The sequence below is a fragment of the Coregonus lavaretus genome (assembly GCF_964263955.1).
Source record: "Coregonus lavaretus genome assembly, chromosome: 15".
Lineage (NCBI taxonomy): Eukaryota > Metazoa > Chordata > Actinopteri > Salmoniformes > Salmonidae > Coregonus > Coregonus lavaretus.
The window spans coordinates 7,512,610-7,634,505 of NC_140002.1; the positions used below are offsets into that span (position 1 = coordinate 7,512,610).

General features: G+C 43.8%; 2 protein-coding genes across 3 annotated transcripts; both read right to left on the bottom strand.

Annotated features, from left to right (window-relative positions):
- Positions 1–70,348: 70,348 nt before the first annotated feature.
- Positions 70,349–99,427, bottom strand: LOC311142480 (uncharacterized protein). Its single transcript, XM_084178129.1, has 3 exons — positions 99,302–99,427; positions 75,118–76,082; positions 70,349–70,914 (listed from the first exon to the last, which is right to left on the bottom strand). The coding sequence occupies exons 1-3, from the start codon at positions 99,417–99,419 to the stop codon at positions 70,780–70,782; spliced, it is 1,218 nt and encodes a 405-aa protein (XP_084034255.1). The 5' UTR covers positions 99,420–99,427; the 3' UTR covers positions 70,349–70,779.
- A 7,720-nt stretch (positions 99,428–107,147) lies between these two features.
- LOC311142847 (non-selective voltage-gated ion channel VDAC1) lies at positions 107,148–121,587 on the bottom strand. Of its 2 annotated transcripts, none has more exons than XM_084178544.1 (9): positions 121,514–121,587; positions 115,805–115,874; positions 115,078–115,127; positions 114,547–114,699; positions 110,839–110,891; positions 110,382–110,609; positions 108,764–108,914; positions 108,525–108,582; positions 107,148–108,223 (listed from the first exon to the last, which is right to left on the bottom strand). In XM_084178544.1, the coding sequence occupies exons 2-9, from the start codon at positions 115,869–115,871 to the stop codon at positions 108,132–108,134; spliced, it is 852 nt and encodes a 283-aa protein (XP_084034670.1). In that variant the 5' UTR covers positions 115,872–115,874; positions 121,514–121,587; the 3' UTR covers positions 107,148–108,131. The 2 variants fall into 2 exon arrangements, with proteins under 2 accessions (XP_084034670.1, XP_084034671.1); XM_084178545.1 differs by lacking the exon at positions 121,514–121,587 and adding an exon at positions 121,288–121,373.
- Positions 121,588–121,896: the final 309 nt, after the last annotated feature.

The window sequence follows — 121,896 nt, forward strand, 5'->3', positions numbered from 1 at the left end:
TGCATATCATCTCCCTGTCAGCCTAGTAAGACCTGCGGTAGTTATTCAACCCAGTTTCAATCAGAAAGTCTTATTCTCACTCCAACTTCATACTTCAAAAGAAAAGTGCAACCTCTTATTGCATTTCTCAAATTTTTTATTCATAGATTTTAGATATGTATTAAAATGGGTTTTGTTGCAATATCCATTGTTTAGCTGGAATGAAATGTTCGTATATTTGACTGTGATATGTGGTTGTCTTACTTAGCAATCTTAAAACAAATGTCACTCGATAAGAGCATCTGCTAAATGACTAAAATGTAAATATAAATATTTTAAATGCAAATCTCATATTACTGGATTGATTCATGTTTTAAAACAGTTTTTTTTATATTGATGTCATAAATGTATCATTTGTACAGTTCTTTATTAAAAATGTCATTATTTGTAAAAAAATTAAAAATAAAATAATAATAATAATAATAATAATAATAATAATAATCAGCAGTACTACTTATTTTACTGAGAGTGAGGTGGATATAGCATTTTGAAACAAAACATTATTATTTGTATCTCTGAAATAAAACCATCAAGTGATAGATTGCAAACAATACATGTCTGTCAGTGAACAAGCCCATGCCATGATTAGCTGGTGAAAAAACATACCAATCTCTTTCATAAATTCTTTAAACAATAAAAGCTAATTTACCAACATTTCTGAAAATGGATATATAGCGTTTTGGAATGAAACTCTTCATATGTCCCATACAAGGACACCCCAGTGAACACAGAGGACAGGAGAGTTTAAACGCTGTTTACAATCAGCTGAATTATTCATAGGTATAAAATATTCACATTTCAATCAAGTCAGTACTGTACTGGGGAGGGAAGGAGGGAAGGGGGGAAAAAAAGTCCAACAGGAGTGGAAGAACTGTGTGAAAGAAAGGGCCAGCAGAAGTCAATGTTGAGAAAGAAAGAAAGAAAGAAAGAAAGAAAGAAAGAAAGAAAGAAAGAAAGAAAGAAAGAAAGAAAGAAAGAAAGAAAGAAAGAAAGAAAGAAAGAAAGAAAGAAAGAAAGAAAGAAAGAAAGAAAGAAAGAAAGAAAGAAAGAAAGAGAAAACATCCCATGCACGCACATTTGATGAATCCCCTGTTATTTTCATTTTGGGAGAGTTAAGGGGTACTCATTGTATGGAAATGCAAGCTAATGAAGCAATTAAAGTGGTGTAAAATAATAATGGAAGAGGGAGAGACATTGTTTTGCAGAGATAACACAAATGACATTTGAATCCAGGGATTATCATAAATCTATGTGCTATAAAAACACTAGCAGACTCTTAGAGATCCGATTGCCAGCGAAGTCTCCTACATTTACCAACTATAGAGAAAGGAGTAGTAATTAAAGGGATTTTTTCATGTGTATTTTAGTTGATATACCACAGAAATCAATTAGGATTACATGAATGTTAACTACCTCAAATTGAATTGCATGCAGTTGGTAATGAAGTAATGAAAAAAAACTAGCAGTACTACTTATTTTACTGAGAGTGAGGTGGATATAGCATTTTGCAACAAAACATGATTATTTGTATCTCTGAAATAAAACCATCAAGTGATAGATTTCAAACAATACATGTCTGTCAGTGAACAAGCCCATGCCATGATTAGCTGGTGAAAAAACACACCAATCTCTTTCATAAGTTCTTTAAACAATAAAAGCTAATTTACCAACATTTCTGAAAATGGATATATAGCGTTTTGGAATGAAACTCTTCATATGTCCCATACAAGGACACCCCAGTGAACACAGAGGACAGGAGAGTTTAAACGCTGTTTACAATCAGCTGAATTATTCATAGGTATAAAATATTCACATTTCAATCAAGTCAGGACTGTACTGGGGAGGGAAGGAGGGAAGGGGGGAAAAAAAGTCCAACAGGAGTCGAAGAACAGTGTGAAAGAAAGGGCCAGCAGAAGTCAATGTTGAGAAAGAAAGAAAGAAAGAAAGAAAGAAAGAAAGAAAGAAAGAAAGAAAGAAAGAAAGAAAGAAAGAAAGAAAGAAAGAAAGAAAGAAAGAAAGAAAGAAAGAAAGAAAGAAAGAAAGAAAGAAAGAAAGAAAGAAAGAAAGAAAGAAAGAAAGAAAGAGAAAACATCCCATGCACGCACCTTTGATGAATCTCCTGTAACTTTTCGTTTTGGGAGAGTTAAGGGGTACACATTATATGGAAATGCAAGCTGATGAATAACAAAGTAATTAAAGTGGTGTAAAATAATAATGGAAGAGGGAGAGACATTGTTTTGCAGAGATAACACAAATGACATTTGAATCCAGGGATTATCATAAATCTATGTGCTATAAAAACACTAGCAGACTCTTAGAGATCCGATTGCCAGCGAAGTCTCCTACATTTACCAACTATAGAGAAAGGAGTAGTAATTAAAGGGATTTTTTCATGTGTATTTTAGTTGATATACCACAGAAATCAATTAGGATTACATGAATGGTAATGAAGTTGGTTTCCAAGGTAATTCTGCATGCTGAAGAGGTTTACCCCTGTACAGTATAGAAACCACCACATCGGTAATAAGGAAACAAATTGCAGTTGGTTGAGAACGTTATTAGTATTTATAATAAGCCATCATGGATTTGTGTCTATCGATAACACTGGGTCTGTTTTCATTGTATATGATCTGATCATGTCAGCGGCTCACTCTTGGATTGCGTCCTACCTGACCGGTCGCTCCTACCAAGTGGCGTGGCGAGAAGCTGTCTCCGCACCACGTGCTCTCACCACTGGTGTCCCCCAGGGCTCAGTTCTAGGCCCTCTCCTATTCTCGCTATACACCAAGTCACTTGGCTCTGTCATATCCTCACATGGCCTCTCCTATCATTGCTACGCTGACGACACACAACTAATCTTCTCCTTTCCCCCTTCTGATAACCAGGTGGCGAATCGCATCTCTGCATGTCTGGCAGACATATCAGTGTGGATGACGGATCACCACCTCAAGCTGAACCTTGGCAAGACGGAGCTGCTCTTCCTCCCGGGGAAGGACTGCCTGTTCCATGATCTCGCCATCACGGTTGACAACTCCGTTGTGTCCTCCTCCCAGAGTGCGAAGAGCCTTGGCGTGACCCTGGACAACACCCTGTCGTTCTCCGCTAACATCAAGGCGGTGACCCGATCCTGTAGGTTCATGCTCTACAACATTCGGAGAGTACGACCCTGCCTTACACAGGAAGCGGCACAGGTCCTAATCCAGGCACTTGTCATCTCCCGTCTGGATTACTGCAACTCGCTGTTGGCTGGGCTCCCTGCCTGTGCCATTAAACCCCTACAACTCATCCAGAATGCCGCAGCCCGTCTGGTGTTCAACCTTCCCAAGTTCTCTCACGTCACCCCGCTCCTCCGCACACTCCACTGGCTTCCAGTTGAAGCTCGCATCTGTTACAAGACCATGGTGCTTGCCTACGGAGCTGTGAGGGGAACGGCACCTCCGTACCTTCAGGCTCTGATCAGTCCCTACACCCAAACGAGGGCATTGCGTTCATCCACCTCTGGCCTGCTGGCTCCCCTACCTCTGCGGAAGCATAGTTCCCGCTCAGCCCAGTCAAAACTGTTCGCTGCTCTGGCAACCCAATGGTGGAACAAGCTCCCACAGCGGAGTCACTCACCACCTTCCGGAGACATTTGAAACCCCACCTCTTTAAGGAATACCTGAGATAGGATAAAGTAATCCTTCTACCCCCCCTTACCCCAACCAAAAAAAAAAAACATTGTAAAGTGGTTATCCCACTGGCTATAAGGTGAATGCACCAATTTGTAAGTCGCTCTGGATAAGAGCGTCTGCTAAATGACGTAAATGTAATGTAAATGTACTAAGGTCCAGTTTACAGAGAGGCCAAACAGCTGTGGCTACTCACATTTTCACCTCCAGTGTTCCAATAGAAGCCCTGTATGGTGGGTTAGCAACTACCTTGGTCTGATTGAACCAGATCTGTGGTAAAGACCTAAAGTAATGTGTTACTGATTTGGTCGATTTCATAAGAATTACAGTATCTCTATAGTGAAATGACAGTCTCTCCTGTGTCCATAATTTAGGCTATTGCACTGCAGCCTCGTCAGGAGGAAATAGGTAGTCTTGCAGGTACAGTATATGGCTCTGGAAATTAGTTTACAGCAACGGAGGTCCCCATCATTAATTGGGGCAATCAATTTAATACACTTAGTATCAGGTGCAGAGAAGGGAGTCAGTAAATGCACTCAGGTATTGACTGTCAAGGCAATAAGTATACTGATGTGCTCATCTGAAGGCACTCCGTTCATCACACGTATTAGGAAACCAGAGGCCATTGGAATGTGCTACTTAATTCCAAATTCCCAAAATGGCAGGAATTTTTATGGCAAAATGTGTCTGTATTTTACAATACTGTAGCGACACTGTTTTATAACATACTACGAGTTCAGATTATTTTCTTATATTAGTGCCAAGATGGCTACATAAGATGCTTTGAGGTGGAGCCACAAATTGAACTTTGAACTATTTCTTTGTTAGGCCATTCACTACCAAGACAGGTTATTCCTTCTATAACATGCACGCTTGATAACACAGTGAAAGTATAGTCAAATATTCCTCACACTACAGAAACGGGAGATAGGCTCCTGCCCTATGGGCCGTTCTGGCTCGTACAAGGCTTACTTACTATAGTCCAAAGAGTTTTCTCTAAAAATTCCATGTTGACTCAAGCATGGATAACAGGTCAGCCGGTCAGCCACATATCCCAGAGTTCCATGCTCTGAGGCAACCCTGAACCACTGTACTCTGAGGACAGTGGCGGTTGGTGCACCTGGCCCCTGGAGGTAGCCTGGTGGAGAGCTCAGTGAGTTCAGCCTTGGCCCCAGGCCCAAAGCCAGCAGCCTTTAAATGATGCCATCTCCTACATTTAACTGAGAGCCCACTGAGACTATTTTCAAACCGCTCACAGACACTCCTCTCGCCGGAGGAACTCAGGCTCAGGAGGCTGACCTCTCGATTGGTAAGAAACGTTTCCCTTTTTAGTCTGGCTTTTTTCCTTTTCGCAATCACATGAGGGGAAAATGGACTCTGCAGGCAGATTATTAAAGTTTTATAATCCACTTTGACAGAGGACAGTGCTTGGAACACTTGCTTGAAATGCCAGGTTCAATGGCTGATGATGAGTCTGGATTTTAAATACTCCTTATCAAATATAAATAATAGAGCGCCACCATTAAGGCCCAGATCTGATTTAGATAGATGGACCTATTAAAAAGAAGCCTAATGAAGTGTCTTTTTCTGTTCTCCCCAAGGTTCAGCAATAAAGCTAAATGAGGAACAATTTCTTTCTGTCCATTGGAAAAATTACTTACGCTGTTCTCTTCTCTTCTGTCTCAAGGTTCAATGAGCTATTGGGCAACCTGGACTCAAGTAAATCCGGGACACTCCAGTTAGTATGATATGTTACATTTCGTATGGTATGTATTAATTTGTGGATGTCAATCATACATTTTTTATGAATTGTTACAAATTGCAATTACGAATTTGCTAAATGTATGATATGTTACGAATTCCAATTTGTTGTGGCTAACGTTAGCTAGGTGGCTAGGTCACTAACGTTAGCTAGGTGGCTAACATTAGCTAGGCTAGGGGTTAGGGTTAGGGGTTAAGGTTAGGGTTAAGGTTAGGGTTAGGAATTACATTAAAGGGTTAAGGTTAGGGTTAGAGTTAGGAGTTAGGTTAGAGGATTAAGGTTAGGGTTAGCGGAAGGGTTAACTAACACGCTAGGTAGTCGCAAAGTAGTTAACAAGTAGTAAGTTGTTGCAAAGTTGCTAATTAGCTAAAATGCTAAAGTTGTCCGTGATGAGATTTGAACACGCAACCTTTGGGTTGCTAGACATTCGCATTATATGTCCAACCAACCACCCTACTTGTGTATTTACCTTAAGTAACGTTCTGTCTTATCATGCCAAATGTAACATATCCTTCCAGTTCTCTGCTGCCAATGACTGGAACAAATTGCAAAAATCTCTGAAGCTGGAGACACTTATCTCCCTCACTAACTTTAAGCATCAGTTGTCAGAGCACCTTACCGATCACTGCACCTGTACACAGCCCATCTGAAATTAGCCCGCCCAACTACCTCATCCCTATATTGTTATTTATTTTGCTCATTTGTACCCCAGTATCTCTATTTGCACATCATCTCTTGCACATCTATCATTCCAGTGTTAATACTAATTGTAATTATTTTGCACTATAGCCTATTTATTGCCTTACCTCCATAACTTGCTACATTTGCACACACTGTATATATATGTATTTCTGTTGTATTTTTGACTTTTTGTTTTGTTTTACCCCATATGTAACTCTGTATTGTTGTTTTTATCGCACTGCTTTGCTTTATCTTGGCCAGGTCGCAGTTGTAAATGAGAACTTGTTCTCAACTGGTTTACCTGGTTAAATAAAGGTAAAATAAAATAAAATAAATAAATATCATACTAATTTCATATTCCCGGATTTACATTGACTATGTTACGCCTAGTGTATGAAGCCAGGCTGTATTGGGAGACCCATATTAGAGCTTTATGGCTTAAGAGAATGAGTCAGAGCCTGAGCTGGTGCTGGATCCACAGGAGACAAAAGACAGGAGATAATTTATACATTATATTTGTTTTTAACGGTCTCAAGGGAGTAGATGACTCATGTGATCGTTGCTTTTACTGTCTCAGAATAAAGAACTTCCTCCACAGCCCATGTATCAAATAGTCTGATTTCTGGCACCAGTGTTTCTGTTGATTTGTTTGGTAGCCTATTATATAAATGTCTGTCTCTGGTTTAGTAAATGTTTAGTGTGATTGGAAGAATGCATTAATATGATTGGAAGAATCTGTGGGATATAATAATGGAATGACATTTAGCTGTGGCTGTGCCAACTATGACTATAAAGTGACCCTATCGTCTCTCTAGACATTCACATTACGTAAAAATGTTAAGCCTACATTAATCCAGGACTTGTTTTGTCAGATGAAGGCTGAGTGTGAACCAGAAACAGTTTAAAGATGAGCTAATGTTATGATTCAAGCCTTTCGCGACTATACAAATTCTCATCCACAAACCATCCTGCATTGCTGACATCCTATCTCTGTGCGTGACCAGGAACGACACAGTTTTGGGACGTTGGAGCATGTATCTCTTGGGTGGTATGCTAAACATTCTGACACCGTGGTGCCCTGCTGGGACGGCTTACTCAGCATGGTTGTGTCCCAAATATCACCCTATTCCATATACTGTATAGTGCACTACTTTTGACCAGATCACTACAGGCCCTGGTTAAAAGTAGTGCACTACATAGGGAATGGGATGCCATTTGGGACGCAACCTATGTCTTCCTCCTGACTCCCTAGCTGTGTTCGAATACTCATACTAACCACACTAACCCTACTATTTGTGACGTAAATTGAGTATGTAGTATGCTTATTGGTCATAGTATGGATATAAACTCAGCAAAAAAAGAAACGTCCCTTTTTCAGGACCCTGTCTTTCAAAGATAGTTAGTAGAAATCCAAATAACTTCACAGATCTTCACTGTAAAGGGTTTAAACACTGTTTCCCATGCTTGTTCAATGAACCATAAACAATTAATGAACATGCACCTGTGGAACGGTCGTTAAGACACTAACAGCTTACAGACGGTAGGCAATTAAGGTCACAGTTATGAAAACTTAGGACACTTAAGAGGCCTTTCTACTGACTCTGAAAAACACCAAAAGAAAGATGCCCAGGGTCCCTGCTCATCTGCGTGAACGTGCCTTAGGCATGCTGCAAGGAGGCATGAGGACTGCAGATGTGGCCAGGGCAATAAATTGCAATGTCCATACTGTGAGACGCCTAAGACAGCACTACAGGGAGACAGGACGGACAGCTGATCGTCATCGCAGTGGCAGACCACGTGAAACAACACCTGCACAGGATCTGTACATCCGAACATCACACCTGCGGGATAGGTACAGGATGGCAACAACAACTACCCGAGTTACACCAGGAATGCACAATCCCTCCATCAGTGCTCAGACTGTCCGCAATAGGCTGAGAGAGGCTGGACTGAGGGCTTGTAGGCCTGTTGTATGGCAGGTCCTCACCAGACATCACTTGCAACAACGTCACCTATGGGCACAAACCCACCGTCGCTGGACCAGACCGGACTGGAAAAAAGTGCTCTTCACTGACGAGTCGCGGTTTTATCTCACCAGGGGTGTTGGTCGGATTCGCGTTCATCGTTGAAGGAATGATCGTTACACCGAGGCCTGTACTCTGGAGCGGGATTGATTTGGAGGTGGAGGGTCCGTCATGGTCTGGGGCGGTGTGTCACAACATCATCGGACTGAGCTTGTTGTCATTGCAGGCAATCTCAACACTGTGCGTTACAGGGAAGACATCCTCCTCCCTCATGTGGTACCCTTCCTGCAGGCTCATCCTGACATGACCCTCCAGCATGACAATGCCACCAGCCATACTGCTCGTTCTGCGTGATTTCCTGCAAGACAGGAATGTCAGTGTTCTGCCATGGCCAGCGAAGAGCCCGGATATCAATCCCATTGAGCACGTCTGGGACCTGTTGGATCGGAGGGTGAGGGCTAGGGCCATTCCCCCAAGAAATGTCCGGGAACTTGCAGGTGCCTTGGTGGAAGAGTGGGGTAACATCTCACAGCAAGAACTGGCAAATCTGGTGCAGTCCATGAGGAGGAGATGCACTGCAGTACTTAATGCAGCTGGTGGCCACACCAGATACTGACTGTTACTTTTGATTTTGACCCCCCCTTTGTTCAGGGACACATTATTCAATTTCTGTTAGTCACATGTCTTTGGAACTTGTTCAGTTTATGTCTCACTTGTTGAATCTTGTTATGTTCATACGTACAGTGGGGGAAAAAAGTATTTAGTCAGCCACCAATTGTGCAAGTTCTCCCACTTAAAAAGATGAGAGAGGCCTGTAATTTTCATCATAGGTACACGTCAACTATGACAGACAAATTGAGAAAAATAATTCCAGAAAATCACATTGTAGGATTTTTTATGAATTTATTTGCAAATTATGGTGGAAAATAAGTATTTGGTCACCTACAAACAAGCAAGATTTCTGGCTCTCACAGACCTGTAACTTCTTCTTTAAGAGGCTCCTCTGTCCTCCACTCGTTTCCTGTATTAATGGCACCTGTTTGAACTTGTTATCAGTATAAAATACACCTGTCCACAACCTCAAACAGTCACACTCGAAACTCCACTATGGCCAAGACCAAAGAGCTGTCAAAGGACACCAGAAACAAAATTGTAGACCTGCACCAGGCTGGGAAGACTGAATCTGCAATAGGTAAGCAGCTTGGTTTGAAGAAATCAACTGTGGGAGCAATTATTAGGAAATGGAAGACATACAAGACCACTGATAATCTCCCTCGATCTGGGGCTCCACGCAAGATCTCACCCTGTGGGGTCAAAATGATCACAAGAACGGTGAGCAAAAATCCCAGAACCACACGGGGGGACCAAGTGAATGACCTGCAGAGAGCTGGGACCAAAGTAACAAAGCCTACCATCAGTATGGTGTTAAGAGATAGATGGGAGGTATTGAATAGAGTTGAAGGATGGGACTAATAACAAATAACAACAAATAATAACAAAGATAGCTAATAATGTAAGCATACTGTGTCCATAATAAGTATATAGGTTGTATGTTGGGAGCTTTTGGGAAAGAGCACAGTTAGAAAGATATGGCATTTAGAAGCAAACCGGATGGACATCATGAAAATGATCGGAGAGGTTGAGAGTAGAAGAAGTTCAGGAGCAAAAAAATAAATAAATATATATATATATATATATATATATAGATATAGAATTATTGTAAAATTAACTCTGTCCATAAGGTGTAGATAGTAAGTATAGACCGGAAGTAGAGGCCTGGGCGTTGTTGTTCACTAATTTACTCCAAGTAGGGAAAGGATGGTGGGGTTGAAAAGTAATAAAGGGGAATATATATATAAAAAATAAAAATAAACATGGGGGATTGGAAGTGATGCAGACAATTACATTGATAGAAGATACAATCTATCTGCAATATTAAGCTGATCCATCCCCCCCAAAAAAAAATAATAAAAAAATAATAATAATAATAATAATTAAAAAATTAAAAAAATTAAAAAATAGCCTACCATCAGTAACACACTACGCCGCCAGGAACTCAAATCCTGCAGTGCCAGACGTGTCCCCCTGCTTAAGCCAGTACATGTCCAGGCCCGTCTGAAGTTTGCTAGAGTGCATTTGGATGATCCAGAAGAGGATTGGGAGAATGTCATATGGTCAGATGAAACCAAAATAGAACTTTTTGGTAAAAACTCAACTTGTCGTGTTTGGAGGACAAAGAATGCTGAGTTGCATCCAAAGAACACCATACCTACTGTGAAGCATGGGGGTGGAAACATCATGCTTTGGGGCTGTTTTTCTGCAAAGGGACCAGGACGACTGATCCGTGTAAAGGAAAGAATGAATGGGGCCATGTATCGTGAGATTTTGAGTGAAAACCTCCTTCCATCAGCAAGGGCATTGAAGATGAAACGTGGCTGGGTCTTTCAGCATGACAATGATCCCAAACACACCGCCCGGGCAACGAAGGAGTGGCTTCGTAAGACGCATTTCAAGGTCCTGGAGTGGCCTAGCCAGTCTCCAGATCTCAACCCCATAGACAATCTTTGGAGGGAGTTGAAAGTCCGTGTTGCCCAGCGACAGCCCCAAAACATCACTGCTCTAGAGGAGATCTGCATGTAGGAATTGGCCAAAATACCAGCAACAGTGTGTGAAAACCTTGTGAAGACTTACAGAAAACGTTTGACCTGTGTCATTGCCAACAAAGGGTATATAACAAAGTATTGAGAAACTTTTGTTATTGACCAAATACTTATTTTCCACCATAATTTGCAAATAAATTCATTAAAAATCCTACAATGTGATTTTCTTGATTTTCTTTTCTCATTTTGTCTGTCATAGTTGACGTGGACCTATGATGAAAATTACAGGCCTCTCTCATCTTTTTAAGTGGGAGAACTTGCACAATTGGTGGCTGACTAAATACTTTTTTTCCCCACTGTATATATTTACACATGTTAAGTTTGCTGAAAATAAACACAGTTGACAGTGAGAGGACGTTTATTTTTTTGCTGAGTTTTAGTTGGTATGCCAAAAGTTCCCGGATGTCGTACTAAATTCGCCAATATACGAATTATACAAGAAGTGGACACTATTTCCGTACTTTTAGGGAGCCATAATGCAATTCTTCAGAAAATAGGGCGTGGCTTCACAACGTTTTTAGATTTGAAGAAAATGGCGGAAAATATGCAGCCGAAATCCGACGAGAGCGGATACAAATACATTGCTTTAACTAATTATGACAAATGTTAAGAAAATGTTGAGCAATGTAATAAAATAATGACTTTTCAAATAAGTTACGTTACACGTTATTTTGGCTGACAATTTGTTAGCTATGCTATCCTTACGAACTGCATAGCATTACAGTATGTTAACTAGTTACCATCCTAACGTTAGTTGGCTACTAATACATCGTGGTCCTCTGTAGCTCAGCTGGTAGAGCACGGCGCTTGTAACGCCAAGGTAGTGGGTTCGATCCCCGGGACCACCCATACACAAAAATGTATGCACGCATGACTGTAAGTCGCTTTGGATAAAAGCGTCTGCTAAATGGCATATTATTATTATATTTTTATACATCGAACTTGCCTGGCAGCATATTAACTATATGCTATCTAACTAACTACCCAACGTTTATAAATTTGATTATTCTTAGCAAATGCTATAGTTCTCAATGGACATTGTTAATTCTGGCTATCTACTCCGATTTCAGAGCACTCTCGTCTGAGTGTGCCAGAGCGCAGAATAACTGATGGATTTACAAACGCTCAACACCCGTTGAATATGGCCGGTGTCAGTAAACGTCGGCAAAAACAAGCGTAATTAAATTGTTGCCTGCAGCACAGTTACAGTCACCAATGCTCTGGATAACATGAAAACAGCCTAACCAGCTCTGCTAGGGCGAGTAAAATGGTCAGAGTGAGGTGTTCTCTCATTTGTGTCTGGAAGTAGCTAGCAAGCTAGCCAATGTTAGCCAGTTATATTGGGTGCTTGACTGCCGTTGTGAGGTCAGAACACTCAGATCAACCCTACTCCTCGGCCAGAGTGTCCAGTGTACACTCCGAGAGCGGAACGCTCTGAATTTACAAACGGACAATCTGACAACGCTCTGGATTCGCGCACTCTGGCACTCCAGATTGAATTTACGAACAAACCCGAAATCGTAAAATGTCTAGCTAGTTATTTGTTATGCTAACAAGCTAGCTAGAGGTTGCATAGAAACAGCATCAACTTCCGTTAGAAAGGCGAAGCGCAAGTACGCTCAACTGAAAGGATACCGTTCGTTTACAGTATACTAAAATGAACTAATAGTATATAGTATGTAGTAGTATACAGTATGTTAGTATGGGTATTCGAACACAGCTCCTGTCCTGTCCTGACTCCCACCCAACACCAACACAAACACAGCCATGCATTATTAAGAAATCAGCTGTGTGTGTCTGAAACCTGTCACACCGCATAAAGTCAAATTATTTGATCCTGTACCCAGGTGCATGAATAAACCAACCCCTGCTGGTGGAGAAAGACGGAATAATATCAGAGTAGCTGCGTCTCGTCTCTGTTCTATGCACCCCTTGGATCCGGGGGGTATTCAGATTCGGGGGCAGGGGGCGGCTACTTTCTTCCAAATCACCTTTCAGGGGTCCGGGAGTTCCTCTGACTATCTGGCCTGGTTGACTCAAGCAAGACAAAGCCAAATGGAATACTGCAGGGAGGGGGCACTGGGTTCACCTAAATGGGATCTCCGCCTCCCGCTCAGTGTGAACAAATGGGCTCTGACTCACACTCCATACGGTGCTAATGTATTCCAAAAGACACCCTAAGGTTTGAGGAACGGGTATTTAACACACAGCCGTCCGTGCAGCATATAATTAAGAGAATTAGATTTCCTGCTCAGTTGGAGAATACAGGTTAGCGGTGACATAGAGAGGCGTGGAAGGAGACCCCATGTTGCAAAGAACTTAGAGAGTGGAGATATCAGCTGTAGTACACTAGGGCTGCATCCCAATAATATCTCCTTTCTCCTGAAGTGTACACTCCTTCACTACTTCTCACAAATCTAAAGGCATTGGATTGTTGGAGGGATAGAGGGAGCTTCCACCATATCTTATACCCGCCATTTCCTTTCAAATCACTGAAGAAAAGTGAACAAGTGCACACTTTGGGAGGAAGGAGAGATAATTAGGATATGGCCTCCCACTGGGCACAGACGTCAATTCAACGTTGGTTCAATGTAATTTAATTGAAATGATATGGAAACATCGTTGATTCAACCAGTGTGTGCCCAGTGGGCTAGGTGTGCACCTGAGAGGATAGAAAGGCACTGAGATACTCAGACTAGAGTACTTACATCCATTAAATATATAGGACTCTGGGGAGGCAGTGGTGTATGTTAAACTAACATGGAGAAACATACGAGTCTGGTGAAAGAGCATGCAATATTAAGTAAGAATATTAAGTAAAAAGACAATAAACATTCTGTAATTGACATACATTTGGACCCGGATAAATGGATGCTCTCAAATGATTTCGAAAAATTTGACTTTCTTCAAAAAGCTTTTTGAAACCCGGGCGGGGAATGTGATCGGTTGTAGTGTTCATCTGAGCTGTATGATTTGGAGGTAAGATCATCTATGGATGCCGATGTTGCCACAAAGCGATAGGTCCCGGGTTGCCACAAGGTCCCGGGTTGCCACGACACCCTGGGGTGAACGCAAGGTGAATGTTTTGTTTGTATGAGTTCTAAAGCTATGAACAAATATCTGATGAACATGTGAGTCATCTCATTTAAAAAAGTATATATATATATAGAGCGAGAGAGATAGAAAATGTGTTGTTAAGTAACACAGTTATTTATGATTAGCTTGAAGGCTGTCGTGGGCGTCTGGGGACTATGGCATCATCAGTAATGTGTGATTATTTGGCATTCAATAAAGCAGAGAAGCAATAAACAGGCTTTGTGTTAATCCAGGATTAATTCTTATGAATATCAGATCAAGTGGGATTTCAGACTGGAGTGTTCCAAATACTCACTGGAGAGATATTACAAAATACATCAACTCACAGATGTTTACTATCTCCACTGGCATGTCAGTCTAATGCAGTCAGATGCAGTCTACTGTTTGCTCTGGGTTTGTAGCTGCATGTTTCAGATACTGTCCAGTTGAAAGTTGAAAGTGAACAAGTTGCCTTGGCTTGATCTCACATGTTGTCTTTTCTTTTATTGTATTGTGTCTAGTGTTGTATTGAGATGTTTTAATTGTACTTTAAATCAAGTTTGATTTTACACAAATATGTGACTTTCCATACTGTAACAGTCCACACAAACAAACAAACAAACAAACAAACAAAGATACGTAAGCAAGCAGTCATTTCAGGACAGAAAGGCATCTAGGACAGAGAGGCATCCCGGTTCAGCAAGCCACAGAATATAAGTGAAGAGGGGAAATAGATCGATAAACTGGTGATTTATCCCATCGGCCCACTCTCTCCTGGCTGGGCCCACGGAGGCAGGTTGGCTTCCCAGCATCCTTACTCGGATAGATCATCATCATGTAATTGGTTTTAAATCAAGAGGATGTCACTGCCGCCCAGGGGGCCAGATCAATCATAGAAATCAATGACAAAACACTAAAATAATGCCTCCCAAATGGGATTATCCTCAGAGGAGGAGAGGAGAGGTGGGAGGATTTGTATTTCCTCTCCTGTGCCAGTGGGGTGGCTTTTTCTGTCACACCACATGATTGGTTTCTCCCACTTCTGGCCCTGTGATTTACAGAGGGATACAATATGGCATCTGACTTTTTGGGGGAAATGGAGAAACACGTGTCTAGACTGGTTCAATGTACTGCACTGCTGATGTGTTATAACTAGGCTAGAGCTAGAAACCATAGTTGTTACTGGTCAGGTCAAGTGGTTAGGAAAACAGCCTGGCCGTAAGTAGCCTACTGAATGATGTTTCCCAGACAGTGGTTTGGGACCACCTGTGAGTTGTCGCCAGTTCCTCTTGGGTCACAGGTAAAGACTGGGTGGTGGCAAGGAACATTAAAGTGGGGCAATAGAACATTAAAAAGGTTTCAGGCGAGTCAATCTGCAGGAAAGAAGTTTAGGAAGTATTTGGGTTAGAATGTCATATTGCCCTTGTGCTGTCACCCCATCCATCTGAAGGTCTTATGCGTGGGACCAGCCTCATAATTGCTCTGATTAGTGTGGGGCCAAGTCCATATGCACAGGGACTGGCACTTCCTTCCAGGTCATTTGCTGCTGATTGTCAGGGACCAGGTAAGGTATTATAAGTGACATGTCAGGTTGAACACCTGGACACCACCAGCTGTGCTGCTGACACTACAGTGTGGGAGACTTTGACTCTTCAGACTGGACTTTATCATGATTAGGACCACAGTTGTTCCTGGTAAGACTGGACATTATCATGATTAGGACCACAGTTGTTCCTGGTAAGACTGGACATTATCATGATTAGGACCAACTCCTACAGTTATGAGTATGGTATCCAACTCATAACAATAGATAAGTATGGAGTAACACTAACACGCCATGTAGTGGCTTCCAGTCGAGTCATAATAACAAGGGTGTCTGAATGTGGTTGGAACAGATATCAGGCTGCATGTTACATTTTTTGTGTATTTTAAAGCTGTGCTGGGCTTGGAGTTTTAAATAGAATATGAAGAAAAGCAATCAGGAATGGCCGCCCCTGCACGTCGCTCCACACCGTTCCAGTGCCACCCAGGTCTCTTTAGGTCCAGCTGTCAAGGTGATTAATGAGTTATCTGCAGGTTGTATTGGGCTTGCATATTCAACTGCAGGATTACATGTCAAAGAATGATGGGTGTCTTTGGTAATGTTAGAGAACATAACGTTCAAGTTTTATATAAAGTATGACCTATGTGACTGACAGGGCAAGTGATTCACCGTAATCTTGTTATGGTTTCTCTTTAACCCCCGATGATAGCATGATCGCTGTATTGCTCTGTGAATATAGTTACTCACTCTTCACCTTGGCACATTTCTGAGAATTTCATTTCTGAGAATAATCATTTTCAAGTAGACTCTGACCTAGCCACAAGTGATTTGGAATTATACTTCAGGTAATTACAATTTGACGCCCCTCTCATATCCTGTCCTTGAAACTGTGTGTTGGAATCTGTCATGGAAGATGAGAGGTGAGAACACCATTGGTGACAATTAGACAAACATTGACTTACACCGATTACCTCATTTGGTTTATTTGTTTGTTTACGTCAGTGTACAGAGGTGTAACTTGGCACCAACAGATTTCTCATTACCTAGTTACCGGTCCTCCACCTGCAGTGAGAGTGAGAAGGCAATAGTTTGAACTGTAAAATGTTTTCTTCTGTCACCGCATGTTCCCCACTCAGTGGAGGCTCCTCAGAGGAGGAAGGGGAGGACCATTCTCCTCAGTGAATTTAATTTTTAATTTTTATGAGAAAACATTGAAAAAGTTATCCTTTTTAGATATAACTATACAAAATAGTTTTGCAATGAAGGTCTACAGTAGCCTCAACAGCACTCTGTAGGGTAGCACCATGGTGTAGCCGGAGGACAGCTAGCTACCGTCCTCCTCTTGGTACATTGACTTCAATACAAAACCTAGGAGGCTCATGGTTCTCACCCCCTTCCATAGGCTTACACAGTAATTATGACAACTTCCGGAGGACGTCCTCCAACCTATCAGAGCTCTTGCAGCATGAACTGACATGTTGTCCACCCAATCAAAGGATCAGAGAATGAATCTAGTATTGAAAGCATAAGCTACAGATAGCTAGCACTGCAGTGCATAAAATGTGGTGAGTAGTTGACTCAAAGAGAAAGAAAGACAATAGTTGAACAGTTTTCAACAAATTAATTTATTCAAAAATGAAGGAGAAGCGAGAGAGAGAGAGAGAGCGAGAGAGAGAGAGAGAGATTTCGTCTTTTTTTAAACTTTCAGTTTCACTTTGAATTTTTCTCTCGACCTGTGTGCACCTACGTTGTAAACTTTAATTCATAGGCTAGGTTGTAGCAACCCTATGCGGGCCCTGGTCAAAAGTAATACACTACATAGGGAATAGAGTGCCATTTGGTACGCAGTCCAAACACTTAACCACCGATTCCAATCATCCCTTACATTGCAGTGGTTTAACCCTTACCTACTCTGGGGATCTGCTTGGACACAGAATGTCAGAACCAGCAGTAGACAGGCTGCCATTCAACAATTGAGCCCTGATAAAGGGTTAGAATGTAATACTGTGAGTAGATAGCTACACAGTGTCCTTGACAACATTCTCAATGCCACACAATTTAAAGAGATGGTAAAATAGTGAAATTCGTGGTAAAACCATCCCACTTCAGTGAATGCAGTATTTCAAGCTAGGTGCTCTACTGTCATCCATGAATATGCTTGAAGCTATAATATGCTGTTGTGTCACTGAACCAAAGCTATTTCATGGGATATCAGTGATAAATAAATATTTACCTCAGTCCAAGCATTAAATTGATTCCATCAGCACATTTGGATTGAAGAATTTACAAGGCTTGGGACTAGGTGATGGAACTACCAAAAATCTGTTGTTTTTATACTGAACAAAAATATAAACACAACATGTAAAGTGTTGGTCCCATGTTTCATGAGCTGAAATAAAATATCCCAGAAATGTTTCATATGCACAAAAGCTTATTTCTCTCAAATGGTGTGCAAAAATGTGTTTACATCCCTGTTAGTGAACATTTCTCAAAACTAATTCTGATTGACTGGTCCTGGCTCTGCAGTGGGAGGGCCTATGCACTCCCAGGCCCACCCATGGCTGCGCACCTGCCCATCATGTGAAATCCATAGATTCGGGCCTAATTTATTTATTTCAATTGACTGATTTCCTTATATGAACTGTAACTCAGTAAAATTGTTTAAATTGTTGCATGTTGGGTTTATATTTTTGTTCAGTATAAATAATATTTTCAATTTCCACCCCAGTCTCCTAGGATGGTGGAACCTTCTGTAAGAGATGAAGAAAAAGGAATATCTCTTTCTCTGTCTATCTGTGCCTCTATCTTTCTCTCTACTTCCCCTTGTGTCTCTCTATGGTGGATAAAGTGAGAGTGGCACTTTACTAAGAGCCTTCAGTAATGTTTAAATGGTGAAAAGCGTTTTGAATATGAAGTCCCAGCATCCTACCTGCACACACACACACACATTCCCCCCAGTGTTAACCCCTCAGTGTCTCTTCTGTGACAGCTGTCTCCGGCTCCAGTGCGTTCCGTATTCCAGAATACTGAGGGCCCCCCAAAAACGCTGCTGCTGCCAGGAGAAATAGTGGAGCTGCTCCATCCTCCATATTACTTTATTTGTTTTGTCATGAAAGCAAATTCTTGAAAATTGACACTTGCCGCAACGAGCATCTGTTTTCGCCATCTGCGGGATATGCAAATGTGGGACGATGAATATTCAGCCCAACTTGAGTAGAGGCATGATTCCTCAAGCTTGCTCACACTTGGTGGAGGGGATCGTGCATCGTACAGAAGACAGTGGGGAACATACATTTTAAATGACGATATATATCCCCCCTTCTCCTCCTAATTTAAGAAGACATATGTTAAACGAAGGCTCCGCTAATTTGGAACAATTGATGAACTGACGGCAGCATCTCTTTTATTAATTCTTTCGGAACCAAACCTGTTCGTCTCCCCTGTCTGGCTTAGTGAAATCACCCTCTCTATCTTTCTCTCTCTATCAATCTCTCTCTCTGTCTCTCTTTGTCTCGCTCTCTCTGTCTCTCTCTCCTCTCTCTTTCTCTCTCTCTCCCTCTCTCTCTGCCTCTGTCTCTCTTTCTCTCCTCTCTCTCTCCTTCTCTCGCTCTCTTTTTTTTCTCTCTCTCTGTCTCTCTGTCTCTCTTTCTCTCTCTCCCTGTCTCTCTCCCACAGCTTGCTCTCTCTCTCTGCCTACAGGGATGGCACCCTATGAATAATGCAGCAGAGAGGTGGAATGATAATGGAATATTAGAAGGAGAATGGGCGGCTGTAATATCAGTCAAGAGCCACGTAGGCTCTTTATTTATATCAATTATGTCAATAAAGTGCCACTTGTGTTTAAAGTTAGAGCGTGAGATGCATGACAGCCGATTAAGCCAGCCGAGCATGATGGAGGAACGATTACCGTTATGTATTCTGTCAACATTATCATCCTTGTCATTACCACTATCAGTCAGTTTGATTTGCTTGGGAGGATAAGAATGGCGTTGAAGACTTCAGCAGCAGGCAATCTTCTTACCTGCATTATCGCTGTTGTTTGAGTTGCACTCAATGGAGTTATGTACAAACAGTACACCCAGTGATGATGTCACTGGAATAAGTCCTGACTTATGACCAGGAATCCTACAACTTTCACAAACAACAGTATTTTTCAGTGAAATTTTCTATGCTGAGTATACCTAACATTAGGAACACCTTCCTAATATTGAGTTGCACCCCCACTTCTGGCCTCAGAACAGACTCAATTCGTCGTGGCATGGAGGTGTCGAAAGTGTTCGATAGGGTCGCTGGCCCATGTTGACTTCAATGCTTCCCACAGTTGTGTCAAATTGGTTGGATGTCCTTTGGGTGGTGGACCATTCTTGATACACACGGGAAACTGTTGGGCGTGAAAAACCCAACAGCATTACAGTTCTTGACACAAACCGGGGAGCCTGGCACCTACTAACATACCCCGTTAAAAGGCACTTAAATCTCTGAATGGCACACATACACAATCCAAGTCTCAATTGTCTCAAGGCTTAAAAATCCTTCTTTAACCCATCTCCTCTCCTTCATCTACAATGACTGAAGTGGATTTAAAAAGTGACATCAATAACGGATCATAGCTTTCACCTGGATACACCTGGTCAGTCTATGTCATGGAAAGAGCAGGTGTTCTTAACCTCTACAGGATCGGTGTCCCATATACGGGACGGTTGAGCTAACGTGCGCTAATGGGATTAGCATGACTGTTGCAAGTAACAGCAAACTTTCAGGACATAGACATGTCTTATATGGGCAGAAAGCTTAAATTCTTGTTAATCTAACTGCACTGTCCAATTTACAGCAGCTATTACAGTGAATAAATACCATGCTATTGTTTGAGGAGAGTGCACAACAACAAAAAACGTATCACGACAACTGGTTTGATACATTCACCTCTGAAGGTAAATAATGTACTTACATTCAGTATTCTTGCTCTGATTTGTCATCCTAAGGGTCCCAGAGATAAACTGTGGCATAGTTTTGTTTGATAAAATCTATTTTTATATTCAAATGTAGGAACTGGGTTCTACAGTTTGAACCCCTGCTGTCTCTGGCTCTACACTCACCCTGCCCGGCCATCTAGATGTCTGAAAGTTAATGTATAAGCTAATGATCCATCATGTATAACATTCCTGGGAGTGTGTAAAAATGTTGTATTACCATATCATTTTTGTATGTTCTCTATAGCTATGTACTTGAAAATGTATCAATTGACCAATTCGGCACATTTGGGCAGACTTGATACAAAATAGTCCAGTATTGCAATACTTCACTGGATCAATCTGAAACTTTGCACACACACTTTGCACACACACTAAATTGCACCTAAACTGCAATATTATATTGTGGCCTTTCTCTTGCATTTCAAAGATGATTTTAAAAAAGAAATAGAAAACGCATGTTTTTTTGTTTGTATTAAAAAGGGTCTGGGTCAGATCTTAAGAGGTTAATGTTTTTTATACTCAGTGTATACTATGTACATAATCCATCAGTCTGAGATTTGTGGGCAGTTGTGAATTCAATATAATGTGAATATTGTAGTTATATTGTTCACAATTACAGTCAAACAATAGATGCCTGCATTGTCCTTCACAACCCCGGTACACCCTTCCAAATGTGACAAAGAGAAAACGTCCCTGAACTCATGTTACAAACCGAGAGAGATAAGGCTGCTTTATTCGCTGCTTTGGAGTGCTGTTGCTGCAATCTCATGGTCCTTCAGGGCTTCATTTAGCAAACTTACGGTCTAAGCCGCACAAATCTGTCCTGGGAGGACGTGAGTGGGAACTCAAGCAGCTGTCAGGGAAACTCTCACTTCCTGGTCCTGCATCCCAGAGCAGCTGCCTGCTGCTCTGGGATGCAGAGACAGAGAGACAGACAGAGAGACGCAGGACATGGAGACTGCTTCCCATTCAGCCACGGGCTCAGTGGAGTATTGCAGTGATGACATCACTCTAATTGATTCACACTCTATCTGCCAGAATCTGTCTCTCTCTCTTTCACTCTCTCTCTTTATTTCTCGTACTCTCGCTCTATCACTCTCTTTTCCCCCTCTCTCTCTCTCTGGCTCTCTCTCTCTCTTTCGCTCTCTATCTATCTCTCTCTGCCTCTCCCTGCCTCCTTAATGTTAAAGTGAGAGTAGCACATCAATGAGTGCCTTGAGTCTCCAGCCAATTCAGCCACACAGCTCTTAAAGGGAGTGCTCCTAATCTCAGCTTGTTACCTGTATAAAAGACACCTGTCCACAGAAGCAATCAATCAATCAGTTTCCAAACTCTCCACCATGGCCAAGACCAAAGAGCTCTCCAAGGATGTCAGGGACAAGATTGTAGACCTACACAAGGCTGGAATGGGCTACAAGACCATCGCCAAGCAGCTTGGTGAGAAGGTGACAACAGTTGGTGCGATTATTCGCAAATGGAAGAAACACAAAAGAACTGTCAATCTCCCTCGGCCTGGGGCTCCATGCAAGATCTCACCTCGTGGAGTTGCAATGATCATGAGAACGGTGAGGAATCAGCCCAGAACTACACGGGAGGATCTTGTCAATGATCTCAAGGCAGCTGGGACCATAGTCACCAAGAAAACAATTGGTAACACACTACGCCGTGAAGGACTGAAATCCTGCAGGGCCCGCAAGGTCCCCCTGCTCAAGAAAGCACATATACATGCCCGTCTGAAGTTTGCCAATGAACATCTGAATGATTCAGAGGAGAACTGGGTGAAAGTGTTGTGGTCAGATGAGACCAAAATGGAGCTCTTTGGCATCAACTCAACTCGCCGTGTTTGGAGGAGGAATGCTGCCTATCACCCCAAGAACACCATCCCCACCGTCAAACATGGAGGTGTTTTTCTGCTAAGGGGACAGGACAACTTCACCGCATCAAAGGGACGATGGACGGGGCCATGTACCGTCAAATCTTGGGTGAGAACCTCCTTCCCTCAGCCAGGGCATTGAAAATGGGTCGTGGATGGGTATTCCAGCATGACAATGACCCAAAACACACGGCCAAGGCAACAAAGGAGTGGCTCAAGAAGAAGCACATTAAGGTCCTGGAGTGGCCTAGCCAGTCTCCAGACCTTAATCCCATAGAAAATCTGTGGAGGGAGCTGAAGGTTCGAGTTGCCAAACGTCAGGACGTGGGACAAAATCCCTCCTGAGATGTGTGCAAACCTGGTGGCCAACTACAAGAAACATCTGACCTCTGTGATTGCCAACAAGGGTTTTGCCACCAAGTACTAAGTCATGCTTTGCAGAGGGGTCAAATACTTATTTCCCTCATTAAAATGCAAATCAATTAATAAAAAAAATTACATGCGTTTTTCTGATTTTTTGTTTTGTTATTCTGTCTCTCACTGTTCAAATAAACCTACCATTAAAATTATAGACTGATCATGTCTTTGTCAGTGGGCAAACGTACAAAATCAGCAGGGGATCAAATACTTTTTTCCCTCACTGTACAACACACATGCATCATTCAACACTCTCAGGATGCATCCCAAATGGCATCCTATTCCCTATATAGTGCACTATCCCTGGTCATAAGTAGTGCACTACATAGGGAATAGGCTGCATTTTAAGACGAAGCCTTAAAGCTAGAATCCTTAGTTTATACATTCATTTTTGGACTTATAAATTAATGATATATACCCATTGATTCTTACAGAATATAACTTATAAATGCCTCATTAGCTTAGTTCAACTGGAGAACCCATAATATAAGCTTGTTTTACTCCAATGTTTGTAAACAATGTAAATGTAAACAAACACTGTATAGCCTCAAAACATGGTTAAAACTATACATTTGATATCATGGATGATCAAGCCTTGCATGATCAATCCTTGCATCCATAGCTCTGTCTATGAATTTGAGTGGTTACATTTTTCCAGCCTCATCCCTTAGCTTTTTAGCGAAACAGGGGTGGGGAAATGCTTTGTTATTGTTTTAAGGATTCTAGCTTTAAAAAGAACCTGAGAATGTTTTACTTTTTTTACACAGAAACGGCCATGTTAGAATTCAGTCAGATATTCCCTTCCATCATGATTAAATTATCAAACCTTCCATCAAAGAGAAGAGAAAGAATTATGGATGAATATTCATAGATCATATATCTGTTGATGCATGGCCATCAAAGTAACAAAGATAATGAATCTATTAAGTTAAAACATGGCCTCTTTGGTTTTATAGTCAGTGACACAGTCATTTTTTAAATTACCATTCAGAGGATTATTATTTATAATTCAAAATCGTATTTTTTTGAATTGATGAATATAGATGAAGATCCCGGCGATACTCTCTAGTCAAACACTTCGTCCCCCGGCAGAGATGTGTTACTGCTTTTTCCTCCACTTTACACTGGTGTAAAATTGCTTGTGTCATAGGTCTCACTTCATGTTTTTAACATCATTAACACTTAGTGGTGTTTAAACTGATATCGCATAGCCCTTGGCATTCGCAGAAATTAGACAAATATCCAGATCTAGAACTGGAAGGCATTCTTTCCCCCCTCTCTCTATTTACATTTGCATTTTACATTTACATCATTTAGCAGACACTCTTATCCAGAGCGACTTACAAGTTGGTGCATTCAACTTATGATAGCCAGTGGGACAACCACTTATTTTTTTTTTATGGGGGGTGGGGGAAGAAGGATTACTTTATACTATTCCAGGTATTCCATAAAGAGGTAGGGTTTCAAGTGTCTCCGGAAGGTGGTCAGTGACTCCGCTGTCCTGGCGTCATCGGGGAGCTTGTTCCACCATTGGGTGCCAGAGCAGCGAATAGCTTTGACTGGGCTGAGCGGGAACTGTGCTTCCGTAGAGGTAGGGGAGCTAGCAGGCCAGAGGTGGATAAACGTAGTTCCCTCATTTGGGTGTAGGGTCTGATCAGAGGCTGAAGGTAAGGAGGTGCCATTCTCCTCACAGCTCCATAGGCAAGCACCATGGTCTTGCAGTAGATGCAAGCCTCAACTGGAAGCCAGTGGGGTGTGCGGAGGAGCGGGGTGACATGAGAGAACTTGGGAAGGTTGAACACCAGACGGGCTGCAGCGTTCTGGATAAGTTGTAGGGGTTTAATGGCACAGGCAGGGAGCCCAGCCAACAGCGAGTTGCAGTCATCCACACGGGAGATGACAAGTGCCTGGATTAGGACCTGTGCCGCTTTCTGTTTACGGTAGGGTCGTACGCTCTCTCCCCCTCTCTTTCTCTCTCCACCTTTTCTCTCACTCTCTCAACACTACTGGAGCATGATGAAGGAATGATTACCGTTATGCTATTCTGTCAACATTATCATCCTTGTCATTACCACTATCAGTCAGTTTGCTTGGGAGGATAAGAATGGCGTTGAAGACTTCAGCGGCAGGCAATCTTCTTACCTGCATTATCTCTGTTGTTTGAGTTGCACTCAATGGAGTTATGTACAAACAGTACACCCAGTGATGATGTCACTGGAATAAGTCCTGACTTATGACCAGGAATCCTAAGACTTTCACAAACAACAGTATTTTTCAGTGAAATCTTCTACACTGAGTATACCAAACATTAGGAACACCTTCCTAATATTGAGTTGCACCCCCACTTCTGGCCTCAGAACAGACTCAATTCGTTGTGCCATGGACTCTACAAGGTGTCGAAAGCATTCCATAGGGTCGCTGGCCCATGTTGACTTCAATGCTTCTCACAGTTGTGTCAAATTGGTTGGATGTCCTTTGGGTGATGGACCATTCTTGATACACACAGGAAACTGTTGAGCGTGAAAAACCCAACAGCATTACAGTTCTTGACACAAACCGGGGAGCCTGGCACCTACTAACATACCCCATTCAAAGGCACTTAAATCTCTGAATGGCACACATACACAATCCAGGTCTCAATTATCTCAAGGCTTAAAAACATCATTAACACTTAGTGGTGTTTAAACTGATATCACATAGCCCTCGGCATTCGCAGAAACTAGAACAGGAAGGCATTCTTTCCCCCTCTCTCTATTTCTCTCTCCCTCTTTCTCTATCCACCTTTTCTCTCACTCTCTCAACACTGCTGGACATGCCCCCCACTCATATTTGCTGTGGGAAGATTGCAACCATTACAGAGGTCAGACAGAAGAGAGAGATTAATAAAATAAGTGAAAATCCTTTCCAGTGCTGTTTATTATCCTGGCTGCCATCTTGTTTCTGTGCATTCAATATTTAATACAGCAACATCAAGGAAAACTATTGCCTCAGTCTTGGGGAAGGATTTAAAAAGGCAAACTTTTCAAGTGGTAAGTCCCCAAATTCCTCATCGGTATCAAAGTGCTGTAATTTCACCCTGCTTCTCTCCCTTTTTTTTGCAAGTATCAACTATCGTCAGAGCTGCTTTGAAAGTGTGGGTGAGCGCAGCGATAAAGCACCCTCACATCTCCTGTCTGAGAACTAAGTTGACACTGACTGCTGTCGAGGGAAGGAGGTAAAGACATGGCAGCCCTTCCTCTCTCTGAAAGCCCCGTTGTGTGTGTGTGTGTGTGTGTGTGTGTGTGTGTGTGTGCGAGTCACACAATACAAGATGGAGCTGGAGCAGGTGTGTTCTCCTCACCAAGTCATAATGTCTCTAATTACAGGCCATATGCATGTGGATTACAATAGACAGGTCTGGATTCCTGTCAGATTCACATGCTGAAAAGTCTTTCATAAAGGTTGAATGTAAATGAAGGCTGAACTTGGTTGTGTCCCCAATGGCACCCTATTCCCATAGGGCTCTGGTCAAAAGTAGTGCATTATATAGGGACCAATCCTCTCTGGTCCTCTGAAACAAATACTTTCCTCTCTCAACGTGTAGCAATCCATAATACTACATTAGCAATCATAGTAATCTCTCTGTCTGTAGGCAAAAGGATAGCTTCTGTGGCAGGTAGTCTACCCTCAGGGGTTGGAATTATCTCGACAACCATGGAGCCGAAAAACGGGAGCGTCTGGTTTTAATACTGTTTACACTAAAACCATACAGCGGTCTCGCCACGCCGAAGATTAACTTAATCTCATGTCACGATTGCAGTTGAATCTCTCTCCAAAGCTTATTCTGACAGCGGATTTAAAAAAACGTTGGTATTTTTTAATCATCTGAGTTGGGTTGATGATGCTACCATGAGAATAGGTGCAGATAGGATAGACTTTCAGTGGGTACAGACAGCAGCTAGGGTGTGTGTGATGTGTCTACACAGTACATTTTGCAGTGTTAAATCAACACTTAGAGTTGATTTTAACTCTACCCCGGATAACATATGGTTCCACTCCACAGAGTGTAAAAAGTACTCAGATTATAGTGTTACATTTTTTGTGTTAATGTAACACACTGTAATGTAAAAAATTGCATTACACTTGCTAGTGTCACAAAAATGTAACACTAAGGGTGAATTAACACTCACAGTGTAATTAATATTCAACACTAGGGTTAATCTAGACTTTACTCTTTATTAGTGTTAACAGTTACATTTCTGGTTACTCTGTCCAGTGTAAAAACAATGTTTTCTGGAATTACAAAATAACAATGAATCCAAACAGAACAATTGCATCAAAATATGTATTTAGTGCTTCAAATATCAAATTAGGCATGTGTTACAATCTTAGCACATACTATAAAAACAAAGGCATTCTGTCATGTCAAGAGACATGGATTCTGGAATGTCCCACTTGAAGTAACTGCCCAGTGAAAATCTTACTTTTAAAAGTTCATATTCTGTTAACTCATACCCAAATAATGATGTGGACTTGTCCAATACTTGTATGTGACCAAAGTATAAATTGGAGAAAAAAATTATATAACCATTAAAAAACGCTTGCTATGATGTATGGAATACTCCTGAGGATGCACTCCAGTCAATCAGCAGTCCACTTGCATTCATATTTGTAATGACCGGTATTTACCCACCCAACATTCAGACCGGTATTTACCCACCCAACATTCAGACCGTTATTTACTCACCCAACATTCAGACCGGTATTTACCCACCCAACATTCAGACCGGTATTTACCCACCCAACATTCAGACCGGTATTTACCCACCCTACATTCAGACCGGTATTTACCCACCCAACATTCAGACCGGTATTTACCCACCCTACATTCAGACCGGTATTTACCCACCCAACATTCAGACCGGTATTTACCCACCCTACATTCAGACCAGTATTTACCCACCCTACATTCAGACCGGTATTTACCCACCCTACATTCCAACATCCTTAATTACCATTTTTGGGATGGGAAACTATTTCACTCATATTCATAGAAATCTGTAAATACTCGGCAGTTACTTTATGAACTAAACATGTTTTCATTTCAACAATAAAATACAATAACTAAATATGCACTGGACATGGTTTCATTTCAACAATAAAATACAATAAATAAATATGCACTGGACATGGTTTCATTTCAACAATAAAATACAATAAATAAATATGCACTGGACATGGTTTCATTTCAACAATAAAATATAATAAATAAATATGCACTGGACATGGTTTCATTTCAACAATAAAATACAATAAATAAATATGCACTGGACATGGTTTCATTTCAACAATAAAAATACAATAAATAAATATGCACTGGACATGGTTTCATTTCAACAATAAGCAAGGTAAGACACATTGATAAAACAAAAAACAAGCGAAGTTGCATATGAGTTGGACATCTTTGGTTCAACAACAAAATGTACTGTACACCATGTTTACATCGATAAAGCAACCTACTCAAAGTTGCAATAGGTGACAGTATGGAACCACATACCAAAAATTATTTGATCTATAAGCCATCTGTAAATCAAATGGTTTGTAGTACATAATGTCATTGACGTTCAAATACCTTACACAGCCCACTTCGCTTCCATACAACTTCAAATGCATGGAAATGGTCATCAAAACAAAGAGTTTCAAGGGGTGAGCCAACCAATAGAATTTGCTAATCTTTCACAACAGTGTCCTTGATTTTGCAAACAATGGCACGTCCATGATTACTTCAACACATACGATCAAGCCAAGGCGATAGTCAGCACCTTGGTGCTTTAACCATTTCACTGAGAGAACATTTGTGTGCACTGAGACATTCAATCTAGTAACAATCTCAGGACCTTCTTTCATGTAATTAAGCTCTACCATCTCCCCTGGACCTATGGCTAATCTGTCCTGGCTGAAAGATTCCCATTTATATGCCATGTGATGTTGGTGCTTTTGGCAAGTGTCATGATGATATTTTTTAAACTCTTTGGCTGTGTTTTAAATAAGTTGTGTTTCACTTCCTAACGCATACACCATGTGTGAAGAATTGGCCCAATATTCCTTATACACCGAGGATAATGTATCATGAAATGGTGTTTAGGCAAAAGATTCCTATTTGGAAACAAATACTTGAAGAGCCTATGATGCTCAGCAATTAAGTGTTTTAGATATAGTCATACCCTCGGTTAATACTGGAGAAAACACAATATTCACGATCTGTAGTAGTAACTGTAGCAGTTGCCAGTATTTACCATCATTCTGAACCAGATCACCATATCAATGGCATATTGCGGAGAAGACACCAAGATTGGATAGCATTTAGGCCCAAAGCATTGCTTTCATCATCCAATTTGACTGCAGGTGGACGATTCCTTCTCTCTGTGTAGCCATAGTTAAATGACTATTCTACCAAAAATGTATTTGGCAGTCACAAAGTTAGCTTGTACATACTGTAACACAAGTTTACCTCAAACTGTGCAACTCCTTCTACAATGTCGTAAATAATATCAACTGTTGCCAGCTGTGTTGAAGTTTTGTAATTTTGTTTATTTATTTAACCTTTATTTAACCAGGTAAGCCAGTTGAGAACAAGTTCTCATTTACAACTGCGACCTGGCCAAGATAAAGCAAAGCAGTGCGATAAAAACAAATAGAAAATCTAAATTCAACAGAGTTTCATATGGAATAAACTAAACGTACAGTCAATAACACAATAGAAAATATACATACAGTGTGTGCAAATGTAGTAAGTTATGGAGGTAAGGCAATAAATAGACCATTGTGCAAAATATTTACAATTTAGTATTAACACTGGAGTGATAGATGTGCAGAAGATGATTTGCAAATAGAGATACTGGGGGTGCATATGAGCAAAATAAATAATGTTAATAACAATATGGGGATGAGGTACAGTGAGGGTTAGAAAGTATTTGATCCCCTGCTGATTTTGTACGTTTGCCCACAGACAAAGAAATGATCAGTCTATAATTTTAATGGTAGGTATATTTGAACAGTGAGAGACAGAATAACAACAAAAAAATCCAGAAAGACGCATGTCAAAAATGTTATAAATTGATTAGCATTTTAATGAGGGAAATAAGTATTTGACCCCCTCTCAATCAGAAAGATTTCTGGCTCCCAGGTGTCTTTTATACAGGTAACGAGCTGAGATTAGGAGCACCCACTTAAAGGGAGTGCTCCTAATCTCAGTTTGTTACCTGTATAAAAGACACCTGTCCACAGAAGCAATCAATCAATCAGATTCCAAACTCTCCACCATGGCCAAGACCAAAGAGCTCTCCAAGGATGTCAGGGACAAGATTGTAGACCTACACAAGGCTGGAATGGGCTACAAGACCATCGCCAAGCAGCTTGGTGAGAAGGTGACAACAGTTGGTGCGATTATTCGCAAATGGAAGAAACACAAAAGAACTGTCAATCTCCCTCGGCCTGGGGCTCCATGCAATATCTCACCTCGTGGAGTTGCAATGATCATGAGAACGGTGAGGAATCAGCCCAGAACTACACGGGAGGATCTTGTCAATGATCTCAAGGAAGCTGGGACCATAGTCACCAAGAAAACAATTGCCCGCAAGGTCCCCCTGCTCAAGAAAACACATATACATGCCCGTCTGAAGTTTGCCAATGAACATCTGAATGATTCAGAGGAGAACTGGGTGAAAGTGTTGTGGTCAGATGAGACCAAAATTGAGCTCTTTGGCATCAACTCAACTCGCCGTGTTTGGAGGAGGAGGAATTCTGCCTATGACCACAAGAACACCATCCCCACCATCAAACATGGAGGTGGAAACATTATGCTTTGGGGGTGTTTTTCTGCTAAGGGGACAGGACAACTTCACCGCATCAAAGGGACGATGGACGGGGCCATGTACCATCAAATGTTGGGTGAGAACCTCCTTCCCTCAGCCAGGGCATTGAAAATGGGTCGTGGATGGGTATTCCAGCACGACAATGACCCAAAACACATGGCCAAGGCAACAAATGAGTGGCTCAAGAAGAAGCACATTAAGGTCCTGGAGTGGCCTAGCCAGTCTCCAGACCTTAATCCCATAGGAAATCTGTGGAGGGAGCTGAAGGTTCGAGTTGACAAACATCAGCCTCGAAACCTTAATGACTTGGAGAAGATCTGCAAAGAGGAGTGGGACAAAATCCCTCCTGAGATGTGTGTGAACCAGGTGGCCAACTACAAGAAATGTCTGACCTCTGTGATTGCCAACAAGGGTTTTGCCACCAAGTACTACGTAATGTTTTGCAGAGGGGTCAAATACTTATTTCCTTCATTAAAATGCAAATCAATTTATAACATTTTTGACATGCGTTTTTCTGGATTATTTTGTTGTTATTCTGTCTCTCACTGTTCAAATAAACCTACCATTAAAATTATAGACTGATCATGTCTTTGTCAGTGGGAAAACGTACAAAATCAGCAGGGGATCAAATACTTTTTTCCCTCACTGTAGTTGGGTGGGCTAATTACAGATGGGCTGTGTACAGGTGCAGTGATCGGTAAGCTGCTCTGACAACTGATGCTTAAAGTTAGTGAGGGAGATAAGAGTCTCCAGCTTCAGAGATTTTTGCAGTTCGTTCCAGTCATTTGCAGCAGAGAACTGGAAGGAATGGCGGCCAAAGGAGGTGTTGGCTTTGGGGATGACCAGTGAAATATACCTGCTGGAGCGCATACTACGGGTGGGTGTTGTATGGTGACCAATGATCTAAGATAAGGCGGGGATTTGCCTAGAAGTGATTTATAGATGACCTGGAGCCAGTGGGTTTGGCGACGAATATGTAGTGAGGGCCAGCCAATGAGAGCGTACAGGTCACAATGGTGGGTAATATATGGGGCTTTGGTGACAAAACGGATGGCACTGTGATAGACTACATCCAATTTGCTGAGTAGAGTGTTGGAAGCTATTTTGTAAATGACATCGCCGAAGTCAAGGATCGGTAGGATAGTCAGTTTTACGAGGGCATGTTTAGCAGCATGAGTGAAGGAGGCTTTGTTGCGAAATAGGAAGCCGATTCTAGATTTAACATTGGATTGGAGATGCTTAATGTGAGTCTGGAAGGAGAGTTTACGGTCTAACCAGACACCTAGGTATTTGTAGTTGTCCACATATTCTAAGTCAGACCCGCCGAGAGTAGTGATTCTAGTCGGGCGGGCGGGTGCAAGCAGCGTTCGATTGAAGAGCACGCATTTAGTTTTACTAGCGTTTAAGAGCAGTTGGAGGCTACGGAAGGAGTGTTGTATGGCGTTGAAGCTCGTTTGGAGGTTTGTTAACACAGTGTCCAATGAAGGGCAAGATGTATACAAAATGGTGTCGTCTGCGTAGAGGTGGATCTGAGAGTCATCAGCAGTAAGAGCGACATCATTGATATACACAGAGAATAGAGTCGGCCCGAGAATTGAACCCTGTGGCACCCCCATAGAGACTGCCAGAGGTCCAGACAACAGGCCCTCCGATTTGACACATTGAACTCTATCTGAGAAGTAGTTGGTGAACCAGGCGAGGCAGTCATTTGAGAAACCAAGGCTATTTAGTCAGGTCGATGAAGACGGCTGCACAGTACTGTCTTTTATCGATCGCGGTTATTATATCGCTTAGGACCTTGAGCGTGGCTGAGGTGCACCCATGACCAGCTCGGAAACCAGATTGCATAGCGGCGAAGGTACGGTGGGATTCGAAATGGTCGGTGATCTGTTTGTTCACTTGGCTTTCAAATACTTTCGAAAGGCAGGGCAGGATGGATATAGGTCTGTAACAGTTTGGATCTAGAGTGTCACCCCCTTTGAAGAGGGGGATGACCGCGGCAGCTTTCCAATCTCTGGGGATCTCAGACGATAAGAAAGAGAGGTTGAACAGGCTAGTAATAGGGGTCGCGACAATTTCGGCAGCTAATTTTAGAAAGAAAGGGTACAGATTGTCTAGCCCAGCTGATTTGTAGGGTTCCAGATTTAGCAGCTCTTTCAGGACAGCTATCTGAATTTGGGTGAAGGAGAAGCGGGGGGGGGGGAGGGGGGCATGGGCAAGTTGCAGCAGAGCTAGTGTCCGGGGTAGCCAGGTGGAAAGCATGGCCAGCTGTAGCAAAATGCTTATTGAAATTCTCGATTATCGTAGATTTATCGGTGGTGACAGTGTTTCCTAGCCTCAGTGCAGTGGGTAGCTGGGAGGAGGTGCTCTTATTCTCCATGGACTTTACAGTGTCCCAAAACTTTTTGGAGTTAGTGCTACAGGATGCAAATTTCTTTTTGAAAAATCTAGCCTTTGCTTTCCTAACTGATTGTGTATATTGGTTCCTGACTTCCCTGAAAGTTGCATATCGCGGGGGCTGTTCGATGCTAATGCAGTACGCCACAGGATGTTTTTGTGCTGGTCAAGGGCAGTCAAGTCTGAGGTGAACCAGGGGCTATATCTGTTCTTAGTTCTGAATTTTTTGAATGGGGCATGCTTATTTAAGATGGAGAGGAAAGCACTTTTGAAGAACATCCAGGCATCCTCTACTGACGGAATGAGGTCAATATTTATCCAGGATACCCGGCCCAGGTCAATTAGAAAGGCCTGCTCGCTGAAGTGTTTTAGGGAGCGTTTGACAGTGATGAGGGGTGATCGTTTGACCGTGGACCCATTACGAACGCAGGAAATGAGGCAGTGATCGCTGAGATCCTGGTTGAAGACAGCAGAGGTGTATTTAGAGGTTCAGTTAGTCAGGATGATATCTATGAGGGTGCCCATGTTTACGGATTTAGGGTTGTACCTGGTAGGTTCCTTGATAATTTGTGTGAGATTGAGGGTATCTAGTTTAGATTGTAGGACGGCCGGGGTGTTAAGCATATCCCAGTTTAGGTCACCAAGCAGTACGAACTCTGAGGATAGATGGGGGGCAAGCAATTCACATATGGTGTCCAGGGCACAACTGGGGGCTGAGGGGGGTCTGTAGCAAGCGGCAACAGTGAGATACTTATTTCTGGAAAGGTGGATTTTTAGAAGTAGAAGCTCAAACTGTTTGGGCACAGACCTGGATAGTATGATAGAGCTCTGCAGGCTATCTCTACAGTAGATTGCAACTCTGCCCCCTTTGGCATTTCTATCTAGACGGAAAATGTTGTAGTCCGGAATGGAAATGTCTGAATTTTTGGTGGCCTTCAGACACTGCTAGAACATCAGGGTTGGCAGAGTGTGCTAACGCAGTGAATCATTGAAACTTGGGGAGGAGAACTGATGTTAACATGCAAGAAACCAAGGCTTTTATGGTTACAGAAGTCAACAAATGATAGCGCCTGGGGGGTAGGAGTGATACTGGGGGCTACGGGGTGTGGGTTAACCTCTACATCACCAGAGGAACAGAGGAGAAATAGAATAAGGATACAGCTAAAGGCTTTAAGAACTGGTCTTCTAGTGCGTTGGGTACAGAGAAAAGGGGCAGATTTCCAGGCGTTGTAGAATAGATTCAGGGCATTATGTACAGACAAGGATATGGAAGGAAATGAGTACAGTGGAGGTACACCTAAGCATTGGGTAACTATGAAAGAGATAGCATCACTGGAGGTACCGATTGAGCCGGTCTCCGCGTGTATGGGGGAGGGACAAAGGAGCTCTCTGAGGCTGGTTGAGCTGAACTTGGGGCTCTACAGTGAAATTGTATAATAAGAACTAACCCAAACAGCAATAGGCTAGGCATATTGACATGGGAGAGAGGCATAACGCAATCACAGGTGTTATTCGAGAGGGCTAAGACAACAACTGGTAATGGCGGTGAAAGTTTGGGCTGAGGCTAAACAGATAAACAGGATGGGGTACCATGTAAAGGAACAGTCCAGCAGGTATTAGCTGTGTAGCTGACTGATCATAAGGTCCAGTGAACAGCACTAAGTAAGCAGATCATAGGCTGCTAAAGCACAGGCGAGCAGGAAGCACGGCTGTTGATTGTGCGTGCTAGCGGGCCGGGGCTAGCAGATGGATTTTCGTGGTCGTCGCAACGGGAAGCCTGTTGAAACCACATCAGACGATTACGTCGGCAGACCAGTTGTGATGGATCGGCGGGGCTCCGTGTCGACACTAGGAGGACCCGTCCGGTTGACAGAGAGGTAGATAGCCGGGAGATGGGCCTGGCTCGAGGCTAGCTCAAGGCTAACTGGTACGTCGGGAAGTGGTGATTAGCCAACAACAGCCATTCGGTTGCAGCTAGCTAGTTGCGATGGTCCGGTGTTAAGGTCCAGTGATTCAGTGATTCCGGCAGAAAATCCAATATGCTCTGGCTCGATAGCACGCTCTGCAGACTGGCCGATAATTGTCCAGGCTAGAGCTAGCTGGTAGGTAGTGCAGGCCACGGACAGTGGTGAAGACCGCTAACGGTGGCTAATAGCAAGTAGCTAGTTAGCTGGCTAGCTGGCTAGTTTCAGCCGTACGTTCTTGAAAAAAATTAAGAAATAATAGAATCCGTTCCACAAAGGGTGAGGCGGGTTGAAGGAAAGTATATTTAGTTAAAGGATGGAAAGTGAGATAGAGAAATATATACGAATAAAAGAACAAAAAAAAAACAGGCTATTTACACGAAGACACAACACAATACACGACCGCACTGCTACGCCATCATGGATAACTGGAAGTACTGCAGAGAGGTCAATAAACAAGCATGATTCACACCGTATACATGAGGTAGTGTTGGATTTGACTGTATAGTTTGACAATGGTCTGAATGCATGCCTTTTGTTTGCAAAATCACACTTTTGTCATCTTTACAGAACAGTTTGAAAATACCCCTTCTCAGTGAAGCAAAAACGAAAGCAATACGGGGCACTAAATGATTCTACAAAACCAAAGAGGCAATGTACAGTGGGGAGAACAAGTATTTGATACACTGCCGATTTTGCAGGTTTTCCTACTTACAAAGCATGTAGAGGTCTGTAATTTTTATCATAGGTACACTTCAACTGTGAGAGACGGAATCTAAAACAAAAATCCAGAAAATCACATTGTATGATTTTTAAGTAATTCATTTGCATTTTATTGCATGACATAAGTATTTGATCACCTACCAACCAGTAAGAATTCCGGCTCTCACAGACCTGTTAGTTTTTCTTTAAGAAGCCCTCCTGTTCTCCACTCATTACCTGTATTAACTGCACCTGTTTGAACTCGTTACCTGTATAAAAGACACCTGTCCACACACTCAATCAAACAGACTCCAACCTCTCCACAATGGCCAAGACCAGAGAGCTGTGTAAGGACATCAGGGATAAAATTGTAGACCTGCACAAGGCTGGGATGGGCTACAGGACAATAGGCAAGCAGCTTGGTGAGAAGGCAACAACTGTTGGCGCAATTATTAGAAAATGGAAGAAGTTCAAGATGACGGTCAATCACCCTCGGTCTGGGGCTCCATGCAAGATCTCACCTTGTGGGGCATCAATGATCATGAGGAAGGTGAGGGATCAGCCCAGAATTACACGGTAGGACCTGGTCAATGACCTGAAGAGAGCTGGGACCACAGTCTCAAAGAAAACCATTAGTAACACACTACGCCGTCATGGATTAAAATCCTGCAGCGCACGCAAGGTCCCCCTGCTCAAGCCAGCGCATGTCCAGGCCCGTCTGAAGTTTGCCAATGACCATCTGGATGATCCAGAGGAGGAATGGGAGAAGGTCATGTGGTCTGATGAGACAAAAATATAGCTTTTTGGTCTAAACTCCACTCGCCGTGTTTGGAGGAAGAAGAAGGTTGAGTACAACCTCAAGAACACCATCCTAACTGTGAAGCATGGAGGTGGAAACATCATTCTTTGGGGATGCTTTTCTGCAAAGGGGACAGGACGACTGCACTGTATTGAGGGGAGGATGGATGGGGCCATGTATCGCGAGATCTTGGCCAACAACCTCCTTCCCTCAGTAAGAGCATTGAAGATGGGTCGTGACTGGGTCTTCCAGCATGACAACGACCCGAAACACACAGCCAGGGCAACTAAGGAGTGGCTCCGTAAGAAGCATCTCAAGGTCCTGGAGTGGCCTAGCCAGTCTCCAGACCTGAACCCAATAGAAAATCTTTGGAGGGAGCTGAAAGTCCGTATTGCCCAGCGACAGCCCCGAAACCTGAAGGATCTGGAGAAGGTCTGTATGGAGGAGTGGGCCAAAATCCCTGCTGCAGTGTGTGCAAACCTGGTCAAGACCTACAGGAAACGTATGATCTCTGTAATTGCAAACAAAGGTTTCTGTACCAAATATTAAGTTCTGCTTTTCTGACGTATCAAATACTTATGTCATGCAATAAAATGCAAATTAATTACTTAAAAATCATACAATGTGATTTTCTGGATTTTTGTTTTAGATTCCGTCTCTCACAGTTGAAGTGTACCTATGATAAACATTACAGACCTCTACATGCTTTGTAAGTAGGAAAACCTGCAAAATTGGCAGTGTATCAAACACTTGTTCTCCCCACTGTATACCCAGATTATCATCAGTAACTTGGACAATACTGACATGAACACAACCATTAAACATGGAAACTTCAATTCCCTCAGTCTCAAGCACTTTCAGGTCACTTACAATTGGCTTTAGTATGGCATCTAATCCATACATTTTAAGGGTTTGGAAGAGCGCACATACTGTAAGTGTATATTGACTAAAGATTCATTCAATTTTGGTGGAAATTTCTCAAAGTGAAGTATATACCCCCCAACTTGTGAATACCCTTATTTGATCCCAATGGATTGGCTGTCTCAAAGTCATAAAAGCAACCCATTTTTTTCTTTGGAGAAGAGGGGATGTCTCTTAATATACAATCCATCTTCCAAATCAAAGTAAACTCCTTCGAAATTGTGACTCGACTTGAACATATCACTAAGGTTTGGGTTCTTAAAAATGGACTGCAACGTCTGAAGAATTGGAACATAAACAAAATTGTAAGATACGACTACTTGATCATAAGTTCCAGTTGTTTTGTTTATTTTATTATCAAATCTAACACCAAGCACTTTCTCCACCGGGTTAACAGTTTCCCATTTCTGTGCGAAATACTTTTTTCGTTTCGATTCGGAATTCAATGAAGTGAAAGGGTTTTCAATATCCTGAAAAGACTGCTGGATTTTGCTTAGCATTTCTGTGTGCTGTGAAGATATACACTGCTCAAAAAAATTAAGGGAACACTAAAATAACACATCCTAGATCTGAATGAATGAAATATTCTTATTAAATACTTTTTTCTTTACATAGTTGAATGTGCTGACAACAAAATCACACAAAAATTATCAATGGAAATCAAATGTATCAACCCATGGAGGTCTGGATTTGGAGTCACCCTCAAAATTAAAGTGGAAAACCACACTACAGGATGATCCAACTTTGATGTAATGTCCTTAAAACAAGTCAAAATGAGGCTCAGTAGTGTGTGTGGCCTCCACGTGCCTGTATGACCTCCCTACAACGCCTGGGCATGCTCCTGATGAGGTGGCGGATGGTCTCCTGAGGGATCTCCTCCCAGACCTGGACTAAAGCATCCGCCAACTCCTGGACAGTCTGTGGTGAAACGTGGCGTTGGTGGATGGAACGAGACATGATGTCCCAGATGTGCTAAATTGGATTCAGGTCTGGGGAACGGGCGGGCCAGTCCATAGCATCAATGCCTTCCTCTTGCAGGAACTGCTGACACACTCCAGCCACATGAGGTCTAGCATTGTCTTGCATTAGGAGGAACCCAGGGCCAACCGCACCAGCATATGGTCTCACAAGGGGTCTGAGGATCTCATCTCGGTACCTAATGGCAGTCAGGCTACCTCTGGCGAGGCTGTGTGGCCCCCCAAAGAAATGCCACCCCACACCATGACTGACCCACCGCCAAACCGGTCATGCTGGAGGATGTTGCAGGCAGCAGAACGTTCTCCACGGCGTCTCCAGACTCTGTCACGTCTGTCACATGTGCTCAGTGTGAACCTGCTTTCATCTGTGAAGAGCGCAGGGCGCCAGTGGCGAATTTACCAATCTTGGTGTTCTCTGGCAAATGCCAAACGTCCTGCACGGTGTTGGGCTGTAAGCACAAACCCCACCTGTGGACGTCGGCCCTCATACCACACTCATGGAGTCTGTTTTTCCGTTTGAGCAGACACATGCACATTTGTGGCCTGCTGGAGGTCATTTTGCAGGGCTCTGGCAGTGCTCCTCCTGCTCCTCCTTGCACAAAGGCGGAGAAGCAGTCCTGCTGCTGGGTTGTTGCCCTCCTACGGCCTCCTCCACGTCTCCTGATGTACTGGCCTGTCTCCTGGTAGCGCCTCCACTACGCTGACAGACACAGCAAACCTTCTTGCCACAGCTCGCATTGATGTGCCATCCTGGATGAGCTGCACTACCTGAGCCACTTGTGTGGGTTGTAGACTCCGTCTCATGCTACCACTAGAGTGAAAGCACCGCCAGCCTTCAAAAGTGACCAAAACATCAGCCAGGAAGCATAGGAACTGAGAAGTGGTCTGTGGTCACCACCTGCAAAACCAGTCCTTTATTGGGGGTGTCTTGCTAATTGCCTATAATTTCCACCTGTTGTCTATTCCATTTGCACAACAGCATGTGAAATTTATTGTCAATCAGTGTTGCTTCCTAAGTGGACAGTTTGATTTCACAGAAGTGTGATTGACTTGGAGTTACATTGTGTTGTTTAAGTGTTCCCTTTATTTTTTTGAGCAGTGTACATTTCAGAGCTGTCTCTTTAGCTTGACCCTGTATCTCAATAACTGTTTCTTCCATGGAAGATACAAAACTATTTACAGTTGTCTGACCTACACCCGCAGCCTGCAGTTGTGCAATAGCTGACGCACACAAATCAAGGGTGTTCTTGTTGGATATTGGCAAGACATAAGAAGTTGTAGGCATGACATCACTTGGTTGACTATCAACATTTGTATTCGCATCCATTTCAGTGTTCAATAGAACATAATCTTGTCCTTCATGTACCATGTTTCCTTAAGCCTGAAAAAGTACCAAATACATGACAACAACCTGTTTGACCATATTTCAGCTTAAGTGTTTTACCAGGGCAAAGTCCATGAATCAACTTGAGATGCCTAACAAGCAAGTTTGTACTCCAATGACTAGCTTGACAAACAAAACAAATCATATTTGAACTCAATATTTCTGCTTAAGTGTAGGAATCTAGCTCTAAGCTCTGCAACACATGGACTCTCCTTAACCTTCCCAATATCTATATTGGACACAGTTGTCTGTATGAAGGTGTACATACTGTGCAGCATCAGATTGTAAGAGGTCCCAAACAAAAAGTGTCTTGAAGAGCTCATCGAAGGCACCAAGAGCGCTTGTAGAGTTTCATGGCAGAGCTTGCTTGTCCAGGATGATGAAGTAACTATGGATGCTGCTTCTCTTGGTCCCGACAGCAAGGAGGTACGTTTGACTGCTTTGGGCAATGGCATCAAGGTGTTCCTGGATACTGGTTCCTGCCTGAAGACAAAAACAACAAAAGAAACACTACCATTATTTCAAATTCACCAATTGTATAGTGGCTTGGATTCAATAAACCGTGACACTAGGTACTCCGATAAGGAGACCAAAACAAACCTTTTTGAATATGACAAGATGCTTCTCAGCTTGAGAGGCAGACACCTTGCCTGGTCTTTTGCGGCCTTGTGATGAAGGGAGAATCAAATGGAGCAAGAGGAGGATGGAGGAGAGGTCACTGTCCATCCTAAACACAGAAAGATACTGAGCAAAATGTAATACAATAGCACAATAGTTAAGAAACTGCCAAAGCAATCAAGCTCTAAATGTTCGGATTCAAGGAAGGATGCCAATAAGGTGATGCTGTTTGAAATGTTGAATTTGAAAAGCTTACCAGGCACTTCATATCCATGAACTGTGGAAATTCAGTCATCTTCTGTCTGTATTCAAATGTCATCTTCATCTTCTGCTTAATGGTAGCCTCATCAGAAGAATGCTTCATCGGGGAAATGGCCTCCCTGCACTGTTCATCAATCAGGGTAATCTCTGGACGGGGTGAAGTCTCTTTCTCAGCTGTTGGGCCACCACTGAATGACTGGCTAGATGGTCATTTCTCAGATGAAGCTGAATTCCTCTGGATGGTTTAGATTTTCCAGGACAAGTAACCATTTCCAGTTTGAGGGTCAAAATAATGTTCCTTGAAGAAAAGGAGAACACATTCACTCATCTAAACACAATGGAAAAGTCACAGCAACACATACATTAACACTCCTAATCAGACACCAATTGCAAAATATGTAACATGCAATCCAAAACCCAAATGCATGCAAAATGTGGCACATACAAAAACATTTTGGCCAATTAATACTCACATATCCTTTAGTTTTGTAGGGGTCCTTGAGGTAAGGGAACAAGTTGACAATTCCTTGAGCACATGTCTCCCTCACATGGCGTGGATGGTGATGTCCTGACAAGAAGAGTACTTTATTAATCCATTTGCAATGAAGCCCCCTGTTGATTCCGGTCGCTATAATTGCAACATTCATCTGAAATACAGCCTAGATACAGACAGCTTTCTTCCGTGCCAGGTTTAGTGTTTACCCATGAGTCTCGGTCATCTCTGCTGTGAGAATATTAATCATCTTTCGTCTGGTGTCATCAGTCAGCCCTTTGGTTCGAGAGTATTCCTTGATGACAAGATCACCACCAGATTTCTTCTTCAGTATGTTATTGATTAACTATTAAAATAAAATGATAAAGCACAATCCAGAACCACCCTTACCCGCTCTTATCGGACACTGCAGGTAAAAACGTATGCACTGGATTACAGCTCCCAACTATCAGGGGGGTAAGCTGATATACGGAACATTAGTTAAGAGAAAGAGAGGTTAGCAATTAATGATTCTAAACAGAGGCTCATTACATTACACTCAGAAACGTACATGTTTAGCTTCATCCTCAGCTCTCTGTCGTTTTCTTGAAGGGCTCCCATCATCGCTCAGAATGACAGTATCATCCGACTCAATGGACAAGATCTCCAACAAGGAACTGGCAAAAGAGGAAGTAATCTGGGAAGATACTGTCACACAAAGTGGTTGATTATTGCAAAGGTTTTGACAAAGACAGACATTCAAAATTAATGTGAGAAAGCAACACAGCTCTATACAAAGGAGAGGCCGACAGTTAAACCCTCCTCTAACTTTATTACTGTGAAAAACCAACACATACCAGTATCAGTATCGTTGTCCAGTGTGATTGTGAAAACACCAGGACTTGGCTGTGTCAGCACCTTCTCAAACACTTCTCCATCAACTTCAGTTTCCGACTCACCATACAGCTTTACATTAATTTGGCTGGCAACTGGTACGTCAAATTTCAGGAATGCTGAGACAAACAATTCCAAAATAACCATTAGTGGGGGAATTACACTCAATTGTTCTGTTCGCTGTTCTCAGTCCATTCTATAGATGATTTCAAAAAATCATTACTGTGTGAGTTAGAGTTTAACGGCGATCCCACAACAAAACTGTGAAATGGTTGCATTAGATATTTTATTGATCCCCAAGGGGAAATTATGTTGTTATACCGTCAGTTAAAGGGGAAGTTAACACATACAGTGGGGAGAACAAGTATTTGATACACTGCCGATTTTGCAGGTTTTCCTACTTACAAAGCATGTAGAGGTCTGTAATTTTTTATCAAAAATCCAGAAAATCACATTGTATGATTTTTAAGTAATTAATTTGCATTTTATTGCATGACATAAGTATTTCATACATCAGAAAAGCAGAACTTAATATTTGGTACAGAAACCTTTGTTTGCAATTACAGAGATCATACGTTTCCTGTAGGTCTTGACCAGGTTTGCACACACTGCAGCAGGGATTTTGGCCCACTCCTCCATACAGACCTTCTCCAGATCCTTCAGGTTTCGGGGCTGTCGCTGGGCAATACAGACTTTCAGCTCCCTCCAAAGATGTTCTATTGGGTTCAGGTCTGGAGACTGGCTAGGCCACTCCAGGACCTTGAGATGCTTCTTACAGAGCCACTCCTTAGTTGCCCTGGCTGTGTGTTTCGGGTCGTTGTCATGCTGGAAGACCCAGCAACGACCCATCTTCAATGCACTTACTGAGGGAAGGAGGTTGTTGGCCAAGATCTCGCGATACATGGCCCCATCCATCCTCCCCTCAATACAGTGCAGTCGTCCTGTCCCCTTTGCAGAAAAGCATCCGCAAACAATGATGTTTCCACCTCCATGCTTCACGGTTGGGATGGTGTTCTTGGGGTTGTACTCATCCTTCTTCTTCCTCCAAACACGGCGAGTGGAGTTTAGACCAAAAAGCTCTATTTTTGTCTCATCAGACCACATGTCCTTCTCCCATTCCTCCTCTGGATCATCCAGATGGTCATTGGCAAACTTCAGACGGGCCTGGACATGCGCTGGCTTGAGCAGGGGGACCTTGCGTGCGCTGCAGGGTTTTAATCCATGACAGCGTAGTGTGTTACTAATGGTTTTCTTTGAGACTGTGGTCCCAGCTCTCTTCAGGTCATTGACCAGGTCCTGCCGTGTAATTCTGGGCTGATCCCTCACCTTCCTCATGATCATTGATGCCCCACGAGGTGAGATCTTGCATGGAGCCCCAGACTGAGGGTGATTGACCGTCATCTTGAACCTCTTCCATTTTCTAATAATTGCGCCAACAGTTGTTGCCTTCTCACCAAGCTGCTTGCCTATTGTCCTGTAGCCCATCCCAGCCTTGTGCAGGTCTACAATTTTATCCCTGATGTCCTTACACAGCTCTCTGGTCTTGGCCATTGTGGAGAGGTTGGAGTCTGTTTGATTGAGTGTGTGGACAGGTGTCTTTTATACAGGTAACGAGTTCAAACAGGTGCAGTTAATACAGGTAATGAGTGGAGAACAGGAGGGCTTCTTAAAGACTAACAGGTCTGTGAGAGCCGGAATTCTTACTGGTTGGTAGGTGATCAAATACTTATGTCATGCAATAAAATGAAAATTAATTACTTAAAAATCATACAATGTGATTTTCTGGATTTTTTGTTTTAGATTCCATCTCTCACAGTTGAAGTGTACCTATGATAAAAAGTACAGACCTCTACATGCTTTGTAAGTAGGAAAACCTGAAAAATCGGCAGTGTATCAAATACTTGTTGTCAGAGCGTCAGTGAATGCGGTAGGCGAAGTCAAACGCAGGACACAGAGCTTACTGGAAACATACTTTACTCGAAAGTAACCAGAGTATAAACAACCTCCACACAGGGAGGAAAACAACCCACACACAAACTACTGCCGATGACGAATACAATCACACACAACACACAATGAAAGACAGAGGGTTATATAGGGAAGACAAGACAACATAATGGGAAACAGGTGTACACAATAAAGACCAAACAAGAAACATAGATCGGTAGCAGCTAGTACTCTGGGGACGACGAACGCCGAAGCCTGCCCGAGCAAGGAGGGGCAGCCTCGGCTGAATCCGTGACAGTACCCCCCCTCTTGACGCGCGGCTCCAGCCGTGCGCCGACCCCGGCCTCGGGGACGGCCAGGAGGACGCGGAGCAGGGCGAGTCGGATGATTCTGTTGGAAATCCCTCAACATGGAGGGATCTAGGATGTCCCTCCTAGGAACCCAGCACCGTTCCTCCGGACCGTACCCCTCCCACTCCACGAGATACTGCAGGCCCCCCCACCCGACGCCTCGAATCCAAGATGGAACGGACTGAGTACGCCGGACCCCCCTTGATGTCCAGTGGGGGCGGAGGAACCTCTCGTACCTCAGAGTCCTGAAGTGGACCAGCTACTACCGGCCTGAGGAGAGACATGGAACGAGGTGTTAATACGGTAATTAATGGGAAGTTGTAACCTATAACAAACCTCGTTCAATCTCCTCAGGACTTTAAATGGCCCTACAAACCGCCGACCCAGCTTCCGGCAGGGCAGGCGAAGGGGCAGGTTTCGGGTGAGAGCCAGACCCGATCTCCCGGTGCATACACCGGAGCATCACTGTGGTGGCGATCGGCGCTCGCCTTTTGTCGCCTGATAGCCCGCTGCAGGTGGACATGCGCAGCGTTCCAGGTCTCTTCCGAGCGCCGAAACCACTCGTCAAGGTACCAGGACCGGCTGATAACCTAACACACACTGAAAAGGCGTATGGTTAGTTGAGGAGTGGCGAAGTGTGTTTTGGGCTATCTCTGCCCAGGGATATATCCCGACCACTCCCCCTGCTGGTCCTGGCAATAGGACCTCAGAAACCTACCCATATCCTGGTTCACTCTCTCCACCTGCCCATTACTCTCGGGGTGAAAACCTGAGGTAAGGCTAATCGAGACCCCCAGACGTTCCATAAACGCCCTCCAGACTCTAGAGGTGAACTGGGGACCCCGATCAGACACTATATCCTCAGGTACCCCGTAGTGCTGGAAGACGTGTGTAAACAGGGCGTCAGCAGTTTGTAGGGCTGTAGGGAGACCTGGCATAGGAATGAGACGGCAGGCCTTCGAAAACCGATCCACAACGACCAAGATCGTAGTGTTCCCCTGTGAGGGGGGAAGGTCCATGACAAAGTCCACTGATAGATAAGACCACGGCCGTTGTGGAACGGGTAGGGGTTGTAATTTCCCTCTGGGCAGGTGTCTAGGCACCTTACACTGGGCGCACACCAAGCAGGAGGAAACATAAACCCTCACGTCCTTAGCTAAAGTGGGCCACCAGTACTTCCCACTAAGGCAGTGCACTGTCCGACCGATACCAGGATAACCAGAGGAGGGTGACGTGTGAGCCCAATATATCAATCGATCACGAACCTCGAGCGGCACGTACATCCGACCCTCTGGACACTGGGGGGGGGGGAGTAGGATCGGTGCGTAACGCCCGCTCGATGTCCGCATCAACCTCCCACACCACCGGTGACACCAGACAAGACTCCGGAAGTATGGGAGTGGGCTCAATGGACCTCTCCTTGGTGTCATATAGTCGGGACAGGGCATCTGCCTTAGCGTTCTGGGAACCTGGTCTGTAGGTGAGCGTAAACACAAATAGAGTGAAAAGAAAGCACAGGGACGGAGTTTTGGTGGCGTACCCGAGCGCTGAGACAGTACAGCACCGATCCCAGCCTCGGACGCATCCACCTCAACTTGGAATGCCAAAGAGGGATCCGGATGTGCCAGCACCGGAGCCGAGGTAAACAGGTCCTTCAGATGCCTAAAAGCCCTGTCCGCCTCAGCCGACCACTGCAGACGCACCGGCCCTCCCTTTAGCAGGGAGGTAATGGGAGCTGCTACCTGCCCAAAGCCCCGGATAAACCTCCGGTAGTAATTGGCAAAACCCAAGAACCGCTGCACCTCCTTCACCGTGGTGGGAGTCTGCCAATTGCGCACGGCCGAAACGCGGTCAATCTCCATCTCCACACCTGACGCGGACAAACGGTGTCCCAGGAAGGAGATGGACTCTTGGAAGAACAGACATTTCTCCGCCTTCGCATACAGGTCATGCTCCAACAGTCTACCAAGCACCCGCCGAACCAGGGACACATGCTCGGCTCGTGTAGCGGAGTATATTAGAATGTCATCGATATACACCACTACACCCTGTCCATGCAAGTCCCGGAAAATCTCATCCACAAACGATTGGAAGACTGAAGGAGCATTCATCAAACCGTATGGCATGACGAGGTACTTATAGTGGCCCGAGGTGGTAAACCACCATCCTTCTTCTTCACAAAAAAGAAACTCGATGACGCAGGGGAAGTGGATGGCCGTATGTATCCCTGTCTCAGAGATTCGGTAACATATGTCTCCATAGCCGCCGTCTCCTCCTGAGATAGAGGATACACATGACTTCGGGGAAGCGCAGCGCCTACTTGGAGGTTTATCGCACAATCCCCCTGTCGATGGGGTGGTAATTGAGTCGCCTTTTCTTTTTACAGAAGGCGAGAGCCAAATCGGCATATTCAGGCGGAATGTGCATGGTGGGAACTTGGTTCGGACTTTCCACCGTCGTTGCCCCTACGGAAACACCTACACACCTCCCCAAGCACTGATCAGACCATCCCTCGAGAGCCCTCTGTTGCCATGAAATGTTGGGGTCATGAGAAGTTAACCAGGGAAGCCCCAACACCACGGGAAACGCAGGAGAATCAATCAGATACAATCTAATTATCTCCTCATGGCCCTCCTGCGTTTTCATCCTGAGAGGCGCTGTGACCTCCCTAATCAACCCTGACCCCAAGGGGTGGCTATCTAGGGCATGGATAGGGAAGGGCACATCAACTGGAACAATAGGAATCCCTAACTTATAGGTAAACTGACAATCGATAAAATTCCAAGCTGCGCCTGAATCGACTAGCGCCTTATGCTGGGAATGAGGAGAAACCTCGGGAAACACAACATTAATACACATATGCGCAACAGGGAGCTCTGGGTGAGTTGGGTGCCTACTCACCTGGAATGGCTCATCAGTGCGCTGCCTACCGCCTCGACTCCTGGGAGGCCCTCCCCAGCACCGACCAGCAGTGTGTCCTCTGCGGCCACAGTTGGTGCAGGGGACGGCCCCTCTCCTGGTCTCCCTCATACCAGCAACTCCGAGCTCCATAGGGGTCGGCTCGGAAGTGCTGGGGGATGGAATGGACAGCCCCGGATCCGGACGTCTGCGGGTAGCCAACAGGGCATCCAGGCGAATCGACATGTCCACCAGTTGGTCCAGGCTTAGGTTGGTGTCCCTGCAGGCCAATTCCCGACGCACGTCCTCCCTCAAGCTACATCAGTAGTGGTCGATGAGGTTATATAGGGAAGACAATACAACATAATGGGAAACAGGTGTACACAATAAAGACCAAACAAGTCAAACACAGAAACATAGATCGGTAGCAGCTAGTACTCCGGGGACGACGAACGCCGAAGCCTGCCCGAGCAAGGAGGAGGGGCAGCCTCGGCTGAATCCGTGACACTTGTTCTCCCCACTGTAAATGTTTTATTTTCCCCCTTTCTGTGCTTGTAGTTGATTACCCAAATTGTTTTTTTATATCGTATTTCAGAAAATTGGTTGTCACTTTTGCTGAATCATCACTTTCCATTGACTGAATGCATTATGAAAATGTGTCTATAAAACACTCCAAACCCACTAATATTACATATTGCTTCCACTCTCCTATAACTCAATATTTGCATATTTAGGTTGCACCTTGCAAACATGGATTAATGGCACAGTGGAAATAATATATATAAAGTGAAAAATAAGGCCACCCAAAATTAAAATGGGTGAAGTTCCCTTTTAAAATCAACATTAGGATGGCTGTGAAACGCACATAATGATATGAAACCATATGGACTCAAGAGAAACAGAAAAAGTGGAATTCCCCTTTAACTGAGAAATTAATATTTTGCTAACTATAGTAGCTAGGCTAGCTAGCGATTTAAAAATACAATTAAAATTCAAAAAATTTAGTCAAATGCACCTGACAATCAAATATGAAGTATATTTTAATAGGAATACCACTAAATTAAGAGACACGTTTGTTTGAAACTCACCTTGCTGCAACTGGCTAGTGCTGCCTTCTGTAATGGCATTGATGAGAAAGGAAATCTTGAAAGCATCAAATAAAATTGGTGGGCGGAGTTATGATGTTTCTTACACTAATTAGAGTTTTAAAAATGACACCTAGCTTTTAACTACAGTTATCAACTCCGACACTAGGGGTCTTTTGACACAGCCTGTTGTTCAATCAAATCTAAGGGAGTCAATCACTTTTGACACTGCAAATTTAACACTGGTGATTTTACTGTGTATGCGGTGTCTGTCTATATCGCTTTTGTTCAGTGGCGAAATCGACCCCCATTTTCTCTAAATTAGCATTTAGATTCATACATGCCCCCGGCCCCAAACTCAGATCATTGGCCACTGCTGCTGTCACATACCGCAGCCCGTCCATTAATATAATCACCACAGCGTTGGATAATGAGGCATCAGCGCCTCCGTCAGATTAATGGATAAAGATGACTCTGCAGAAAAAGAAAAAAAATCCTCCTCTCCTCTTCACTTCCTTTCCTTTACTCCTCTCCTCCGCTAGGTGAACGATCCTGGGACGTGGATGGGGAAAAAACTCCCTCCTGCTTGGTGTCTTCCATGTCTCCTCCCATTCCGGAATTCTGCCAGCCTTTCCAAACTCCATGACATCACAAGGCAACTATACATCTCAGGGTTCAGGAGCCAACCAGGTGAGGCGACCACCAAGGTTGTCATTAATCCATAGGGGGATGTTCCCTCTGTTTGAAAAGGATCCTCTACAGCCTCACTTAGGCATCAATAAAACACATCTCCACCTTCTCCCAACTTGCCAAGAGTTGTGTGTCAAGGGGTCTTGACTTACTGACTCTGACACACATGTTGAACACAGGGGTGCTTCAGCAGCCCTCTCCATCTGTATCACTTCGCTTCATGACTTCTTGTGACTAGGATCTCTCTTAGCATGACGAGAATGGACATGAGAGCCACCTCTAGAATGATAATGACAAGATTAAACTGATAATCACATTACAACACGTCGCTAAATTGTGAGGTACAGTATATGTGGTGACAAGCTGGTTAGAGCTAGCGCCAAACCACTCTCCCCTTCCATTGGCTCATCACAAGTACCCACCGTCGCTGTCCACCACAACACTGAAAAGAATGGTTACCTCCAAAATGGCACCCTATTCCCTATATATGGGTCCTGGTCAAAAGTAGTACACAATAAAGAGAACAGGGTGCCGTTTGGAACGCACCCCAATGAATGAACAGATGAAGACAACAACCCGTCATTTCAATTAATGTTGATGGTTTAATCACTGCAATCTCATCCCACTCTGTCTACGGGAAAATAAGATGACAGGGATAGGGGAGGGAAGGGAGGAGAGGAGGAGGAACGTGGCGGCAGTGCCTCGTAGAAGGGCTGAATGAAAGGAGGGAGGGAAGTAGCGGCGTAGGGCTCTTATCTCTGCATCAGGCTGTGACATGTAGCAGCTGTTTCTGAGTGGGAGCCTTCCTTCCACCATCTCATTAGAACAGCACCAGCGCCCTGACAGAGAAAGAGAGACGCTAGAGAAGCTAGGAGGGACTGGCTGTCATACACACACACACACCTCCAAAGCAGTGGCATTCAGTGACGATTAAGATGAGGGAGGACGATTTTTTTTATGAGCATGACCTTATTTCTATTACAGCGTATTGGATGACTGTCATTCATGTTCCATCCACCCAGCTCAATGTAACATCAATAGGTTTAGGCCGCTACATTAAACTCACATTTTCCCTGTACTAATCATGACCTTGCCTATGAATGAAAGTTTACAACGTAGGTGCACAGGTCGAGAGAAAAATTTGAGTAATCAAGGTGACAGACAGTGACACATTCAATACCGCCTTGCACACACTTGCCTGCATCTAGTTGATCTAGGGTGTAATCATTCGTCCAATAGTTGCAAATGAGAGTTTCTATTGGACAAATTCAGGTATGTTTATCCCTGATTCGTTACATTTAAGAAACGTTTTTCAACAGAATCAGCGGAATGAATACACCCCTGATCACACGCAAACACAGTTCACTTTCATAGAAGCCACATACAAACAGCATGAACATTTTGCTCGTTGTATAATTCCTTCTCGCATCTACGCGCTCTCCTCCTCTCACCTTTTCCCTTCACTGCTACACACAGCCTACATCGTTGTCACCATATTAGCTAATGTCAACATAGCTACTAGAACTAATGCGTTAGTAAACCCGCTACAATCATGCAGTACAGTGTACAGTCAGCAAGCAGTTTAGCAGTTACCCCGGTGGCAATAAATTAATACAACCAAATACTTACCCTGACTTGGAAGAGTTCCAGTGTTGGATAGCCATAGCCAGCTAGCTAACATAGCATCCCTCTCTGTTTGAGCCGGGTGTTTGAGTAGGTTAAACTAGCTAGCTGCATTTGCTAGCTAAGTGAAAGTGAAAGTGAAAAAAAGAAAACTAAATATCTATCTCTCTCTCTCTCTCTCTCTCTCTCTCCTCCTTCATTTTTAAATAAATACATTTGTTCAAAACTGTTCAACTATTTTATTTATTTCTCTTTGAGTCAACTACTCACCACATGTTATGCACTGTAGTGCTAGCTAGTTGTAGCTTATACTTTCGGTACTAGATTCATTCTCTGATCCTTTGATTGGGTGGACAACATGTCAGTTCATGCTGCAAGAGCTCTGATAGGACAGAGGACGTCCTCCGGAAGTTGTCAAAATTACTGTGTAAGTCTATGGAAGGGGGTGAGAACCATGAGCCTCCTAGGTTTTGTATTGACGTCAATGTACCCAGAGGAGGACGGAAACTAACTGTCCTCCAGCTACACCATTGTGCTACCCTACAGATTGCTGCTGAGGCTACTGTAGACCTTCATTGCAAAACAGTGTGTTTTAATCAATTATTTGCTGACGTGAATAGATTTAGTATAGTTTTATCTAAAAAGGATAACTTTGTCAATGTTTCACTATTTGTATTTTTATGAACTTCACTGAGGAGGATGGTTATCCCCTTCCTACTCTGAGGAGCCTCCACTACTCCAAAGGTGTTCTACATGTCTGGAGTCTCTGTCATAGCATAGGCCTCTCACTCACGGACATTACGCAGTGTACAGTACAGTACACACTCATACTGACATGCTCACAGCCACAGAGACACAGTAGCCTATATAGTAGCCTCTCTCTCTGCAGTCCCAGCAGGGTTTGGCAGTGGCTAAGCCAAACACAGAGGTGGCCTGGTGTCTGTACCACAGCGCAGTCACTCTTTGCCTCCTGTCCTCTCCTCTGTCTCCACACAGCATTGAGGCCCAGGCTGACTAACAGGCTCCACAGGGCTGTGTAGCACTGTGCTGTCAGGGTCCCCTGAACAGATGGAGGGCCACCTCTATGACAACACCTGGCAGAGCAGAGCACGTTATCATGCCTCAGCAGACAGCAGCAGCTTCATGTGTTCCACACCGTAATTAAGTCTGAGGGATGGACAGAGCCGAGGAGTGGGTGGTGAGGAGAGTTATTGTGGTAGACAGTGAGAGCTGTTGTTTTTTTTCAAATAAGCTGTTCAAAGAGAAGCTACTTGGTGATACATAACTTATTGTGTTTTATGGTAGTTTTGAGGATGGTTTGCATGGGTTGAAAGTGACTTTTTAGGGAAGTCAGGAACCAATATACACAATCAGTTAGGAAAGCAAAGGCTAGCTTTTTCAAACAGAAATTTGCATCCTGTAGCACTAACTCCAAAAAGTTTTGGGACACTGTAAAGTTTGACCTGTTGACCTGTTTGACCATGCTTTCCACCTGGCTACCACTACCCCGGCCACCAGCTCTGCACCCTCCGCTGCAACTTGCCCATGCCCCCTCCCCCCCCCCCCCCCCGCTTCTCCTTCACACAAATTCAGACAGCTGATGTTCTGAAAGAGCTGCAAAATCTGGACCCCTACAAATCAGCTGGGCTAGACAATCTGGACCCTTTCTTTCTAAAATTAGCCGCCGAAATTGTCGAAACTCTCTTTCGTAATGTCTGAGATCCCCAGAAAGCTGCCGCGGTCATCCCCCTCTTCAAAGGGGGTGATACTCTAGATCCAAACTGTTATAGACCTATATCCATCCTGCTCTGCCCTTCGAAAGTATTTGAAAGCCAAGTTAACAAACAGATCACCGACCATTTCGAATCCCACCGTACCTTCTCCGCTATGCAATCCGGTTTCCGAGCTGGTCATGGGTGCACCTCAGCCACGCTCAAGGTCCTAAACGATATTATAAACGCGATCGATAAAAGACAGTACTGTGCAGCCGTCTTCATCGACCTGGCCAAGTCTTTCGACTCTGTCAACCACCGCATTCTTATTGGCAGACTAAATAGCCTTGGTTTCTCTAATGACTGCCTCGCCTGGTTCACCAACTACTTATCAGATAGAGTTCAATGTGTCAAATCGGAGGGCCTGTTGTCTGGACCTCTGGCAGTCTCTATGGGGGTGCCACAGGGTTCAATTCTCGGGCCGACTCTATTCTCTGTGTATATCAATGATGTCGCTCTTGCTGCTGGTGACGCTCGGATCCACCTCTATGCGGACGACACCATTTTGTATACATCTGGCCCTTCATTGGACACTGTGTTAACAAACCTCCAAACGAGCTTCAACGCCATACAACACTCCTTCCGTAGCCTCCAACTGCTCTTAAACACTAGTAAAACTAAATGCATGCTCTTCAACCGAACGCTGCTTGCACCCGCCCACCCGACTAGAATCACTACTCTCGGCGGGTTCTAGAGTATGTGGACAACTACAAATACCTAGGTGTCTGGTTAGACTGTAAACTCTCCTTCCAGACTCACATTAAGGATCTCCAATCAAAAGTTAGATCTAGAATCGGCTTCCTATTTCGCAACAAAGCCTCCTTCACTCATGCTGCCAAACATGCCCTCGTAAAACTGACTATCCTACCAATCCTTGACTTCGGCGATGTCATTTACAAAATAGCCTCCAACACTCTACTCAGCAAATTGGATGTAGTCTATCACAGTGCCATCCGTTTTGTCACCAAAGCCCCATATACTACCCACCATTGTGACCTGTACGCTCTTGTTGGCTGGCCCTCACTACATATTCGTCGTCAAACCCACTGGCTCCAGGTCAGCTATAAATCACTGCTAGGCAAATCCCCGTCTTATCTTAGCTCACTGGTCACCATAGCAACACCCACCCGTAGTCTGCGCTCCAGCAGGTATATCTCACTGGTCATCCCCAAAGCCAACACCTCCTTTGGACGCCATTCCTTCCAGTTCTCTGCTGCCAATGACTGGAACGAACTGCAAAAATCTCTGAAGCTGGAGACTCTTATCTCCCTCACTAACTTTAAGTGTCAGTTGTCAGAGCAGCTTACCGATCACTGCACCTGTACACATGTCACGATCGTCTGAAGAAGCGGACCAATACGCAGCGCGTGGAGTGAACATGATGACTTTATTTAATAAAGCAACCACGAAAAAACAACAAATGACGATAGTGAAGTCCTCTGTAACACTGACAGAAACATGGAACAAAAACCCACAACCCCAAAGTGAAAACACACAGTATAAATATGGCTCCCAATCAGAGATAACGAGCCGACAGCTGACACTCGTTACCTCCGATTGGGAGTCATATGACTAATCAAGAACAATCACCCAACATAGAAATGAACAACTAGAATCCCCAACATAGAAATACACCCAAACAATGAAAATGAACAACCCTGGCTCAATAATCAAAGTCCATGGAGCCAGAGTGTCACAGTACCCCCCCCTAAAGGTGCGCACTCCGGGCGCACCAGCATACAGTCTAGGGGAGGGTCTGGGTGGGCGTCTGTCCATGGTGGCGGCTCTGGCCCAGGTCGTGGTCCCCACCCCACCTTAGTCACTATCCGCTTCCGCAGCCCCCTCCACCTGACCACCCCCCAATTAAACCCCACTGGATTAAGGGGCGGCACCGGACTAAGGGGCAGCACCGGACTAAGGGGCAGCACCGGACTAAGGGACAGTACCTGACTAAGGGGCAGCACCGGACTGAATGGCGGATCCTGGCTGGCTGGCTCTGGCGGATCCTGGCTGGACGGCTCTGGCGGATCCTGGCTGGACGGCTCTGGCGGATCCTGGCCGGCGGAATGCTCTGGCTGATCCTGTCTGGCGGAAGGCTCTGGCTGATCCTGTCTGGCGGAAGGCTCTGGCTGATCCTGTCTGGCGGAAGGCTCTGGCTGATCCTGTCTGGCGGAAGGCTCTGGCTGATCCTGTCTGGCGGAAGGCTCTGGCTGATCCTGTCTGGCGGAAGGCTCTGGCTGCTCCTGTCTGGCGGAAGGCTCTGGCTGCTCCTGTCTGGCGGAGAGCTCTAGCGGCTCCGGTCTGGCGGACGGCTCTGAAGGCTCATGGCAGACGGGCGGCTTAGACGGCGTTGGGCAGACGGGCAGTTCAGACGGCGTTGGGCAGACGGACAGTTCAGGCCCCGTTGGGCAGACGGGCAGTTCAGGCCCCGTTGGGCAGACGGCAGACTCTGGCCGTCTGAGGCGCACCGTAGGCCTGGTGCGTGGTGCCGGAACTGGAGGTACCGGGCTGAGGACACGCATCTCAGGGCTAGTGCGGAGAGAAGCAACAGGGCATGCTGGACCCTGGGGACGCACCGTAGGCCTGATGCGTGGTGCCGGAACTGGAGGTACCGGGCTGAGGACACGCATCTCAGGGCTAGTGCGGGAAGCAGCAACAGGGCATGCTTGGCCCTGGGGACGCACCGTAGGCCTGATGCGTGGTGCCGGAACTGGAGGTACCGGGCTGAGGACACGCATCTCAGGGCTAGTGCGGGGAGAAGCAACAGGGCATGCTGGACCCTGGGAACGCACATAAGGGCTAGTGCGGAGAGCCGGAACAGGGCATGCTGGACCCTGGGGACTCACATTAAGCCTAGTGCGGAGAGCAGCAACAGGACGCACAGGACTCGGGAGACACACAGGAGGCTTGGGGCGTGGTGTAGGCACTGGTGGGAAAGGGCTGGCGACGCGCACCGTATCCCTGGTGCGAGTGGCCGGAACAGGCCGGGCCGGGCTGGCGAAGCGCACCGTATCCCTGGTGCGAGTGGCCGGAACAGGCCGGGCTGGGCTGGCGAAGCGCACCGTATCCCTGGTGCGAGTGGCCGGAACAGGCCGGGCTGGGCTGGCGAAGCGCACCGTATCCCTGGTGCGAGTGGCCGGAACAGGCCGGGCTGGGCTGGCGAAGCGCACCGTATCCCTGGTGCGAGTGGCCGGAACAGGCCGGGCCGGGCTGGCGAAGCGCACCGTATCCTTGGTGCGAGGGGTCGTAACAGGCCGGACCGTACTGGAGGCACACACCACTGGCTCTACCCCGGGAACTGGAACGGGCCGGACCGGACTGGATACACACCTCAGTCTCTCACGCCGTGCCCCTAAATCCAGGTGGAGTAAGTTGGAGGGTGGTCATGTGGAGGAGGCTAGGGAAGCGGGTGGTGACTAAGGTGGGGTGGGGACCACGACCAGGGCCAGAACCGCCACCGTGGACAGACGCCCACCCAGACCCTCCCCGAGACTGTATGCTGGTGCGCCCGGAGTGCGCACCTTTAGGGGGGGGTACTGTAACACTCTGGCTCCGGGACTTTTGTATTTGAGCCAGGGTGTATTGTGTTTTGTTGGGTTTTGGGTGATTTTCTATGTTTGCATTTCTGTCACGTTTATTTCTAGGTTTGGTCATTGACTCCCAATCGGAGGTAACGAGTGTCAGCTGTCGGCTCGTTATCTCTGATTGGGAGCCATATTTATACTGCATGTTTTCCTGTGGGCATTGTGGGTTATTGTTCCTGTTTAGTCTTTGTCACTATTGGACTTCACCTTCGTCGCTTTGATTTGTTGTTTTGTCGTGCTTTAACTTAATAAAGTACCATGTTCGTTTCACACGCTGCGCCTTGGTCTCCTTCACTCCTCGACGACCGTGACAACACAGCCTTTCTGAAATTAGCCCACCCAACTACCTCATCCCAATATTGTTATTTATTTTGCTAATGTGCACCCCAGTATCTCTATTTGCACATCATCTTTTGCACATCTATCATTCCAGTGTTAATACGAAATTGTAACTATTTTGCACTATGGCCTATTTATTGTCTTACCTCCATAACTTACTACATTCGCACACACTGTATGTATATTTTCTGTGGTATTTTTGACTTTTATGTTTTGTTTACCCCATATGTAACTCTGTGTTGTTGTTTTTATCGCACTGCTTTGCTTTATCTTGGCCAGGTCGCAGTTGTAAATGAGAACTTGTTCTCAACTGGCTTACCTGGTTAAATAAAGGTGAAATAAATAAATAAATAAACAATCTGGACGTCCAAGGGACTGGGTGAATGGTGGAGGTGTCTGGATATTGGATAATATTGCTAAGCTAATGCAGTTAGTATCTGAGTAAATATTCATTGTGTTTTGGTCACCCTTTATAACATCTTGACCATCTGATGCTTAGTGATTCATGTTCATGTTGTGTTCATTTACATTTAAAGCTAAACCTCTGCTTGTGTTAATTTGCGTAAGTACATATTCCTACTCAAGGTATAACAGCGTCAACTAGCTAGGTACCTTACTGCTTCAGTTCACCATGGTTTCATCCCAAATGGCACCCTATTCCCTATATAGCACACTACTTTTGAGCATGGCCAACATGGCTATGGTCAAAAGAGTACACTATATAGGGAATAGGATGCCATTTGAGAAGCAGTTCATAACATCATAGAGCTGTGTCTTGCCAGTCCAGTGCAATACATGGAGGCTCTACAGTAATGAGCAGTAATGCCCTAACACCCTGATTAATCCTCTGTCTTAAGCCATTAACAGGACGCCATTTAAGTGGCTTTAATTTACCTTTCCTGATGAACCTAATGTCTCACTTCATTCTCTATCCCCACTGGTTACCTCCTCCTCACATAGCTCTGGCTGCATCCTGTCCTCCACTGTGTTATGTATTTTCTCGTTAGCATCTGTTGGGCACCTGTCTAAGGTAATGTGTGTCCCCACACACCACAGGAGCGGCCGCTGTACAGTCACCGAAAAGGGGAAAAGTAAAGCACTCTGAAAACAGGGAAGACAATCCAATCCAGCCTCCTCCACCCCTATCGATTCCATCAGCACTTACTTAATAACATATTTTATTGGCAACTTTGGCGGACAATAGTGCTATTGAGAACAACCACAAAGGGGCTTTGCGAGGCAAGCGTTTATCGTTTGATGGAATGTGGACTGGACACGGAGGCTGTGTGAGGGGATTAATGGAAGCCATGATGAGGATGGGCAATTTCTGTTACCTTTCAACAAACGGCCGGTAACAACAGACCAATCAGGTGGAATCTGTGAGAAGTGGGTCTCTATTGTCTCGCGTTTCATTTCTACAGTCAGGGGCTTCATCCTATTCATGTTGCCCTATGGGCCCTGGTCAAAAGTAATGCACTACATATGGAATTAGGCTGCCGTTGGATCGCTCCCTAAGTGATGAAACCCATCAGGGTCTCGTAATGGCCTTTTAGGAGCTGAGCTGCAGGTGAAGAGACAAGGGAGGGGTGAGCTTTTTCATACAGAAATCATTACACATTTCTACCTTTGCATCAACAGGTAGATATTCTAGAAAGGTAAGCAAACCACTGATAGAGCTGCTTGCCCTTCTCCACATTATTTCCCCTACTACAGCCTCCTTCAAATGATTAAATCGTTTCCCTGACCAGACCCAAGCGTGGATAGCAGTTGTTTTAGTGTTGAGGGGGCGATAAAGCATTGCAGGCTAACCTATGTTGACAGAGAGCTATATTCAATCTAGGGGTCCGACTGCTGAATTTAAATTAAAACCGCAGAGGCAAATGAGAAGAGACTCCTGTATCAAAGCCTTCTGCACCATAATAAAAGCAGCATCTGTATCAATATGTATAGATCAACCATCTACATATAAAGCAGCTTTTCAATTAGAAATATTGTAAATAATTAAAAACCTTAAAAGCCAGGCTAGATGAATGTCTTTGGATTACCTTTGGTGTAATCACTGCAGCTACAGGAGAGGAAGCAGAAAACCAATATCGGAGATTGGATGGTGGGATGGAGGGGGTTCGCTTTTGACACAGCAGTGGTTCTTATTGAAGAAAAAATAAAGAAAAGTTACACTGAAATCAAAATTGTGTTCAGAAACTATTTGTCCTGTAAAGTTCAGTTCACAATCTTCTGTTGTTGTTGTTGTTTTTTTCTCAGAGTGTTAGTCGTTTGAGTGTACACAATCAACCCACCCATCAATAACTCTCTCTCTCTCTCTCTCTCTCTCTCTCTCTCTCTCTCTCTCTCTCTCTCTCTCTCTCTCTCTCTCTCTCTCTCTCTCTCTCTCTCTCTCTCTCTCTCTCTAAAAGCAATTTCCTCGATCCCCGGAGCTCTTTTGTACAACATGAATGAACTCATTATTTAAAGCAATGCAAAAGGCCTGTCGTGGGTTCCATGAAGGATGCTCAGAGCAAACGGTGCCCCCTGGTGCTCTCTCCTCCAGCCACTGACAGCACCGCCACCGCTACATAATCATATCAATGGGCCCCACTGTTCCAGGTATGTCTGGACTGACCCAGGCATCCCCCCTGACTGCCTGACTGCATCTGCTCTTACTCTATAATGCAGAGTGGAGTCATCCTCTCAGGCATACAGTACACTCCTGCTTTAGTCCTCCAAACAGTTGCTGCTTGTAGTTGCTGCTTGTAGACGCTGCTTGTAGAGGCTGCTTGTAGTCGCTGCTTGTAGTCGCTGCTTGTAGTCACTGCTTGTAGTCACAGCTTGTAGTCGCTGCTTGTAGTCTGCTTGTAGTCGCTGGTTGTAGTCGCTGCTTGTAGTCTGCTTGTAGACGCTGCTTGTAGTCGCTAGTTGTAGTCACTGCTTGTAGTCACAGCTTGTAGTCGCTGCTTGTAGTCTGCTTGTAGACGCTGCTTGTAGTCGCTGCTTGTAGTCACTGCTTGTAGTCGCTGCTTGTAGTCACAGCTTGTAGTCGCTGCTTGTAGTCTGCTTGTAGTCGCTGGTTGTAGTCGCTGCTTGTAGTCTGCTTGTAGACACTGCTTGTAGTCGCTGCTTGTAGTCTGCTTGTAGTCGCTGGTTGTAGTCGCTGGTTGTAGTCACTGCTTGTAGTCTGCTTGTAGTCGCTGCTTGTAGTCACTGCTTGTAGTCGATGCTTGTAGTCTGCTTGTAGTCGCTGCTTGTAGTCTGCTTGTAGACTCTGCTTGCCAACACACACACAGTAACAACTGTGTGTGTGTTGGGGGATCAAATCAAATCAAATTGTATTTGTCACATGCACCGAATACAACAGGTGTACACCTTACCGTGAAATGCTTACTTACAAGCCCTTAACCAACAATGCAGTTTTAAGAAAAATAAGAGTTAAGAAAAATATTTACTAAATAAACTAAAGTAAAAAATAAAAGAGCAACAATAAAATAACAATACCATGGCTATATACAGGGGGTACCGGTACCGAGTCAATGTGTGGGGGTACAGGTTAGTCGAGGTAATACGTACATGTAGGTAGCGGTAAAGTGACTATGCATAGATAATGACAAACAAGGTGATTCCCTTTTTAAAAAGCTCCCAAAATGCAATTCAGTCCAAAACATTGAGGACAAAAATAAATCCACTGCCCAGCAATGTCTGCATATATTTTTACATTTACATTTTCGTCATTTAGCAGACGTCTTATCCATAGCGACTTACAGATTGGTGCATTCACCTTATGATAGCCAGTGGGACGACCACTTAACAATATTTTTCTTTTCTTTTTTTCTTTTTTCTTAAAAACGTTTTAGTTTTATTTGTTCGTTCTTATTTTTTTTATTTTTTTTTGCTGGGGTAAGGGGCGGTAGAATGATTATTTTATCCTATCCCAGGTATTCCTTAAAGAGGTGGGGTTTCAAGTGTCTCCGGAAGGTGGTGAGTGACTCCGCTGTCCTGGCGTCGTGAGGGAGCTTGTTCCACCATTGGGGTGCCAGAGCAGCGAACAGTTTTGACTGGGCTGAGCGGGAACTGTGCTTCCGCAGAGGTAGGGGGGCCAGCAGGCCAGAGGTGGATGAACGCAATGCCCTCGTTTGGACGTAGGGACTGATCAGAGCCTGAAGGTACAGAGGTGCCGTTCCCCTCACAGCTCCGTAGGCAAGCACCATGGTCTTGTAGCAGATGCAAGCTTCAACTGGAAGCCAGTGGAGTGTGCGGAGGAGCGGGGTGACGTGAGAGAACTTGGGAAGGTTGAACACCAGACGGGCTGCGGCATTCTGGATGAGTTGTAGGGGTTTAATGGCACAGGCAGGGAGCCCAGCCTACAGCGAGTTGCAGTAATCCAGACGGGAGATGACAAGTGCCTGGATTCGGACCTGTGCCGCTTCCTGTGTAAGGCAGGGTCGTACTCTGCGAATGTTGTAGAGTATGAACCTACAGGATCGGGTCACCGCCTTGATGTTAGCGGAGAACGACAGGGTGTTGTCCAGGGTCTCGCCAAGTCTCTTTGCACTCTGGGAGGAGGACACAACGGAGTTGTCAACCGTGATGGCGAGATCATGGAACGGGCAGTCCTTCCCCGGGAGGAAGATCAGCTCCGTCTTGCCGAGGTTCAGCTTGAGGTGGTGATCCGTCATCCACACTGATATGTCTGCCAGACATGCAGAGATGCGATTCACCACCTGGTTATCAGAAGGGGGAAAGGAGAAGATTAATTGTGTGTCGTCTGCGTAGCAATGATAGGAGAGGCCATGTGAGGATATGACAGAGCCAAGTGACTTGGTGTATAGCGAGAATAGGAGAGGGCCTAGAACTGAGCCCTGGGGGACACCAGTGGTGAGAGCATGTGGTGCGGAGACAGATTCTCGCCACGCCACCTGGTAGGAGCGACCTGTCAGGTAGGACGCAATCCAAGAGTGAGCCGCGCCGGAGATGCCCAACTCGGAGAGGGTGGAGAGGAGGATCTGATGGTTCACAGTATCAAAGGCAGCAGATAGGTCTAGAAGGACGAGAGCAGAGGAGAGAGAGTTAGCTTTAGCAGTGCGGAGAGCCTTCGTGACACATAGAAGAGCAGTCTCAGTTGAATGACCAGTCTTGAAACCTGACTGGTTTGGATCAAGAAGGTAATTCTGAGAGAGATAGCAAGAGAGTTGGCTAAAGACAGCACGCACAAGAGTTTTGGAGAGAAAATAAAGAAGGGATACTGGTCTGTAGTTGTTGACATCGGAGGGATCGAGTGTAGGTTTTTTGAGAAGGGGTGCAACTCTCGCTCTCTTGAAGATGGAAGGGACATAGCCAGCGGTCAAGGATGAGTTGATGAGCGAGGTGAGGTAAGGGAGAAGGTCTCCGGAAATGGTCTGGAGAAGAGAGGAGAGGATAGGGTCAAGCGGGCAGGTTGTTGGGCGGCCGGCTGTCACAAGTCGCAAGATTTCATCTGGAGAGAGAGGGGAGAAAGAAGTCAAAGCATAGGGTAGGGCAGTGTGAGCAGGACCAGCGGTGTCATTTGACTTAACAAACGAGGATCGGATGTCGTCAACCTTCTTTTCAAAATGGTTGACGAAGTCATCCACAGAGAGGGAGGAGGGGGGTGGAGGGGGAGGAGGATTCAGCAGGGAGGAGAAGGTGGCAAAGAGCTTCCTAGGGTTAGAGGCAGATGCTTGGAATATAGAGTGGTAGAAAGTGGCTTTAGCAGCAGAAACAGAGGAAGAAAATGTAGAGAGGAGGGACGTGAAAAGATGCCAGGTCCGCAGGGAGTCTAGTTTTCCTCCATTTCCGCTCGGCTGCCCAGAGCCCTGTTCTGTGAGCTCGCAATGAGTCGTCAAGCCACGGAGCAGGAGGGGAGGACCGAGCCGGCCGGGAGGATAGGGGACATAAAGGATGCATAAAGGGAGGAGAGGAGGGTTGAGGAGGAGGAATCAGGAGATTGGAGGGAGAAGGATTGAGCAGAGGGAAGAGATGATAGGATGGAAGAGGAGAGAGTAGCGGGAGAGAGACTTCATAACTGTCAGCGGCCATATACTATAACATATTAATAGAAGTAATTATTTGGGACCATTGCGTTTGACCTGTCATGAGTGAAATTCTTGCTTACTCAGGTGTTGGTATTCGCTGTCACAATGAAAGCAGATGGAAAGGTTGTCTGTGTGATAGTGGAACACAGCAGAAATGCTGTTACATGAGAGAACGCCCAGCGGTTGGCTGGGTGGGTTGGTTGGGAGGAAGGTGTGGGTGTGGAGTAGAGGAGGGTGTGGGTGTGGAGGAGAGGAGGGTGTGGGTGTGGAGAAGAGGAGGGTGTGTATGGGGCCTCCTTTGCTGAATATGCACCAGCTCAATGGAAGGAACATTACAGAGTCTGACATTTAAATTTACTTCATTCTTATGTCGGCTGCAGCGTGTGACCTTTGCACACCTCCATCCATATATCGTTCCTAGGCAACGTCGGCATGACGACGGTCCTCCATCCCACATGCTCAGATGGATTCCCTCTTTTTTTTTATAGGAGCTGTATCAACCAAAAGGAAGTCCACAGAGGGAATGACTGGAATCATAATGACGTTCCTTCAGAATGCTGAGATTGTCCAGTATTCTAGTCAGTGGTCATGCCTGAGATTGTTATTCAGGTGTTTTATTGCCCGGGGGACAGAGGGTGACGCATGTCATTGTTGTTGTGACCATATAAATCATATTAAATTACTAATTTGTTCTCTAATTCCTAATTCTATGGTTGTGACTGACAAGGGAGAAGCAGTGTTTTTGGAAATAAGTCATAGGCCATGGCTCCCCAAATCATTAAACCTGCCTTGTCACAAGGTGATCTGATGCATTTAAAATGGAGGGTCAAGATGTTGAGGAACAACTGCAGAGGGTGTCAGTGAACAGTTTTTTACAAGAACACGATGGGAGAAAAAATTCATTCGTTATGAGAAATCTCACTCCAAAGCTTAACCCAAATTCATGTTCACAAGATCCAATTAATGCATAGACATACAATGCCTTCAGAAAGTATTCAGACTCCTTGACTTTTTCCACATTTTGTTACATTACAGCCTTATTCTAAAATGTATTAAATTGTTTTTTTTCCTCTTCAATCTACACACAATACCCAATAATGACAGAGAAAAAACATGTTTTCAGAAATGTTTGTAAATGTATTAAAAATGAAATATCATATTAACATAAGTATTCAGACCCTTTACTTAGTACTTTGTTGAAGCACCTTTGGCAGCGATTACAGCCTCGACTCTTCTTGGGTATGGTGCTACAAGCTTGGCACACCTGTATTTGGGGAGTTTCTACCATTCCTCTCTACAGATCCTCTCAAGAACTGTCAGGTTGGATGGGGAGCGTTGCTATACAGCTATTTTCAGGTCTCTCCAGAGATTTTCGATCGGGTTCAAGTCTGGGCTATGGCTGGGCCACTAAAGGACATTCAGAGACTTGTCCCGAAGCCACTCCTGCGTTTTCTTGGCTGTGTGCTTAGGGTCGTTGTCCTGTTGGAAGGTTAACCTTCGCCCCAGTCTGAGGTCCTGAGCGCTCTCGAGCAGGTTTTCATCAAGAATCTCTCTGTACTTTGCTCCGTTCATCTTTGCCTCTATCCTGACTAGTCTCCCAGTTCCTGCTGCTGAAAAACATCCTCACAGTATGATGCTGCCACCACCATGATTCACCGTAGGGATGGTTCCAGGTTTCCTCCAGACGTGACGCTTGACATTCAGGCCAAAGAGTTCAACCTTGGTTTCATCAGACCAGAGAATCTTGTTTCTCATGGTCTGAGAGTCTTTAGGTGCCTTTTGGCAAACTCCAAGAGGGCTGTCATGAGCCTTTTACTGAGGAGTGGCTTCCTTCCTGATTGGTGGAGTGCTGCAGAGATGGTTGTCCTTCTGGAAGATTCACCCATCTCCACAGACAAACTCTGGAGCTCTGTCAGAGTGACCATCGGGTTCTTGGTCACCTCCCTGAACAAGGCCCTTCACCCCGATTGCTTAGTTTGGCCGGGCGGCCAGCTCTAGGAAGAGTCTTGGTGGTTCCAAACGTCTTCCATTTAAGAATGATGGAGGCCACTGTGTTCTTGGTGACCTTCAATGCTGCTGAAATGTTTTGGTACCCTTCCCCAGATCTGTGCTTCGACACAATCCTATCTCGGAGCTCTACAGACAATTCCTTCGACCTCATGGCTTGGTTTTTGCTCTGTCAACTGTGGGACCTTATATAGACAGGTGTGTCTTTCCAAATCATGTCCAATCAATTGAATTTACCACAGGTGGACTCCAATTAAGTTGTAGAAACATCTCAAAGATGATCAATGGAAACAGGCTGCACCTGAGCTCAATTTCGAGTCTCATAGCAAAGGGTCTGAATACTTATGTAAATAAGGTATTTCTGTTATTTATTTTTAATACATTTGCAAAAGAAATTAAAAACCTGTTTTCGCTTTGTCATTATGGGGTATTATGTGTAGATTGCTGAGAAAAATAAAATATTTAATCCATTTTAGAATAAGGCTGTAACGTAACAAAATGTGGAAAAAGTCAACTTTCCGAAGGCACTGTACCTATAAATACACAGACAAAAAACTGCACCTCATCATCAGAGACTGAAGGGAATATCAAAGTAGCATATAAAACCATGAGAAGAAGTTAGTCTGAGAGATTGGGACGGAGCTAGCAAGACAGAGAGAAAGGAGCTAATACACTATCCTGAGAGGACGGAAGGAGAGAAGTAAATCAGAGAGCTGCTGCCAAATACATAGAGTTAAGGCAGCTAACATAGTAGGTCTGAGAGAACCAAGCGGACAGACACTGTATGGCTTAGCATGGGATAGTAGCTGGAGGCGGGGAGAAGCACAAACACACAATTCATGTTTAATCAATCATCTGAGAGCTGGAGGCAACTGGCCCAACATGCTTATTATCAGTATGGAGAGGGGGATGCTTATATGTAAGAGCTACTGAAGAAGACAGGACATGTGACAGGTGTTTAACAGATTATGGGTTATAATCTAACTGTTTGATCATCTTAAATTTAACTAACTAATGACACAGCCTCTGACACAGCCTCTGACCTAACAGTTTGTTAGAGGAGGAGGAGGAGGAGGAGGAAGAGGAGGAGGAGGAGGAAGAGGAGAAGGAGGGTTTTAGAGGAAGGGAGGTGCTTTGATGGTGAGTGAGTAATGAAGGGGAGGATGACAACAGAATGAGAGAAGCGAGGGAGGCCCCAGGGGAACGGGCCCCTCAGAGAAGAAGACAGGCAGTCTTCAAGGGGAGGATGACAAGAGAATGAGAGAAGTGAGAGAGGCCCCAGGGGAACGGGCCCCTGAGAGAAGAAGGCAAGCAGTCTTCAAGGGGAGGATGACAACAGAATGAGAGAAGTGAGGGAGGCCCCAGGGAAACGGGCCCCTCAGAGAAGAAGGCAGGCAGTCTTCAAGGGGAGGATGACAACAGAATGAGAGAAGTGAGAGAGGCCCCAGGGAAACGGGCCCCTCAGAGAAGAAGGCAGGCAGTCTTCAAGGGGAGGATGACAGCAGAATGAGAGAAGTGAGGGAGGCCCCAGACATGTGTGGCGTTTACCAACAAGAGGTAATCCAAGAGTCAACACTGTACACTGTAGGCTTTCCCTATTCCCAGAAAGAAACTCAGGACAGTAAAGCTATAGTCAATATTAAAATAACACACCCAGATCAAACGGGGCAAACAGGACTAGACAGTCTAGACAGAGTGGACTATGCCGCCCGGGTGACTTTTAGTTTGAAAGCAGGGACAGGAAATTAAAAGTCTCAGTCAAGTAATTAGAAAGGGTAGAGGAGGTCAGATATGTTCATCTTACTGCATACTACTGACCAATGAAAAGGCAATTGTCACATTTTGTGGTAGGGATACTTGTTAAGTTAATTTGCCATAAATTAAGGTAAATACCACTTCCTGTGGAGCATCAACCAATAGTAGGCCTTAAAAAGTCTCACACAATATGAAAATTCATTATGAAGAACTTGAATCAAAAATAAGAATCCATTAGGAGACTGGGCTCTGTGAACTGAAACAACATTTTGACGACATGAAGAAAATATACTGGTAAAGAAGAAAGAAATTAGGTATGACACCTGCATTCACACATTGGTCCACAAATATCCTTGTGTTGCCAAATCATATTTAACCATCTACATTTGATAAACCTGACTATCTGACTCCATTTGATACCATGTGCAATGAAGTATTATACGTTTAGCTGACTAAGATCAAGAAATGTTAATGAGAAGCGAATGCAAAATGCAAGTGTATTTAATTACTTTGTAAAATGAATTATAACATTATACCAGGCAAAAAGCTTAAGTTACATAGCATCACAATCTAGGCATACAAATCTTACAGTTACAAGCCAAAGCATGAAAAAATAGATGCCTAATAGGAAATGAGAATTGATCATACAACCGTTCTCCATGGACAGGATACAGGATAAGAGACTGAACAAAAGGCACTTCATTCCATTTATAACACAAGGTGTGACACTTTCCAACCAAAACCTACCACCATTGACCCATCAAAAGATTTCAAGTTACAGTAACCTGATCAGCCAAGCCCAATCTCCACAGGGTGTCACAGCATCTGAAGGTCTAAAGGAGACCTAATGCAGATAAGGCAGAGTTCCTAGAGACAATAAAGCCCCTTTTTTATAGGGTAGTTTAGAGTTCACCCTGTACTGACACAAGTTACCACAGAGACCATACATCCATATAGATAGTGTCAGAGTTCTCCTCAGGTGACAAGTTTCTGATAGACACCAAACATTGATGCAATAGTGTTATTCTAACACACATTTCCATAGTCAATTCTCTGGTTACTGTTGGAGAGAGAGAGAGATACATTTGGCCCCTCAGAGGGGGAAGGGCGTACTGGCCCTTAAATCATTGTTCTTTGTGTTTGCCTCATGTTCCTGGGCCATTTGCCACGCAGCCCCAGATGACAGAGAGCACATAAGTTAGGTACATACGTTTGAGGCAGGGCCTACATACAGAAACATACAGCACCTATGAAAATACCATATATCCTAACTATTACCTACAACAGCAACCTTTCTCCAACAGGCCCCGACACAGAGCTAGCTTGTCAATGAGGCACACCTTGACCTCCACGTGAAGATAAAGCAACAGCCAGAACATATACATCTGATATGTGTGCTTGGATAAGTATTGGCTGTATTCCAGGTGTTTTATCTATCTGCGGAGGGAGGCTTGCCCCCCGGTTTCCAGTCCATATATTTCCATAGGAGAAACACCCACTTACCGACTGCAGGCCAAAATATCACAACCAAAATGCCCAATATCAGCCTTAATCAACCGTCCTGCATGACCTTGACATCCCATGTTTTCAATATCACTGCAGATTTGGGTCCGCATATTTCCAACGCTTTGCAAGTTTGTTTTTCATGTACCCACTATCATGTGCTTTTGTGTAGCAATGGAATCTTTGGTTTCACTTCAATTGACAGCGTTGGGTGTTCATGAAATCAACCATGTAAATAAATAAGTACGTTCTACTTACTTACGTGGTTATTAATTAGCCTACTCTGTGCTTGCCAAGTTTTAGGATGATAGGCATATCTAGTCAAGCTTAAACAGTTACCAAGTTATTTTATTTTACTCAAGCTGGAAGCTTCCCAGAAGTGCCCTTCTGAATGTTCTCAAACTTAGATGCTGTTTACCCCGTCTCATCATCACGGAGTTGTATGTGTCTCTACTGACATCAAGTGGTGATGTGACCAACTGCAGCCTTATCTGTCTATCTATAGAACAGGCCCTTTACCTCATTCAAGACTTACCCACAGGACTCATCTCATATCAAGCTCTCTCAGTAATACCATCATCATTCAACAGTTAGTTTTAAAAAAAATTGAATGTGTTTTATCATCACATACACTGGATAGGTGCAGTGAAATGTGTTGTTTTACAAGGTCAGCCATAGTAGTAATGAATACAACTAACAGTTTTTTGATGACTCTTACAACCTGCTGTGGAGGTAAATTCATTTAGAATAAATATAAGAACAAACAGATATTAACATTTATTTAGTAGAAAATTAAGCATTAGCAAGACAAATAAAAAAAGGGGCCCCATATACAATTGTGCTTTATTGACAAAAGTTTGTAGAATCTCTACAGTTGATCTCAAAGCAGTGTCCACCCACCACAGGCTATATGAAAGCTACACAATACAGTATTTCTGTTCCATGCATGACAACTCCCTCCCATGCTTTAGATTGTCGTGACACCAGAGTGCGCACAGCTCTTGACAGAGCTGAAATCCACCACCTATTTACAACGCTTTAGCCTGGTCCCTGATTTCGTCTGTGTTTACACAGGCAGCCCAATTCTAATATTTTGTTCATTAAAATTGGCCTTTTGAAAAAGATCTGTGAAAAGATCTGATGTGATTGGTCAAAAGACCAATTAGTGGAAAAAATATCAGAATTGGGCTGCCTGTATAGATGCAACCTTTGTGCCCTTTCCAACGCCATTGCTCATTGTCAAGGCAAACATTTTTGTCATGACAATGACTGACAACGAGTTGGCATGTTAGCACAAACAGACTGGCACTCAGGCTACAATGCTTCTTCTCTGTACCGAAAAGACAGTGGAAAATTAATAGCGACTGACAAGTGCATGAGAATTGATAATTCTGGATTCTTGTCACAGGATATGGCATTAGAATTGAAGGCTTGTTAAGGTAACGATGACTGAGTGATTGATGGTGGTTGTTATCGTCGCCTCCAGATTGACTCCCAAATGGTAACCCATTCCCTACACAGTGCACTACTTTTGACCAGAGCCATAGGGCCCTGGTCAAAAGTAGTGAACTACATAAGGAATAGGGTGCCATTAGGGATGCGGACAGAGAGCTGATTGACCTAAGGCCCAACCCTCTTCCTGGTGATCTACCATCCTGTGGGTTTTCAGTCCAACCCTCTTCCTGGTGATCTACCGTCCTGTGGGTTTTCAGTCCAACCCTCTTCCTGGTGATCTACCGTCCTGTGGGTTTTCAGTCCAACCCTCTTCCTGGAGATCTATCATCCTGTGGGTTTTCAGTCCAACCCTCTTCCTGGAGATCTATCATCCTGTGGGTTTTCAGTCCAACCCTCTTCCTGGAGATCTATCATCCTGTGGGTTTTCAGTCCAACCCTCTTCCTGGAGATCTATCATCCTGTGGGTTTTCAGTCCAACCCTCTTCCTGGAGATCTATCATCCTGTGGGTTTTCAGTCCAACCCTAATTTAACACACCTGATTCTACTTATTAGCTGCTCAACAAGACCTTAACTAGCTGAATCAGATATGCTAAATTAGGGTTGGACTGAAAACCTACAGGATAGTAGATCTCCAGGAAGAGGGTTGGGCAGTCCTGACCGAAGGTAATCTGTGTCGAAGTAGTGCTTTACATGCACATTAGGCCACAGGAAGAGGGCACATTTCCTATAGAAAGAGAATGAACGACCAAACAAATACAAAAGGAGGACCAGCCCTGGGATAAGTGTATAGCACAATCTGGACAACGTGTTAATAAGACCAGTAAAATGCCAGATTATGGAAAAATACAATTACAGGCAAGGGAATAACTGCCACCATATCACAATGTGGTGGTGGGTTCTGTCGTGTCAATAAAAGTCCTCACTTGTCCAATGGATTTAGCGTAAGAAATGACCACAACAAATGTAAATAATTGTCAGTATTTGCTGTATAGACCTTTTTTTAATAAAAGTTCTATATTGTGTAGTACAGTGTTTCCCAACTCCGGTCCTCCAGTACCCCCTACACAACATATTTTTGTTATAGCCTGGGACAAAAACATCTGATTAATCTTGTCAAGGGCTTGATGATTAGTTGACAAGTAGAATCAGGTGTGCTTGCCCGGGGCCACAACACAAATATGTACTGTTGGGGGAGTACTGGAGGACCGGAGTTGGGAAACACTGGTAGTTTGCTGTATACCTACAATATTATCTTCTGCAAATGTTTGTGGCTTGAGGGCTTTGAGGCTAACCACTACAAATAGCCTTCATTCCTTGCTGGGCAAACTAGTGACTAACGAGCAAAGTATCACTGGACATATTTATCTTGACATTGATTCTGACAATCTTTACATTCAAATTTTCTGAGTGTGTAATCTGCAACAGAAAATAAATGAGAGCAAAACAATATTTTAAGTGTAGAAGGAAAGTAAGGCTTAAACATGGTGAACGTTTTTCATATAGACCAGTCTCTTTCACCCAAATAAATCATTTCAAACTAAGAGTATGGTTAACAAAACAAAGAAAGTAATATTTCCAGCGTACGTGGATGAACATTGAAAATGTGTAGGCTATCAATTACAGAGTTGAAGTACCATCAAACTCCTGCCTGCCCAGGATTGTCCTGAAGCAAGTGGAAGTGGGGCAAGCTTGTGGGCAAGCGAACATTTCAACAAAGCAGCTGGAAACAGGTTTGTTCAATTCAGTTCAGTCTTTTCAACTTCCTTCTCTGCTCAGAAAATGTAATCTTGAGTCATCTTGAGGGAAGGCATGGCGTCGTTGACATTCTGGTCCAGCCGATGGTACTCCACATTTTTGCGAGAGCACAGGCCGTCCCTCCAGCGCCGACTCTGGGCCAGGAGGAAGATCTGGAGAGAAGGGATATTCAAGTTGACCTTTAACCTTTCGAAATTGTAACCCGGGCCAGTATTCATAAAGCATCTCAGTTGCAGCGCCGATCTAGGATCAGGTCCCTTCTGTCAATGTAATCATATTCTAAAAGGCAAAAATTATCCTAGATTAAAAAGGGGTGTGAATGGGGATTCCCCACGCTAACAATGTGGCTTGGCTACCCATTAGGGAAATGAAGACTCAATAGCCTAACTGCAAAAGGAGGCTATATAATCATCATAATACACAATTATGTGTGAAAAAGTGTGGGAATTTGTGTTTAAAGTGACCATTTCAAGACAAAGCCTAACTGAAGAAAACCAACCCAAATATGTTTTAGAATAGTCATGTTTGGTCCTTCCTAATACAGAGATAGAATACGTGCTTCTCCTTACATCTCCTGCCGTTGTGCAGGTTAAGCAAAGTGGCTACCCACTGCTTCAGCCTCTCCAACCTAATGTGTACAGTGCATTTGGAAAGTATTCAGACCCCTTGATTTTTTCCACTTTGTTACGTTAGTCTTATTTTAAAATGGATTAAATAAAATGTTTTCCTCAATCTACACACAACACCCCATAATGATAAAGCGAAAAAAGGTTTAGAAATGTTTGCAAATGTATTGAAAATAACACAGAAATACCTTATGTACATAAGTATTAAGACCCTTTGCAATGAGACTCGAAATTGAGCTCAGGTGCGTCCTGTTTCCATTGATCATCCTTGAGATGTTTCTACAACTTGGAGTCCACCTGTGGTAAATTCAATTGACTTGTAAAGGCACACACGTCTTTATAAGGTCCAACAGTTGACAGTGCATGTCAGAGCAAAAACCAAGCTGTGAGGTCGAAGGAATTGTCTGTAGAGCTCAGAGACAGGATTGTCTCTGAGCTCTATTTCTGCAGCATTGAAGGTCCCCAAAAACACAGTGGCCTCCATCAATCTTAAATGGAAGAAGTTTGGAACCACCAAGACTCTTCCTAGAGCTGGCCGCCCTGCCAAACTGAGCAATCGGGGGAGAAGGGCCTTGGTCAGGGAGGTGACCAAGAACCCGATGGTCACTCTGACAGAGCTCCAGAGTTCCTCTGTGGAGATGGGAGAATCTTCCAGAAGGACAACCATCTCTGCAGCACTCCACCAATCAGGCCTTTATGGTAGAGTGGCCAGACGGAAGCCACTCCTCAGTAAATGGCACATGACAGCCTGCTTAGTTTGCCAAAACAGCACCTAAATACTCAGACCATGAGAAACAAGATTCTCTCGTCTGATGAAACCAAGATTGAACTCTTTGGCCTGAATGCCAAGCGTCACGTCTGGTGGAAGCCTGACACCATCCCTACGGTGAAGCATGGTGGTGGCAGCATCATGCTGTGGGGATGTTTTTCTGCAGCAGGGACTGAGAAACTAGTCAGGATCGAGGGAAAGACGAACGGAGAAAAGTACAGAGAGATCCTTGATGAAAACCTGCTCCAGAGCACTCAGGACCTCAGACTGGGGCGAAGGTTCTCCTTCCAACAGGACAACGACCCTAAGCACACAGCCAAGACAATGCAGGAGTGGCTTCGGGACAAGTCTCTGAATGTCCTTGAGTGGCCCAGCCAGAGCCCGGATTTAAACCCTATCGAATACAGTGGGGGGGGAAAAGTATTTAGTCAGCCACCAATTGTGCAAGTTCTCCCACTTAAAAAGATGAGAGAGGCCTGTAATTTTAATCATAGGTACTAGTCAACTATGACAGACAAATTGAGGAAAAAAAATCCAGAAAATCACATTGTAGGAGTTTTAATGAATTTCTTTGCAAATTATGGTGGAAAATAAGTATTTGGTCACTTACAAACAAGCAAGATTTCTGGCTCTCACAGACCTGTAACTTCTTCTTTAAGAGGCTCCTCTGTCCTCCACTCGTTACCTGTATTAATGGCACCTGTTTGAACTTGTTATCAGTATAAAAGACACCTGTCCACAACCTCAAACAGTCACACTCCAAACTCCACTATGGCCAAGACCAAAGAGCTGTCAAAGGACACCAGAAACTAAATTGTAGACCTACACCAGGCTGGGAAGACTGAATCTGCAATAGGTAAGCAGCTTGGTTTGAAGAAATCAACTGTGGGAGCAATTATTAGGAAATGGAAGACATACAAGACCACTGATAATCTCCCTCGATCTGGGGCTCCACGCAAGATCTCACGCAAGAATCTTTGGAGGGAGTTGAAAGTCCGTGTTGCCCAGCGACAGCCCCAAAACATCACTGCTCTAGAGGAGATCTGCATGGAGGAATGGGCCAAAATACCAGCAACAGTGCGTGAAAACCTTGTGAAGACTTACAGAAAACGTTTGACCTGTGTCATTGCCAACAAAGGGTATATAACAAAGTATTGAGAAACTTTTGTTATTGACCAAATACTTATTTTCCATCATATAATTTGCTAATAAATTCATAAAAAATCCTACAATGTGATTTTCTGGATTTTTTTTCTCATTTTGTCTGTCATAGTTGACGTGTACCTATGATGAAAATTACAGGCCTCTCTCATCTTTTTAAGTGGGAGAACTTGCACAATTGGTGGCTGACTAAATACTTTTTTCCCCCACTGTATCTCTGGAGACCTGAAAATAGCTGTGCAGTGACACTCACCATCCAACCTGACAGAGCTTGAGAGGATCTGCAGAGAAGAATGGGAGAAACTCCCTAAATACAGGTGTGCCAAGCTTGTAGTGTCATACCCAAGAAGACTCAAGGCTGTAATCGCTGCCAAAGGTGCTTCAACAAAGTACTGAATAAAGTGTCTGAATACTTATGTAAATGTAATATTTCAGCTTTTTATTTTTAGTACATTTGCAAAAATGTCTAAACCTGTTTTTGCTTTGTCATTATGGGGTATTGTGTGTAGATTGATGAACAAAAAAACAATTTAATCAATTTTAGAATAAGGCTGTAACGTAACAAAATGTGGAAAAAGTCAAGGGGTCTGAATACACTCTATGTACACACACACACACAACAAACATATAAAACGCAACATAGGGTCGGTCAAAGGGTCGGTCCCATGTTCCATGAGCTGAAATAAAAAATCCCAGAAATGTTTCAGACGCACAAAAAGCTTATTTCTCTCAAATTGTACACACATGGATTTACATCCCTGTTAGTGAGCATTTCTCCTTTGCCAAGATAATCCATCCACCTGACAGGTGTGGCATATCAAGAAGCTGATTAAACAGCATGATCATTACAAAGGTGCACCTTGTGCCCAGGACAATATAAGGTCACTCTAAAATGTGCAGTTGTCTCACACAACTCAATGCCACAGATGTCTCAAGTTGAGGGAGTGTGCAATTGGCATGCTGACTGCAGGAATGTCCACCAGAGCTGTTGCCAGATAATTTAATGTTAATTTCTCTACCATAAGCCGCCTCCATCGTCATTTTAGAGAATTTGGCAGTACTTCGAACCGCAGACCACGTGTATGGCGTCGTGTGGGCGAGTGGTTTGCTGATGTCCCATGGTGGCAGTGGGGTTATGGTATGCGCAGGCATAAGCTACGGACAACGAACACAATTGCATTTTATCTATGGCAATTTGAATGAACAGAGATACCATGATGAGATCCTGAGGCCCATTGTCGTGCCATTCATCCGCCGCCATCATGTTTCAGCATGATAATGCACGGCCCCATGTCGCAAGGTATGTACACAAATCCAGGAAGCTGAAAATGTCTATGGCCTGCATACTCACCAGACATGTTAACCATTGAGCATGTTTGGAATGCTCTGGATCGGTGTACGACAACGTGTTCCAGTTCCCGCCAATATCCTGGAACTTCGCACAGACATTGAAGAGGAGTGGGACAACATTCCATAGGCCACAATCAACAGCCTGATCTACTCTATGCGAAGGACATATCGTGCTGCATGAGGCAAATGGTCACATCAGATACTACTGGTTTTCTGATCCACACCCCTACCTTTTTTTTAAAGGTATCTGTGACCAACAGATGTGAAATCCATAGTTCAGGGCCCAATGAATTTATTTCAATTGACTGATTTCCTTATATGAACACTAACTCAGTAAAATCTTAGAAATTGTTGCGTTTATATTTTAGTTGAAGCTAGATAGGAGGTAGAGTACACCAGAATACAACTTTGTCTTGTATGGATTAATAAAGTATTCTTCCTCTGCTTACCTTCCTCTTGTTGTGGTAGGTGATGTATACGATGGCCACCAGGAAGGCCAGGATGACCAGGTGGAAGAAGAAGTGAGAGTCCTCATCCTGGATGGTGTAGATGTTGGTGTCCTTCATACGCACATCTATCTTCCCAGCATTCTCTGCTGGTCCGAACACCACCGGGTCATTGTCTGCGTTCACCATGTCTTCCTCCTCCTCGAAGTCTTGGCCGCCAAAGTTCTGGTTCTGGTCCAGAGGGGCCTTAACTGCTGGCCTCGGGTCATAGTCGTCCTCCTCAACGTCGTACATGTCAGTCTCTGTCTGGGACTCTAGGTTGTCGTCAAAGTTTTTGATAGAATTGTCCTCTTGCGCATCCTCTGTAGGGTCCACGCGACCGACAAGCTTGGTGTTGGAGGCAGGGCTTGGTTTCTCCAGGGTGGGCTTGGCAGGCTCTGGGGCTTTGACTGTGGTGGTGGAGGTACTGATGGCTGTATCTGCAGCCACGGTAGAGGCAGCAGCAGCATCTGAATCAGTGGGATTGGGAGGTAGTTCTTCAGTCGTCCGTCCTGCTTCTTCATTCAATTTGGTTGTCTTGCCCTTGTCGGCAGTTAATACTTCCTTGCCAACAGTTGTTTTAGCAATAATGGCAGGGGATTCAGCTATAACCTCCCCTTTGGTGGCTGGTGCGACATAAGCTGTTACGCCATCGATAGGTGCATCCTTGATGGGTGTGGTAGCATCCTTGATAGGCGTAACGCCCTCATTGGGTGTAGCAGCAGCAGCATCTGCTGTTACAGCCTTAATGACTGTTGTATCATCATCATCATCAACCTGGATAAGTGTTGTAGCTTTGTCACTGGTTACTGTGTCTGCCTTGCCAGTGATGACGGCTGTTGCTGCATCCTTGCTGGCGGTTCTCAAAGGCAAGGAGTGATCTGAACCAACAACCCCTGGATCCAGAGATGGTTGAACCGCAACTGGATCTGGAAATGAGAGAAATAGGAATTGAAAACAAACAACCACCACATTCATTTGAACATTTGTTCACATTCCACACTTTGCAAAACAAGTCATTGGCTTTAACCGTTTTGTAGCCTACTGGGGATTTGAAAATAAACATGGTGAAATCTTTAGTTGAACAATGTAGCCAAAATGATATAGGCCTAATCATCAAATTTTACATGATACACACATCTTATCATTCAGTGTCTGATCTGTAATGTTTGTCATAGCTCCATCACTTTGAATGTTTTTGTATTAGATAACCTACTGTTATAGTTTCTCTTTGCCCTCTGAGTTTCATTATACATTTCTCACTGTAAAAATGTGCAATGTACAGTAAATACTAGCTTAATTCATATGCAGTCTAAGTGTACAAGATGTTCAGTCAGGCATCTAATGAGGGGGATGTTTGTTGTAGCTCCTTCCATCGCAATCAATGACACGATTCAACTAGAGTCAACATGATTTTATACTCATGGGACTTTTATAGACGTCGGCCAAGCTGAGGGTTAAGCTGGGCGGGGTAACTCTTGAGGAATTGTTAATAAGTTAGCGGTCCCCAGGAAGAAAGGGAATATTCATTCCTGAGGCTACTGCCAGCATAAACATTGAATAAATGGGAGACCTTTGTCGCAACGACTGCGTTACACATTAATTTGCGATTAAAAGGAATAGAAAGAGGTCTGAGACTAAACACACCCTCTTTAACTAGTAAATGACTGGGAAGTATCCTCCATCGGCTCTGTATAGGGAGGGACATCCCAATAATACGCAACGTCTATTCAATGTCCCCAAGTCGGACGATTTCTTCCCTCTTGCAATCTCTGTCATTGCATTGCAATCTCTCCTATGTCTACATTAAACACTGCTCTCCTCACACGTTAAACTCCGCTGTAGAATGACACCTCAGATGGCCCCTTTCTATCTGTAACTCAAACTATGGGGCAAACCCAGCATCTCCTCACACACACAGTGAATGGGCTACTGTTGGGAATTATTAGAGTTCTCTCAGAGAAGAACACTGTTATGGATATTGGATAGCATGCAATGTCAATTTGGATGCATGTAAAATAGGCCACATGGGTTAGCTTTCCCTGAATGTGGCATCATGCAATGTTCCTAAGAAAAACTCGGAACAGCTCGGCTATGGCACACAAAGGCAAACAGACTGGCTATATGACACGATAAAGGCCAGAGATGTAGTGTTCTACAAGATGTGATGAAATATGATCTTCTCAAAATATGATTTTTGTAAGTCACTTTCAGAAGGCAATAAGGAGGCTATTGGAAAAGTGTTCCCATGAAGACAAGCTTTATATCAATCTCAAATACAACATTGTCAAGTCAAACATTAAGAAATATGTATAAGTAGGCCTATAGCTAGTTTGATAAGGTAATATTTTTGTTGACATTTTCTTGTTGGGACATTTCTTGTCTAGCGTCTTCTTTTAGAGAACAGTGAGCCCATTTCACTGACAGGATGCTTATTATTTCAGATATATGGTGAGGGACACCTGGTCGGACAGTCCCTCTCTCTCACACTTGAAATTAGAGTCCAAGGCACACAGGCTAGCTCGCTAACACTGAAGAGCGTAATCTATTGTGGCTATTCTAAACACTAATCCAGTGTGCTACTAGCTAGCTAACTACCTCTGTGGCTGGGATTCCATTTTTAATCCCTTTCTTGCACGCTCCAAACCCAACAATGCAGTAATCAATATCAATGTAGTACTAACAAAAAAAATGTAGAACAAAAACACACGAGAAATTAAATAAATTACACGAGAAATGAAATAAATAACACGAGAAGTAAGCTAGCCTATATACAGGGTCAGTACCATATTTACAATGTGCAGGGATACTGGAGTGATAAAGGTAGATACAGTGCATTCGGAAAGTATTCAGACCCCTTGACTTTTTCCACATTCTGTTCTGTTACAGCCTTAATACAAAATGGATTAAATAGTTTTTCCCCCTCAAATCTACACACAATACCCCATAATGACAAAGCAAAAACAGGTTTAGACATTTTTGCACACAAACAAAATGAAAATATCACATTTACATAAGTATTCAGAAATGTCCCAACTCAGTACTTTGTTGAAGCACCTTTGGCACCGATTATATCCTCAAGTCTTCTTGGGTATGACGCTACAAGCTTGGCACACCTGTATTTGGAGAGTTTCTCCCATTATTCTCTGCAGATCCTCTCAAGCTCTGTCAGGTTGGATGGGGAGCGTCTCTGCACAGCTATTTTCAGGTCTCTCCAGAGATGTTCGATCAGGTCCATGTCCGGGCTCAGGCTGGGCCACTCAAGGACATTGAGACTTTTCCCGAAGCCACTCCTGCGTTGTCTTGGCTGTGCGCTTAGGGTCGTTGGAAGGTGAACATTCGCCCCAGTCTGAGGTCCTAAGCGCTCTGGAGCAGGTTTTCATCAAGGATCTCTCTGTACTTTTCTCTGTTCATCTTTCCCTTGATCCTGACTAGTCTCCCAATCCCTACCGCTGAAAAACATCACTACAGCATGATGCTGCCACCACCATGCTTCACCGTAGGGATGGTGCCAGGTTTCCTCCAGACGTGACGCTTGGCATTCAGGCCAAAGAGTTCAATCTTGGTTTCATCACACCAGAGAATCTTGTTTATCATGGTCTGAGAGTCTTTAGGTGCCTTTTGGCAAACTCCAAGCGGGCTGTCATGTGCCTTTTACTGAGGAGTGGCTTCCATCTGGCCACACCATAAAGGCCTGATTGGTGGAGTGCTGCAGAGATGGCTGTACTTCTGGAAGGTTCTCCCATCTCCACAAAAGGAACTCTGGAGCTTTGTCAGAGTGACCACCGGGTTCTTGGTCACCTCCCTGACCAAGGCCCTTCTCCCCCGATTGCTCAGTTTAGCCGGGCGGCCAGCTCTAGGAAGACTCTTGGTGGTTCCAAACTTCTTCCATTTAAGAATGATTGAGGCCACGGTCTTCTTGGGGACCTTCAATGCTGCACAACTATTTTGATACCCTTCCCCAGATCTGTGCCTTGACACAATCCTGTCTCTGAGCTTTACGGACAATTCATTCGACCTCATGGCTTGGTTTTTGCTCTGACATGCACTGTCAACAGTGGGACCTTAAATAGACAGGTGTGTGCCTTTACAAATCATATCCAATCAATTGAATTCACCACAGGTGGACTCCAATCAAGTTGTGGATGATCAATGGAAACAGGATGCACCGGAGCTCAATATAGAGTCTCATAGCAAAGAGTCTGAATACTAATGTAAATCAGGTTTTTGTTTCTTATTTTTAATACATTTGCAAACATTACATGTTTTCGCTTTGTCATTATGGGGTAGTGTTTGTAGATTGATGAGGGAAAACATTTATTTAATAAATAAGGCTGTAACTGTGGAAAAGGTCAAGGGGTCTGAATACTATGTGTGCGTGTGTGTAGAGTCAGTATAAATGTGTGTGCACGTTATGTGTGTGTGAGCAAATAGTGTGTGTGTTAGTGTAGAGTCCGGTGAGTGTGCATAGAGAAGGTGAAAAAATAAAAAAATAAAGTGTCAACTCAGTCCGTGTAGCCATTTTGTTAGCTATTTAGCAGTCTTATGGCTTAGGGATAGAAGCTTTTCAGGAGAGGTTTGGTGCCAGACTTGATGCACCGGTACCGCTCGCTGTGCGGAAGCAGACAGAACGGTCTTTGGCTGGAGTCTAACGATTTTCCGGGCCTTGCTTTCACACCACCTGATTTAGAGGTCCTGGATGGCAGGGAATTCGGCCCCAATGATGTACTGGGCTGTCCGCACCAACCTCTGTAGCGCCATGCGATCGAGGGCGGTGCTGTTGCCATGCCAAGCAGTGATGCAGCAAGTCAAGATGCTCTCAAATTGTGCAGCTGTAGAACTTGAGGAATTGAGGGCCCATGCCAACACGCCTTCTTCACGACTTCGCGCGTCTGTGGGGACAACTAAGTCGTTAGTGATTTGGACACCGAGGAACATGAAGCTCTTGACCCCCTCCACTGCAGCCCAGTCGATGTGGATGGGAGCATGCTCGACCCCCGCCCCCTGTAGTCCACGATCAGCTCCTTGGTCTTACTGACGTTGAGGGAGAGGTTGGAGGGGGCAATGGTATTGAACGCTGAGCTGTAGTCAATGAACAGCATTCTCACCACAGGAGACTGCTGGGGGGAAGACGGCTCATAATAATGGCTGGAATGGAGTGAATGAAATGGTATCATTTCGTTTTGATTTTTTCTGATCCAGCCATTACTAGGAGCCTGTCCTCCCCAATTAAGGTGCCACCGGCTGCCTGGGATTGTCACATAGGTATTTTTGTTATCTAGGTGGGTGAGGGCAGTGTGGAGTGCAATTGAGATTGCGTCGTCTATGAATCTGTTGGGGCGGTATGCAAATTGGAGTGGTTCTAGGATGTCTGGGATGATGGAGTTGATGTGTGCCATAACCAGCCTTTCAAAATCACTTCATGATTACTTCAACTCCCTCAACTAGCCGGTGCCCCCGCACATTGACTCTGCACCGGTACCCCCCTGTATATATAGCCTCCCTACTGTTATTTTATTTTACTTCTGCTCTTTTTTTCTCAACACTTTTTTTGTTGTTGTTTTATTTTACTTTTTTATAAAAAATAAATGCACTGTTGGTTAAGGGCTGTAAGTAAGCATTTCACTGTAATGTCTGCACCTGTTGTATTCGGCGCATGTGGCCAATAACATTTGATTTGATTTGATACAGGTCGGTAGTCATTGTAGGATGAAGCCTTATAGTGTTGGGAACAGGAATGATGGTGGTCAGTTTAAGACGTGGGGATTAAAGACTGGGACAAGGAGAGGTTGAAAATAACCATGAATTAGGCTTGGGCGATATACCGTTTATACTGTATTTCGAAATACCGACAGTATGATTTTCAATACTTTTTTTTGGGTGCTGTTGGGGCACCCCGGCCTCGCAGGGGCTGCATGATACAGCACTGCTTATTAGCTGTAAGTTAAATATAACTATAACAAATCTAAGATGTGTCAAATAAATATCAAGCTCAGGGCTCCAGCTATGCATTTGGTTTGCAAACTTTCTAGCTAAATGGCTAGATGTCAAGATCAAGCTTCTTGGTTACAGCAGAGAAATTCATCCCCTCCTGGATCAAGAATTCTGTTGCCTAAATTGTTTGTGTGCACATTCGGTAATCTGCGATAGCCCTGTGTATGGTAGCCCTGTCTGCGGTAGCCCTGTCCGCGGTAGCCCTGTCCTTTTGTTTAGCGCCAACCGTGGTGTTTTACCTAGGATTTCTCGACAGGAGGAGGTTGTCGGGTGAGGTCGTCGGGTAAGCTTGGTTTTATACATAGTTTGGGCTTTGTCGAGTAAGGCTTAACTATGTATTTAGATTGTAGTTAGGTATTGCAGTTAGGTATTGTAGGTAGTTATCGTGGGTTGTTGTATGTAATTATTGTAGGTTAGTATTGAGCCCGGTGTAGCACGAAGCTAGCTGGCTAACACACTACCTAGCGGGTAGCTACTGGTAACTATTAGCAACGGTATAGTTGTTTCACGCCTGAGAGTGCCTGTAATTACGCCAGCTGGCTGCCTACAATAATTACATACAATATTTGCCTACCATTCAGCTGTTTTCTAACCTCATTGTCTGAACCGTTAATGTTAGGTAGTAAGTGGCTACTGTGCTTGAAATTTAGCTAGCTTGTTGCTACCTGGATAGCAACTAGTAAACAATAGCTGGAACGACCTGGCGAACAGACACGAACTGGCTGAGTCAATTCAGTGGCTAGCTTTGCACTTGGCTAGCTAACAGTAGCTGCTAGGGGTAAGTCATAACCTACATTTGTGTTTTATTTTTACATATTGGTAGCTAGAGTCGTTCAAGGAATTCGGGACATGGGTGACTAGTTAACATTAGTTTTGCTCTCTCTGTGTGTTTGTGCCGTGAAAGGAGGGGTTTCTTCTTTGTCTGAAAGCAATGGCTAGCTAGTATGCTAACTATTCTAGCTTACTAACTGGCTGAATAAGTTGACGACGGACTCGCTCAAGCTGTCGGGACTAACACACAACGTTAGACACCGACACGGACGATCTGCTTGGCGTGTTGACACACTGGTGGTTTGTTGTGGCCGAGTATTGGTGCTAAACCGTGTTGTTGGAGTCCGGCATGCTAGCTGGCTGTGGCGTCTTATGACTAGGTGCCCTGGACGATTTTCACGGAAGAATACTGTACCTAGTTAGCTAGCTGAATAAACTAAGTTAGTCTATTCCTAGAAAACATTGAACCGCTGTAGTTTACAACAATTATAGTTTCTGAGGTGGAAGTTGGGAGAGTTATAGTTGGGTGTTGTGGTGAGGGAGGCCCCGCTCTCTCCTTTCCCAGATGTTTAGTTCATTTCATTCCGATCTCCTTTGCATTATTGTAGCCATTTTCTGCAGCCTGTCAACTATGCCTCTGCCTATCCCTGTTCTCTCCTCTCCGCACAGGCTATACAAACGTCTCACACCGCGTGGCTGCTGCCTCTCTAACCTGGTGGTCCCTGCACGCACCACCCACGTGGAGTTCCAGGTCTCAGGCAGCCTCTGGAACTGCCGTTCTGCTGCCAACAAGGCAGAGTTCATCTCAGCCTATGCTACCCTCCAGTCCCTCGACTTCTTGGCGCTGACATGGATTACCACTGAAAACACTGCTACTCCTACTGCTCTCTCCTCGTCTGACCATGTGTTCTCGCATACCCCGAGAGCATTTGGTCAGCGGGGTGGTGGCACAGGAATCCTCATCTCCCCCAAATGGACATTCTGAATTTTTCCCCTGACCCATCTGTCTATCTCCTCATTTGAATTCCATGCTGTCACAGTCACTAGCCCATTTAAGCTTAATATCCTTGTCATCTATCGCCCTCCAGGTTCCCTTGGAGAGTTCATCAATGAGCTTGATGCCTTGATAAGTTCCTTTCCTGAGGATGGCTCACCCCTCACAGTTCTGGGGGACTTCAACCTCCCTACGTCTACCTTTGACTCATTTCTCTCTGCCTCCTTCTTTCCACTCCTCTCCTCTTTTGACCTCACCCTCTCACCATCCCCCCCTACTCACAAGGCAGGCAATACGCTTGACCTCATCTTTACTAGATGCTGTTCTTCTACTAATCTCACTGCAACTCCCCTCCATGTCTCCGACCACTACTTTGTATCCTTTTCTCTCTCGCTCTCCTCCAACACTACTCACTATGCCCCTACTCAGAAGGTAATGCGCCGTCGCAACCTTCGCTCTCTCTCTCCCGCTACTCTCTCCTCTTCCATCCTATCATCTCTTCCCTCTGCTCAATCCTTCTCCCTCCAATCTCCTGATTCTGCCTCCTCAACCCTCCTCTCCTACCTTTCTGCATCCTTTGACTCTCTATGTCCCCTATCCTCCCGGCCGGCTCGGTCCTCCCCTCCTGCTCCGTGGCTTGATGACTCATTGCGAGCTCACAGAACAGGGCTCCGGGCAGCCGAGCGGAAATGGAGGAAAAGTAGACTCCCTGCGGACCTGGCATCTTTTCACTCCCTCCTCTCTACATTTTCTTCATCTGTTTCTGCTGCTAAGGCCACTTTCTACCACTCTAAATTCCAAGCATCTGCCTCTAACCCTAGGAAGCTCTTTGCCACCTTCTCCTCCCTGCTGAATCCTCCTCCCCCACCCCCCCTCCTCCCTCTCTGTGGATGACTTCGTCAACCATTTTGAAAAGAAGGTTGACGACATCCGATCCTCGTTTGTTAAGTCAAATGACACTGCTGGTCCTGCTCACACTGCCCTACCCTATGCTTTGACTTCTTTCTCCCCTCTCTCTCCAGATAAAATCTTGCGTCTTGTGATGGCCGGCCGCCCAACAACCTGCCCACCTGACCCTATCCCCTCCTCTCTTCTCCAGACCATCTCCGGTGACCTTCTCCCTTACCTCACTGATCAACTCATCCTTGACCGCTGGCTATGTCCCTTCTGTCTTCAAGAGAGCGAGAGTTGCACCCCTTCTCAAAAAACCAACACTCGATCCCTCTGATGTCAACAACTACAGACCAGTATCCCTTCTTTCTTTTCTCTCCAAAACTATTGAGCGTGACGTCTTTAGCCAACTCTCTTGCTATCTCTCTCAGAATGACCTTCTTGATCCAAACCAGTCAGGTTTCAAGACTGGTCATTCAACTGAGACTGCTCTTCTCTGTGTCACGGAGGCTCTCCGCACTGCTAAAGCTAACTCTCTCCTCTGCTCTTGTCCTTCTAGACCTGTCTGCTGTCTTTGATACTGTGAACCATCAGATCCTCCTCTCCGAGCTGGGCATCTCCGGCGCGGCTCACTCTTGGATTGCGTCCTACCTGACCGGTCGCTCCTACCAGGTGGCGTGGCGAGAAGCTGTCTCCGCACCACATGCTCTCACCACTGGTGTCCCCCAGGCCCTCTCCTATTCTCGCTATACACCAAGTCACTTGGCTCCGTCATATCCTCACAGGCCTCTCCTATCATTGCTACGCAGACGACACAGAACTAATCTTCTCCTTTCCCCCTTCTGATAACCAGGTGGCGAATCGCATCTCTGCATGTCTGGCAGCCATATCAGTATGGATGACGGATCACCACCTCAAGCTGAACCTTGGCAAGACGGAGCTGCTCTTCCTCCCGGGGAAGGACTGCCCGTTCCATGATCTCGCCATCACAGTTGACAACTCCGTTGTGTCCTCCTCCCAGAGTGCGAAGAGCCTTGGCGTGACCCTGGACAACACCCTGTCGTTCTCCGCTAACATCAAGGCGGTGACCCGATCCTGTAGGTTCATGCTCTACAACATTCGGAGAGTACGACCCTGCCTTACACAGGAAGCGGCACAGGTCCTAATCCAGGCACTTGTCAACTCCCGTCTGGATTACTGCAACTCGCTGTTGGCTGGGCTCCCTGCCTGTGCCATTAAACCCCTACAACTCATCCAGAATGCCGCAGCCCGTCTGGTGTTCAACCTTCCCAAGTTCTCTCACGTCACCCCGCTCCTCCGCACACTACACTGGCTTCCAGTTGAAGCTCGCATCTGCTACAAGACCATGGTGCTTGCCTACGGAGCTGTGAGGGGAACGGCACCTCCGTACCTTCAGGCTCTGATCAGTCCCTACACCCAAACGAGGGCATTGCGTTCATCCACCTCTGGCCTGCTGGCTCCCCTTCCTCTGCTGAAGCACAGTTCCCGCTCAGCCCAGTCAAAACTGTTCGCTGCTCTGGCACCCCAATGGTGGAACAAGCTCCCTCACGACGCCAGGACAGCGGAGTCACTCACCACCTTCCGGAGACATTTGAAAGCCCACCTCTTTAAGGAACACCTGGGATAGGATAAAGTAATCCTTCTACCCCCCCCCCCCCCCCCCCTTACTCCACCCCCCCAAAAAAATAATTGTAAAGTGGTTATCCCACTGGCTATAAAGGTGAATGCACCAATTTGTAAGTCGCTCTGGATAAGAGCGTCTGCTAAATGACGTAAATATAAATGTAAATGTGTTAATCCAGGGCTTTTGATTGGGGAAGCAGCAAACCATTACTGTGGGGACAGCGTCAGCGATGCATTTCCTAATGAAGCCGGTGACGGAGGGAGTTAGCTCGATGTTATCTCCAGAGTCTCGGAACATATTCAAATCAGGGCTAGCAAAGCAGTCCTGTAGCATAATATCCAACTCTGATTAAAATTTCTCAATGGAGCAAGTCACGGGTACTTCCTGTTTGAGCTTCTGCTTGTAAACAGGAAGCAGGAGTACAGAGTCATGATCTGATTTGTCAAATGGGGGACAAAGGAGTAGGGGCTGTTACGGTGACCGTATTACCGCCACACCGGCGGTCACGAGTCATGATGGCAGTCAAATTCCATGTGACCGTTTAGTCACGGTAATTAGGCGTCTCCAAGCTCTGATGCTGCTGATGGTCATTAGTAGCCTACCAAACTTTCTAACTGCCTGGTACTCCGCACTCTATTGTCCCTCTAATCACTCTGACATCAATGCAAATGTCATCGAAAATCTAATCAAACACTTCATGAGAGCCCATGAGCTCATGTTGCGCAACATTTCTATAGGCTATGCAATTGCGTGAGAAAACAGAGCTAGGCCTACTATATTTATTTCTCAATCTTCCTAATATTAAGCACATTGCTTCTTTAAAACAGGAGTATAGCCTACCTGGCTGGCCTGAAAATGAACCACGGAAAACAGTCCTCCATTCGCTATTTAAGAGCATAGATGACATGTATTTTTTTCCCCCCGCTGCCCCTGTTTTGAGACAGGTGCATGATAATGATCCATTCTATATCAAAACAAATTTCACACATTATTTAGTATATGTAAAGACAAGATTAAATCAAGAACAGTGTGATGGGTGACAATATTAGCCTATCACTTGTGAATTATATATTATCACTTGTGAATGATGCCCAGCTTAAGGCAAACCGCACATGCTTTTCTTTGCGACTTTTTCAAATCATAGTCGCACACCTCATGTAGCCTAGTCCATAGGCCTATATGTCTTGATAAGGTTTGTATCACAACTAAAGTGGCCAAATAATTTCATCAAATTAAGTACATTAATCCGCTTTACAATGGGTGTAGAGCCTAACTGGCATACATAAGCAGAGCGTGAGTTTCAAGTTTGGGGAAGATAACTTTCACCATAAAAATGCACCTTTATAATAAAAGCATTACATGCATAATCGCATTTGTGGTCACTTTTGAGAATGGTATTTTCCTGCTAATGGAACATTCGTGCTTATAGCATACTGCTGTGTGCGCATTGCTGCGCTTATAATGTGAAGAATAGCCCAATAGTTAATCAACATTTTAAGCTAAATCTTCATCTGTTGCGTCAGGCTCATTGCTTAAAACAGGTTTTTTGATGCTAGTGGTTGTATTAATTTGGGATCTATCGCATCCCACAACTGTCCCGGACTATGTTTGGAATATTTATTTCCTCGCACAGAATAGGTCAACTTTTGTACTAGTGGGTGATAGTAGATTGACATAGGCTAGTGCTTTTGCTGTTTGTTAGGCTTACTCATCTTGTTGGCTGACGAAAGGTAAAAGTGGACAGTTCTTCCAATATCTTCAATATGCGCCTCGGAATTGGATAAGGACGCAGCGCAGTTGCGTCCCCGATGTGTCTGTCTTCACTTGTAGCCTGTGAGAAAGACCCGATCACGTGACCAAGCCATGTGAGTTAGAGGAGCTTCGGCACGCAGCGGGGAGAAGGGAATTATAATAATTATATTCAGCCCAAGGGCATAACGGCCACAAAAGGCATGGATTTTTGTAGGGGGATTATGGCCACACAAATGGGATGCAGCCGGGAAAATTGAGGCATTATCAAGTGCTTGTCAAATTGTGAATGAGAGAATGATGGTGTGTACAGCCTGCGCAAAAGCTCATGCCTTTCATTCAACTATTTTTTAAAAATCATTAGAGTTGCATCATGCAGCCTTAGAATGTATTAAAAAACATATAGCCCAACATTTGTATCACAACTAAAGTTACATAGATAACTCTAAATTAAGCATATAGGAGTACCTGTTTTTTTGTTTACCTGCTCAACACAGAATAGCCGCATGTGCGCACTCCCTCAAATCGTTTGGAGAAAATATCATTTCTATTTTATTCAGCTATGTTTAATTGTATTCTTTATACTATAAAATAATGCTACGGAATTTTAAGCAAATCTTGTCTGCTAAATGAACTAGTGTAGCCCACAGCCATATGGCATAGCCAGATCAGGGTCTAACATATGGACAACACAGTATGCTATTCTGTTCTTCTGAACTAGACTACATTTTCTTCATATCATGTTTCTTTAGAACTGTCTAAAATAAATAATGGATTTATTGTGATGGTGTAGGCTATATTACATGGATTTATTAGACTTTTTAAAATGTAGACGTTCCAAAAGGTCTGCATCAGTGGCTTGTAGGCTATGCGTGGAAGACAGGAGACGCTAAATGTGTTTATGTTAATTAACGGTCAATTACGTGAGACTGGCAGTTATCTGCTTGATATATATCACCAGCTGTCAAAATTTCATGACCACCACAGCCTTACGAAGGAGGGCCTTGTATGCTTGCTTGTAGGTAGAGTAACAGTAGTCTAGGACTTTATGGCCCCTAGGGCCGAAGGAGACGGGCATCACGTGTCTTAATGACACGGAATTAAAATGTAAATGGCAACAAGGAAAGTTTTGCTGCTTGTTTATAGCCTCGTACAGTTCGTTAAGTGCCAGCTTGTTGTTTTTCTTGTCCTGAGGTCGAATGTATACAACAATCACGATAAAAAAAATCCCTCGGGAGGTAGAATGGTCGGCATTTGACCATCAGGTATTCCAAGACGTGTCGAGACTCCCACTGCACTCGAGTCAGCACACTATTTGTTGTTGATTAGGTGGTAAACCCCTCCCCTCTCGATTTCCCTGACTCCACTGTCCTCGCCACGTCTCCCCCTTTCTTGCCTCTGTAACGCCTGCGTTTCCTATGGGATACCCCAAAAATTAGGTCGAATTACAGAAAGAGCCCAGGGCAGATGAGTCAAAGTTGAAGCCGGAATTGAGGTAACTGCCGATCTGATGTTCAAAAGTTATTGTCGGTTATAAGAAATTATAGCGGATACAATGTGAAAATAAAGTTTAAATGAAAACAGCAAAACAATCACAAAATGGCAAAGCTGGTTCAGAGCTCACAAAACGGAGGCCATACAGTACGCCGTCATCTTTGGTAACTGTAGCTAGGGGATGGGTGAATGATGACCACCGAAACAACATCTTTATACTGGGTCGTTCCATTTGATTGCAATCACTTTTTGACCGCACCCCTTTTGATTTGAATGAAACATTCAGGAGATAGTTGACCCATTTTGCATACCCCACCCTATCATGTCTTCATCACTGAAAAATATAAAGGGTTGAGATTTATATAATTTAAAAGCTTACAAACAGGGTTGTCAAACTATTTGATCATATATATATATATATATATATATATATATATATATACATATACATATACACACACACACACACACAGTGGGGGGAAAAAGTATTTAGTCAGTGACCAATTGTGCAAGTTCTCCCACTTAAAAAGATGAGAGAGGCCTGTCATTTTCATCATAGGTACACGTCAACTATGACAGACAAATTAAGAAAAAATAATCCAGAAAATCACATTGTAGGATTTTTTATGAATTTATTTGCAAATTATGGTGGAAAATAAGTATTTGGTCACCTACAAACAAACAAGATTTCTGGCTCTCACAGACCTGTAACTTCTTCTTTAAGAGGCTCCTCTGTCCTCCACTCGTTACGTCTATTAATGGCACCTGTTTGAACTTGTTATCAGCATAAAAGACACCTGTCCACAACCTCAAACAGTCACACATCAAACTCCACTATGGCCAAGACCAAAGAGCTGTCAAAGGACACCAGAAACAAATTTGTAGACCTGCACCAGGCTGGGAAGACTGAATCTGCAATAGGTAAGCAGCTTGGTTTGAAGAAATCAACTGTGGGAGCAATTATTAGGAAATGGAAGACATACAAGACCACTGATAATCTCCCTCGATCTGGGGCTCCACGCAAGATCTCACCCTGTGGGGTCAAAAAGATCACAAGAACGGTGAGCAAAAATCCCAGAACCACACGGGGGGACCTAGTGAATGACCTGCAGAGAGCTGGGAACAAAGTAACAAAGCCTACCAACAGTAACACACTACGCCACCAGGGACTCAAATCCTGCAGTGCCAGACGTGTCCCCCTGCTTAAGCCAGTACATGTCCAGGCCCGTCTGAAGTTTGCTAGAGTGCATTTGGATGATCCAGAAGAGGATTGGGAGAATGTCATATGGTCAGATGAAACCAAAATATAACTTTTTGGTAAAAACTCAACTCGTCGTGTTTGGAGGACAAAGAATGCTGAGTTGCATCCAAAGAACACCATACCTACTGTGAAGCATGGGGGTGGAAACATCATGCTTTGGGGCTGTTTTTCTGCAAAGGGACCAGGACGACTGATCCGTGTAAAGGAAAGAATGAATGGGGCCATGCATTGTGAGATTTTGAGTGAAAACCTCCTTCCATCAGCAAGGGCATTGAAGATGGAACGTGGCTGGGTCTTTCAGCATGACAATGATCCCAAACACACTGCCCGGGCAACGAAGGAGTGGCTTCGTAAGAAGCATTTCAAGGTCCTGGAGTGGCCTAGCCAGTCTCCAGATCTCAACCTCATAGAAAATCTTTGGAGGGAGTTGAAAGTCCGTGTTGCCCAGCGACAGCCCCAAAACATCACTGCTCTAGAGGAGATCTGCATGGAGGAATGGGCCAAAATACCAGCAACAGTGTGTGAAAACCTTGTGAAGACTTACAGAAAACGTTTGACCTGTGTCATTGCCAACAAAGGGTATATAACAAAGTATTGAGAAACTTTTGTTATTGACCAAATACTTATTTTCCACCATAATTTGCAAATAAATTCATTAAAAATCCTACAATGTGATTTTCTGGATTTCTTTTCCTCATTTTGTCTGTCATAGTTGACGTGTACCTATGATAAAAATTACAGGCCTCTCATCTTTTTAAGTGGGAGAACTTGCACAATTGGTGGCTGACTAAATACTTTTTTTCCCCACTGTATGTATGTATGTATGTATGTATGTATGTATGTATGTATGTATGTATGTATGTATGTATGTATGTATGTATGTATGTATGTATGTATATATATACATACACATACATACATACACACACACACACAGTGAGGGGAAAAAAGTATTTGATCCCCTGCTGATTTTGTCCGTTTGCCCACTGACAAAGAAATGATCAGTCTATAATTTTAATGGTAGGTTTATTTGAACAGTGAGAGACAGAATAACAATAAAAAAATCCAGAAGAACGCATGTCAAAAATGTTATAAATAGATTTGCATTTTAAATGAGGGAAATAAGTATTTGACCCCCTCTCAAACAGAATGATTTCTGGCTCCCAGGTGTATTTTATACAGGTAACGAGCTGAGATTAGGAGCACACTCTTAAAGGGAGTGCTCCTAATCTCAGCTTGTTACCTGTATAAAAGACACCTGTCCACAGAAGCAATCAGATTCCAAACTCTTCACCATGGCCAAGACCAAAGAGCTCTCCAAGGATGTCAGGGACAAGATTGTAGACCTACACAAGGCTGGAATGGGCTACAAGACCATCGCCAAGCAGCTTGGTGAGAAGGTGACAACAGTTGGTGCGATTATTCGCAAATGGAAGAAACACAAAATAACTGTCAATATTCCTCGGCCTGGGGCTCCATGCAAGATCTCACCTCGTGGAGTTGCAATGATCATGAGAACGGTGAGGAATCAGCCCAGAACTACACGGGAGGATCTTGTCAATGATCTCGTGGCAGCTGGGACCATAGTCACCAAGAAAACAATTGGTAACACACTACGCCGTGAAGGACTGAAATCCTGCAGCGCTCGCAAGGTCCTCCTGCTCAAGAAAGCACATATACATGCCCGTCTGAAGTTTGCCAATGAACATCTGAATGATTCAGAGGAAAACTCAACTCGCCGTGTTTGGAGGAGAAGTAATGCTGCCTATGACCCCAAGAACACCATCCCCACCGTCAAACATGGAGGTGGAAACATTATGCTTTGGGGGTGTTTTTCTGCTAAGGGGACAGGACAACTTCACCCCATCAAAGGGACGATGGACGGGGCCATGTACCATCAAATCTTGGGTGAGAACCTCAGCCAGGGCATTGAAAATGGGTCGTGGATGGGTATTCCAGCATGACAATGACCCAAAACACACGGCCAAGGCAACAAAGGAGTGGCTCAAAAAGAAGCACATTAAGGTCCTGGAGTGGCCTAGCCAGTCTCCAGACCTTAATCCCATAGAAAATCTGTGGAGGGAGCTGAAGGTTCGAGTTGTCAAACGTCAGCCTCAAAACCTTAATGACTTGGAGAAGATCTGCAAAGAGGAGTGGGACAAAATCCCTCCTGAGATGTGTGCAAACCTGGTGGCCAAATACAAGAAACGTCTGACCTCTGTGATTGCCAACAAGGGTTTTGCCACCAAGTACTAAGTCATGTTTTGCAGAGGGGTCAAATACTTATTTCCCTCATTAAAATGCAAATCAATTCATACAATTTTTGACATGCTTTTTTCTAGATATTTTTGTTGTTATTCTGTCTCTCACTGTTCAAATAAACCTACCATTAAAATTATAGACTGATCATTTCTTTGTCAGTGGGCAAACGTACAAAATCAGCAGGGGATCAAATACTTTTTTCCCCTCACTGTATATGTATGTATGTATGTATGTATGTATGTATGTATATATATATATATATATATATATATATATATATATATATATATATATATATATATATATATATATATATATATATATATATATATATATATATATCAATTTTCTTCATTTAACGTCAATTATGTAAAACCGTCAACTCCAATTTTTTTTCTAATTTTTGCATATGATCTAGCTTGTTTTACATCATCTGAGGTGTTTTTGTTGTGCCCGCCATCGGTTGAGACACAGCATGCTCTGGAATATAGGGTGGGTGTCATGTTTCGGCTGATAAATGTACAACTTTCAAAATGGTACCACAAAGATGGATGGAGGTCCACACAGAGAATGTTGACTTGAATGGGAAATATCAGTTGTTTTAAAAGGTAGAGTCAGTAGGGCCGGGACGATACCAGATAATTGTTAGTATCGTGGCAAGGAAACAAAACTGCCCTAATGTTGAAAACAAATATCATTATATTCTCATCCAGAGTCATACATTTTTTTCCAAGCTAAAGCGCACAATATTTTACATACAGCAGGTTTTTAAATGATCAAAGGGTTGTCTGCTTAGAGTATTCATTTTAGCCATTAATTTTATTTTGCCGATACAGGCATTGTCCCGGCCCTAAGACTCAGCGATATGACATAGGTGCACAAAATAAACAGTATAGTGGGTCAATTTCCACCACAACTAAGAGCATTGAAGTTCGAGGTTAACTTCTCAACTGTTTTGGTCCCGTACCTACCACACTCTAACAGCGTGAAGCAAACCCATGCCCATGCGAAGTCTTGCATCTCGCAATATCTGCGGTGCTGCTCATGGCAACGTTGTTTTGCTGAGTCTACCTTTAAAATGACACTGTCAATATTCCATAGGAAACTGATTCAAATAATATAAATTGTTAGACTTTCCATTTAAGTTGACATTCAACAGTGGGTGGACCGACGGCCATCCTTGTAGTAGTAATTTAAAATTTTCAATTTAACTTAAATTTCAATGGTGTACCATCTAAATTTCAGTGGTCTGAAAGGATAGGTCCAGTCTATGCATTATATTTCTATGATTTAAATGACACCCACCCTGTATTCAAGAGTATGCTGTGTCAACTGATTGTGGGCACAACACACAAACCTCAGATTATGTAAATTAGGGTCCAAGATTTATTTATTTTCCAAGCAAAAATGTTAATGTGTTTTTAGATAATTTATGTTAAAGGCAAACAATATACAAATATGTTATTTATGAAATGACAAAAAAATCAAATAATTGACAACCATGTTAGCAAGCTTTTACATGGTATGCAAAATGGTCAACTTTGAGCACCTGCATCTCATGTCCAAAAAGTCACTTTGACCACTTCCACCATGGGCAAATGTATGGAAAGTTTTGTTCAAATAAAAGGGGTGTGGTCAAAAGGTTATTGAAATCAAATAGAACAACCTACTATTAATCCGATTTTTGTTAGTTGTTTAGAATGCCTGAAAGATCTTATGCTGCGTTCATAACAACTGGAAACTCTCCAACTTCAGTGTGTTCAAGACAACTGGGAACACGGGGAAAAAACGAGCTCCGACTGGGAAAAATCGTTTTGAACGGTCATCCAACTCAGAATTCTAAGTCGGAAACTCTGGCATCTTTCTAGAGCTCCGAATTTCCTACCTGAAAATAACTGATGTCCAGTGGCGTGTATTCATGGATGCCAAAGGAAGCCAAGCTTTCCCAAATATGTGTTTTCTTAATTTTCAGTCAATTCGGAAGTGGCTGAATCTCACCAGAGAAATCAGAGCGAGGGAAACGTGTAGCCCATGTATATGATGCTGTTTGGAACAAAAGAGTACGACATGTTGCTGCAGTAGAATTTGATTGATTGATGCCAGCAAGCATTTGGCCTCCCTTGATTAAAAAAATACATAAAAATTTGACAATCAGCATTGAGCGGAGCTCAACTGTGGGTTGTCCTGGTGCAGCAAAAAGCCCCCCCAACAGAGGCCAGTTTGGGTTTGGCTTCACACCAATCAAATCACATCCTAAGAAAAACGTCATCACTGTCAAAAAACGTGTGTTTCTGGTCTGCTTGTGTTGATGTCCTGCAGTAGCTTGCTTGCTAAATCAGCCCTTTCCTAAGCCATGGATGGAGATGTGGATTTGGACTTGTGGTTTTGACTTAATTCTCTGTACAAGCCAGTGATTATGATGGCGATTCTGATCTAAATCATAAATTCATATATGTTGTGCCACTGGCCTGAGACGATTGAAATTCAATATGTAGCCTAGATGTACAGTTGAAGTCGGAAGTTTACATACAGTGGGGAGAACAAGTATTTGATACACTGCCGATTTTGCAGGTTTTTCTACTTACAAAGCATGTAGAGGTCTGTAATTTTTATCATAGGTACACTTCAACTGTGAGAGACGGAATCGAAAACAAAAATCCAGAAAATCACATTGTATGATTTTTAAGTAAATCATTTGCAATTTATTGCATGACATAAGTATTTGATCACCTACCAACCAGTAAGAATTCCAGGCCCGTCTGAAGTTTGCCAATGACCATCTGGATGATCCAGAGGAGGAATGGGAGAAGGTCATGTGGGCTGATGAGACAAAAATAGAGCTTTTTGGTCTAAACTCCACTCGCCGTGTTTGGAGGAAGAAGAAGGATGAGTACAACCCCAAGAACACCATCCCAACCGTGAAGCATGGAGGTGGAAACATCATTCTTTGGGGATGCTTTTCTGCAAAGGGGACAGGACGACTGCACCGTATTGAGGGGAGTATGGATGGGGCCATGTATCGCGAGATCTTGGCCAACAACCACCTTCCCTCAGTAAGAGCATTGAAGATGGGTCGTGGCTGGGTCTTCCAGCATGACAACGACCCGAAACACACAGCCAGGGCAACTAAGGAGTGGCTCCGTAAGAAGCATCTCAAGGTCCTGGAGTGGCCTAGCCAGTCTCCAGACCTGAAACCAATAGAAAATCTTTGGAGGGAGCTGAAAGTCCGTATTGCCCAGCGACAGCCCCGAAACCTGAAGGATCTGGAGAAGGTCTGTATGGAGGAGTGGGCCAAAATCCCTGCTGCAGTGTGTGCAAACCTGGTCAAGACCTACAGGAAACGTATGATCTCTGTAATTGCAAATAAAGGTTTCTGTACCAAATATTAAGTTCTGCTTTTCTGATGTATCAAATACTTATGTCATGCAAAAAAATGCAAATGAATTACTTAAAAATCATACAATGTGATTTAAGATTTTTGATTTAGATTCCGTCTCTCACAGTTAAAGTGCACCTATGATAAAAATTACAGACCTCTACATGCTTTGTGAGTAGCAAAACCTGCAAAATCGGCAGTGTATCAAATACTTGTTCTCCCCACTGTACACCTTAGCCAAATACATTTAAACTCTGTTTTTCACATTTCCTGACATTTAATCCTAGTAAACATTCCCTGTCAGTTAGGATCACCACTTTATTTTAAGAATGTGAAATGTCACAATAACAGTAGAGAGAATGATTTATTTCAGCTTTTATTTATTTCATCACATTGTGGCACACCAGTGGGTCAGAAGTTTACATACACAATTAGTATTTGGTAGCATTGCCTTTAAATTGTTTAACTTGGGTCAAACGTGTCAGGTAGCCTTCCACAAGCTTCCCACAATAAGCTGGGTGAATTTTGGCCCATTCCTCCTGACAGAGCTGGTGTAACTGAGTCAGGTTTGAAGGCCTCCTTGCTCGCACACGCTTTTTCAGTTCTGCCCACAAATGTTCTATAGGATTGAGGTCAGGGCTTTGTGATGGCCACTCCAATACCTTGACTTTGTTGTCCTTAAGCCATTTTGCCACAACTTTGGAAGTATGCTTGGGGTCATTGTCCATTTGGAAGACCCATTTGCAACCAAGCTTTAACTTCCTGTCTGATGTCTTGAGATGTTGCTTCAATATATCCATATAACTTTCCTTCCTCATGATGTCATCTATTTTGTGAAGTGCACCAGTCCCTCCTGCAGCAAAGCATCCCCACAGCATGATGCTGCCACCCCTGTGCTTCACGGTTGGGATGGTGTTCTTCGGCTTGCAAGCAACCCCCTTTTTCCTCCAAACACAACGATGGTCATTATGGCCAAACAGTTCTATTTTTGTTTCATCAGACCAGAGGACATTTCTCCAAAAAGTACGATCTTTGTCCCCATGTGCAGTTGCAAACCGTAGTCTGGCTTTTTTATGGCGGTTTTAGAGCAGTGGCTTCTTCCTTGCTGAGCGGCCTTTCCGGGTTTTTTTTTTTTTTTTCTCTCACCTTTATATAACCAGGTAAACCAGTTGAGAACAAGTTCTCATTTACAACTGCGACCTGGCCAAGATAAAGCAAAGCAGTGCGATAAAAAAAAAAAACCCACAGAGTTACATATGGGGTAAACAAAACAAAGTCAAAAATACCACAGAAAATATATATACAGTGTGTGCAAATGTAGCAAGTTATGGAGGTAAGGCAATAAATAGGCCATAGTGCAAAATAATTACAATTTAGTATTAACACTGGAATGATAGATGTGCAAGAGATGAATGTGCAAATAGAGATACTGGGGTGCAAATGAGCAAAATAAATAACAATATGGGGATGAGGTAGTTGGGTGGGCTAATTTCAGATGGGCTGTGTACAGGTGCAGTGATCGGTAAGGTGCTCTGACAACTGATGCTTAAAGTTAGTGAGGGAGATAAGTCTCCAGCTTCAGAGATTTTTGCAGTTCGTTCCAGTCATTGGCAGCAGAGAACTGGAAGGAATGGCGGCCAAAGGAGGTGTTGGCTTTGGGGATGACCAGTGAGATATACCTGCTGGAGCGCATACTACGGGTGGGTGTTGCTATGGTGACCAATGAGCTAAGATAAGGCGGGGATATGCCTAGCGGTGATTTATAGATGACCTGGAGCCAGTGGGTTTGGCGACTAATATGTAGTGAGGACCAGCCAACAAGAGCGTACAGGTCACAGTGGTGGGTAGTATATGGGGCTTTGGTGACAAAACAGATGGCACTGTGATAGACTACATCCAATTTGCTGAGTAGAGTGTTGGAGTCGAAGTCAAGGGTCGGTAGGATAGGTTATGTCGATATAGGACTTGTTTTACTGTGGATCTAGATACTTTTGTACCTGTTTCCTCCAGCATCTTCAAAAGGTCCTTTGCTGTTGTTCTGGGATTGATTTGCACTTTTCGCACCAAAGTACGTTCATCGCTAGGAGACAGAACGCTTCTCCTTCCTGAGCAGTATGATGGCTGCGCGGTCCCATGGTGTTTATACTTGCGTACTATTGTTTGTACAGATGAACGTGGTACCTTCAGGCGTTTGCAAATTGCTCCCAAGGATGAACCAGACTTGTGGAGGTCTACACATTTTCTTCTGAGGTCTTGGCTGATTTATTTTGATTTCCCCATGACGTCAAGCAAAGAGGCACTGAGTTTGAAGGTAGGCCTTGAACTACATCCAAAAGGTACACCTCCAATTGACTCAAATGATGTCAATTAGCTATCAGAAGCTTTTAAAGCCATGACATCATTTTCTGGAATTTTCCAAGCTGTTTAAAGGCACCGTAAACTTAGTGTATGTAAACTTCTGACCCACTGGAATTGTGATACAGTGAATTATTAGTGAAATAATCTGTCTTTAAACAATTGTTGGAAAAATTACTTGCGTCATGCACAAAGTAGATGTCCTAACCAACTTGCCAAAACGATAGTTTGTTAACAAGAAATTTGTGGAGTGGTTGACAATGAGTTTTAAATGGCTCCCGAGTGGCGCAGCGGTCTAAGGCACTGCATCTCAGTGCTTGAGGCATCACTACAGACCCCCTGGTTCGACTCCATGCTGTATCACAACCGGCCGTGATTGGGAGTCCCATAGGGCAGCGCACAATTGGCCCAGCGTCGTCCGGGTTTGGCCGGTATTGTAAATAAGAGTTTGTTCTTAACTGACTTGCCTAGTTAAATTTAAAAAATGACTCCAACCTAAGTGTATGTAAACTTCCAACTTCAACTGTAGCCTGGTAGGATCACGTTAGCTAACTTAACTGGTTCATTGTTGCCAGTGCAAGGAAGTTAGGCTAGCAAGCTATTTAGCCTGGTAGCCTATGAAAATGAAAACTAAAAATGTACTTTATGCCAGCGCCATAGATGAAAGAGGATGGCATTGGCCTTCTACTAGTCTACAAGTAAGGGGAGTCAACTGTTTCTTTATTACTTGCGCGCAAACACATAAATCAGTTCCATCGACAGCCACGTGATATTTAGCAACATTGATTGGACTAAATTGTTTTGGTATCTTTAAGTTTGTTTTCAGTGTATTCAACTAAGCATATAGCCTTGTTGATTTGATCATGTTTAAGTTGAAATGGTGCTGGAATAGCGGAGGCAGGCTCCTGTTGTCTTTGTGCTGACTTGCGGTAACGCCATGATTCAAAATCAGTATTTGTTTAGTAAATTGTCGAAAACAACTTGCTTGACCATGCTGCAGGTCATAACTGTTTGTTACATGCAATATTTGCTTTGTGGACTTCACCTGACAGATGTTGCGCTCCGGTTTAGTGATGAAACAACAACTTATGTAGTTCAATTTATTCTGCTACTGTGTGACTTGTCTTTTTGTTGTCACGGTGGCGTATGAACGAAATTATTTAGCAAACAACGCAAATATCACAACCTAGGTTGTAATATAGCTTTTTTTTACTGGCTTGGCTTGGCCAGTGATTTTACCCACGCACCTCTATTGCTGATGTAATGATTTCACCTCTTTTTTCCTAGTTTCCAGTTTAGTCCATAAAACTAACCATAAATATTCCATGGTAACTTCCTGTTGAATATTAAACATACCGTTATGGGGTTCCAACGGTGCCGAAATACTGTTGAGAGGAAATAGTTGTAACAAGATAAACACGGCAAATGCACAGTGAATTTTCCAGCTACGTCTCATCTTCCTGCAAGTCGCCATCTTATTTGTGTGTGATGGTTGAGGGGCGTGGTTAAGACGTGAAAAGCTGACGGAGAAGTGAAAAGCTGACGGAAAACAGCAGACAACAGACACGAGAATCACTGTTTTCAAGCCACATCGATACCGAAGTGACTTTTTCCCCGTAGCAGGTTTGGAGACAGACGTTAAGGTTAGGAAAGGGGTTAGGGTTAACGAAAATGCTCTCCTAACCTGCTACGAAAATCACTTTGTATAGAAGTGGCATGAATGGTCTTTATTTGACACCTGGGTGGGAATAGGGACCGTGTGATCAGTGAGAAAGATAGCTTTATGTTATGTACAGTTATGATTTTTCACAAACCTCTTGTACATAAATGCATGTGTGCAAAGAGCCAAATATAATCTGTCTAGAATGAAAACATTACCCTGTTAGACAACTTGACTACTGTAATCAGGTACGTGCACCGATAGGGCGCTACCTGTGCTCTGCGAGCACATGCCCCTTTGCACTTCTAGTCTCCAAAGTGCCCTTTTGGGTGTTTTTTTTATTAAACAAATGTTTGCCATTGTTGTTCGGAACCCACTGGCCGCAAGTCGTAGTCAAGTTCGCCTCCCACACTCCATCCGTTGGTTGCGCCTGTTGATCTGCCCTGTATGGAGCTCGCGCGACCGGTTGTGCCTTTTCCCCAGTCTGCCCTGTACTGAGATTGCACATGCCCGGTATCCGAACATGCATTGCTTGAGAGATGCGTCACCGGTTGAGTGTGTGTAGCCACTGGCAGACATTCCATTAGGCAGAAGAGGATCTATTGATTCAGGCCTCACATCATCAAGGGGACTCCTGAACTCAGCATTTTAAAACATATTTTTTTTTTTTTTTTTTAAATATATATATATATATATATATATACAGTACCAGTCAAAAGTTTGGACACACCTAATCCTTCAAGGGTTTTTCTTTATTTTATACTATTTTCTACATTGTAGAAATAACACATATGGAATCATGTAGTAACCAAAAAAGTCTAAAACAAATCAAAATATATTTTATATTTGAGATTCTTCAAAGTAGCCACCCTTTGCCTTGATGACAGCTTTGCACACTCTTGGCAATCTCTCAACCAGCTTCACCTGGAATGCTTTTCCAACAGTCTTGAAGCTGCTTTTCCTTCACTCTGTGGTCCAACTCATCCCAAACCATCTCAATTGGGTTGAGGTTGGGTGATTGTGGAGGCCAGGTCATCTGATGGAGCACTCCATCACTCTCCTTCTTGGTCAAATAGCCCTTACACAGCCTGGAGATGTGTTGGGTCATTGTCCTGTTGAAAAACAAATGATAGTCCCACTAAGTGCAAACCAGATGGGATGGCGTATCGCTGCAGAATGCTGTGGTAGCCATGCTGGTTATGTGTGCCTTGAATTCTAAATAAATCACAGACAGTGTCAAAAGCAAAGCACCCCCACATCATCACACCTCCTCCTCCATGCTTCATGGTGGGAACCACACATGCAGAGATCATCCATTCACCTACTCTGTGTCTCACAAAGACACGGCAGTTGGAACCAAAAATCTCAACTTTGGACTCATCAGACCAAAGAACAGATTTCCAACGGTCTTAATGTCCATTGCTCGTGTTTCTTGGCCCAAGCAAGTCTCTTCTTATTTTTGGTGTCCTTTAGTAGTGGTTTCTTTGCAGCAATTCGACCATGAAGGCCTGATTCACGCACAGTCTCCTCTGAACCGTTGATGTTGAGATGTGCCTGTTAATTGAAGTCTGTGAAGCATTTATTTTGGCTGCAATGTCTGAGGCTGGTAACTCTAATGAACTTATCCTCTGCAGCAGAGGTAACTCTGGGTCTTCCATTCCTGTGGCGGTCTTCTTGAGAGCCAGTTTCATCATAGCGCTTGATGGTTTTCGCGACTGCACTTGAAGAAACTTTCAAAGTTCTTGAAATTTTCCGGATTGACTGACCTTCATGTCTTAAAGTAATGATGAACTGTCGTTTCTCTTTGCTTATTTGAGCTGTTTTGGCCATAATATGAACTTGGTCTTTTACCAAATAGGGCTATCTTCTGTATACCACCCCTACCTTGTCACAACACAACTAATTGGCTCAAACGCATTAAGAAGGAAAGAAATTCCACAAATTAACTTTTAACAAAGCACACCTGTTAATTGAAATGCATTCCAGGTGACTACCTCAAGAAGCTGGTTGAGAGAATACCAAGAGTGTGCAAAGCTGTCATCAACGTAAAGGGTGGCTACTTTGAAGAATCTCAAATATAAAATATATTTTGATTTGTTTTAGACTTTTTTGGTTACTACATGATTCCATATGTGTTATTTCATTGTTTTGATGTCTTCACTGTTATTCTACAATGTAGAAAATCGTAAAAAATAAAGAAAAACCCTTGAATGAGTGTATGTATATATATATATATATATATATATATATATATATATATATATATATATATATATATATATATATATATATATATTACACACAGTTGAAGTCAGAAGTTTACATACACCTTAGCCAAATACATTCAAACTCAGTTTTTCACATTTCCTGACATTTAATCCTAGTAAAAATTCCCTGTTTTAGGTCAGTTAGGATCACCACTTTATTTTAAGAATGTGAAATGTCAGAATAATAGTAGAGAGAATGATTCATTTCAGCTTTTATTTATTTCATCACATTCCCAGTGGGTCAGAAGTTTACATACACTCAATTAGTATTTGGTAGCATTGCCTTTAAATTGTTTAACTTGGGTCAAACGTTTCGGGTAGCCTTTCACTAGCTTCCCACAATAAATTGGGTGAATTTTGGCCCATTCCTCCTGACAGAGCTGGTGTAACTGAGTCAGGTTTGTAGGCCTCCTTGCTCGCACACGCTTTTTCAGTTCTTCCCACAAATGTTCTATAGGATTGAGGTCAGGGCTTTGTGATGGCCACTCCAATACCTTGACTTTGACTTGACCTTGACCATTTTACCACAACTTTGGAAGTACAGTCGTGGTCAAAAGTTTTGAGAATGACACAAATACTAATTTTCACAAAGTCTGCTGCCTCAGTTTTGATGATGAGAATTTGCATATACTCCAGAATGTCATGAAGAGTGATCAGATGAATTGCAATTAATTGCAAAGTCCCTCTTTGCCATGAAAATGAACTTAATCCCCAAAAACATTTCCACTGCATTTCAGCCCTGCCACAAAAGGACCAGCTGACATCATGTCAGTGATTCTCTCGTTAACACAGGTGAGAGTGTTGACGAGGACAATGCTGGAGATCACTCTGTCATGCTGATTGAATTAGAATAACAGACTGGAATATTTAAAAGGAGGGTGGTGCTTGAAATTATTGTTCTTCCTCTGTTAACCATGGTTACCTGCAAGGAAACACGTGCCGTCATCATTGCTTTGCACAAAAAGGGCTTCACAGGCAATGATATTGCTGCTAGTAAAATTGCACCTAAATCAACCATTTATCGGATCATCAAGAACTTCAAGGAGAGAGGTTAAATTGTTGTGAAGAAGGCGTCAGGGCGCCCAAGAAAGTCCAGCAAGCGCCAGGACCATCTCCTAAAGTTGATTCAGCTGCGGGATCGGGGCACCACCAGTGCAGAGCTTGCTCAGGAATGGCAGCAGGCAGGTGTGAGTGCATCTGCACGCACAGTGAGGCAAAGACTTTTGGAGGATGGCCTGGTGTCAAGAAGGGCAGCGAGGAAGCCACTTCTCTCCAGGAAAAACATCAGGGACAGACTGATATTCTGCAAAAGGTACAGGGATTGGACTGCTGAGGACTGGGGTAAAGTCATTTTCTCAGATGAATCCCCTTTCCGATTGTTTGGGGCATCCGGAAAAAAGCTTGTCCGGAGAAGACAAGGTGAGCGCTACCATCAGTCCTGTGTCATGCCAACAGTAAAGCATCCTGAGACCATTCATGTGTGGGGTTGCTTCTCAGCCAAGGGAGTGGGCTCACTCACAATTTTGCCTAAGAACACAGCCATGAATAAAGAATGGTACCAACACATCCTCCGAGAGCAACTTCTCCCAACCATCCAAGAACAGTTTGGTGATGACCAATGCCTTTTCCAGCTTGATGGAGCACCTTGCCATAAGGCAAAAGTGATAACTAAGTGGCTCGGGGAACAAAACATCGACATTTTGGGTCCATGGCCAGGAAACTCCCCAGACCTTAATCCCATTGAGAACTTGTGGTTGATCCTCAAGAGGCGGGTGGACAAACAAAACCCCACAAATTCTGACAAACTCCAAGCATTGATTATTCAAGAATGGGCTGCCATCAGTCAGGATGTGGCCCAGAAGTTAATTGACAGCATGCCAGGGCAGATTGCAGAGGTCTTGAAAAAGAAGGGTCAACACTGCAAATATTGACTCTTTGCATAAACTTAATGTAATTGTCAATAAAAGCCTTTGACACTTATGGAATGCTTGTAATTATACTTCAGTATACCATAGTAACATCTGACAAAAATATCTCATAACACTGAAGCAGCGAACTTTGTGAAGACCAATATTTGTGTTATTCTCAAAACTTTTGACCGCGACTGTACGCTTGGGGTCATTGTCCATTTGGAAGACCCATTTGCGACCAAGCTTTAACTTCCTGACTGATGTCTTGAGATGTTGCTTCAATATATCCACATAATTTTCCTTCCTCATGATGCCATCTATTTTGTGAAGTGCACCAGTCCCTCCTGCAGCAAAGCACCCCCACAGCATGATGCTGCCACCCCCATGCTTCACGGTTGGGATGGTGTTCTTCGGCTTGCAAGCATCCACCTTTTTCCTCCAAACATAACGATGGTCATTATGGCCAAACAGTTCTATTTTTGTTTCATCAGACCAGAGGACATTTCTCCAATAAGTACGATATTTGTCCCCATGTGCAGTTGCAAACCGTAGTCTGGCTTTTCTTTGCCGGTTTTGGAGCAGTGGCTTCTTCCTTGCTGAGCAGCCTTTCAGGTTATGTCAATATAGGACTTGTTTTACTGTGGATATAGATACTTTTGTACCTGTTTCCTCCAGCATCTTTATTTGCACTTTTCACACCAAAGTACGTTCATCTCTAGGAGACAGAACGCGTCTCCTTCCTGAGCGGTATGACGGCTGCGTGGTCCCATGGTGTTTATACTTGCGTACTATTGTTTGTACAGATGAACGTGGTACCTTCAGGCGTTTGGAAATTGCTCCCAAGGATGAACCAGACTTGTGGAGGTCTACAATTTTTTTCTGAGGTTTTGGCTGTTTTCTTGATGTCAAGCAAAGAGGCACTGAGTTTAAAGGTAGGCCTTGAAATACATCCACAGGTACACCTCCAATTGACTCAAATGATGTCAATTAGCCTATCAGAAGCTTCTAAAGCCATGACATCATTTTCTGGAATTTTCCAAGCTGTTTAAAGGCACAGTCAACTTAGTGTATGTAAACTTCTGACCCACTGGAATTGTGATACAGTGAATTAAAAGTGAAATAATCTGTCTGTAAACAATTGTTGGAAAAATTACTTTCGTCATGCACAAAGTAGATGTCCTAACTGACTTGCCAAAACTATAGTTTGTTAACAAGAAATTTGTGGAGTGGTTGAAAAACTAGTTTTAATGACTCCAACCTAAGTGTATGTAAACTTCCGACTTCAACTGTAAATACAAACACTACATGCCCAAACCAAAAGTATGTGGACACCTGCTCGTTGAACATCTCATTCCAAAATCTTGGGCATTAAAATGGCATTGGTCCCCCCTTTGCTGCTATAACAGCCTCCAGTCTTCTGGGAAGGCTTTCCACTAGATGTTGGAACATTGATGCAAGGACTTGCTTCCATTCAGCCACAAGAGCATTAGTGATGTTGGCCGATTAGGCCTGGTTCGCAGTCAGCGTTCCAATTCATCCCAAAGGTGTTCGATGGGGTTGAGGTCAGGGTTCTGGCCAGCCGAGTCAAGTTCTTCCACACCGATCTCGACAAACCATTTCTGTATGGACCTCGCTTTGTGCACGGGGCATTGTCATGCTGAAACAGGAAAGGGCCTTCCCCAAACTGTTGCCACAAAGTTGGAAGCACAGAATCGTCTACAATGTCATTGTATGCTGTAGCATTAAGATTTCCCTTCACTGTAACTAAGGAGCCTAGCCCAAACCATGAAAAATAGCCCCAGACCATTATTCTTCCTCCACCAAACTTTACAGTTGGCCCTATGCATTCGGGCAGGTAGCGTTCTCCTGGCATCCGCCAAACCCAGATTTGTCCATCGGACTGCCAGATGGTGAAGCGTGATTTATCACTCCAGAGAACGCGTTTCCACTGCTCCAGAGTCCAATGGCGGCGAGCTTCTATTCTATTTTTTGGCCAGACAACATCAGATACATGGGCTATATAAAGTAAGACAGAGGGGCGCTGTTTTGCTCACTCGGATGCTTTCTCCGGTGAGATAGTTTCATCCACTTGCGAATTGAAGGGAAGTGCACTATTCGGATGCTGTAATTGTTTTGGATGGGGGGGCTCTGCTTAGGACCTCTGCCTCCAAACCATTAAGTCCACCCTTGTGTGTAGCTGGCTACGTAGTTTAAATATCAACAGTACTGCCACAGCAGCATAACATTTGATTGACACTTGATTTAGCCTACATCATCATCGATATTCAGTCTGGTTGGCTGCGGCAGAAAGACAGGTTCATCACAATCAGTAAAATAAATCGAGCTAGCTAACTAGCAGACATATTTTTTATAACTAAACCAAGATAGACCACAGCCTGTCGTTTCCGATGGGAACAAATGAGCCATGGTGGGCAGAACAAGCAAGGAGGGGGGCAGAGCCAAGCACGAGTTAGCGAGATCCTATTGGCGGGTTCTAGCATCACCTTCATATTTCCGTTAGGGAACGCCTACTCTGTGGAGTGCGCGTGTGCAATAACTCAATTCGCCTGTGCACTCCTAAACAACGCGATTTTAAAAAACGTTTGCAAAGGGTAAAGTCTACAAACCTTAGTCCACTCTGTTCATAACAAATTCTAGTTTTGGGAACAGAAAACTATATTGAGATCAAATTTTTCATCGATGAGAAAATGTGCATAATGTCGGCCAAAATCCATCTCGTTCCATCTTCTCCCACTGCCCGCCAGTGGGCTTCCTCTCACTACCATACTTGGTAGTGAGGGGAAACGCCAAGCGGATGCTTCACATTTAAACATCCAGTGAAATATCTGTCTCATTGTTCTGTGTAGCAGATTTACATCAATCAACGATCAGCCGATAGCCGACCGTCTTTTCCCGATGTCATTCATGTCTTTAGGAGGCACTGTAACTAGCTTGCTTACAATTTGTGATGTGTGTTGCAGAAATAAAGGCCTATGATCAAAAATATAAAACATTTTACTACCGAGGCATTTGGTATGATATGAATTATGAAAGTTAAAAAAGCACCTTCCCCCTGAAAGGTCCGTGCATGGCCCTGACTGTGACACTATCATAGCCTGGTCCCAGATTTGTGCCTTTGTCAAGTCCCATGGTTGTCATGGTTGGCAATGGTAGCCGTTGTCATGGTAGCCGGCTAATGCCATGGATGACGAAAATGACATTGATCATATTTTGGGGGACACATTTCAGTGCGACTTAGTTATCTGTGGTAGATATGAGAATATAGCCCTAAAGCAAATCCAAGGCCTTTATTTTCATAATAATTTCATTATGATTGTGGGTGAAAAAAAAGCATGGAGGCATACTCAAGATGTTGTTGGTATTTATTTAACACTGTCAGGTACACAGTTTGTCTGTTCCAACACCATCATCGGAAGACTACTATTCCTTGTACAATGCATTTATATTTTTTCACCAAAGCATTTGTATTAAGAGGGATGTTGAATTGTGTGCAGGACATGTTACCTTCCACATTCTCTTTAGGAAAAATTGACAGAGGTTTGTCTTAAACGTCACAGGTGGGCTAAGTATTCAAGAACATTGGTCAAATAATATTTTTGCAATATGTAACAAAAGACAAAATTCACACCAAATGCACAGACAAGGACAAGTGAGACAAAAAAACACAGATGCTTTGTCCCAAATGGCATCCTATTCCCTAAAAGTAGTGCCCTATATAGGGAACAGTGCCATCTGGAACGAATCCTGGATGTACACAACAGGGTTTTAGTGCCTCAGAGCTACTGCTGCTTAAGTGAAGGACCACGAACCCATCCCATAATAATATATCTTAGACACTTCCCTTTGTCAGAGGATTTACAATGAGAGAACTCTTCAGTACAGAGGAATATATCACCTTGGCCAAGGAATGTTGTGATCAGTACCAGTGATCTGTGTCGTGCAACAGCCCCACCTTGTGTACAGAAAGTAAACTAAGTTTACTAAATCCTGCAAAGCCCACGTGTTTTTTGACCTACAGTATCTTATTTTCTCTTATCCTTATTGAAACAAAGATAAATAAATTAGTGTTTACATGATTGTAGTGAAATACAAATGCACAAGACCTTAACAGAGCTTTTCCATTTCTACATTTTGCGGACTCTACCTTTAAAACATGTTATAGTTTTATTCTAAACTGGGCTCTGTATTCCAAAAAAAGTGGCATATCAACTGTAGCGTGATTTGACCGCCTGTGCCGCCTCACCTTAACCATAGCACATCTACTATAAGGGAAACAAGGTTGTGAGGATAGCTATTTCAATCAAATATTTGTTGTTGCATTCCATGACTTATGCCTCAAACTCGAGTCCAAGGCCAAGCTTGTGCCCACCGGTGTTAATGTTTTTCCCATCCAGCAGAGCAGAGAGGGTCAGCTTAATTCCTGCAGACGGGGACAAGGCATCAGAAATGGGACTTTGGCAGGAGTTACAAGTGGGGGGGCCAGTATGAAAAATGTATGCACTCACTAACTGTAAGTCGCTCTGGATAAGAGCATCTGCTAAATGACTAAAATGTAAATTAAAAAAAGATCAGGGCTCACTGACAGGCTGAGGAGGTCAAGTGCCTACTGCTGTTCTGCCCTAATACAGTAGAATGGCATTACAACTGTTTTTTACTGCACGTTTCATCAAGACGTCACTGGCATGGAGGAAAATTATGTAAAAGAATAAAAGAATACTCACCAGGCTTCAGAGTCTGAGTGTATCCCAGGCCCACAAGGCTAGAATTGTTCACTTTGGCCTGTAGGAGAAACATGAAATGCCAACGTTTTGGATTCAATCAAAAGGTACTTAAATACAACAATGCCTCAAGATAATGTTAAACTGATTAGCCTAGTAGCTCTCTCTACTCGTGCCCTGAACATGACCTCAGGCAGAGGTCAAGTCTCAGCCAGTGAGGACTAGCTAGAGTGGCCTCTTACCGAGAAGGCTGCGTCGGCATCGATCTGGTACTTGGCTGCGATGCCAAAGCGGGTGTTGCTGTTGCCAGCGGTCCAGGCCAGGTTGACTGCTGTCTCCAGCTGGTCGTTCACCTTCTGGTAGATGGACCCCCCGAACTCGGTGCCGTCATTTCTTTCATGAAAAACATGCTTATTCATCACTATGAGGATGATACTTTGAATACACAAGGCTGTGGGAACTAACATGCATGTATGTATGCAAGTATACTGCAACATCCAAATCCATTCCAATACTCATAGCATACCATGCCCTTGTGCATTATCATAAAAATAAATACTGCTTTACAGAATATCCATTATCAATACAAAAACATGAATTACCTTTCACATACATTGCAATCGGAAGATCAATGTCACAATCTTAACTATCAAACTATTAGACCTACAGGTAACTGCCAAAATAAAGGAAACACCTGAGTAAATGAGGGATACAAAGTATATTGAAAGCAGGTGCTTCCGCAGAGTTGTGGTTTCTGAGTTAATTAAGCAATTAACATCCCATCATGCTTAGGGTCATATATAAAAAAAAGCTGCCCATTATTTTGGCTACCATGGCTATGCCCCCATAGGATGACAATACCCCCATCTACAGGGCATGAGTGGTCACTGAATGGTTTGATGAGCATGAAAACAATGTAAACCATATGCCATGGCTGTCTCAGTCACATTTACATTTTAGTCCAGATCTCAATCCAATTGAACACCTATGGGAGATTCTGGAGCGGTGCCTGAGACAGCGTTTTCCACCACCATTAACAAAACAGCAAATAATGGAATTTCTTGTGGAAGAATGGTGTCGCATCCCTCCAATAGAGTTCCAGACACTTGTAGAATCTATGCCAAGGTGTATTAAAGCTGTTCTGGCTCGTGGTGGCCCAGCGACCTATTAAGACACTTTATATTGGCGTTTCCTTTATTTTGGCAGTTACCTGTATATATCAAGGATGAGCTGTCAAAGGATTAAAGAGCAATGTCTCAGAGCTAATTGACCTTGTCAAAACAAGTGATCATGACTGGGAGGACAGGTCACAGCAGGAAGTTAGCTTACTTTACTATCCTTCCTGTCCACCTTCCTCTTCTGACAAAGCCCTTTCACAAATCCCATCACCGTGGGATACAGTGGTACTAAAATAACTGCCAGTCTGCATCTGAGGGGGCCAGACAGACAGCTAGTGCTTAGTTGCTATTGTCCAGACAAGGTCAGCTCTCACAGAGCTGGACACATTTTACTCACTAGTGGTTTAAAAGGCTCGGTTGGTTGGAGCATGGTAGGTCTGATAGCTAAATATGTGTATGTGACCAATAAAATGTGATTTGAGGTTTGCAACACTCGGTTGGGGGTATTCCTCCTGAATGAGCCACATACACAAAATGCTTAAAATCACAGTATATCGACCCTAAAGACCATGTTCAGGGTCCTTAAGCACCATCACTGGATTACTGTCATTGTTGTTAAGCCCCACGTTACTGGCTTACTGTCATTGTTGTTAAGCCCCGTCTTACTTCCATTGTTTGCTGAAGCGTGGCGGCATACCTGAACCATATTTCTGTATCTATTAATTTCATGTCATCTACTTACACATTTGTGTGGAGCTGGAACTCGTCGGTCTTGTAGCCCACGGCGAAGTTGCTCTGGGTGACCCTGTTCTTCCCGGCCTCGAAGGTCACCTGGTAGCCGGCCAGCCAGCCCTCGTAGCCCACCACCGCCACGCCGTGCACTGCCGTCCCGTTGATGTCATAGTCCACATCACAGCCCAGGTTGATGTGCTCCCTCTTGTAGCCAGTCTTGATCTTACCACTCTTCTTGCTGAAGCAGAGAGGTGTGGGATGGTGGAAGGACAACTTGTCAGTGTGAGGTAATATAGGGAATGGGACTAGTGTCAGAATGGCAAGACACATCCAATTACCTATATTGAGCAGGGAATTCCTTTTCATAATGTTTTGTGTGATGACATTTATTTCAATTCAATAATGTTTTTTTTTTTTTAGCAATTAAACGCTATCTTCACTGAATGAATTGGATAGCCACTTCTTACCCAGTGTTTGGCGAGAAGGAGGAATCAAACGTCAGTTTAAGCCCTTTGGCCAACTGAGGGGAGATGGTTAGAGAAAGAGAGAGAGAGATGGAGAGGTTAAGAAAGCATGATTGATTCATAATTAAAAAGTAACTTTCATGAAGAAGAAAAGATTATCATCCAAAACCAGATATTTTAGGCTTAGCTATAGTGGTCTTCATTTTGACAGTACATTCCAAAAGTTATATATTTTGGTGTTTTAGTAGTAAATCAACTATTTTTGCCCCTAGCGGTTCAACTCTACCATTGAAATCGTGATGTAGGGGCACCTACATCATCTCAAGGGAGGGGTTCGGTATGAAATCCACTCCCTTCTAGATGTGCTGGGTGGTACCACCTCAAGGCTTACTATAAAAGCAGGCAATGGTATTGGTAAGTGGAGTGTGCCAATATATTTTGTATGATGCTTCCTTGACAAGACTGCTGACTTTACACAAAATTAAAAAGGTAGTAAGGCACATTTCCAACTATGACTAAATTCAAGGTTTTTGCTTACCGTTTCATACACATCAATGTGCTTTTACGAAGAAAAAAACATGTAGGCTATGAGGATTAAGTTCATATTCGTAGCTACAACCATCGTAACAACAAATAGATTTTGTCCCCAATTGCTATGACTGATTGGTGGCGCAGTCCGCAAAAAAACACAGCTCACTCATATTACAATGGCTGAGTTCTAATCCCACAGATTATCCTTTATTTACAATATTCATCCCGTGTCCACACACTTCTAATTCTGAAAAGTGAAAGCATACCTGTGAAAGGGTTCACCCTGGTAGTAGTTGTATGTTTTTATACAGTACCCAATAGTTAATTTGACCATTAAAAAAAGAGCTACTGCGTAAATAATGCAATGTGGGTTGGATTGAGCCCCTAATATTAATTTTCAAGGTGATAATTGCATTTTTCTTCCCAACACCACAATAAATGCGAGTCCACATTTCAAATATATATTTTTTGTGCCCGATGTGGGATTCGAATTTACACCGCCAGTGGCAATAGTTGTCAGAAACTCTGCGGTTTACCACTGTGAGCCAACTGTCCAGAGCCATATTTGCTCGCGATCCACATAATTGTATTATCAGAGCGTGCCAGTGGACTTCAGGTAAGTATGCTTTAGCGAGAAAGTGTTGAGATCAGGTACACCTACGTTTACCCACCCCCAAAATTAATATTTATGAGCAATTCCCCCTACCCACAACTTCTCACCTGAATATATTTTATTTATTTATTTGAAGGTGTTGGGCAAAGGCTGAAATTGGGGTTGAGAGTTACCCTTTAAAAAAGGTCCCAAACAGTAATTCTGAGTCACATGTAAAATAGCCTTTTGAGGGACTAAAATATAAAATAATATTTGTTTTGGATAGAAATGCTAAAAATAAAAAGTACTTTCTCTCATGGCTAACTACCAGGAAGTTTGAAAAGACAGGCTAAGTGGGCAGGGAGCTTATATTCATGAGCTCGCCTTGACTAACAGCTCTTTGAAACACCTATGTCAAGCAACTTGGATGCAGTGAGCAGTGTTGCAGGAAAATAATCTCAAGCAAATTTGGTGATACACAAAGCAACTCAAACAACATTCAAATTGCACCAATGATGTCATGTTTTATTACATTTTTTGTACATCTCCCGTTTGGCATGTCTCTTGTGATGCGGTTAACAGCAGCACTGCTGGATGTGTTGACATGACAACAGTGTCAGAGTTTTGAACGACCTTTCCCCCTTCCCTTTTGTTCCATGCTGGCTGAAGACCTAGCTAGCCAGTAACTAGCCAACACCAGACACAGATGAAGACCTAGCTAGCCAGTAACTAGCCAACACCAGACACAGATAAAGACCTAGCTAGCCAGTAACTAGCCAACACCAGACACAGATGAAGACCTAGCTAGCCAGTAACTAGCCAACACCAGACACAGATGAAGACCTAGCTAGCCAGTAACTAGCCAACACCAGACACAGATGAAGACCTAGCTAGCCCGTAACTAGCCAACACCAGACACAGATAAAGACCTAGCTAGCCAGTAACTAGCCAACACCAGACACAGATAAAGACCTAGCTAGCCAGTAACTAGCCAACACCAGACACAGATGAAGACCTAGCTAGCCAGTAACTAGCCAACACCAGACACAGATAAAGACCTAGCTAGCCAGTAACTAGCCAACACCAGACATAGATGAAGACCTAGCTAGCCAGTAACTAGCCAACACCAGACACAGATGAAGACCTAGCTAGCCAGTAACTAGCCAACACCAGACACAGATGAAGACCTAGCTAGCCAGTAACTAGCCAACACCAGACACAGATAAAGACCTAGCTAGCCAGTAACTAGCCAACACCAGACACAGATGAAGACCTAGCTAGCCAGTAACTAGCCAACACCAGACACAGATGAAGACCTAGCTAGCCAGTAACTAGCCAACACCAGACACAGATGAAGACCTAGCTAGCCAGTAACTAGCCAACACCAGACACAGATAAAGACCTAGCTAGCCAGTAACTAGCTAACACCAGACACAGATGAAGACCTAGCTAGCCAGTAACTAGCCAACACCAGACACAGATGAAGACCTAGCTAGCCAGTAACTAGCCAACACCAGACACAGATGAAGACCTAGCTAGCCCGTAACTAGCCAACACCAGACACAGATGAAGACCTAGCTAGCCAGTAACTAGCCAACACCAGACACAGATGAAGACCTAGCTAGCCCGTAACTAGCCAACACCAGACACAGATGAAAGGGGAAACATAAGTATCTTCGCCATAGATGAACAGGGTAAACTTTTAATTATATTTTCTGACACCCTACAGCCAAATTTTGGCACCAGTAGAGTAGCTATCTAGCTATATAAACCACACCCCTCTGCAAACACGCCTTCTACGATATTGGTTACAAGGCGGTACTTATATAAATGAGGTAAGAGAATATCATGTTACCATTGGTGTATTAAAATGAGAGTTATGGTGATGTCACCTTAATCCCTTTAATAATCCAGCCTCCTGAATCCAAGCGTTTGACACAGGTTGAGGGGACCAGTAACTTTATGATCAAACTTTATCAATGTAGAAGCAACAGTCATTTGTCATACTTTGGTCATTACACTTTGATCTGGTTTCATCCAAATATCATCCAATTTCATGAAAAATATTTTGACTGTTCATGAATTTCTGAGACAGTTGGAAAGAATGATTAAGAAAGCATGGTTATGTGATGAAAGATATATTGCTATGAGCATTTCACCACTTAATAGGGTGGGGGGGCCCCATAGGGAACAGACTCCCACACACCAGACTAAACATGTGAAGTTATGGAAATATAGGCCTATGCCTACTGTCTTAAAATATATAATAAATCAATGAAACTGCATCAAGTCATTGAGTGCTGGTCTTTTTTATATTTACACTATGGGATTACTATGAGAACGGCTCATAATAATGGCCGGAACGGGGCAAATGGAATGGCATCAAACACCTGGAAACCATGTGTTTGACACCATTCCACTGATTCTGCTCCAGTCATTACCACAAGCCCGTTCTCCCCAATTAAGGTGCCATCAACCTCCTGTGATGGGATTGCTCCTTGGCTTATAGCACCCTTCTAACAATTGCTGATTGAAGAAAACAGAGTTGAGTAGATTGCACCCTGATCTAAATAACACCTGATCCTAACCTGGTCCTCCACAGTGATCTCGGTGCCCAGAGTGTTGTCAGTGTTCCACTTCTCAGTGAAGGTCAGCCCGTGCTCAGCCCACTTGTACTTGGTCTCCAGGGTGCCGGCCACTTTGCTGGTCTCAGTGTTGGCAGAGCCTGTGCTGGTGAACTCCTGGGATTGGGGTCAAACAGAGGTCAATGGTGAGATGTGACCATGTTATAAAGCAAAGTCGCATCAGATACCATCAGTGAGGATTTGGATGGTTGAGGATTACATGGGCCAAATATTATCAGTGCCTAGGCTATGTGTTTGAATGTATTCAAGTATAAATATGTTATAGTATGTTTTCCTTTGCAGATAGTGAAATAATCTAAAGTGACGCTGACAATCACAGAGGTCTTTCACAGTTGGCAATGAGTCAGATAACTAGTGGCCCTCTAAGTTGTATGGTGACAGAGGGCTAGATAACTACTTAAATTATAGCACTCTGAGTCAAGTGCCCCTTTAGGCTCCAAGGGGTAATCGGACCAACTCTGCAGTGGATCTCACCAGTCCATTCTCTGACTTGGTTTTCAAATCCAGCTTGATGAGACCAAAACCTGAGAGGCATGGAAGAAAATTAAATCAAACTGTTGTAATTACAATACATTCTTGGAATGCTCTTCAAACTGATGATACATTTCTGTTCAGTTAATTATTTTCACTAACATTCCTGACAATCCGTAAACACGTGGCTTCTAATTGTTTCCATAATACACATGTAGTCTCGTGGAGACTTATTTTACCACCTCATAAACCACTGTTCAATAAATCCCTGTCTGAGAAATACTAGCCTAGAACTACATCCATTAGAACTATTACATAACATTGCTAGATTGAGTGAGTGTATTGATTTGATGTGGTTTCTATGCTAGACAGTACACAGTCACATCAGGCGTCAGCCACGGTTCACAGCCCCAGCTTCCTTCCCACCCCCCTCTGGGAGTCAGTGTGCTGGTCAGTCCCACCCTCGCCTAGGAAGTACTATGGCTAACCCCAAGTGCTATTCAAGGCCCTTTTACCTGGGAATACCCATAGTACGGCCTGAGCCTCACTGTCTCTGTGCAGCTGTGTGTCTCCCAGTCAATACACTGCCCAAGGACAGCCAGTCTAAACTAGAGAGTTCACCAAATGGATAGAACACTAGGCTAGGCTACAGTCCATTCCAAATTATCTGCAGGTCAGAAGCAAAGGCTGAGTAGAAGGATAGTGAGTAGTAGTACTGCTCAGTGCTCACCGTATCCCTTGGTGAAGACATCCTTGGCGGACTTGCCAAGGTCAACATAGGTAGGAGGAACGGCCATTATCTGTAAAAATAAATAAAAATAAAAATAAAAAAAAGTATATATATATATATTTTTTAAGAGAGCCTTGTGTTAGGCTACTGCTTAAGCACAAACACAGATGGAACAATGAGACAGATATTTCCTGGATGTATAAATGTGAAACATCCGCCGTTCTGCCCACTATGACTCATTTGTTCCCATTAGAAATGACGGGCTGTGGTCTATCTTGGTTTAGTTATAAAAATCTTTGGCACAAACCTTCGTGCAACGGCAATGACATAAAGAACTAGCAGTGTGCTGGGCCTTCAGTGATACACCGAGGAAGGCTGGGGAGAGAACACTGCTGGTGGGGGACGTGGGAGAGGAGAGGATGGATGGAGGTCATTGATGGATAGGGTAGGCGGGTGGGGGGAAGCAGGCAGGCATGCGCACACATGTGCCTGGACGGACTCACCCGTTTGATCTGACTCGTCCGAAAAACAATGATGTGCTTGCCTTGCCGGGCTAGAGATTTCACAATAGCTAAACTTGGACTGACAGCAAAAACGCAAAACGGGGCCATCTCAACAATAGACAAGTGATTTCTAAATTGCAGATTAGAAGGGTTTTATTATTTGTTAGATGTGACCTCCACTCCACTCCACTCCTGCTATGTAAGAACGGGTGGGCAGAGATTTCCATGTTAAAAACATAAGGAAATACCTGCTTGTTGCAGATTCCAAAAAGGATGCCGGCAGATTGTTGGGCGGTTTAACGGACAAAGATTAAGCCTAATCCTGGAATTAAAACCATTTTCAATTGACATTCTCCATTGATCTTGCTTTTTAGTCCAAGACTAGGCTTAAACTGGAACACTTGCCCTCTACCCATGTGTGCACAATGCTAGTTTGCAAATAGAGTATAGCCCAAAGGCCTGTTTTGTACATCAACGTGTGCCATAGCCTACAGCCACAATCACTTCCTTCAACCACCATTCAATAGATGATTTGTGATAATCACCACACCTTCATTCTCCCTGTAGTAAATAAACGCATGGTTTAGTGACACCCAACACCAAGCATTGCACAACCCTAATTTCATCACACTTTGAAGTTAAATAATACGAGCCTCCACAATCCCACAAAATTAACTATAATCTCCGGTGACCAACAGGCACTTGCTCATAGCTTGGTGGGGACCACTGGGAGGGGACAGGAAGTGGCAAGCATTCCAGAACACATACAGTACCCGTCGAAAGTTTGGACACACCTACTCATTCAAGGGTTTTTCTTTATTTTTACTAGAATAATAGTAAAGACATCAAAACTATGAAATTACACATATGGAATCATGTAGGAACCAAAGAATGTGTTAAATCAAAATATATTTGAGATTCTTCAAAGTAGCCACCCTGTGCCTTGATGACAGCATTCCACACTCTTGCCATTCTCTCAACCAGCTTCATGAGGTAGTCACCTGGAATGCATTTCAATTAACAGGTGTGCCTTGTTAAAAGTTAATTTGTGGAATTTATTTCCTTCTTAATGCATTTGAGCCAATCAGTTGTGTTGTGACAAGGTAGGGGTGGTACACAGAAGTTAGTCCATCATTACTTTAAGACATGAAGGTCAGTCAATACAGAAAATGTCAAGAACTTTGAAAGTTTCTTCAAGTGCAGTCGCAAAAACCATCAAGCGCTATGAAACTGTCTCTCGTGAGGATGCCACAGGAAAGGAAGACCCAGAGTTACCTCTGCTGCAGAGGATAAGTTAATTAGAGTTACCAGCCTCAGAAATTGCAGCCCAAATAAATGCTTCACAGACTTCAAGTAACAGACATCTCAACATCAACTGTTCAGAGGAGACTGCGTGAATCAGGCCTTCATGGTCGAATTGCTGCAAAGAAACCCCTACTAAAGGACACCAATAAGAAGAAGAGACCTGCTTGGGCCAAGAAACACAAGCAATGGACATTAGACCGGTGGAAATCGGTCCTTTGGTCTGATGAGTCCAAATTTAAGATTTTTGGTTCCAACCGCCGTGTCTTTGTGAGACGCAGAGTAGGTGAACAGATTATCTCCGCATGTGTGGTTCCCACCATGAAGCATGGAGGAGGTGGTGTGATGGTGCTTTGCTTGTGACACTGTCTGTGATTTATTTAGAATTCAAGGCACACTTAACCAGCATGGCTACCACAGCATTCTACAGCGATACGCCATCCCATCTGGTTTGCGCTTAGTGTGACTATCATTTGTTTTTCAACAGGACAATGACCCAACACACCTCCAGGCTGTGTAAGGGCTATTTGACCAAGAAGGAGAGTGATGGAGTGCTGCATCAGATGACCTGGCCTCCACAATCACCCGACCTCAATCCAATTGAGATGGTTTGGGATGAGTTGGACCGCAGAGTGAAGGAAACGCAGCCAACAAGTGCTCAGCATATGTGGGAACTCCTGGTTGAGAGAATGCCAAGAGTGTGCAAAACTGTCAAGGCAAAGGGTGGCTACTTTGAAGAATCTATATTTTGATTTGTTTAACACTTTTTTGGTTACTACATGATTCCATGTGTGTTATTTCATAGTTTTGATGTCTTCACTACTTTTCTACAATGTAGAAAATAGTAAACAAAGAAAAACCCTTGAATGAGTAGGTGTGTCCAAACTTTTGACTGGTACTGTACATTACACACATCCCGCATACACACATAACACACACATCCCGATCTCACACACACACACACAGGAAGAAGCATTGAAACCCTTTGAGGAGTCTTTTTGGTGGGAGAGGTCAGAACATTAGGTCATATTGAGAAGAATGACAGTGGGGCCTTGAGGAATGTACTTGCTAGGCTAAATAACAGGGTCCTCAAGGAAAGTCACAAGATGTCCTTCTGGTCCCTCTAGAGATAGAAATACTATATTGCACAAAGTCAAAGCTATTGCATCAGACTACAGCTTTTTACATTATTTCAGTTTCTAATGAGCATATCTGAACAGAAATAAAGAGAACACAGACTGATAGGACCTTGCACTTGCGATAGGAGATTGATCAAGCAGTTAGCCTAATTAAGAATGTTAGCATTGCTGCATCAGACATCAGGCAGGTGGTTTCACCAAAGACAGTACAGTATGAAGATAGGCAGAAAATACTTCTCCAATAGAAATCCCAGATCACACTTGTAGGCGATGTCATGGCGACATTGGCTAGCTAAGCTCATGTGCAGAAACACATCATCGGGTCTAATGGTCGTCTCACGCCGAACTGCGCATGTGCAGGCCGTCAAATCAAAGGAACTCCTTCGACATAGTTGTTTTTGACGAAAATGAGTTTGTAACTTTCACGAGGTTGGAGTAATATGTTCAACTACTTAAGACCTTGGCTCAAATCAAGGTTGTGCCTTTAGAGTTAGAGAAAATTGACAATTAAGGACTTCTCAAACCTCAAACCCTGGCCTGCTTGGTCTGTTTCGCAAGCGTTCCTGGAAGTCTTGATGTTGTGCCTCTGGGTTTAGAAACTCTGTAGTGTTACTTTCCACACGCACTAGAGATGGACATTGAATGTCAATATTTCCCAGATAGTTGTCACAGCAACCTGTAGCCAGCAGAAGAAGATTGAACGACTGCTAGTTATTAAGTAAACTGCCGTTTTCGTCCTCATGCTAGCTAGCAGTAACCACAGCAGCCATTATGGAACGGCACCTCGCATTGAACAACAAAGGAGATGATTGGCTGACACTCCAATTCCAAAACGGCTGATGTGGCTTCTGCTACCTAGCATGAGGGCAAAAAGGGTAGAAAAACTAGCAGTCCTTCAACCTTTTCGGTGTAGCATTTGGGATAATGGGACAATTCGGAGTACAACACATTTCTCATCCCTGGATTGAGATACGTTTTCCGTGTCTTAAATCTACACAGGAAGCCTGTGTCGGAGACCCTAGTGCAGCTGTAAGCAAGCGGGTCAGGTCTGCTGGCTACAGCAGCCTGGTATGAGCAGTTCTTCTGCCTGGCTACGTGCCTGAAAACCGGACTTTGAATTGCATTTAATTCTACGTCGTGAAATTTGCGTTTGAGTCAGGGAAGTTTCCTCTCACGACCTCTACAAACCAGCATCTTGAATAAAATTATGTTTAAAAGCTGCAATATGTAACTTTTTAGGCAACCTGACCAAATTCACATAGAAATGTGAGTTATAAATCTGTCATTCTCATTGAAAGCAAGTCTAAGAAGCGGTAGATGTTCTGTGCACGCTTTTTCTATGCTTCCCGTTAAGTTTTGTTTTTGCGGCTTTTACTTTCGGTTTTGTAAATCAACTTAAAAACAGCTGAACATACAATATTTTTGGTTATTAAAAAGGTATTTCACAGTGGTTTAGATGGTACAATGATTCTCTACACATTGCTTGTTTCCCTACAAACTGAAATTAGGCGAACTATTAGAATTTTAGCAACCTGGAAATGGCGGAGCGATTTCTGCATATTGCACCTTTAAACATACTCTACCGATTGCTCCACTGTTTTGACGGTTGGAATTAAAGCCAATATCCACAAAAAAGTATAATTAAATGACCTTATCAAAGCACTGGTAGTGCATTCAGATTTCTATCACCTGAAGCATGCAGCAGAACCATGTAAACAAGTGCATGAGCTCGGCATGTATGCATGCATGTATTTTCATAATGTGCACATGCAGCGCTTTGATGTTTATGTAAAGGTTTTGTCACTTTATGTGACAAAACAAAGTCATTGTGTAGAGAATTATTGTACCATCTAAACTGTGAAATATATTTTCCATAAGAAAAAATATTGTATTTTCAGCTGTTTGAAGTTGGTTTACAAAACCAAAAGTAAAAGAAACAAAAGCAAAAGCTAAACTTAACGGGAAGCATAGGAATAGCGTACAGAACAGATCTACGGCTTCTTAGACTTGTTTTCAATGAGAATGACAGATCTAAATAATGTATATGTGAATTTAGTCGGGTCACCCAAAAAGTTACATATTGCAGCTTTAAATTATACTTTCCTGTGGATTTATTTCTCACATTCCTACCTGAAAAAGGACCAACCGCACGGACAACCGGTAAAGTAAGTTAAATATCATTTTATTCGATATTCTGGCTTGTAGAGGTCCTGCGAGTAAACTTTTCTGATTCAAACGCTCATTTCTGCCGACATAGAATTCAATTCAACGTCGGGTTTCAAGCCAACCTAGCTACCCGATACCCAAGGGGTTATGAAACAAGGTGGCAGAAGAAGCATCACTGCTTGTGCTTGGACATCTTTAGTTTACTTGCTAACTAGCTAGCTAGCTAGCTGCTGGGTTTAGCAAGCAATTGGTAAACAACGGGACAAGTGCATACCTTGCCCTATCAGTGGCTATAGTTAGCAATTTAAATCAAATTGCAGAGGAAAATAGTAGCTAAACTCAATAAATCCAAATAATTGTTGGCCACACTTACAGTTGACCTCAAGCAGGGTATTAGCTACTCGAGGCCTTGTTCACATAACGTTAGCTAACATTGCTGCATGCCTATCAGCATCTCTCCTCCTGGGCTGCATCTAGCTACTGATTTCGCGGTGGATGCACGTGGCATCTCTTGCCATTCAAGCCAAGAGGTCAATGTTCATCACAACTGGGATACAATAGTGCCCCATAATAGGCAACAGTATTACATTTCGACATACCTCTATCAGTGGTTTCCAATCCTGTCTGAGAAGGATCCTGTCAACTGGACAAAGGGAGGAGTAAGAGGAGGTTACTCTAGAAGTCACGCAAGCGTATGAAAAAAGAGCCACGCCTCTGCATAATCTGTGGCGCACGCGCTGTTGATATTTTTATTTCCGCATATCGCATCATCCATAGGCTTAAACCCGCTGCCATTTACAACAGATCTAGGATCATCTCTTCCCACCTCATCACATATCCCCACCATTATGCGCTTATACCCAAAACCGTCCCTGGACAACGAGTGCATTGCACAGGAGAAGAGCCAGGATGTGTGACAATGCTCTTGTTTATTGGCATCATTTTTCATTTTGCAGTGCATGGGTGTGAAATTGTGTGTAAC

What these genes read in the sequence shown, in the direction of transcription:
- LOC311142480 (XM_084178129.1), bottom strand. Translation starts at nt 99,419, where the DNA reads ATGGCGACTTGCAGGAAGATGAGACGTAGCTGGAAAATTCACTGTGCA. An exon ending in ACCGTTGGAACCCCATAACG is followed by an intron (nt 76,083 to 99,301) that starts GTATGTTTAATA and finishes TCTCATTTCCAG; the next exon opens with ATCCAGTTGCGGTTCAACCA. An exon ending in CCTACCACAACAAGAGGAAG is followed by an intron (nt 70,915 to 75,117) that starts GTAAGCAGAGGA and finishes CCTTCTCTCCAG; the next exon opens with ATCTTCCTCCTGGCCCAGAG.
- LOC311142847 (XM_084178544.1), bottom strand. Translation starts at nt 115,871, where the DNA reads ATGGCCGTTCCTCCTACCTATGTTGACCTTGGCAAGTCCGCCAAGGAT. An exon ending in TCCTTCTCGCCAAACACTGG is followed by an intron (nt 110,610 to 110,838) that starts GTAAGAAGTGGC and finishes TCTCTGCTTCAG; the next exon opens with CAAGAAGAGTGGTAAGATCA. An exon ending in CACTCAGACTCTGAAGCCTG is followed by an intron (nt 108,224 to 108,524) that starts GTGAGTATTCTT and finishes CCCCGTCTGCAG; the next exon opens with GAATTAAGCTGACCCTCTCT.